The sequence below is a fragment of the Periplaneta americana genome, chromosome 3 (genome assembly GCF_040183065.1).
Source record: "Periplaneta americana isolate PAMFEO1 chromosome 3, P.americana_PAMFEO1_priV1, whole genome shotgun sequence".
Taxonomy (NCBI): Eukaryota; Metazoa; Arthropoda; class Insecta; order Blattodea; family Blattidae; genus Periplaneta; species Periplaneta americana.
Window position 1 is genome coordinate 41,222,676 of NC_091119.1, and position 104,249 is coordinate 41,326,924.

The 104,249-nt window shown below is 34.5% G+C and overlaps 1 protein-coding gene across 2 annotated transcripts; it reads left to right on the top strand.

Annotated features, from left to right (window-relative positions):
* Window positions 1–17,045: 17,045 nt before the first annotated feature.
* Window positions 17,046–70,835, top strand: LOC138695952 (BSD domain-containing protein 1-like). 2 transcript variants are annotated; one of them, XM_069820363.1, is made up of 8 exons: window positions 17,046–17,195; window positions 37,993–38,038; window positions 42,887–43,003; window positions 47,911–48,066; window positions 53,986–54,171; window positions 55,954–56,089; window positions 59,099–59,458; window positions 70,005–70,835. In XM_069820363.1, exons 1-8 carry the CDS (start codon window positions 17,182–17,184, stop codon window positions 70,100–70,102), a joined length of 1,113 nt encoding a protein of 370 aa, XP_069676464.1. In that variant the 5' UTR covers window positions 17,046–17,181; the 3' UTR covers window positions 70,103–70,835. The 2 variants fall into 2 exon arrangements, with proteins under 2 accessions (XP_069676464.1, XP_069676465.1); XM_069820364.1 differs by having other exon boundaries at window positions 59,099–59,247; window positions 70,005–70,204.
* Window positions 70,836–104,249: the final 33,414 nt, after the last annotated feature.

Here is a 104,249-nt window from a genome sequence, read left to right on the forward strand (position 1 = left end):
AGCAGCAGTAGCGGTATCATCAGCAGTAGCAGTATTATCAACAGTAATAGCAGTTGTATCAGCAGTAGCTGCAGTTGCAGCAGTAGCAGTAGTATCAGCAGTAGTAGCAGTAGCATTAGCAGTAGCTGTAGTTTCAGCAGCAGTAGTAGTAGTAGTAGTAGTAGTATCAGCAGTAGTCGCAATAGTATCATCAGTAGTACTAACAGTAGTATCAGCAGTATCAGTAGTATCAGCAGCAGATCAGTAACAGCAGTAGCAGTAGTATCAGCAGCAGTAGTATCAGCAGTATCGGCAGTAGTTGTAATAGTATCATCAGCAGTAGTAGTATCAGCAGCAGTAGTAGTAGTATCAGCAGTATTCGCAATAGCATCATCAGCAGTAGTATCAGCAGCAGACCAGTAATAGCAGTAGTAGTAGTATCAGCAGCAGTAGCAGTAGTATCAGCAGTAGTCGCAATAGTATCATCAGCAGTAGTAGCAGTAGTATCAGCAGCAGCAGTAGTAGTAGTATCAGCAGTAGCCGCAATAGTATCAGTAGTAGTAGTATCAGCAGTAGTAGCAATATTATCATCAACAGTAGTAGCAGTAGTATCAGCAACATAGTAATAGCACTAGCAGTAGTAGCAGTAGCAGCATTAGTAGTTGCAGCAGTTACTGATTAATTTCTGCTTTCTATTCATCTCAAAATCTTTTGCCACAACGAAAAACGCTACGAACTTTTCCATCAACCCAATTACACGCATTACAAGTATAAGTACAGTAGGCCTACTATAATAGTAAGTCTATATACGTATAATAAGGATCCATAAATTGAAATGAACATATGGACGAAATATGTAGAAGAGTTATATGAGACAGGGATTCGTCCAGATAAGTAAGCCCTAGATGACGGAGCAACCGTATCAGAAGATAAAAAAGGATTTTCTATTTTAAGAGAAGAAGTTGAACTAACGCTTACGGAAACGATGAATAGTAGTAATTTAGAGCTGATTAAATAACTGTGGATAATTTAAATGGCTGGCCACGGCCGATCTGAAGTTATAATGTGCCTTTTTTTGGAAGAGTCTTCATTCAGCACGGCCGAGTTGGGGATGAATTACAGAACACTACAGATCAACACGCCGTTCTGGGACTGTCCCTTGCGGTGAAAAGTGTCTTGAAAGACTACAGAACTTCTCAACGGGCTGCGAGGGGACATCCTTCTCGGTATTTTATGCACCATATAAAAGGAACTGAAATGAAGATTTTAAATGAAATCTCACATAAACATATTAAAGTCGCTTTTTGTTTTCGTTGGTCGTTCTGAAAAGAGCAATGGGATTCTCCAGCCTAAACAGGTTTTGCTTTCAGCATACAATTTCCTTCTCCTGTCCTCTCTCCTCCCTTCCCGACAAATGTTTGTCTCTCTGCTTGCCGCTCCCCGAAGAGTATAAAAAAATCCGGACCCGTAATGTACCCAGATCTTACAAATATGAGAAGCATCTGCCCGGTATTTCACCGCGACTCAGAAGAGGAGCCGCTGCAGGCTTGTGCGACATAAATCTAGTCGATGGAACCGTGTCCGAGCCTTAATGATATCATTATCTGCCGCTCTATCTCACAAATCTCCGGTTTATTCACTCCGGCTGTTTCCGTTATCTCTTAAGTTACTCGCCTACTCCACCGTTCAAGTCTCTAGCGTTCGCGGATATTGATGGCGGCTATTTGAGACTACCAAATATTAAGTGGAGTTCGGGAGAGCAATAAATTGCGTCGACAAGAATGAAGTGTACTCCCAGTTCAAGTTCCAGCGTTTCCAGCCACATATCTATTCAGATGACTCGAGTTCGATTTCCGAGAGGAAAATGCAGATACAAATTTCATAGGGACTAAGTTTATATCCTTATTTTTTGTTTATCTTCTCTTGTCATTAAGAGATAGCTTTTCATTATGCTAATCACATAGCCCTAATCAGAGAATCCGGTTAAGGCTGGTTCACAATAAACCGGGAACGATTTCATTTTTTTTATTTTAGTAGGTTATTTTACGACGCTTTATCAACAGCTTAGGTTATTTAGCGTCTGAAATGAGATGAAGGTGATAATGCCGGTGAAATGAGTCCGGGGTCCAGCACCGAAAGTTACCCAGCATTTGCTGATATTGGGTTGAGGGAAAACCCCGGAAAAAACCTCAACCAAGTAACTTGCCCCGACCGGGAATCGAACCCGGGCCACCTGGTTTCGCAGCCAGACGCGCTGACCGTTACTCCACAGGTGTGGACAATCGGGAACGAGAACCAGAATAAAAACGAGAAGCAGAGGACGTGAATATGAAAATTTTTTATTCACAATAAATCGAGAACGTAGACGACTATGCATATCGATATGCATGTCAACAACGATATGTAAAGTCGATACTACGCATTCCGATTTATTTGTGTATAATTGATCAATGGCGTTCTTTCATGAGTACAAGGCAGCCAACATAAACACAGGTTAATCAACTTCGAAATTTCAACTGAAACATTTCATTAGGTACGGTATTATAAATATGCCCATGCGTCTTTATTATCACAACCTATTTTAAGTCTACCATAACGTAAAATAATTAGAGAAGAAACATTTGTAATAGAACAAAAATGAACACAATAGTAGTTATTGAATTGAAGCATGAATATGTAGTGTGTAATACAACCAATACAGTAATAAAATATGATTCACTTACGATCGGTGTTCAAAGATGCAGCTATTTCTCATCTTTATACGAGACGCGCCGCTTATCGTAAACGTGAGGATTTTCCTCAACACTCAATATTAGAATCTCATCAAATAAAACTTGCTCCATGATGCAAAGCACAGAACAAAATAATGCATAGGTTATGTCACAGTCGTCTTGCTACAAAACATACGACAAAATAGCTTTTAGATGGCAATAGAATGAATCTAGTGGGCTGTGATCGGAAACGTGAACGGCGAAGTTGAAACTTGGCCAGCTCTCCGTTCCCGATCCCGGGCTCCGGCAAGCTTTTCGTTAATTGTGAATGCTCATATTTAAATGTACACATTTTAACAATTTTACAGTTTTCGTTCCGATTCTCGTTTCCGGTTTATTGTGAACCAGCCTTTATCCACGTCTAAATCTGAATAAAATGAACACAAGTTTCTCAGTTTATAAAAACTTCAACAACTTCTGAAATTGAAGTTGTTAAGGGACCCCCGGATGATCAATATTTGTCAAAATTGTAATATTGTCATGGTGGGTTGCAAGAACACATTTATTCCCTCGTTAGCTCCTAACGGACCAATAAGTTCGAAAGACGCGTTGCAAGAAACATTTTTAGTGTTACTGGTCCGTTAAAGGTTTCACTAACTTAGAGATCTGATTTCCCTCCTATAATAATATTTATTCCTCTGTTAGACAGCCATCTTACGTACATTTTATGTATTGGCAAGTAGTTTATATATTTTGATTCATCATAATATTGCCTGTATGAGATTCAGGCTTGCGATATTTTGTATAATAGTCCTATTTACACGATATTAAAATAATATTGCATATCGATAGCTAAAAAGTGATACCTCGTATCAGTACATTTACAGGTAAATAAAAAAACTGTTTTAGAAATTAGTTTCTCAAAATAGACAAACTTACTCATATATGTTTCTGCTTTGCAAGATCTTCTATTCGAGAACAAAATATTAGTACACTGTCCAATTTTGTGAACACAATAATAATGTAGTTAATCTAAATAGTAATAATATAGTTAAATTAAATTACCAATTTTGTAGATATGAGATATCTCTTTTTAGCCATCGATATACAGTAATTTGATTACTTATTTATTTATTTACTTATTTATTTATTAATTCTTCGAATAGCCAAGTTATTATTTATTTCTTTATTACAGACTCTAGTTCATCGTCTAACGACAAGGTTATGTGCTCTGTTGTCTGTCTTTTTATTTTCTATAAAATTATTGCACTCGTGCGCCATTTTTAATAACAATTTATCTTTCTCACTAAAACTCCTGTTTCTGATTTATTTTCGGTTCGTATTAGTATAAATTTACTGCAAATTTTAACAACAATAAAAGTAATTTCTCACATCAGCCGATGTTCACTTTTTATTCATTCACGTACTATTGCGTCACTTGTGAAATCCAAAGATGCTTGGTTAACAATCCAATAACTAATCGTCCGTTAAATTCCTCTTCTGCAAGCCGACCATCCACTAACTTTAAAGGTCCACTAACTAATGGAGGAATATATTATATGTATAGATATGTTTTCTTGCAACCCAGCATCAGTATTATTGAATGTGTGCTGAAATACATGGACGTATTGTCAAAAATGAAATTATTGATGGGATGGTTTGAAGAAAACTAAAATATTTTAATACTGCCAATAACATAATATTGATAGTCTGAGGGAAATTATTGACAATACCGGGACTCTAGGCTACTACTTTTTATTACCTGATGCTAGAGGCAAGTGTTGTTTATCATATGATCTGTGAAAACGTAGAGAAGGGTGACAACAAATCCTGATATCCGAGAAGCCTTGTTAACTTTTATTGAAAACTACAGAGCTTCGTGTGTTATGGAATGTGTCTTCAAAAGAGCACACACTCTGTTTGTCTCAGGTATTTTATTTCTAAAATAATAGCTGCACAAGCTTTCTAAAGTTGTATTGATCTTACAGTGATGAATAGCAGCTAGAAAGTGAATATATTGTCAAGAAGTATTGATCGTATGAGACCAATGTAGTTTGTGAGTACTTATTGACTGCACTAACAATATATTATATCGATCGGCTGATGTAATAATAACGATAACTATATAAAATCGGAGTACTGAGTCTACTGTATCATCTTCATCATCATCATTTTCATCATGTGGGCCTATAACTATAGGCCTAATGTTAAATGGTATGTTTTATTTAACGACGCTCGCAACTGCAGAGGTTATATCAGCGTCGCCGGATGTGCCGGAATTTTGTCCCGCAGGAGTTCTTTTACATGCCAGTAAATCTACTGACATGAGCCTGTCGCATTTAAGCACACTTAAATGCCATCGATCTGGCCCGGGATCGAACCCGCAACTTTGGGCATAGAAGGCCAGCGCTATACCAACTCGCCAACCAGGTCGACTATAGGCCTAAAGTACGCTACATAAATACACAGAGTGTTTCATAATTCCTATTACAAACTTCTGGAGGTTGTAAAGGGGACTACGTAGATAAAGTTTTGATTGGGAACCCATGTCCGGAAATATATCGTTTCGATGCAAAATAAGTTTGAAGATCGAATCGATTTCACATCTCCCACTTCACTGATTGTAAACAGAAGACACACGATATCAGGGGACTGCTGTCTCGTCCTGTAGTGTTCAATGACTGAATCACAACTGATGTGAAAGCCGACTCCGTAGAACTGATTGTAAACAAAAGACACACGATATCAGGGGACTGCAGAAGTCACCCTCAGCCCACTTTGTTTGCGTACCGTGAAGCGGGAGATTTTAAGTCGAATCGATCTTCAAACTTATTTTGCATCGAAGCGATACATTTCTGAACGTGGGTTCCTAATCAAAACTTTATCTACTTAGTCTCCTCTACAACCCCTAGAAGTTTGTACGTGATAGAGTAATGTCCTGGCATGGCGCATGCGCTAGCGGAACTTTCCGAGTGCTCTCAGTAGCTTCGTTGCATTGGTTGAAGATGGACGTTCCTATTCCAGATCCCGCCGCGTCAAGTGCGGTCAGTGATAAAGTTTTTGAATGCACAGGGCATAGCGCCGATTGAAATTGATCGACAGCATCCGGCATTGGAATTGGAATCCGGTGTGGCTTAGTGGATAGAGCGTCAGCATGTACAGCTGAAAACTCGGATTCGAATCCCGGTGCCGGAGAGAATTTTTCTCCGCTCCTCCGATCCTTCATCACTTTGAGATCTGTTATACTCTATGTCCATTTGGTCTATTCTTATTATTCAAGCTCCATTTTCATTTCTCTGTTTTGGTAACTTCTAGAGTTGCGTTGGTTTTGAGAATTAATTGTGGTAGATATTTTAATCCCTAAAAGTTTTTTTCTGAAAAATTTTTCAATTGAAGGTAGATTAGATTTTAAGTAAGATTTGTGTTTTCTCCAACGTATTTTTGCTTAATTTTCTATTTCCATCTTTACCTTCTCAGTCATTTCTCTTTCTCTTTCTGCGTTGCTTTTTTTGTCCACATCGTAAGTCTGCGCTTTTTCTTGCTCTTAACCCGTATCGCTCTGTAATCCTTGTCACTGTAGTCCATGTTGTTTTTATTTGCATCCATTTATTTCTGGTTGGATTAGCATAGTCCACTTCTCTCAAACATCCCAGATATTCCGCAGCGCTCACCTCACGCCGCTGGCATCTCTCTCAGAATTATGTCCAGCAAAACGCGTATATAAACTACTGGCCGACATCTCGGAATTCAACGAGACACAACGGGCAGCCCTGATCTTCTACGTCCCTGGCGCCAAACTACGCCACGTTCAAAATTTTACTTCCTCATTACATGAAGTAAGTGAAAACGTTCCTTCATGATTATAATCTTATTAGTGGTCTTAGCGGATGTAGACGTAAGTAACACCAACACGGGAAAGGCATTTAGTTTTTTAATTCACTACTTTAAGAACAACAACAAGAAAAAACAAAAATAATTGCTTTTAAGAGTAAACAGCTAGTGAGACGAGAGATTTTCAACGACTATTTCGTTTATATGACGTCATTCCATTTTCGGCAAATGAAGTGTAATTAAATTTTCAATTCCAACCAATCACAGTCATACATCGAGATAATTTCTGCAGCTCGATTTAAAACAAACAATTTATCACATGGACGTTCTTTTGTTTAGTCAGTGTCGTCAACTGCTTTCACGTAAATCATGAGCATGAATCCATTGTACTAAATAAAGTGCGAAATCCTACTTGTATCTAAAGAAAATAACAATTTTTCATTTAATTAATGTATTAATCGGGTTATTTGTAATTATACTATAAAATGTTTAAATTAAATTATGATTTCAGCAGATAATGAAAACGTATTTCTGTTATAAGAACATCTAATTAACATTTTTAAACCTGTATTTCGCTTTTCTCAACACAGAACTGCACGCATTGTATTCTTCACCTGACATAATTAGGAACATTAAATCCAGACGTTTGAGATGGGCAGGGCATGTAGCACGTATGGGCGAATCCAGAAATGCATATAGAGTGTTAGTTGGGAGGCCGGAGGGAAAAAGGCCTTTGGGAAGGCCGAGACGTAGATGGGGGGATAATATTAAAATGGATTTGAGGGAGGTGGGATATGATGATAGAGAATGGATTAATCTTCCTCAGGATAGGGACCAATGGCGGGCTTATGTGAGGGCGGCAATGAACCTCCGGGTTCCTTAAAAGCCAGTAAGTAAGTAAGTATTTCGCTTTTCTCAATTGGCATTACTGAATAACATTCAATTTCTTTATTACAGTAATCGTTATTCATCTATTTCGACTTCACAATGTCTGAATAGATTAAATATTCATAAATATACAATTATTAACTTTTGTGAGCTAATTTTATGAATATATTATTTACATTTTTATTTTATTCACGAAATAGTCCTAATAAATGTCACTCGAGGTCTGAGATTTCCCAAATAAATCCACTCGCTTTGTTCGCAGATTTATCGGTAAATCTCAAACCTCTTGTGACATTACTATAGATAATTTCATACTAGAGCAGGTCAACTCCTTCAAATATTTAGGTTACACCCTAACATACCTTGAAGATTGTGATATTTCTAATAAAATACAAAATTATAATAAATATTTGAGAATCACTAACCATGTCTTTCCAGTCACAAAAGTCCAAAAACATACAAGGCTTAAATTATATGAAATTTTGGCACGATCAGTTCTCAGCTATGGTAACGAAGCCTGAACTATTCGACTCCAAGTTGACCTACGATTGGCAGCTGCAGAAATGAGATTTTTACGAAGAACTGCTGACTATATTCTCCTGGTTCACAAGAGGAACACTGACTTTACAGACGAATTAGGAATAACATCTATTAGCTATACAATATCTACAACAATACAGACAAGACTGGTTTCAGCATGTGCAAAGAATGGAGCATACCAGACTATGTAGACAGATGTTTCACTGCACACCACAAGGGAAAAGACTTATTGGAAGATCTCACAAGATACGGTTGGAGACCGTAACAGGCCACTACGTCTACTACTTGAAAGGATGATGATTATGATTATTATTATTATTATTATTATTATTATTATTATTATTATTATGACATAGGTTCAAACAGATTATTCTTGTTTTCATCATCTCTCTCCTTTCTTTACTTTAACATAGACCTATAAAATTTTTGTACGAATTTCAAGACTACATTGTTTTTTATATTTACTTATTGTTAGATATTTATTATTGAGGTTTAATATTACAGTGCGTCCGTTTTACTTTCTTATCTCTAAGCGACTCTTTCACTGCCGGGAAATACGCTACCGATTTTCGTCAAACATCTCCCAACATAGTTAAGAAAAAGAATCCCTTGGACAGTGTCTCACCATCGCCATAAATAACTACATAGCTTCATTATGAAACGTTCTACGGTAAGTGTTTCATCGCATAGATTTCCTGGGTAAAACAACGTCGCTTTCTCCTATGCATATACGAATCTGTGTAGGATTTTCAAGATGATTTTTGTTTAATGGTGTCAGTACTGGTTAGCGTAATGGCGGACGTACAGACGAAGTTACATTATGGAAACTGTGTGTTTATTTCACTAGAGAGACCCCAAAATGTTAGGTAACTGCTCTTTTTAAAGGGTAACCATTAAAAGTAGTGTTGTGGAATTTAATCGATTAATCGATCAATTTCTGTTGTAATATTAATCGATCAAAAATATTTAATAGAATAATCGAGTTGATTAAAATTAATCGGTTGTAGTTGATATTAATTATTATTTGTTAATACAAACTCATACTAAAAATTCCGACAATATTCCTCTCTCGGAAATTGCTTACTTAAAAGCACAATAGTATTGTTATTTTCTAACTGTAAACTAGGTAGCGAAGGGAAAATCTTTGCACAAATACTTCAGAAAGAGATGGAGATAATGTATGAGGTCAGTGACCTAGTCTACCTCTAATGAAAGTTGAAACACAAAGCGAAAACTCTTATTAAGTTTCATGGTTTTCCAAGTAAACTTCCACCTTGTTGTCAGCTCATCTTCCTAGCATATGAAATACATACTTTTCTGGGATTCGTTCCCCTCATCCCTTATAAAATAGCCATTCTACACTGTGTGCAAGTGAGAGCGAAACTATCTTCTCTTTCTAAAATCTGGTAATTCGATTGCAATAGGGGGCCAGTCTTCTGTTCCGACCGCTTTACTTTGCAGTTTCTGTACTGAGTTTGTATATGAAGGTTGTGTGTTTAGTTTGATAAAGAAAATAAATCAGTTTTCTGTGGTTTGTGAAAAGTGTAAACTCCATTATGTCATATGAGAATTTGAGGGGTAAACTCTGTGAAATGTTTGGACTTAAATTGAACGATCGTGGAGAAGAGCTTGACAGAAAAAAAACGTTTTTTTAGTGTGTAGTGATGCAGGAAACATTGTTACTAAACGTAGAGCGGCACTTAATTCGGAGCATGTGAATGCACTCACATGTTTAAAATAATGGATGAAGCAGTATTAACTAGGTGAGACTTCATACTTTTTGTTATTTATGTTTGTCTCAGAAATTCGCTGAGAAATTGACACAATAAATTGTAAGCCTCATAGTAAATATGTTAGTAATTAAAATACTTGTTTTGTAATATAACGATACAATATATACAGATATATAACATTTAATACTTAGGCTATGCTTATCACCGAACATAAGTTAAATTTAACAATAATTGTGTATTACAGTATATTAAAACATTTTTTCAACTCGATCAAAACTCGATTAATCTATCGATTAATCGATTAAATTCAAACAGTTAATCGATTAAATATTTTTATCGATCAACAGCACTAATTAAAAGGCTTAGCCTACTTATCAGTCAATAAAAATAAATTTAATTTCTTAATTAAAGATTTTTTTCTTTCTCCGAATATTAATTTCTATTATTTATAATTTATATATTTAATCGAAGTGGCTACAAATTAAAAAAACAGCTATCTCCAACCGGGTAATTTTTATTATTCATTTGTATGGTTGTACAAATGATAATTTACTATATGTAATGAATCTCTCAAAACATTTAATGCTATTTCTATTGCTTCACTATTTTTCAGTGGTTATTCAATTAATACAAATTTTGCGATCTTCACGTTACATCGTATCGTCACAGTCTAATATATACAGTCATAAAGCTCGTACGTAAGAAATATGCATCCATAGATAGTTGCTAACCACTAGGATCGCTACTGTCGCCTCATCACAGACAATGCGAAATAGTACCGGCACATTCTAATGTTCCTAGTACCCTCAACAACTCAAGCTTCGTGACTGTATATACTAGACTGTGGTATCGTGGGTTTTATGTCCCTATGTTCCTTTACTTCACTACAAACCACAACATTTCCACTTCCATTACCATGCACCTATCATTTCATACGTACTTCACTACATTTCCGAACAATTTTCTTTTCTTGAAATATTTCCCTATATTAAGGTTACCAGATTTTTCTCACATTTCCGGGGACAGATATCAACATTATTATAAAAAAAAATACTTATAACAGTTCTCTTAGATTGCGTCCACGTAGGCCTATATATTAATTTTACGCAATTCAATGGATTAAAATACTGGTTCCCATTCTGTTTACAAGCTAAACCACTCTTTTTTTTTTCGGAAGAGTGAATTTTTTTTAGCGAGTCTTGTCTAGATCCCAATTTTTCGAAAATTTCTGGCAGATCATGTCCAAATTGGTTAAGATAGCAAACTTTGCACGAACAGTTTCTAAACTCATTTTGGATTTTTAGGATGTCCACATCATCATTCATTGAAGAAACTCTTTCCACTAAACCATGGATGGACATCGTGCCTCACTTGAGAAATAATGCCTCACTGACCTTCACAGAGCTTATCGCTCTGAGTGACATCACCTTCACAGTCCCCGTTCCTCCCTCACGCAGCTCCTAGGCGTGGGCAAGTTCTATGTCACTTTCATAAGCAATATCAGTGGTGGCATAATGGCATTATCAAAGCAGTGTGTACGCGTTAGAAAACGATTATTTCATGAGAAATGAGAGGAAGAGTTTTTTTTTTACTGTTTAGAAGGGGAGAACATACGATGTACGTTATGCTCGAAAATCTATTAGGCATTAATACATTTAATACACAACGACATTACTCCTTATGTCATAAAGAACATGCTGAATTAGAAGGTAACACAAATTAAATGTTATTTTTCGTACTATTCCGAAAAAAAAATATGATCTTAACATTTGCATAGTATACTAAATACGACATTATACCTCAAACACGCTGCATTATAAGGTAGCCTACGAGGAATTAAATGTTGTTTATACGTATTATTTCCAAAAGAAATTTAATATATATATATATATATATATATATATATATATATATATATATATATATATATATTAAATGTGCGTAGAAAACGAAATATGATTTTCTTAAATTATTTTAGGTCGAGAACGTGCAAAAGAAGAGGAAGACCAAGGATTAAATGGGAGAATACAATAGAAAGAATAGGCCAACAGAAAGGAAAAACAATGGTAGAGATGAAGAGAATGTGTAGAGACCGGGAAAAATGGATGAAATGGACGGAGAGAGGCGAACTCGACGCTTAGCAGCAGAAGGGACTGAAGAAGAAGAAGAAGAAGAAGAAGAAGACGACGAAGACGAAGACGAAGAAGAGAACGTGCAAATCTATTAAGTAATCTTGATAAACGCCAGAATATTCAAGAAAATAGACGTAGACAACGTGATGGAATATTATTGGCTAGTTACGCAATTTCTCGCCTGTGATTTAAATCAATTCAATGATGGAGAAATAGTAAAGAGGTTTATGATTAAAGCTGCCGAATTAATTTGCCAAATTGAATAAAAGTTTTCGAGTCTCTCACGATAACCAAGCGCTTTCCTAATAATTCGCCACTGACCGCCTTAGCGATTACGATAAGGTGATGCAGGTCACAGCAGTTTATATTTCCCATCCTACTCTGCAGTCTCCTGTCCTAGTAAACAAGCTATTTCAAATCGAGTGCCTCAAGTAAATGAAAATTGTGTCCATGTATGCACTAAACATTACTTCAGGAAGGCACAGAGATAGTTCAATCAAATTTTGGAGTTGTGCACAGGTAATCATTTTCTCAGAGAAATTAAAAAAAAAATCTACTTCATTTTGAGTAAATAGTAGCATTTTCTTCATTTCACTCTGCCATTTTCTGTGAAGTCATAATTCTTTATGCAAGAAATTTCATCAATTAAATTATCTCATTCAGTTCAAGTCCATTTATATTTGAGGGAAAATAATGAACTGTCCCTTCAAAATTAGTATCTTTCTAGAGGATGGCTCAACAATACAAGTAGTAGACCTATATTTCATAGATATATCTTGTGAATAAATTACTCAAGCACTTCGATATTCAACAGTAGAGCTGGGGACGGAGCGAGTAGAACTGTTGAGTTACTCGGTTCTATCGGTTTATGTGCTTGGCAGCGGAGCACCGAAGTTACTCGGTTAACCGTAGCTGTTACCGGTCAGTTCAAACGTTCAGAGTTCACGTGTTTCACTTGATTCTAGCAGACAACAACGTAGGTACTGTTGTATTTAAATATTATCTGCTGCAGGACAAATTATTTCCTCATCCCCAAGGAGGGCTGAAAGGCCTCTAGTATTGAAGAAGAGTTCATCCTATTATATGACCTGTCAAGTGGGCCTAATGAACACTGACAGTCTGAACATATTACTATTATTATTACTACTACCCTTGTTATTATTATCATCATCATATTAGAGTATTTGATTAATATTAAAATATGTTAAAAAAGGAAGTGCATTTTATTTTTCTTCTATTTGTGTTACCTCATCAGTCATCATTTTATTTGTATTTATTTCTACGAATTATGTTACCTAATTACTTCAATTTATCAATAATATTATTCTTCACCAAAGAGAACATGATTGTATTGAAGGCTAGTAATGTTATAAAATAAATAAACATTATGTTCTTCAGTTTAAGATTTCACGTTTTATTGATTATTTTATCCACTTTCCGTAATAGTAAATACTTCTGTGTGTTATTTTTAAGTGTTTTAGGCAGCGCTTCATGGAGCTCGTTTCTTTCTATCTTCTTTTTTAATTAGCTGCAGCGTTTAACGTTTACATCACATGTTAATTTATTAGCTGTTAGTATTATGAATTATTTTATCAATTTTATTTCGTCTGTCATATATAACAACACTGAAAGTTAAATAGTCCTTTCATACAAAATAACTCCGCAAATAGTTGTAATCACGCAAATTAATTTTGCAACTGCCATTTTGCAATGAAGAGAAGCACTTTTTTCTCGTCAATTGGCAAAGCGAAAGCGCTTTACTACAACGCTTTTAAAACACGCTTGGTTTCACTTTCAAAGTACGTTCTAAAATCGACTCAATCTATCTAAATTTTAAATATGCCGCCACAAATTTATACTCGGTACTGTACTCGGTTCAACCGAGTAATGACGTCACAATAACTGCTCCGAACCAAACCGCTCCGTTCCCAGCCCTATTCAACAGCACTTTTATAAAATTCATAAGAGACATTGAGAATTCTGTTGTGAAATAAAGGCCACTTCTAAAAATGACCAAAAGTTGCTTAATAGATGATGGAATAAATTTATCTTCTCTCCCGGAGTTCGTTCCTTTTATTTACTTCGATAACAACGTAAGACTCGAGTGTAGTTACGTCCTCACCTTCAGTTTTGATTATAGCATCATGAAAAGACGGCAATGTTGCATTAGCAAAATTTATCGCAGCAATCATTAAACCATATTAACCCTTCGGAGGATGCGTCTTTCCTGTTAACACGACCAGGCGCGCGGAGTACACTGTGCGCCACACAATTTTTCATTAAAAACGGCCTTTTCTATAATGTTAACTGAATATTTTTAAGAGCGTTCTTATACATTTTATTATTACTATATTTTAATACAAAGCGAACACTCGAATGGAGGAATAGGCGCACGCAGAAGAAATAGGAACTTATCCTCTCCACACACAACCGGAAAATCACGACATGGCGCACACCTTGCGTCGCCGCGCCAGCCGGAGGGTTAATAATTAACACTGAAAATCCGGGAAAATTCCGGGGATGAATTTTGTCCAGGGATAAAAAGCAAAATTCGAGGTCTTTCCCTGGGAAACAGGGACGTCTCGTAACCTTACCCTACAAAATCTTTAATTTTTTTAATCAAGTTCCACAAAAAAACACATAAATTCAACCATTTTCACTTCCAAAATCACCGGAACTACCTCAGCGCTAGTTTCACTCAATTTCCTATTTGACACATTTAGTGTATTAAAATTATCAGTTTCGCTCTCGGGTCGTATGTAAAATTTTTCTATCTCAACAACGTATAAACCACAGTCTAGTATATACAGTCACGAAGCTTGAGTTGTGAGGGTGCGAAGAATAACAGACTGTGCCGGTACTATTTCATATTATCTGTAATGAGGCGACATTAGAGATCCTAGTGGTTAGCAACTATCTATGGATGCATATTTACTACGTATTGAGCTTCGTGGCTGTATATACTAGACTGTGGTGTAACTCTATACAGTCCCTTACAACCTTCGCCCAGACGACATACAAGTATGAAAATCCAGCCCACAGATCTATGTAGGCCTGTTATTTCGGAATTATTGCATAACATTTGAATTCATTACAGTAGAACCCCGATTATCCGTCACCCGATTAACCGATTGGGGGATTATCCGACTGTCTATTTATTTTCTTCAGAAATAAATAACTTATATGAAGTACTGTTTTGTACATCATATTAGTAGGTTCTACATATGTTTTTGCTAGAGAGTGTTATTAAAAGCCTTTATCGTTACATAGCATTGTCTACTGTTCGAATTACCATTCTATAAAATAACTTGTATATCAAATGTCTTCCACGGGTATTAACAGGAAACGTGTTGTGCTAAGTATCGAAAAAAAAAAATGGAAATAATTGAATGGTTTGAGAAAGAGGAACTGTGGCTCATCTCGCATCAGAATACGAGATTGGAGTTACAACTGCGCGATTGAAATGAATAAAGTGTAAAAAAAGTATGTAAATCTACAACATGAGACGACCTTTATTCGTATCTTTCCAGAGATAGTCATTACAAAGGGCTTCCTTGTCCCTTAAAAACCCGTAGTTTACAACCAGACTTAAATTAGTGAACTTCTGATCCACTAAATAGCGAGTTAAATACAAGACCATGGAGGAAACTACAAAATCTTTCATGATACGGATTATCCGATTTTTTCGATTAACCGTTAAGTCCATCCCCTTCATTACAACGGATAATATAGATTCTGCTGTATATACCGACGCTGTATCAACTGCAAGATTGTCTAACATCGGCGGGATTGGTGTTAAGGAGATGGTATTTAACGAAATGAGCTTGAAGATTTGCATTAATATAGGTGTTCCCCAAGACACTGTTCTAGGCCCTATTTTATTTTAATATATATTAATGACTTACTAAAAATTGATTTACAACAATACAATGGTGTTCATTATTCTTATGCAGATGACACAGTATTACTTTCTGATGGACAAACCTGGTAAGAAACATATAATAATTCAAATAATGGACTTAAATTAACAAAATAAATGTTTTGACATAAATTATCAATGAAAATAAAAACCTTAATTATTCCATTCTCATTATCTGAAAAATGTAACAAACCTCCTACAACTATTTTAAGTGTTAAATTACATAACTCTAATTGTTGACTTATACAATGTAAATGTCCAATTATTAAGGAGTCCTCTGAAGTTAAATATTTAGGCATAATTTTCGACAATCATTTAAAATGAAACCAACACATTAATTACCTTTGTAATAAATTATGTAAAATAATATATTATTTTGATTTATGTAGGAATTACTTGTCAATAAGTTTATTACGCACACTATACTTAACTTTATTTCAATCGGTAATTATGTATGGAATTATAGGATGGGATAGCTTATTTAAAACCCATTTTAATCCACTTTATTTATTACAGAAGAAAATAATTAAAATATGTCTTCATAAACCTATCGATTTTCCATCTCAAAAATTGTTTTTAGACTTCAATGTTCTTAAAATAAGACAAATTTATTATATTGTATTAATAAAATTCATACAAAAAAATAATTTTGAATTGTATTCTCATAGTTGTGAAACAAAAGGTATGAATTCTATAAGATTGTTTGAACAAAATGAAACACTGCTACGTTATTTAATCATAGTAGTAATTTAAGCCCAAAAATATATAACAAATTTATATTTAAATAGCCTGATCTTGTCAATTCTAATAGTTCTAGTATTCAATTTAAAAAGTTGTGTATGGATTTTATAAATAATGAAAAATTGTAAATTTAAATTCATATATTCTTATTGCGTAGTAGACATAAGACAAATTGTATTATATACTTCTTAATTTAAATTCAGGGATCCGCCCCTGAACACGAGTCCTACTCTTTCAGGGGTGAGCTAAAGTTTTTTTTTTTGTTTTATTATATTTTATGTTACAATTATTATTAGCAAAATAAATGAAGTAAATAAATTGGATTACCTGGGGAAAAAACCCCTCGGAAAACAATAATTTTATAAACGATGGAACGAATGTTACAAATAGTATGTAAAACATCTGTCAGATGGCGGTACATTCCACGCTCTAGTAAACTTGTTCCGATGCTCGATAGATGGAACCATGCGAAATACATCAGCGCAGCCACTGGGTACAAAACTAAAGTACGTGTAAGCAAGAAACACGAATATTGTCAATATACGTAACATTAACAAAAATCATGGTGTTATAAGTGGTAAACAATAGTAAGTTAAAGGTTGCGATACAATTTTTGTGAGAAAAAAAAAAGTTAAATTATTGTGTACCTCAGTGCCAACACAGTGAAGAACTGCAATTGACAGTATTTTAAGTGTCACAACTCAGCCATGGCTGAAGAAAGGTAAACAAACAGGGTCAAAATAATAAATATAAACATTTGTAATCTAGCCTCAAAATCTTTTTAATTTGTGTATTCTTTATAGGATAAAAACATTTTGTGGGATTTTGATTATGAGGTTATGCGTATAATCGCTATAAACATGCAAAACTGTTAATATTTATGGGCATTATGTATTTTACACCTGATTAAAAATTTGTAGATGACAACATATGTGTTGAGATAAAGGTGTTAAAGCTACATAATGATTTTTTATCTGACAAAATTCTAAATCTAATTCTTTAATACGAGCTATGTGTAAATTATTTCAACGCTATCTGAACATTTGAGTTAAGCAGGTTGATAGCAAACAAGTTTAGCCTGTTCTTTGTGCTTGGTAATGATGTCAACTTCAGATCTGATAAGCATCATAAGTTATTGTAGGCACATCTAAAATATTCATAAAGAATTCATGTAAAATAGATTTTATATATTCCATATCACACGTAATTGTTTCGAAACATATTCGTGTCAACGACACATAGGCCTACTAAATTTGTGACTAGCTAGCGTGCTTGTTTTCGATATACTGTAACGTGATAAGATATTCGTATCTAGGCCTAATGTAGAAGGTAACTTACAATAACAAGATTATATTACCATGTTTTTCTTTGCAATATCTAAAAGAGTAACAATTTTGGAGACCCAATTTTGTGACAGTTACTCAAAAGAAGCAAGATTTTAACAGATAACGCAACAGGCAGATACCCCCTCCCCTCAAATCGAAATCCGTTGCTGCGACCTGCAAGATAAATATAAAATTTAACAATATTCTTCTTTACTTTAAAACAGCCTTATTTTGACACCTCTCCCAAATAAAGTTCCTGGATTCGTGCTTGACGACAGATAGCCTTTTTCACTTATCGGCGGAGCCAACCATACAAAGATGAGAGACCTTCAGACCAAGATAATTAAATTTCAACAGATAAAACATATTTTCAAGTATAACCAAGTTTAAATTGCAAAACTTAAAGTAGGTGTACAACACATCTGTAATTTTCAACCCAAATAGGCCTATATGGCTTCGAAAATAGATTATTCGGAATACTCGGAAACGAGATAGGCTAGTTCAATATTGAAATAAAATTATTAAATTCCATGGGAGACAGAAATCACATTCATTGTTGATAAAATGTGTGAATGTAAGCATAATTAATTGTAGGCCTACACATCATATTGCAAGAATGGATAAAGAACACTGATTAATTCTTGCTAGAATACAGACCTAGACTAAGAATATGATTATGTCTCGTGACCAGAATATAGTACGAAATAGAACTATAAAAATTGGAGATTTATCCTTCGAAGAGGTGGAAAAATTCAAATATCTTGGAGCAACAGTAACAAACATAAATGGCACTCGGGAGGAAATTAAACGCAGAATAAATATGGGAAATGCCTGTTATTGAGAAGCTTTTGTCATGTAGTCTTCTGTCAAAAAAATCTGAAAGTTAGAATTTATAAAACAGTTATATTACCGGTTGTTCTGTATGGTTGTGAAACTTGGACTCTCACTTTGAGAGAGGAACATAGATTAAGGTTCTTAGGAAAATATTTGGGGCTAAAAAGAGGGATGAAGTTACAGGAGAATGGAGAAAGTTACACAACACAGAGCTGCACGCATTGTGTACTTCACCTGACATAATTAGGACCATAAAATCCAGACGTTTGAGATGGGCAGGACATGTAGCACGTATGGGCGAATCCAAAAATTCATATAGTGTGTTAGTTGGGAGGCCGGAGGGCAAAAGACCTTTGGGGAGGCCGAGACGTAGATGGGAAGATAATATTAAAATGGATTTGAGGGAGGTAGGATATGATGGTAGAGACTGGATTAATCTTGCTCAGGATAGGGACCAATCGCGGGCTTATGTGAGTGCGGCAATGAATCTCCGGTTCCTTAAAAGCCAGTAAGTAAGTAAGAATACAGACCTGCGTAGGCAATTTTCTTACGTAGGCTTACTGTGCACCTTAGTCAACAGTTTTAATTATCGCAGTTGATAAAGCGTCGTAAAATAAATCAATAAAAAACTGGATACTGGTCTATAACGGGAGGCAATTAAACCACGGTAAGGTACGCTTAAAAGCAGCGTGACAGAATCTGTCTCGATTTTTCAGGAGATGATTTGAAAGAGGCTCAGGATAATGCATCTGACCTGCAACAAGACATGAAACTTGTAACTTGAATGCTCCAAGTCATGTCTGATTTGTATGGATGTAGTAAATGGCAGGTGCAAGTAAATTGCACACACTCTTTCATTAGGCTATAGAACACAATTTCGTCAGATTTTAGATCATTTCGCCTTAACTTCTTCTGTTTGTGTTTTGCTTATCCTCAGTTTTAAGATCTAACATCAAACACTCTTCTTCTTCTCAGTCATCTGCACTCAGACTTGACTTCTTAAGCCCTCCTTCTTTGGTGTGTGGACTTACAGTAAATCGATGAATAAATTATATATTAAACAAACTTCACTGTTTGCTTTCCTCGTATAAAATATATTGTCACGAAGGTGATACATACTTTCTCAATGTATGTTTCATGCATTTAACAACAATTCAGTTATTTTATCGTGTTACAAATGATAGGCCTATCACCGTTTATAAAAACATTTTCTGTGCAATTCTACGGGTAACTGAGTGACGTCAGAGTTGATAATAATTTTACTATTTTCATCAATGTGCTACATAATATCTAATGTAGTGATTCCTAAAGTGGGGGTCGTGTAAAGAGCTGAGGGAGGCCGCAAGATGATTTACAAAATAAATATAGACTTATTTCGCACTATTAATATAGCCTACATTAATTCTGTACTTAGAAACACAAAAATAAACGTTTAACATAAAAATAAAATAATGTTTCAGTAGTTATAAAGTAAAAAATAATTAATGCGATAAATGTGCCCCCCCCCCCACGCCCAGAAAACAGCTTCTGAAATCTTGACTAATTCTTCGATACACACATAAGGGCGCCCGCAAAATCCAATCTCAATGATACCAACATGGTTAGAAAATTAGAGGAAAGGGATGGACGAGAGAGAAAATTTAACATGAAAAGTAGCCAGTTCTGAAATCTAAATTACCATATGCACGCATTCATAGTTTAAGGCACTCGTTTTTGTTTAATTGTTTGCCGAGAGTTTGAGAAAACACATGTCGAATACGTAAAGAAAAATTTAAAAAACGCGTAAAAATAAAAATCTCAGTGGTAGCAATTGCTACCACTGGCTACCCCCTGCGGGCGCCCTTGTACACACAGTGATATCAATTTCAAGTTCAAGGAAATTTCTCGCATTTGTTTTGATGGCAATCATAGACAAGAAATTTATTTTGCATAAATACAAGGTTGCAAATGTTATCAAGTTTCTTTTGCAAACTCGAGGTAAGTTATTCTTTCGATGCAGAACTGGTCAATGCTGTGCGAAAAAAAAAAAGTGTGGTTTCAACATTCGATCAGTAGATATGTTTCAATTATTTTTCGCGCGCGGGAGGGAGGGAGGGAGGGAGGGAGAGAGAGGGGGTGGTGTATGTGTGTGTTTTTTTTTTCAGCCACTTGAACGCAACCGCCTAAATACGGATTCAATCTGTGACTCGTAATTGTTTGAATTTCTTCCGCAAAATACTAAAAAAAGCTGTTGCTTAAATTCGTTAGTTTGGGTGATATCCACTGATTTTGAGTAAACTTATAGTTGATTTAAATTTTACAGGGAGGTGTATTTTGCGAATGAGGTCAAGAATCAATGATAGTGGGGGGGGGGGGGCGCAAACAGAAGTCTCACCAAAAAGTGTGTCGTGCCTTCAGAAAGTTTGGGAACCACTGGTCTAAGGCATCACATTCCTGTATTATACAGGGTATGCACAAAGCTCCGTCACCCCTATATAATTTATTTTAATGATGATTTCAACTGAAGAAATTACTCTGAGTTTAAATTCAGCTTAAGCGAGAAATGGCAAATTTTGTCTGAAGCCCTCTAACAGGAAAAAGGTCCTTTTACATGTTGTAAATCTAAAACATCGGACTCCCACTTTCCCGCCTTCATTACATTTACAAGAGAAGCCATGCTAAGGAATTTTATTGTCCTTAGCTAGGATCGAACCTGCAAACCTCGGATACATGGTAACCATATTGCTTTATAATTGATCGTATAGCCTATTATTTTGTTATTATTGGTGTGAAACACATTGTAGGTGAACGAATTGTGTCAAACGGCTTTTTTTTTTATTTTTTATTTACGTATTTATTTCTTTCTTTACTTTTTTTTTTGTCTGAGGTACGAAAATCGTATATATTTCCATCACTTGAAATTAGTATTTTAGACCATCAGTGATTCGTATAATAAGAAAAAACATAACAAATGTACAGGTAACATCAGTGATTTTGTATTCACTCCGTGAAAAGCTTGTTAGGTCTCGCAGGTAGGGAGTAACGACGATAAGAATGCGAACGAAACAATTCGATAAGGAAGAGCGGACGACAGGAAAGGTCACGAGATAACTTGAATGATATTCAAGAGTACAGTCGGATGAGAAACAACATCGATAGAATCAGTCTTGAATTGTGATTGTTACATTACGGTTTTAGTTTCAGTTCCACTGCATGTGAATACGTGTCTTGTTCAAAGTGCGTTTATTTTATTATGTAGTGATGGAGCGTTCCCCTCGCAGATATCATTCTTTTATTCGTAAATATAATGTTGCGCTCGAATTTTTCTCTTGCTACGCTCTTCATTTCCACAGGCGATGTCCCCATCTATTCATCTTCTTGGAAGAGACAGTACTTCCATCGTCCTCCACCTCTCGCTCCCTCGGCGTCCCTACATACACACGTCAAAACAGACAGTAGCGCCACCACTGTTTTTCGGTAATCGTTCCTTGCGCGAGCTATACCATACTGTAAAAAATTAGTTGTTGAAGCAACTGGTTAAGAATAAATGTTGTTGTTATCTAATGCCGGGCTTTGGCAACGAAGCCATTAGCGTTCTTGCTCTCCAATATTTCTCTGTGGTGGATCCATCAGGTAGAACTTCACAGGTTATGAGATGATCTTCAGTCATTTCTTCTTCTTTGTTGCATAGAGGGCAATTTGGATTTGTGTAAATTCCTATTTTATTCAAGTGTTTGGCCAAATAATCGTGTTCTGTAAGCAGTCTGAATTTTGCTACTGCAGATTTACGTGGGATTTCTGGAATAATTTCTGTTTTTTTTTTATTAAAATGCTCCATTTTTTATCTTTGGCTTTGGTACATAGTGCTTGGTTTTGCTTGATTTTATATTTATTTTTAATTAGTCTTTTGATGGCTGTAAAAGGTAGGCTTGTATTTGTATTCTGAATTAAATTGGATCCTTTTTTGGCAAGAAAGTCAGCAGTTTCATTTCCAGCAATTCCGCAATGTGCAGGTATCCATTGCAATTGAATTCTTTTCTGTAGTTTTTGAAGTTGTTGGATCATTTTGTGACATTCTTTAATTTGGATTGACATCATTTTATATGAATTTATTGCATATAATGCTGCTTTAGAATCAGAGAGAATGACAGCATTTTGAAATTTATCTATTCTGTATAGTAGGTGTTGGAGTGAGATATGAATAGCCATTATTTCCGCATCAAAATTTGTTGTATGATGTCCTGCTGGTTGATAAAATGAGAATAACGCACACGTAATTCCTGATCCTGAGTTATTATCGATAGTAGACCCATCTGTGTAGATATGTAACCATTCTTCTGGTGGGTATCTATTGTTCACAGCTTCTAATGCCAGCGCGTTTAGTACAGGTTTGGAAGTTTCAGATTTTGTAACTGTTGGTTAAGAATAAATTATGTTCAAAGTTAGGCCTGTTTCTGAATCAGTTAATTGCATTACGCAAATGGTTGAATGTTTTCATCATAAACCGGTAAATAACCTCATTCAAATGCAGTGTTATGAAGTTAGGCCTATTTCTATTGTTTCTGTCGGGCCATAAAAGTACTTTACGGGAGTAGAAGAACAAACCCTACAGCATAGTGCGAATATGTACGTAGGAGTGTATATACACATGCATATATTCAACGTTTCTTAATAATGTAATTTCTACAGTAGCTTTTTTAAAATGGTATAAAAATCCTGAACTTCACAGTTACTAAATTTTCATGGAGTATTCATATGGATTTGAATACGCTTACCGTATTGAAATCTTAATGAAAACGGGGATTCAAAACGATCTGAGTCTCAAGGTCGAGTCGACCTGGTTGGCGAGTTGGTATAGCGCTGGCCTTCTATGCCCAAGGTTGCGGGTTCGATCCCGAGCCAGATCGATGGCATTTAAATTTAAGTGTGCTTAAATGCGACAGGCTCATGTCAGTAGATTTACTGGCATGTAAAAGAACTCCTGCGGGACAAAATTCCGGCACATCCGGCGACGCTGCTAACCTCTGCAGTTGCGAGCGTCGTTAAATAAAACATAACATTCAAGGTCGATACACCTAAAAAGTGGGATCGGATCTATTCAATACGGAGTGAGTTGCATGAAAACGCGTATGTCATTTGTTTCACCAAGAGCGAGCACATGTTACTACGTTTTCATGGAGTATTCAAATCAAGGCTGGTTCACAGTAAACCGGGAACGGAAACGACGAGAACAGAAATAATGTTAAAATAAATATTGTGAATGCTCACATTTAAATACATTTATTTTAACATTATTTCCGTTCTCGTTCTCGTTGTCGTTTCCATTCCCGGTTTATTGTGAACCAGCCTTAAATTTGAATACGTTTGCCGTACTGAATACAATTCCCCCCCCCCCTCCCATATTCCTTTTTTTCATACAATTTTCGATACTTATTGAACATGATTTGAATACAGAAGCTGATGTTTCGGAAGAAGATATCTTGGTTAACAAATGTCGTCACCACGTTAGCATGTTGGTCACCTTATAGGCCTTAGTTATAAACCAGACCCGTGCAAGCTTTGCCCGTACGAACGTACTCTTGCTCCTGACGGTTGGATGTAGCATGAGTGGCGTATAGGCTGCCTCTGCAGTAATCAGACACGTTGTGAACTGTGTTAAGCAAACGTTCCATTCTCAAATATGATTATTTTTAAACTATTTTAGTCTTAGCTATCTGCATAGAAATATGGTAACTCAGCCTGAAAGCTGACTCACTGGTAATCATTGGCGGTATCCAAGAGTTTTCAGTAAAATTATCGTTTTCTTATAGCACATATTGAATTGAAATTTTAGCGACTTACTACTAATAGATATTAAAACACGCCCTACCAAAATTATTAATATATCTGCAATATTATGGGTAAAGGGCTTATACCAATCTCCACCGTTTTCGATTTTACCGGGATTTGCATTTTTCGAACACTCTGAACCAGTTAAAACGATCCAATCTTAAAAGACATTATACGTTGTATCCCAGTAAGGACTATGCTGAAATCAGAGGTGAACAACATGCCGTACAATTAGATCAACTCAAGGCAGCAGTGACAATAATAAATTTGAACTTAATGTACAGTTTCCCTAGAAAAGGATGAGACGATTGAATATTCGTCTCAGATGTAAGACACTGCGCATGATCAGAGACCTGAGCACTGATACACAAGATAACGAATATTGAGTTGCTTAAATTCAGGCTATTTGGTTTGTTACTAGCATCGTTCCGAAATTCACTTCAAAAACTGCAAAAAATATGATAATATTACGTAACTAAAAGATAAATATATACATAAATCGTGTAGTTAAATAGACAATGGACCTTCATGACTAGATCGACACTCCGCACAGAAAGGAAAGCTTTCGTGTCGTTTCAATAGCTCAGACGCTAAGATTTCTGCGTCTCGTGTAGAAGAGTGCGAGTTCGATTCCTAGTCTACACAACGATTTTTTTTTGTCTAAATAACTTTTAAATAGCTAAATAACGTTGAAATAGAGTTTTACAAATTCCTCAGATTAAGTGTTAATGATAACAGACAATACAAAATTACAACTTATAATATTGTAAACGTTAATCTAATGAATGCATTTATACATACACACACATACAATGTAAATGCTTATATATTAAAAACTAACAAAATGAAATTAAAAAATATTCCTAAGCCACACAGACTAAACTTTTACAAAGGTTTAGAGTCCTTAGGCTATGTCATTTGTTGAGTAGTTATTACAATATTTTATTAGTAGTTTTCCCATATGCGTAAGAAATGCACTCGCACAAAGCAATTTTTGTTAAAAGTGTGGCTTTGGATTATTTCATTCTCATCCCTTCAGTTGATTTTAACTATTTTATCTAGGTGTTTGCATTAGTGTCTAATTTAATGTGCATTCAATTTTATTCATATTATGATTGAATGAAAAAGCACTGTTGCAGTTATTGACTAATTACATATATTAATACTAATTATTAAATGAATCTGTTAAGTAACCAATTGCAGTATCTTTTGCAATATCCTGAATGTTTAAGTTGTCAATAATATTTCTGTTCTATATACTATATTTTTATTTATTTATTTATTTATTTATTCTGGTGTAGTTAAGGCCATCAGGCCTTCTCTTCCACAACACCAGGACTATAAGACTATAAGACATTAAAAGAATTTGCAGTAGATTTGGGATCCTCTAGTTTATAATCACTGCTTTTAATGAAAAAATATTTTCTTTCTTAGAATATCTACAAGTTTAATTTTAATAATATTCCGAATAGCTTTAATTGCATTATCTGAATGTTGTACTTTTCTATTCAAATGTATTCTATTTCCCTCTTTCATAATTTTTGATAAATTACACCGTACTTCTTGTAGTATTTAAGAACATGGGGATCATTACATTGCTACTCAATACATATAGATTCTTCTTTTTAATACATGAGATTTTTAAGTCCCTGCATTATCTACATGTTTTTACTTTTGGATTTTTTCACAACATTGAGTGGAGAACATCCACTAAAGTGATTCTGAAATTAAAGTGAAATATACACTGCATATATCAGTAGTACCAGTATCATACACGTTTTTCCAAGATTCATTTTGTAGACATAAATGTAAATAGTCACTAGATACAGCATTTACGACCCTTTTTTAGTTTTTAAATTAATGTTTTGAAATTGTTCAGTGACATTGGAAACACTTAGGATTTTTTTATCATGTTCAGACAAGCCATTGATTATAGGTTCTATCGAATAGGAATTCAGTGTAATTCTGTGTACAAAACTTTTATCAATGGCTGTGCTACTTCAGCTTCTATGCTGGTGGAAAAATGAGTCTACGACTAAGGTTCCAGTTTAAAGGAGTGAATTTAATTTACTTTTACGGAAAAGTTCCGAGAGATAATCTATGTTTATGTCACTACAAATCACAAATTCCATATGAGATTTCTAAAGTCTTTTCTTTACAAATTCAATGTTATCTATAAATATTAATAAATAATATAAGAAATATGAATGATTGTAGTTAGAAGTCTGATTTACATTATAAAAAGCAAGAAATTACATTCCGCTGCAAGATTCGAACTTTCGATGTTTGGTTTTGTCGTCCAACGCATAAGCACGGACCTATTCAATGCTTATGTTAATAACCTAGAATTTAGCTGTAGCAAGGTGGTGTCATAATTTGGGATTTGTTTACTTAATGTAATTAGATTTAATTTGATTAGTTTCGCAACAATAATTGGACTTCTGTTATATCATGTTATTTAAATATTTAATTTAGGGTTGATTTATTAACTCTTACTGTGCAAGATGCCCCTTGTTTCAATAATTCTATATCACGCTGTGCAAGATGCCCCTTGTTTCAATAATTCTATATCACGCTAAATAGTCATTGTCTACACTAAAGTATTATCGTCATCCCTCATTTCTCATCGTAATGGCGAACCGACGTGACATGAGACAGCGAGTTATAGCTCTAGTTGAGGCTGGATATGGGGCTAGATCTGCTGGCCGTTTGGTCGGTGTTCCTGGAAGTACAGCCGCGAGGGGGTTCATCGTTACAAAATTCAGGGGAGGTCGAAAATCGCCCTATTCCTGGGCGTCCGCGGATTTCTTCATTGGAAGAGGATGCTCTCTTATTCGAGACATTTCGACTGGACCCCTTTCGGACTGCTAACGAAATAAGAGCAGCATCTAACTTTCCCGGTTCTTCATAGATTGTGATCAGCAGGTTGAGGAACCGTGGTATTAGGAGCCGGAGGGCTGCGCAAATGGAAATATTGGGGGAAGCACAAGCTGTCAACCATCTTGCCTTCGCTACCAATCGAGTGGATTTCGATTGGAGAAATGTATGATGGTATGTGGACAAGATTTTAAGTTAACGGGTCTCTTTTTGTTTTTTATGATTTTTGTTTCGGGAAGAATACTTTTAACTTCCAAGTAAGATTTATTTATTTTTTGACTAGGTTCAGCCCACTTGTAGACCAAAAAATTGGGCATAAATTATTCCGTATTTTTCGACAAATTATACATTCGAGGAACTCTGAACAAATTAATTACACCTCAATAAAAAAAAAGAGTTTTTCCTGGGATCGAACACGAAACGTCTCGGTTATACGGTGGAACCGACACGCTACTATATGAGCTACCGAGACAAGACAGTGAGAGCCGCAGTCCAGAATGTAGATCCGATAGCAGGCATTTGCCATTCGGTACAGAGAAGCAATGATATTTTGTTACCTGAGCTATGTTGTGAAATAGTGGCCTTAAATGTTTGTCTTCTTCGTGATCCTTATTCTGGTCCTTGTCCTTGTGGTCCTTGTAACAATTCTTGTTCTATTTTTCATTGTACTTATCGTTATACGTCGATATTGAGTGAACCGCGCTGTAGAACTTTAACTTCCGACAACCAAGAATCGTCTCATTCTTTTTAAGGGTAACTGTACATTTCAGTTGAATGTAATTTTATTAAAGCAGGCCTATTATCCATATTGTTGTGATCCTCTACTTAATGTGATAATTGTATTTATTTACTTATTTATTTATTTATTTATTTATTTAGTAATTCATTTACTTTTTCATTTATTCATTCATTCACTCATGAATTTATTTATTTATTTAGTAATTCATTAGTTTTTCATTTATTCATTCATTCACTCATGAATTTATTTATTTATTTATTTATTTATTTAGTAATTCATTTACTTTTTCATTTATTCATTCATTTACTCATGAATTTATTTATTTACGGTATTTATTTATTTACTTACTTATTTATTTATTCATTTATTTATTTCTTCATTTATTCATTCATTCATTCATTTATTTTGGCAGAGTTAAGTCCATGAGACTTTCTCTTTCACACTACTAGAAGTGACATATGCATAAAAGTAATTATATCAAAGTACTTCACAGTGATAAGATAGATCATTATATTCATTATCAAGATCGTCATTATATTCATTATCAAGATCGTCAACGAGAGTCTTATGAACTCTAAACATTTTGCAACACCATCCACTTCTATGAATAAGAAATCTTCCCACTCATCTTTGAATGATAAAATCGAAGACCTCCATTTAGTACCGCTTCTACTTGGCTGAGACATCATTGTAAGGTATACTGGTGTTATGTTCAAGTCCACCACTGACTGTATGAACTCGCAAACAAGCGCCATGACGTCATAATCGTCTGCCAGTGGGATGCACTCAGCTATCACTCGCAACATTTTATCCCTCACAACATTTTCCAAATGTTAAGGAATATGAATTCATGTTCACTTATGTCTAACTAAACAAGTCAAAATTTGATTTTTGTCCACCTAGATTGGGAAAATTGCACACTGTGCGTTGGTGAGAAATGAAGGCTATATCTGTGGACATCTGTTTTCAACATCTAATCTATATTCTGTCTTTTAACCCATCAATCCTAATAACAAATTTAATGTGCATTTAGATTATTCCAAATAGAAAAGTAATATTAGAAATATAATATACGCTACTTTATATGAACTTGTGCCAGATTATATCTACTAAAACCATACACTTCATGAAGTCAAATGTTTTATTTTTTGGAAATACAGTAAAGCTCAATATATCACAGACAGATATATAATGGATTCAGATATAATACAGTGGAAAATATGTCTCTCAAAAAAGATTATCATTATCAGTGAATATCAATTTGGTGGAGTTCTTTCATTTCCATATCTCCTTTTCCGCCCTTCATAGACAGGTTGAGACAGGAGGAAAGGTACATGGTGTGAGGGGTGATAATATTGGTGATTCTGAACAAAAAAGTTCATATGAACATATGCCCTGCTCTTAACAATATCTGACATACAGCTGTTTGAAAATCACGGATGGCAGTCTCATGTCCTTCATCAGCATTCATATGCGGACAAAGTCAAAACGACATTAGGTTATAGTAGGCTCAATGAAACGTATCCTGGGCGTTGGATTGGTCGCGGTGGAGTCATTTCTTGGCCACCGAGGTCACCCGACCTTACTACATTGGATTACTGTGCGTGGAGTTGACTTAAGAGCAAAGTCTACAAACGCAAAGTGGAAACTTCTCGCTCACATTTTTCTTGCTTGTGCTCAAGTAAAGGAATGTCTGAATCAGCTCAGATCAACAACACAGCAGCTGTCTACAGGAGCTGCAAAGTGCATTGAAGTTGGCGGTGGGCTTTTTGAACATGTTCCGTAGAGAAAAGTCACAATTAAACAGAACATAAGGTAACAATGTTTTACTATCACCTGCACTTTTCATATTCCTCATTCTTTCCATTAGTTTTCTCCGAAATCGTAAAGAACAGAACATATATGTTCATATAAACTTTTTTGTTCAGAATCACCAATATTATCACCCCTCAAACCATGTAGCTTTCCTTCTGATTCACCCTGTATCCTCTAGAACAGGTGTGTCAAACTCCTTTGTGCCAAGGGCCATTTCCCGTGTTGTTACTGTAGGCCTTCCTCTTGTGGGCCACATAATTTTGCCATCACTAAGCATAAAAATATTTTTTAATTGCTCAGATGTTGCTTGTTGCTGATTCATCTTTTGTTTTTTCATGGATGCGGGAGGGCCACAAAAGAAAATGTAAAAGGATCTCATGCGGTCCATGGGCCACCAGTTCAATACCTGCTCTAAAACATCCATGCTTAAGTGCATGTTTGTAATTATTCTACTTATCCTGAGAAAAATTAGTGACTAAAGACTATATTTAAATACAGTATTTATATTCATAGGTGTAAAGGTATGTACGGTAACATTTTCTTCTTCCTTTCATGTACTAGGCCTTGTAACCTGTTGCGGCCTCATCTAATCTCCACCTCTTCCTAGGTCTTCCCGGTTCTTTCCTTCCTGTTGGCCTGTATGACATTATTTTTGGGTATTTGAACTGTTTTACGTTGTTTTCCTTTCTCATTGGTATGTTTTATGACATAGAATTTCGTACAGCAATGCATCATGTTGTTGTCTTCTTTCCCTCTTGTCCCATCGTTTGTCGCTCTACAGGTCACCTTGCAATGTACTGTATACCAGATAACCTATAATGTTGGAGTGATGTATGTCTCCCGGTAGCCACATTGCTTTGGGCTTGTACCTCGTATATATAAAACTCCTTTTGTATGCAATCAAATGGCGAAAGTGTACCCACCTATTTGGATGCTCATTAATGTTTCCATTTATGGATGTATTTTGTGTAATGGTTCAAGAAAGTGAACTATAAATGAGATTATCAAACATAGGAAAGAACTTAATTGTTACATGATGCATATAATGAGAAAGTGTCATCTGAGTCATTCCACGTCAAATCGCACAGCAATAAAACACGACCTTCTCGGAAATGGTCGAATTTTTTTTAATGAATTCCAGACATCAAATAAGGAGACTCGTATTGTTTTATTTTCACAATTATTAATTATTTGTGTAGTTATGACTATTTCAAATTACGCAAATTATGCGCGCACTGTTACATAAATTCACTTGGAACTCTGTGTCTACATATAATTGAGATTTGCAGTTTAGCGCATTTGAAACACTAAACACAACACTTTTTATTACTTTAGGCCTATCACAAATAAATTAAAAATTTGGCCAATTTTTTTTAATCATTTCTTTTTAAAAGCAAAATTACTATATTAAATAGCCCAGTTAAAAATCTGAAAAAAAAATATATATAGACTTGTTCGCTGATGTATTGTCTGTAAACTACTGCATTTATAAATGTGGGATCAGCACCCATACATTTGTAACAATTTATTTTCCGGAGGCATGTGCGCACTCGCGATGCCCAGCTAATGAACTGCTTGCAGTCATAGGCTAGAAGGCTGCCCATGGAAAGTTGCATCTGATGTCACCATACTAATCATCAAATGATTAATACCTTAAGGAACAGTAAATATCTTATCTAAAGTTATTTTGTAATGAATTTTCACTTGGACCGTCTATGCTTATCTTTATACACAAGATAAGCATAGACGGTCCAAGTGAAAATTCATTACATTGTAATTAGCTTATCCGAATATTCAAAATAAAAATGAAATTGTAAAGTTATTTTATTATTGTCAGCTCAGCTAACAGGGGAAGCCCTTCACAGTGCTATATGTTTATACTGTAATATAGCCAAGTGTTTGATGATAGCAAGGCTGGGTAAGGCAGTAAACTTTATGCAGTAAACAGATGGCAGGAGACAAAATATAGAAGAGAAAAATAATCAGTTTGGGTTTGAATTTCACGGAGTGAGGTGACTTGTATACAACATGAGTGATGGTAAAGATCGCGTAGATCCATTTACCTTCCTAATCACGCTTTTAAAAAGAGAAGTACACTAAGACGCGTAAGTCGCGACTTCTTGATAAAGCTCAATTTAAAGGAGTCTTTGAATGTGCAAATATGTGATTCGTTCCGTAAAAATCAATCAATTTCCGGATAGGTCAGGTGAAATTATATGTGATGCCAGTAGTTCTTGTGATATTAATAAACATGAATCAAATGAAAGTGCGGACAAAGAAAGTGATTATCCCAGTTCTTCTTCTAGCAGTTCTATGGATACAGTGCTAGAAATCACTAATATTGAGGAATTAAACATGAGTTTGATGTCAATAGAATCCCCTATCAAGAAAAGAAAGCTACAACAAAAACGATACCCCCGTGAAAAGTTTCAAAAAGTAAAAGGCTCCCTAGCATGTAACGTTTTTCATGTAGAAGATGCATCGTCATCCCTTCAAAAGTCAGCCATATTTTATTTTTGACAGAATGCAAAGAAATGTACAACCTGAAAATTACATAGTTATTGCAGACTTTTCTGAAAATTATTCATTTGTAATACAAGATTCAATACAAGGTGTGCATTGGAACATATGCCAAGCCACAATACGGTACATCCTTTCGTAGTATATTTCAAAGGAGATACAGAAATTCGTCACAAAAGTATTGTCATCTCAGAAACCATGAAACATGACACCGATCCCTTTCACTTTTTTCAATCCGAAGCAATCAATTTCTTAAAGCAAGAATTCAACGATATGAAAAAAAAATCATCTACTTTTCCAATGGATCAAGTTCACAATACAAAAAAAAAAAAATTAAAAATAATTGCTTACACGAAGACGATTATGGAATTAGTGCTGAATGACACTTCTTTGCAACGTCGCATGGTAAAGGTCCATGTGATGGCATTGGAGAAACTGTTAAAAGACTTGCCACGAGAGCCAGCCTATACAAGACCCTATAACAACACCAAAAAAAAAAAAAAACTGTTTGATTGGTCACAAAAAATATTTCTAACGTGTCATTTATAATTTGTCCATTAAATAAGCACAAAAACCACACTGAAAAATTTGCAGGCCAGATACCACAATCTAAAACCAATAACTTGTACATTAAAATTACATTCTTTCTTTCCGTTGTCAAAAACTGAAGATTTAGTAAAACAATTTTCTTTCAAGAAAGAAGGTAGGCGAATGAAAATTTAAAGTGTGAATGAAAAGAAAAGTTTAAAAAGCATAGTGTACAAATATTTGAAGATATCATAATAAGTAAATTAGCAGCATTTCCTTGATCCGTACTGGATGTAATGTTGCAACGTTCAGTTAATCATCCAGCGCTGATAAACCTCCCAGCGCACTTTAACGCTTCCCGTCCACTGCTGCTGCACCGACCGCTACACATTGTGTCGTAAGTAATTAAATTTCCATTAAACTATTGGAGATCCCATTCTGATTTTTTCTGGAATTATTAAGAATACTTCAGTGCACCTAGTAGGAATTTTCTTAGATTTTTAATAGGGCTATTTCACATTGATATATAACTTTTAAAAATTGAATTATAAAAAAATATTTGTAATAATTATATTAAAATTAGTTAGTAAATATTTAATAAAAGACAGTACTTTAAGCTTTTAAATGCATTTTTCAAAAAATTTTTAACATCAATATCGTCAGAAATATGATGCTTTAAATGTTGCATTGTGCGACATTTTTAACGAAATTTAATATGTAATATTTTAAAAACATGTGGACTTAGGAGGAAATAAAAATACACTTGTTGGTTTATTAGACCCATAGAGTTGGTAAAAAAAATATAAACGCAATCAGAAATATGAAGGTCAAAATCTGTATAATTTTATGCGATTTGACGTGGAATGACTCACCTTCAAGAAACTTATGATCTATTCTACTACTGAACTCGACCAAAAAGTAATTGGGCACTGTTTTTGCCCATTTAGAACCTCGTTATACCACTTCTTGTAGCTATAACAGCAGCCACCTTGTCAGGCATGCTCTCCACTAGTTTGAGTAGGATATCCACTGGAATGCGTCGCCATTCCTCTTGCAACATGGTACTCAGTTGGACAATGGAAGTTGGCCCCATGTTTCCGGTGGCTACTATGCAGTGTTATGCAGACAGTAATGTTCACCGGTTGGACTGGCCTGCACATAGTCTGATCTCAATCCCATTGAGCACCTTTGGCACGAACTGGACCGGGGATTGAGGTCTCAGGTGATGCAGCCAACTTCCATTGTCCAACTGAGTGCCATGTTGCAAGAGGAATGGCGACGCATTCCAGTGGATATCCTACACAATCTAGTGGAGAGCATGCCTGACAGGGTGGCTGCTGTTACAGCAACAAGAGGTGGTACCACGAGGTTCTAAAGGGGCAAACAATGCCCAATTACTTTTTTGTAGATAGTGTATTATAGAACAGTTCACTGATAAATATCTGTTTGTAAATGAAGCTAGAGTGGCCAGGGAGAAGGAGGATAAATCTATTTGGCTGCACAGTAAATATTTTCAGTACTGTCTATTCCCTACGCAATTGTGCTGCTGTTTTAGGCTGAGATATATGCACTCTTAGGGTACATACAAGACGAAGCCTAGCTGGTAGCTGGTAACCTGACTGGCTACCTTGCTGGAAGGAATGCCTAAACGTTATGCAATGGAGATGTGCAAGATGAAGACTGTTCGGTTGATTGCTATCTAGTCTGTTAGCCTGCTGGTAACTGGTAGAATGAAATCCCTTATTCTTTCCAGCTACCAGCGACCTAAATGCCTTTACTGTGCATGCGTCCTAAGAGTCTGTATACACTTCCCCATGTGCTAAATGCCTACCGGTACTGCTATTCATTTCGACGTGTATAATGGATTGATTACTTCTAGATTAATTTCAAATATTTACAATCAGGCTCATTCTGACCACCAAAGCCTATATCTTCTATATCTTATTATGAAATTAATCATTGTTCTATTTGCATTAGAATGAATTATGTGGGATTTAATGACAGGGTTTTATCACAGTCTAGAGTCGACGGCAATTCGGAAGGCGGTAGTCTGCTAGCGTTTGCATCGAGAGAGACAGATAGAGAGAGCAAGGCAGCGTACAACATTGCCACATCGTACTTCACGAGCACGTGCGATGCAAATAGTGCAGGAGAGAATTTAAATTATCAAAAGACAATAATGACCTTAGCCGTTGATTACTGTAAGCATGACACCAAACAAACCCTGTTTCCTTCACTAACAATATTCTTTGCACGGTTCTCAATCCAACACCACATGCTTCTGCAGTTGTTTCTTGCACGTTGGTAACGTTGCAGCCAGCATCAAGATGGCCGGCAATGTTGTGCTCGTCAACGTTTTTAAAATAATTATACACCTTAAACAATATTTTCCGCACCTGCCTGTGCAATACTTGTTTTTTTACAGTCTCTTCTTCCATTTATTTATCTTACACACACACAGAGTAAATGTTAGTTTCACTTATTCAATGTACTGAAACACTCACACGTGAACAAACGATCTTGGGAAGTACTTGTTACATACTGATTCCGATTGGTTCTGCTGTACAAGCTTGTGACGTCACATGCCAGAAATGCTACGGTACTTATAGCAGCCTTCCGAACTGCCGTATAGTCTAGTATAGGTATACAGTCACGAAGCTTGAGTTGTGAGGGTACTAGGAACAATACACTGTGCCAGTACTATTTCACATTGTCTGTGATGAGACGATAGTAGCGATCCTAGTGGCTAGCAACTATCTATATATGCATATTCCCTACATATACTAGACTGTGGTTTTATTATGACAGAAAAGTGGAATTATTTACGTGGTTATTTCTGCACTGCTCTTTTAAATTGACTCAGCATGTTGAGAATTCAATCAATGGCTTTTCCAAAACATGCCATGAAATGTTTCATATGAAACAATTTTTATCTCTAAAAGGAAGCAAAAACGAGCAAAATTGTATTAAAAGTTTTCGTTTAAAATATCTCAAAGAATAACCACCTGAAATTAATGGTATTACTTATTGTTTACTCTGTATATACTGTATATTATGTTCTTGTTTAATCAACTATCAGAAGACCTCATAAAGTGACACCAATAAGGCATCACTCACAAGGCAATAAGCCAAGAGATAATGGACTTGGGTAGCCATTTGCTTTCCCCTCCATTGCATACATCACTGACTAGTTATATATTACACTAATCAGACTTCAGGTGACATACCATGAACTGGGGTAAACTTGGCCGCTGGGTTAAACTTGACCACAAACAAAAGAAAGATTTAAATAATGATATCAGCTCTAATTGTACATAACTAGAATTATTAAGCACTTAAGAAACAGAGAAAAAATAATGAACTTTAAAAATATATTCAGTACATCTGATATCATGATTTATATTTTCTTGTGGTAAAATTTACTCCAGTGGTCAAGTTTACAGTGGTCAAGTTTAACCCAGTTTACAGTAGGTATATAAATAAATATATATAAAATTATGAACAGGAAATTTAATCATTGTAGGCCCACATGATAAGAACTCATTCATTGTAAAACGTGTAAAATGCATAATAATAAACTGTGTGTCATTTCAAGGATATTGATGTCTCTTATTTTTTTACGGTTGTTTGTTGTTCCTTCTTTGGCAGTTAATCTGTAATTTCATTTCGTTTTATGACCTGTATGGGATAGGACCCACTGGATTTTCCTTTTTAAGTGAAACTTCCTAGGCTTTTGAAACAAAAAAATTTTTATGACGGACATTTTAAGAGACTTTTGTGTGTTGCTGCTACAGGATTGTGTACATTGTTGTGTTATCGTGTAAATAAAGTTATTGATGTTTGCAATTTTCAACCAGTTTACACAAATTAATCCAGTTCGGTTACAAAGTATCAAATATTTAGTGAATGTTCCTACACTGCCAACAATCAACAATCCAACTGGTGTCACTGATTTAGAATTGAATCGGACACTGGACTGCAAAAGAAATGCCGAGTCAAAGTCGCTATCGATTTGAAATAGGCTATTATCGTGTTATGAGGACTTTGCTGTATGTATGAAATAATGATAAATACATCTCAACTGGCTTGAATTTTCTAAAGAGTTTTTATTTAATACAAAGGAGAAATATGTAATTAAATGTTTCAATTAGGTTCAATTTTCACTTCTGTATCTGTATTCATAATAAAATTTTATATTTTTATTGTTATTCAAAATAAAATTGTTTCTTTTTTGTTAATACAATATGAAACATTGCCTCTGATTGAGTTTCTGGCTGATATGTAGCCTATATCTATTATTAGGCAGTACATCTCACTTGACAATATGTGTCAGAGGAAGAACAATGTATGCATCTGAAGTCTGATTAGTGGAATATGTAGCTAATCAGCGATGTATGCATTGGAGGGGGAAAGGAACTGGCTACCCTACCCCATTATCTCCTGGCCTAGTTGCATCATGAGTGATGCCTTGATGCCTTATTGGTGTTACTTATGAGGTTCAAACCTGCCTTCGGACAGTTGACGAAACAACAACAACAATATGAAACGTAATTGGATATTTATTTTGATTGTAACAATAACAGATCCATGGATAATAGGGAAGACTGTGGTATACCATATAAACTGCAGTTACACTATTTTCGTGTAGTATTCCTATTAATGTTGTAAAATAAAAGTAGGCCTATATGAATAATTTAAAATCAATTCACATTAAATAATAACGTGAACATGTAATAAAAGTCGTATTAACTTGTTTTAAAAAACTAATCTCAGGAAAATAGCTTTCCATCTCGTCATGTTTGCTAAAGTCCTCGGAAAACGATATAATTTCGTTTTGGCATTTCTTTTGCAGCCCAGTGTACTTCACCATATAAAGACTTCAAATCAAATAAAGTGCTCATCAAATATTTGAAAAGCAGTTTATAAACATTTTGTTTGTACTACAGATTGTAATATGCGGTTTGCTATTATTGCTTCAGTGACTGCTTTGAAGTGGTAATACCATATGTTTAATGCAATTAGTAGAAGTGTTCGACACGGGCGTTTATTTTTGTTTAATTTGTCTGTTACAGAGGGGGAGGTTGGTGGGATTCGTGGTACAAAGCAGCAAAGGATAAGGTATTTATTAAATATTCACATCTCACTTCAGTTCCTGGTACATTCTAGTACCACAGCAGCATAATCATTTAAGCATGGCTTTTCATATCAAGGTTTCCATGACAGTAATAGCAGTAGATTCATTGTCATTTTTTGTATTGTGTTGTATAACGTTCTCATAAATTACTAAAGGAAACACATCAATATTTTTATATGCACTGTCATTCAATAAATAAAGAGAAAAATCAGAATAGCTCAGCATGTATTTATTTTAGATAAGCTGTAATTTTTGTCACTTTTCAGTATATTTTCTCCCACATTGTATCATCACTTGCAAGCTTTCTAATTCCTATAGAGAAGACATTTTTATCCTGATGTCGTAACCAGAATTGCACTTTTGTTTTTATTTGATCTTTATCATCGAATTTGATTCCTCTGATGACGTTATTTATGCGACCAAACATTTAACAGTCTGATAGGGCTAGATCTGGACTGTAAGGAAGATGTGTCAGCATCTCCAGCCTATTTATTCTGTGCATTCCATGATAACTTGGACATAGTACAGATGAGTGTACATCTTTATTGACTTCAGTAATGCTTTTGATGCAATATGTAGAAATAGAATTATTGAGTATTTAAAATTTTATGAAGTACCTAATAAAATGATACGATTAATAGCCCTAACATTAAGAAACACTGAGGCAAAAATAAAGGTAAGCAATAAGATAAGTGAAAAGTTCAGTATACGAAACTGTGTCAAACAAGGTGATCCGCTTTCAGCTACATTATTTAGTTTGGTTATAGACTTTATATTGAAGAAACTGGAGATGAGGGGAAACATTACAACAAAATTAAGGCAATGTATAGCTTATGCTGATGACATAATAATAACTGCAAGAACAAAACCGGCTTTGATAGAAACATTTAACAATTTAAAAGAACAGGCAATGAAATTTGGATTGATAATTAATGAGAAGAAAACAAAATTCTTAAAATGCAGCACAAAAAGAGAAACTTTAGGAGATTTTAAAATAAATGATATAATGATTCAACAAGTTCCAAGTTTCAAATATCTTGGATCAACTGTTAATAACAACAACACCATGAGGAAGAAATAAGAGAAAGAATTGTAATGGGAAACAAAGCATACTATGCCAACCTGCAGTTATTTAGAAGTAAATTGATATCTAAACAGTCCAAATTTAAGCTATACTGTACTACAATAAGACCTGTAGTAACTTATGCCAGGGAAACATGGGTCTTTAAAAACTCCATCAAACACAGACTACTAACTTTTGAAAGAGCAATACTAAGAAAAATTTTTGGTCCAACTAAAATGAATGATGGTACATGGAGAATTAAATACAACAGTGAACTGAATGAGCTGATAAAGAATAATAACATAATAAATCATATAAAATCGCTAAGATTAGGATGGTTTGGTCATATAAATAGAATGGAGAATAATAGACTGGTCAAACAAATATACAAATGGAAACCAATACCAAAAAATAGTTGGGAGGATGATGTCCTGAATGATTTGAAATTGATGAAGGTGGAAAACTGGACAAAGATAGTTGGAAGCCGTAAGGAATGAAAGAAAGTTGTTGCGAAGGCCAGAACTTTCATCTGAGAGTTGTAGAGCCTGAAGAAGAAGAAGAAGAAGAAGAAGAACTTAGTGTTATCTGAAGAAAAAATCCCCTTTCTTTGCTGTATTAGCCAAAATAGAGACATGGCCACTGTTTTTTTTACTAAAAATGGGATATATATGTCACAGGTCAGTTTGTTCCTTCTCCTTCATAGAATGTTGTAATGTTATATACCTGACTTAAAACTGTACCATTAATCAGAACTTCTACCTGCTCACGTCTGCACTAATAACTTACTTCATGCAGCCTACAAGGCAGTCATACAAGAATCTTTTGACAGTCACTTACTCATCATTATCACTAATTTACTACATTAAAAATATTAATACAATACATAGCTTTATTTAATAAAATTATTCACATTCCTCAAAGATAGCAGTGAAAATGCTGACCCTGACATCTATACATTTTCCTCATGTTACAGAAAGAATATTTTGATATATTTCTGCTACTGTTTCAGAGTACTTATGTGGATTTTTTTCTATACACTTTTTCTTCAATACTTCCATAAAGATAAACTTCAGCGGCTAGATAGCATAGTTGGTCGAAGAGACAACAAATTCCTGCTTTTTAACCTGTCAAAAAAGTGTAATTGTCAAACGAGAATGTAAGCATCAGTTTGGTCAGATAGGTAACAGAATTAAAATATTATGTTGTACATGGCCAGAAAAAAAAGCATACAAAGTAATCATAATCAAACATCTAAATAAAAACCTATAAAAATTTAAAAAAAAATTAATAATGATCGAGGAAACACAAAGAGAAAGAACATACACAGAGCATTCGAGCAAAGATGTCCCCCCACTACCATGAAAACTAGTTGGCGAGCAGGAATGATGCGAGTTCCAGAGTTATGCCTCTTACTAGTATGGCAGATTCCCATTGCTCTCAAGTCAGTTTTCAGTGTCTCTCTGTTGTACACGTTTGTATTGTGATGTACAGTATAGAACCACGCATTTTTATATGCAAAACTTCCGTGAAATATACGTGGAGAACGTGTTGCTGTAAATTGAGACATCGTGTCCCTGATGGTCCTGTGTCAAATAAGAAAAAATAAAACAATATACAGACTCGTAAATAAATTTAACAAGACAGGTTCGGTTCAAAATAAGAAGCATCAAGTGAATAAATGGGTCTTAACTGAGGAAACATTAGATGAAATAGGTTTTCGATTAGAACGAATCTCTCAGAAATCTTTGAGCAGATTAATCCAAGAAGTAGGGGTGTCAAATAACCTCAGTTCAATACGCCACTAAATTTTTGAAGTTAAAACCGTACAAAACACATGTACTGCATCACATAAGTGCAAATGAACTAGAGAAAGTGTCTGGGAATGTGCTGAAGCAATGTCAAGCACGCTTTAATGCCGAAGTTCACCATTTCCAGCAATTACTACAATAAGATAAGCCTTTTATTTCAGTATTATGAGTTTTATTTAGCCGCAAATTACGGTCACCATTTGGTGGGAGACAGGTGACCCACATAGCAAGCAGAGGCCGCGCAGCCACCAGCAGTGAGTGGACACCTTGGCTCAAATATTCTGTATATATAAAGTGATAACTCTAAAAGAATTGTAAGAAGTATTAAAAACAACTGAGAACAGCTGCTGCAATGGATTGAATTAACAAAATTTGGAGGAAGCCATATCACATTTTTCTTTGGATCTTGAAAACAAGTGAAGAGATTCAGCTGGTTCCTTTTATAGCTGAATATTTAGATTTTCTTTATTCTATGGTAAAAATAATTACAATTATACAAATATAATAAATAAATACAAGTACAAAATTACCTAACATTTCGATGATTGGGTTTGGAGAGATAGATGGAATAAGAATTTTATATATATATAATTTGAGTGACCACAAGGGTCCTGAATACAATAAACATGTACAATATAATGTAATGTGATACATTAAAGAAAAAAGAAAGTTAATTGTTGAAGGCAAATATAAGTGGATTAATTGAAATAGAGATGATGTAATATTTGAAGGGAATCCTTGATAATATTTATAAGGACAGACATTACATAATCATACATACTGCTAATGGCTTCATTGCCAGATGCAAGGCACTAGACAACAACAACATTACATAATCAAAAGGAATGTGAAGTTCCTCAAGATAATTCCATGTGAATTTTGTAATAGAACCTCTACTGCCAAACAGCAAACCAATGACAGACCATTGTTTAAGAGGGACGTTGTACTTTTGAGAAAGATAAGGCAGACAAGGTTCGTATATAGATTTCTTCTCAATATCAACTTCGGTGGCCTGATTTTGGTTTCTTTCAAAACGGATAGTAGGATCAAGAACAAGAGCCCATTTTAAGCGTCCGTTAATAGCAATAATGTCTGCCCGTCTAAAAGAATCATCTGATGATACACAATGTACTTCCTCATGAATCTCTCAATTTAAAGTTTTTAACGATGTCGCCAAAGCATGTCGTACACGATGATGTCTAGCATTGATCAGCAGCTCGCCTTTAGGGCATTGTCCAAGCACGTGTCCAAGTGTTTCAAGCTCGCTACAGCTGGATGACGGCAGCGGGTTGTGCTTAGAGTTCTCCAACTTTGTCTAAAGGGGCTGTTAGACTAGTGTGATTTAAAAAAAAAAATCAAAATGTTTAACAGGATTTCGTTAAAAAATATAATATAAAAGTTTGTACAGAGCCGTTCCACGGATGGCGAATTATTATATTTCTTTGAACAGACAGACATGCTGTCATTTGTAGGTAGTTTTATGCAGTTAATTATTGCACACGTGCCTAAAATAAAATTAAAACACAATTCAAAGAAAATAACGTGGAGTACACTAAACAATGAACAAAGTAACTTATAACTAGGCCTGTGACATATATGCTCATATGTATGTATATGCTGAGTGTTCAGACATTGTTTTTGGTTTCTCTGAAACGCGTTAATTTGAATTACATTTGAAATTCTTTCCGTGTGGCAATGCAACAAAATGAAATTATTGGTTATATTGACGGGATGACTGGGATAACATCATAAAAAGAGCATCCTATTCAGAATCCTACTTAGATTTTCCGTGTCACATACAGAATATAAAAGATTCTTTTACTTGCTTGAGAGAATATGACAACCTAACCTTCGTGGGTAATTAATTGTCATAAAATCGTATTGCTTACCAGGTTAGAAGATGCTATGGTTAATGGAAAAACTTTTAATTAAGTAAAATCATTTTTTATTTGTGCCTACAGTCTGTCGAGGTGCTCCAGTTTGTCAAACGAGACCTGGACGAGTTCTCTACAGCAGTGAAAAGTGAGGCGAGCAATGTCGTCACTTCCACAACATCCGCTCTCAAGGATAAACTGAGAGTAAGCTGGTCATGTGACCCTTGATAATAATTGTTCAGATACATAGATACAGTGCATAGCACTCAGTCTTCCCAATAACTTTTTAAAGGGAAAATATGCAAAGGAGGCTTATAAAGGCAATGTGCTACTGAGTTTTCTATTTTAAATATTTTTAGTACATCTCTTTTTACTTTCTGTTTCGAGATTTTCGCGGAAGTAACACATGTTTGCCATCCTCAATGGTAGAAAAGTGGTTTTGGGCATGCTGTTTGTGGCCAGTAATTTCTCGTAAAGCATTAGACGGATTTTGTACATATTCTGTATCTAGGAGCTAATTTATCTAGGAATTATGCACATTAAGTAGTATAATTTTAGTATAAAAATTATGGGATTTTATTTGGGATGAAGTTAAAGGTGTTTGAGAATAAGGTTCTTAGGAAAATATTCGGAGCTAAGAGGGATGAAGGTTACAGGAGAATGGAAAAAGTTATTACACAACGCAGAATTGCACGCATTGTAGTCTTCACCTAACTTTATTTATTTATTTATTTATTTATTTATTCATTCATTCATTCATTCATTTATTTATTTATTTATTTATTTATTTATTTATTTATTTATTTCACAGGTTGACAATGTCTTTGACATCTTTGTATGCCCATTTCAAGAATTTATAGCCACTTGCCACTCATCTCTATTCTCCCAATCTCCCTCCTCTAAACCTCTCTCACTCATTGTTCTAACTGTTCCCTCTGTCCAGATTAAGTTCGGTCTTCCTCTCCTTTTTCCATCGGAATCCATTCATAAATCTTTTTCGGTAATCTATCTTCCATCAGCCTTTTTATATGGCCAAACCATCTTAACTGTGCTGTTTTAATGTCTTCTACAAGGAATCCTTTCAGCTTCATTTTTTCCCTTATCATGTTCCTGATTTTTTCTTTCCTCGAAATCCTTGTAGTTTGTCGCTAGAAATCTATTTCTGTGGAATATAATTTATGTATTGTTCAACCTAACATTATCAGGAACATTAAATCCAGACATTTGAGATGTGCAGGGCTTGTAGCACGTATGGACGAATCCAGAAGTGCATATAAAGTGTTAGTTGGGAGGCTGGAGGGAAAAAGACCTTTGGGAAGGCCGAGGCTTAGACGGGAGGATAATATTAAAATGGATTTGAGGGAGGTGAGATATGTTGGTAGGGACTGGATTAATCTTACTCAGGATAGGGACCGATGACAGGCTTATGCGAGGGCGGCAATGAACCTTTGGATTCTCTAAAAGCCATTTGTAAGTAAGTATCGGTATTTGGGATGAAGAACCCATAATAATGATTTAATCTAATATGAAGTGATGAATTTTATGTTTAGTATGTTTGCAAAAATGTTTATGTTAGAAGAATTAATTATTACACAGTAACTATAATCTAGAAATTATTCAGGTAAAAAAAAAATTGATGTGCTTACAATTATCTATCCAAATCACTTTGAAAAATTAATGTTAACTACTTGTTACGGAAACAGAGCAAAAAATTAATATATACTTGGTGTCCAGGATGGAACACTACTACTGATAACGAAGTTTCATAGCTAAGTAAATGCTGTTTGCTGCAGGAGACAGAGAAATTCACAAGTTTACAGGTGGCAACCTTGTGTGTTAAATTAGAAAAATCATATTAAAGAAATTACCCTCAAACTAAATTCAGCATGTTTTGCTATTAGAGCTATGCAAGAGAGAGTAAATATCAATACCGGTATCTTAAAAACAAATATACTTTGCATACTTCCACTCGGTAATGCGTTTTGGAATAATATTCTGGGGAAATTCCACAAATAGTAACAGTACCCTTATATTCCTACTACAGAAAAGAGTAATTACAATAATAATAGATGCCAAATCTAGGGAATCGTGTAGGACTATTTAAAAAAAAACTACAAATAATGCTCATGGCTTGTCAGTATATTTTTTCATTAATAATCTTCCTCGAATGTAATCGTGAAAACTTTGTAACTAATTCAAAGTTCATAGTATAAATACGTGTCAAAAAAGGACTTTCATACTCCATCGGCAAATCTATTGTGCTATCAAAAAAGGAGTGTGTTATATGACAGTAACAATTTTTAATAGCCTCCATATGGATATAAAAAATCAAACTCAAAACATAAGATTATTTAGGCCAAATTAAAGAAGTACCTAATTTCTCACGCCTTCTATTCTGTAGGTAAATTCATGACATTCAACAATGCTTCATGAAATTGATACTGAAACTTTGTGTTGTACTAGTAGACCACCTAGAATATAGGTCCATGGCCCACTTCGAATGCTGCTTGAACGTCTTCCACAGTCACTTTCGATACTTTACGGCCCCACTATGCTTCTTTAACATGCTTCCAGTAGTTAGAAATGTGTCGTGCCATTTCTTTATGCTTTTAGGAGCCAGTGCATCTGAGTTAAACACTCGCCTGAATCTTCTTTGTACACTAACAATGCATTTTAATTCAGCAAACCAGAGCACGATCTGCACGCATTCCTGTGGTGACACCATGACTGACACGGAAGCTCATGACCCAACCTCTTCTCATCTTTTGATGGCAATTGAAATCATTGATGACTTTTCCTTTCAGATGGCACCTTCTGTTTTATTATATCTTTAACCTTTAACTTTTTACAGTCAATTGAAATTAGGTACACTCGAGCAGAATATCTTGTATTATAATCTTTTTAATGGTGGGGGTCGGGAGAGTATGAAATGTAGTTCATTTGATTTGTCTCTTTCCCTTAGATGGAATCATTACAATACAATACAGAAATTTGGATTGATTCAGAACCTTGAAAAATCACAGGCTATCTTACTGGGGAATCAGAGAATCTATTAAAATTTTTTAAAAATCTGTTCTTCCCGTCATAGTTGTAAGTAACACTGAAATCCCGTTTAGTGTAAGTGTGAAAAATCTGGGTATTCATGTCGATGAATACTTAAAGTGGGCCACACAGACTAAACATGTATGTAAAAAAAGTATTTTCTATACATTGATTAAAGTTCACGTTAACACTTTGTTTGCTAAAAACATAAAATTACTTAGTCATATGTTAAAAAGTGTTGAAATTTTAAAAAAGGTATATATCTTCAACAGATGGCCCGTTTCGACGTAATGCCACGTCTTCTTCAGTGTCTCCTGAACTACTGGTGATCTTGAATTCTGCTATGTGCATTTGTCGATAGTAGGGGTAGGGGTACACTCATTTCGATGAATAAAAAATGTTCTTCCTTTTAAATTAAAACAAATCTTAGTCCAGACATTTATCATGCCGCAGTTCGACTACTGTGACGTTCTGAAGTTATCTCAGCTATAACCTGACCCAAAAGTACAGTATGTCCATAATGCCTGTGTTCGGTTTATATGTAATATCCGTCTCTATGATCATATCTCACCGCCTTTCAATGAATTGTCTTGGCTCCGACTGGCTGACAGGCGCAGTTTGCATTGCCTTTCTCTTCTCTATCAAATTTTGCATACATCAACCCTTGAATACCTTGCATCACGATTTCATAATATATCCACACATCATAATCTGTGTACCCAGTCACAACACGACACTCTATTGTCAATCCCTCTCTACAGAACTTCTGCGTATTCTTCACCTTTTACAATAGACACTATCTGTTCTTGGAATTCATTCTTAAATGCTTTCAAATCCAAAGTGAAACTTCTTGTTTTAGAACGCAGTATCCCAGTGTATATGCAGTAGAATTCCTCGTTTCTGGCAACTTTGGGACAAAGCCAGTGCCAGATAGCTGATTTTGCCGGATAATTGGAAAATATGTTTATAGGTTATGTAAAGACATACTATAATGCACAAACTTTTTTTTTCATGTTGAAATTTAGTAATTTTCATATAGATATTTAAAAATAACGTTTTGAAATATGTACAATGTTTATTTTTAGTACTGAATACAATAATGTACATTCATCAGTTCATAATTATTATAATAGGCCTACATAATAGCGTAAAAATACTAAACGCTTTCGTGACCTTATGACAATTTTAAATAGCGGCCATGTGATGTGAAGAGCAGTATAGCCAATGTCGCAACTATAAAGATAAAGCGCTCGATGATTTGAACCTCTTTAACATATCTCTAATGTTTTCTTGTTTATTTGTACTATCTATCACTCGAATTAAAGTTTTACGCCCTGTAGGAACAGAGAATTTCACACTTTCCTATTTAGACTCGTCCAACACCCCTTCGAAACGAGCGAGTTTCAAGTGGTAAACTTAAAGATTTCCCTTTGTGCATTGTTTGCAAGGCCCAAGTGACAGCCTACCAATGTTACCCGATCTACTCCAGGGATGTAACGGGGTTTTCTGTCTGTGTTTTCACGCGTGAACAATGTAAAGAGTAAACACAATATGCAGCATGTGCGATCCACGAAAACCACTCACATCTTCGTCCAACTCTTCCCTTTCGCATGACTGACTTATTATTTTTTTTTTTGCCTAGCCAAAAGTGCCGTTATTTTGGTATTTCCTGTTATTTTGGTGCTGGATACGAGGAATTTTACTGTATTATAATTTACAATTTTAACTAGGTAGTTTATTAAGTAAGCATGTAACTTAATTTGTCATCTAGTTTAAGTAAGTATTTAAGTTCGATAATCATCTGCATATGCATATTTTTCTGTTTCGATTTTGTCTTAGGTATACCCATAACTTTCTTTTGTATTAACATTATAATATTGTCATGTATTTCCTTTTATCCTCATGGCCTTAACTTTGCCAGAATAAATAAAACATTATTATATATAATATTCCACATTAAGAACTTCCTTCATTATGCCCCTATTAATTTTCAGATTGTATTTAAGACCTATGTAAAAATTATTCTGTTGCATATATAAGAAAATCGTATGTATGATTGTTTTCTGCAGCTGGACGAACCAGAATCAACAGCTAGTACCATGAAGAGGAGTATGTCATCATTCTTTGGAACAGTGAGCAATGTGTTGAACCCAACACCGGAGGATGACGATGAAGAAGCAATTGTTATCCACGATTCACAACCAGTAGTGCTTACGAAATTCCAGGTGATGTATCTTTTACCTATTTTAAACCTATTTTGTGTTCAATAATGTTTAAGTGGTTGGTTTTTCGGTTTACAAAGTTATCACGTAAAATAATGGGTTAAAAACCATTACAATAATATTTATTAAAATGTGGCCTAGACTAACGTTTTCGACCAGACATTGGTCATCTTCAGGTCAATATTAGGTGAAACACAAAAGTCACAGTAAATAGAATTGTATTATGTTATAATAGGACCTTATGTTTGTATTAAAATTGTAGGGTAAAAGTAATGATTGATGAAATGTATTAACATTGAGATAAAGTAACAGGTAACTAAAGTGCAAACTTGTAACATAGGTTAATCTGACATAAGATATTATAATATGGATTTATTTGAACAATTGTATTTGGTATTGTGAGGTTGCAGTTATGAAGTTAGGAGTACTACTTTGATTGTGCACTGCCAACTCCGAGAATTCTAGTAAATAGGCATTATTGCGGAGATGTGTCGGCAATAATGCCTATTTATTAGAATCCTCGGAATTGGCAGTGCACATTCAAAACAGTAGCTGATGATGGTGATTATTAGGACTCTGATATGTTCCTTTTACATACAGAGTCACTCCAAAAGTAATACACCACTTTATTGTAGAGTTCATCATGAAGGATTTGGATGGAACTGAGTTACTAAACCTTTTTCCAATTTGATTGAGAAATGTCGCCTATATGAACATAGTTTTGTTTTTTTTTTGTTTTTAATTTTAGTTGGTTATTTAACGACGCTGTATCAACTATAAGGTTATTTAGCGTCGATGAGATTGGTGATAGCAAGATGATATTTGGCAATATGAGGCCGAGGATTCGCCATAGATTACCTTGCATTCACATTATGGTTGGGGAAAACCTCGGAAAAAATCCAACCAGGTAATCAGCCCAAGCGGGGATCGAACCAACACCCGAACGCAACTTCAGACTGGCAGGCATGCACCTTAACCGACTGAGCCACGTTGGTGGCTATGAACATAGTGGTCTGATTGTTACATATATGTGTAAACAAGTATGAAAAAATGCTTTTAGTGAAAATGGTATTATTTCATTCAGTATGTGAAAATAATACAGCATTTTCACTTTATGGAGCTCTTCAGTAACAAACTTAGATGGCATTTCTTTAATGCTTTATTAGCCGAGAATAATCTGAAGTTTTTTTATAAGGAAAATTATTTGCTTTTGCATATTATAATCAGACATCGGATTCTAGGGCAAATGCCTATTTTGTTTCTTTAGGAGAAAAGTAAAAATAATTATTAATATTTGTGTTTCATGGAAATTGAAAGGTATTCAAAGAGTTTTATAGTGCCCTAAAATGCCCTAAAACGGTTATTAGAGCCTAATTTGTTAATATTCGCCTAAAAATGCCTAACTCACTGTAAAGTTTCGCATTTTACTCTTACTTTTTATAATTTATACATGCATTCACTGCGAAATTTAAGGCATTTAAGAAGTGGAAAGTTTGCTTCACACCGGCCATGAAACCATTGATAAAGGAAACAAAATGTTTTGAATCTCACGACACTCGCAATAGATTTCACCGAATTTAACATGTTTGGAGGCATAAATGCCGACAAAGAACCAACCTTAGTTTTGAAGCAGGCAACAATCACAACATGTGCTGCTACCGATTCAGAGATATACTATACTATAAAAATGACTGTTTTCGGTCTGAAACCAATTAGTTGTACTGCCCTTCAGAGTGTCATAAAATCACAATTTTTGGAGAAAGAGTGTTTTTGAAATATTTATGAAAAGTCGTAAAACTGCGAATTAGTAGGGTAAACCGTTACAAAATATTTAAAAGAATGGCCCTCCTAGTGTTAACACTACCAGGAAATGCAACAATAAGTGGAACTTTGTATTTTTGTCCAATTGAATCTCAATAACAACGGTTCATTTGAATGCTCGTTAACAGTTGCTCTTTCCCTCACCTTATTTGTGTTGAGAAGTTTTGAGCGGTAGGACGTTTTCCTGTGAAGTTTAACGCGATAATGCCGAAAAATATAAGTGCAAAATCTACATTGATCCGGCAATGGCTAACAGAATATTCAGAATTCACTTATGATGGAAAAATAATATTCTGCAAGATTTGTAGCAAACAGGTATGTCACAATAGTTTAAATATATAAATTCTATTAATTTTAATGAGTAGGCCTATAATATTTATACATTGACTGAGCTATCCTGAGGTATAATTCTTTTTAAGACCACTACACTTTAACCTTTTAAATTCCGATAGTTAAAGTATTTGCAGGTCATTAAAATTTTGATTGTTCGAACCCACTAACTTTGTGATAGAAATACGGCAATACAACAATTAGGATTTTATTTTAATTCAGTTTACTTTACATTTTTAGATTTCGCAAGAAAAGAAGTGCCACCTAAAGCAGCATGTGCAAGGAGCGGCTCATAAGGCTAAAGCTCAGCAGAAAAATCAACTGCAACAAACTTTACTAACACAGCCTAATTCATCCAATCTCAGCAGCAATTTCTGTGCTGATTCAACCAGAGCGTTTGTTGCTGCTAACATTCCCTGGAATGCAATTGAAAATCCGGTTTTAAGACAGTTTTTACAAAAATACTGCAAACAAAATATCCCATCTGAGTCGACCCTAAGAAAAAATTACTTAGACAGAATATACAATGAAACTTTAGCTTCCATTCGGGAGGATATAGGTGATTCTTACATATGGGTCTCTGTGGATGAAACCTCAGATCCTATGAATAGGTATATAGCAAATATGGTAGTAGGAAAACTTAGTCCTGATGGACCTTCGATTCCACACCTCGTATGTGTTAAGGAACTTTCGAAAGTGAATAGCCAAGCCATTGCTTATTTTGTAAATAAAGGCCTACAGTCTTTATACTCAGGTAATATAGACGATTCTAAAGTTCTGTTGTTTTGTACTGATGCTGCCTCATACATGGTTGCTGCAGCCCCACTTCTTAAAACATTTTATCCTAACCTCACGCATGTAACCTGTCTAGCACATGGCCTTCACAGGGTTTCTGAAACAATCCGGAATGAATTTCCTCTTGTCAATTCGTTTATTTCTAACACAAAAAAATGTTTTTGTAAAGCCCCATCCAGGATTTCAATATTCAGAGAGAACTTTCCAGATATCCCACTCCCACCTCAGCCGGTTGTTACACGATGGGGAACCTGGATTCAGTCAGTGGTGTATTATTCTAAGTATTTTAAAGAAGTGGTCACAGTTATTGATAAATTACCTGAAACTGATAGTGCAGCGTGTGTGAAAGCAGTGAAAGATTGTCTGAATGACTCACGAGTGAAAAACGATATTGCCTACATAACATCAAACTTTTCTTTCATACCTGAAAGCATTGAACAATTAGAACGTGAAAAACAATCTCTTTGTACCAAATAGCAATAGTAAAGGAAGCTCAAGTGAACATACATTCTGCTTTGGGCGAAATTGGGAAAAAAGTTAAAAATAAGTGGGACAACATATTAAATAAGAATGTAGGATTTTCATTGTTGGAAAATGTATCAAGAGTGATATCGGGGTAAAGTGTAAATGTTCCAGTAAGTATTGATGTTTCTATTGTACCTAATTTAAAATTTGCGCCTCTCACATCAGTTTCGGTTGAAAGAAGTTTTTCTGCTTTCAAAATGATTCTCAGTGACAAAAGGCAAAGGTTAACTGTGGAGAATTTAGAAAAAATTCTGGTGGTGTACTGTGCAGATAATTATAATAAAGTCTGAGCATGGAACTGAATTTCAATAACTTAAAATGAGTAATCTTGATATCAATAATCATTATTTCATTAGTTTCAATATATTAAATTTGTGCAGCTCTGTTTATAAATATAATATAGTATTCTTTTTCAATGTTTAAACATACTTTTTTGTGCGTATTTTAGTGTATAACTAAAAATTTCAGTGAAAGAAATAAGTATGATACCTTGATGTGCCTAAAATGCCTATTTTCATTAAAATAGAGCCTAATTTTACAAATTTTGAGCTTATTTTAGGCGCCTAAAACTGCAATTTTTAGTGCCTAAAAATCCGATGTCTAATTATAATGCATAGTTGTGTATTTTTTTCGCATATATTTCACGCATATTATTTTTTATTTTTACATATTTTTTTTTACAATGACAAGCCCTAAACTAGCTATTATTAGCCTTGTCTCTACAGGTATGGCTCACAGATGTCACTAGTGCCGAGAAATGTAGACCACTTAGTTCGTCTGAGATATCCAGAGCAACCCAGACCCCCTTGCTTATAAACCCAGCATGTTAACATGAGCCACTGTGGGAGTAGTTGTTGTTTAGTCAACTATCCGAAGACAGGTTTGAACCTCATAAGTAACACCAATAAGGCATCACTCATGAGGCAACTAGACCAGGAGATAATGGGGTAGGGTGGCCAGTTCCTTTCCCTCTACTATGGGAGTTATGATCCCACATATGCCAGAATATTTCACCGAATAGCAAATTTTATGTGCAGAGACGAAAATAATATGACATAACTTCACAATGAACTGACTGCTTATCATGAAACAAGTTTTGAGTATACTGTCCGAGTGTATATTATCAACAGTAATCTCACTAGAGGTTTTGATTTATCTAGAGAAAATCAAAACTCGAGTGGGATTTAATTGACTATTACACGATTAGAAGAAAGTATATAAAGATTAGAAGTAACAAAGTACTCCAATACAATAAAATATTAATTGACTTACGAAAATACAACTGTCTTCAAATGTATCATTGTACCATCTCAACATTATGCTAGATGGCAGTAGTGTTTTATGATTATGTTTTCTTGTTATCAGTTGTGCCAACTATGGAATCTTCATTGAACTCTGTGGACAGTTACTAGTCAAGAAGGCTTTGTTGATTCAGTTTCATTTTTATTAAAACATTTGCATTCCACTTCAATCATCCGGATCCCAGTAATCAACGTCACTTGAGAGATGATTTTCAATAAATCTTAGTATTAAACAATCTCTGATATCCATAATATCATATAGCAGAAGCTGTAACAAACATAACCTAAATAATACAAACAAGTGTTAGAAAAGTTTTAATTAGAGATGATGAAATACACAAGAAACGTTTTAATTAACTATGATGAAATAGAAAATAAACATGAAAAATTTTAAAAGAAACAATTATTGAAAGTACAATTTTCAAATTTGAATGTTTTAGTGGTTGGTGGTTCATTTGATGTTATATTGGACGTGTGTGTAAAAGAAATGAACTCGTTGATCTACATGGTGTATCCCTCAACTTATTGAGGATTTCCGAATGGTGCTCTTCATATATGACCAGTGATCTTTATTAATTCTTGTTCTTGAATGCCGATGCGAGTCATATTTGAAAGTGCTGTGCATCAACTGGAGTGGTTTGTAATTTTCTGTTTTTTGACGTCCAGACCAGTGCAGTTTGAAATGTTGGCAAACAAAGAAACAAATGCTAGGGTAGTGATAAAATAAACAAATGCTAGGGACGTGATAAAATTAAACAAATTTCTAGGGATGCGATAAAATTGTGCGATAAGCAGCCGTGATTGGTTGAAAGACGTCCTTTCGTACCGTTTTATTGGTCAAAAGTAGTGTGATGTAGTAAAAGTGTAATAGTCATAATAAATGCGCAGAATTGAAAATAAATGAGTATAGTAATGCATTTACAAAATTAACAAAACAGATCACACACTGCAGTGCATCTATCTGCCTCGTCAACATCTAGGCATGCCATATCACCGTTTATTTTACCTGGGCCCTCCCTGTTCAAACCCACGGGCAGTAGTGTACCACAGCAGGCCTCACTAGCCACTTCATTCGTCAGAAATCTATCATAATCTTGAATCATGATGAACCTGAGTCACAGTACACTTACAGCTTTTCTCTCACACACAGATGATGCAGCATGCCCTCATTACAAACCCCGACACATTCTTGACTGATCCAGACAAGAAGTACGAGAAGCAGTATGAAGCATGGCTGGAAATTATCGAAGACCAGCTGACAGCAGACAGACTCTCAAAGATGATGGCAACCAACCCCGACCTTCACTCACAGTACACAACACTAGTTCCTGATCAGGTAGGAAAAGCTCGAATAATTGTGTCCACAATAGTACTGTCTAAGAATGGTTATTTTTATATTCCCACTATACCAAGTATAAAGAGTGAGAATTGTAAAGGTATAAAAAAATCGATTGCTAGATTTTTCAAGGAAACACATTTACAGCATCAGTGGAATGTTAACTTTCAATATGTGGTCAATGTACAATGCCAAGGTTAAATGATTTTATTATTATTATTATTATTATTATTATTATTATTATTATTATTATTATTTTGTTTCTTGCATAAGATTAAGAGATGAATGAAATTAATTGCCCAGTATGACTCATAGATACCGAATATGAACAAAATCCTTTCACTAGTTTAAGAGGGAAATTTACTCTAAACATATGGCATGCCCAAAACCACTTTTCTGATATCAGGCTTGCTGAAAATGTGTATTTCTGCAAAAATAACGGAATATATATATGCAGCATCAAAATACTTTCCATTTCTTTTTGTACTTGATATAGTGAGAAGGTAAAATGTCTGTTTCGTTTAAATTTTGTTGTAAATTGAATTACATCTTTTCATCTTTTTAAGCTGTACAATTTATAAGTAAAATCAAATGTCTTAATTATTTTTGTTTGTGAAAATAAAGAGTGGATTGCTCAAATGTACCTAATTTCAATTGTATGTGACTGGTGAACGGTTGAAGATAGAACCTTACGGTAACGTTTATATGAAATAAAAACTCAACACGTTTCGAATCCTGTTGGTAGATGGTGTGCAGACACGGTTTCTTTTCATAGATTGTATCGATTGTCAAAATGGCGACACCACAGATGAAAGCACAAACTGTGTTGTGGTATGCGGAGTTTAAATGAATTGTTAGAGTTCAAAGGGAGTATCAGCGAGTGTTTAACCATGATGCTCCAACTGCTAAAAGCATTAAGAAGTGGCACGATACATTTTTAGCTACAGGATCGGTATTGAAGAAGCATGGTGGTGGTCGTAGAACATACGACGAAATGGTTGCAAATGTTCAAGCCGCGTATGAGCAAAGCCCGCAGAAGTTATTAAGAAGAGCTTTGCGGGAACTTCAAGTACCAAAATCAACATTGCAACGAATTGTCCACAAACGTCTCAAACTGTACGCATACAAAGTGCAGTTAATGCAACATCTGGAGCCGGATGACAAACACAAACGAGTGGAATTCGCCAATACGATTTCTTTCTCTGGGGCTACGTCAAAGATAAAGTGTACACCACCCAATCAGAGACCTTCATGATCTTCGGGAGCGCATCATAGAGGCTATTGAGAGCATTCCAGAAGATATGCTCCAACGTGCTTGACAAGAAATCGTTCATCGGCTCATTATCGTCACAGTGACAGCTGGAGCTCATGTAGAGATACGGTGATATGCATATCGAAACTTGTTGAGTTTTCCTTTCATATAAATGTTACTGTAGGTTTCTATTTTCAACCATTTACCAGTCACATACAATTGAAATTAGGTACATTCGAGCGGTCCACCCTGTACCTTTTCTTTGTAATGTAAAATTTTGTCTTATTTTGGTATATAGTAAATTACTGTGTGTATCTTTTGAACAACAAACCAAAAAAATAATAATATGTAAACGGAAATATTATTGGCAATATGATAAAATATCTGAACTGTAGCAACACGCTTAAAATGTATTATGAGGAAGTATGCGTTATCTTTATAAAATTGATTATGTTTTTTGAGTACACCATCTCAATTTTTTTTCTTACCACTAGTACAAAGAACTGATCACTATGTTTGTACTGTGACAGGTATCTCATTTAGAATTCTGGCAGCGTTATTTATTCCGCAAGGCATTGCTAGAAGATGAAGAGGCAAGGAGAGAGGCAATGGAGCGAAGAGCTGAGAAGGAGAAAATGGCAGCAGAAAACTTCCAGTGGGATCAAGGTAACGACTTCAGAGAAATTCTTTAGCAATACCTCAACAGTGGTTCAGTGGCTACCATATTTGTTCAAGTGAACCTAGTTCAATTTCGGCCACGGATATGGATTTAAGATGAAAGAAATTTTAAATGTAGCTTCCAATGAATGGGAAAATAAAGCTGTTAATCCTATATAAGAGATATACTGATCCTTTTCTACAGTAATAAAGTTGAATAGAAATCAGATTCTATGTCCAGGTCCGCCATTACTCCATTTTCAATTTTAGGGAACAGAAATCACTCGTGTAACTATTGAAGAGATTTTATAAAGAAGAGTGGAATCATATCAATTCAAAATCTCATTGATTCAAAGCTTCCTACTAGAGTGACAACACCTGCTAGAATTCTCAGAAGTGGTGTACAAATTGAAAATGTGTATCAAATAAGCCAAAACTAATAAATTGAGAATAAGCTTGTCAACTTTAATCTATTTTTCTGGATTTCTCCTATATTTATTGCACTGTTTGAAAGTATACTGCAACTAATTTCTGTGTCACCACAAACGAAGTCCAGTAAGGTAGAATGTGTTATATAGCATTAAGAATCATGTGGCTTTCGCAGCCAACTTTGGGTCAGTGGTTTCCAGGGTAACTTATGCAAAGCACAGAAAAAAAGTTATTGAACCAAACTCGAAATTTAAGAGTAATTTTCACAGTTTTTGTGGAAACGTAGTTGATATGACCCTTTTACGTAAAGATTTTTTTTGGTCCTACAGAATATATCTGGTTATTAGAGGAGAAAAATTCACTTTGGCATCGGGGATCGAACCCGGGTCCTTGGTTTTATGTACCATGTGCTCTAACCACTGAGCTACCCCGAAGTTCAATCCACAGCACTGGCCACAAAGGGAAAAACACTAGAACAGGGATTCAATCTGGTGCTATGGATTGAACTTCGGCATAGCTCAGTGGTTAGAGCACTTGGTACTTAGAACCAAGGACCCGGGTTCGATCCCAGATGCCAGAGCGAATTTTTCTCCTCTAATAACCATTATGACCATTTTAATTTAAGATGTTGATTATCTTAGCCTACATGCTAATCACATTTCATATTTTAAGTCAAACTAATTTATTCACTTAATTGGACAATTTGTAAACAGCAAATTGAGACTTATTGCTGTTGTTTTGATAACTTTTAGGCAACCCTGGCACTAGTAGTCCAGACATCGCAGTTGAATTTCAGACATGTATTATCTTGAGTTTTGGTCCTATTTATTATATGTGGCCTACTCTTTAACATAGGCCTAGTCATAGAACCTAGTATATGACATATTACATTTAATTTCACCTGGATTTCTACTTTCAACTACTTATCATTTAGTCTGTTTATTGTGTCTGTGGACTAAAACTAAAAACTCTCTCACATTAATCCTGAACATTGAAAACAGACACTGGCAAAAAAAAGAGAAACTGGTTTTAAAAGTTCAAAGACATAACAGACATTTAAAAAGAAAACTGATAATTCAAAATTACACCAATTTGAAATATGTTGTAAAACTTAGGCAAAAAGAAAAAATATACTTTACTCAAATTTCTTTCTGTCTACATCACTCATAATCAAAAAGTTTTACTAATCGGGAATTATTTTAATTCTGGGATTTTTGCCATCCTGGTCAAATAAAAAATTCCTCTGGAACATAGCATACAGTTCCTGGCCAATCCCATGGAATCCTGGACAGTTGGGAACCCTACTTGCATTTGCATTGTGCACTTTTGCTTAAGGGCTAAGTACAGCTTACAGCAGTAAAATTTTTTAAATATTCAAAATTGTTTTCCTCCATTACTGTATCTTATATAATAATGAAAATTAGTATGTGTAAAACACTGTCCTTCTGTTATATGAAAATAATATTTTTACGATTTAAATTTTTCAGTTCACTGTGCAGTGATGAAGCATTTCTCACACAACTCAAAAACTATCCAACATTCTGTGAGGAATTTTTTTGTATGTATTTATGTATATAATATCTACAATATGATGCAAGATCACTTCTCTACCTTTAATAGATTGTCTGATTAAAAAATAAATTCATTAAAAAAATGGTCAAATATCAATATTTTCTTTTGATACAAAATTTAAAGAAATTATTTATTAAGGAATGTACTGAAAGAGCATGATATTGTAAACATGAGTTTCAGCAATAAAATAAAAGAGAGAGAACATAAAAAGTTAACAAGTTTATGAGTTATGAGGGAAACACTTCATCACTGCACAGTGAACTGCCGCCGTTACGAATTTTGAAAAAAAAAAAAAAATAGGCTATATATATTTTTTTAAATTGTAAAAATATTTTTTTCATATACCGGTAGCAGAAGGACAGTGTTTTACACATACCATTTTTCATTTTTATACAGTAGTGGCAAAAAAACCGGACTGACCCTTGTAGCGGATTTCAGAGCCTTGTTCACTCCAGAGCATGATAGACTGGTAACTAGCTTTCGTGGTTCGAATCCTGCCTTGGAAGGAAACTTTTTTTTGTTCCTTATTCAAATTTATTCCCAATACTTTTCGATTGCTGGTAAAATTCATGTTCTGGGCATATTAAGTTAAGTAGTAAAATATCACTGCAATCGAAAAGTATTGGGAATAAATTTAAATAAGGAACAAAAAAAAGTTTCCTTCCCAGGCAGGATTCGAACCACGAAAGTCTTAGTTATCAGTCTATCGTGCTCTGGAGTGAACAAGGCTCTGAAATCAGCTACAAGGGTCGATCCAGTTTTTTTTTTTTTTTTTTTTTTTTTTGCCACCACTGTACAAGATACAGTAATGGAGGAAAATAATGTTGAATATTTCCAAAAACTGTACTGCTGTAAGCTGTACCTAACTCCTTAAGAGACTGTGGCTAATTTATGTAGTTGTAAATTATAGTTAGGGATACTCGTAAGTAATTAGAGAACATCTCCAGCATCTGTTCCTGTCTCATTAGTGTATATAAATGCATTGCACTGACAATAGTTTATTTTATTGTATTTCAGAGGAAGACTTTGGTGCAAATATAGAACTCTCAGAAGAGGAGCAGACGAGACTATTGCTAGAATACGAGAAGGAATGCGAGAACAAGAAATTACTTCGAAGTAACTCGGAGAGGGACAGTAGGGAGGATGCCATGATGTTGGCATATGATGTAAGAGACAACCATTACTCATCCTCTTTTATCTGTGAGAGCAGATCTGAACCAGCCATAGCATCTAAGGTAGACAACTCGACCAACAAACAAGATGGTGGAGAGTTTATCATAGATGAACCAATTGGCTTTAAAACAAAGGAGAAGAAGGACATGGTTATTGTCACTGATGGAAACAGCTGTCACACCTCGTCCTGCTCAGGGGACAAAGGTATCACAACAATCTGGCATTTGTGTTACTTAAATCATATCTCGTTTCCCTTTCCAGTAGGTAAAAACCTTGTTACCGACTTTAAAGTAGATCTAGCACAGAAGCTACGGATGTCACAGGATGCTAAATTTTAACATTGACTAGGGTGGTTGTCAATTTGTTTTAATCATCAAAACTGGTCAGGCTCCATATCTGAGATACTTTAACAGTTACGTGATATTTTATTTTGAAACAATTTGAAAAGTGCAAGTGCAAGTAAAATCATCATTTCATCACAAGTACTAACTTTTCATGTTAAAGCCAAACTGTGTCTAGAAAAAAAGTCGATGAATTTGTGGATTTTGTGCTTCATCCAAATTTTGCGTGCATTGAATTTATGTTTCCAAATTTAATCTCTGCAAAAAATAAAGAAAAGAAATTTGCTTATACTCGTAGTTCGGAAAAGCTGCAATGTCAATTGTATCCCATAAACTACCGTAAACTGGGGTTACTTTGAACACAGAGGAAACTTTGACCATTTTTTCAGAAAATCATATTTAGGTTTCTACATGCTGCATTTGTTATAGATGGAGGAGGTAAATTATCATAAAATCATCCTCATACCAACTTTACTCCATCTATAACAAGTGCAGCATGTAGAAACCTAAATATGATTTTCTGAAAAAAATGGTCAAAGTTTCCTCAGTGTTCAAAGTAACCCCAGTTTACGGTACTAAACAAAAAAAGGTTTGAAAGAAATTCACTGATAGACTGTGAAAGTGGTAATATGAACTCAGACTCGAACAGATCTTCGAGAATTCCTTTTCCTTCCTTTCGTTTTGTTTTTTAGTCTATTTGTATTTTTTAAATTGCTTATTTTACTATGCTGTACAATGAAATTGGTGATAGCAAAATTATATTTTGGCAAAAACCTTGGAAAAGATCTAACCAAGTAATTAGCCCAAATGGGATTCGAACACATGCCCAAGCATAGCCTCATATCAAAAGTTCAACTTATTATGCCAGTGGTTCCCTTGTTTTCTTATAGTTCTGCTGTACTATTTTGTTTTTACATATAGCTGTAGTTAATACCTTTGTGGTCCCCCCCCCCTCCCTCCATGAGATATGAAAGACGTATGCGATTTATCTGTTGATTGTTGGAGGTTGTATTAAATTAGGTTGGTATGTAAGGATGCAAAGAAAAGCTGTTGTTCTTGAAAAAGAAGGTTTTACTGGCCCATGTTTTCGATGGCTAGCAAAATAGGACATCATCAGGGCCGGGTATTTATGGAGATTGCGAAAATCACGACATAATAGATATACAATAGATTTTTACTAATCTTTACGAATTAAGTGATTCTGATTAATAATATACGGTAAAACAATCGCGACAAATCGCGAAATAGAGTTCTAATAGCGAAATATGGACACATTCGCGAATTATTACTATTGCATCATTTTATAGCAAATTTCATATTCTGAGTTTTTTCGGATTTTTTTTTTCACTTGAATTCGTTATACATTATATCCAAGTAGGCTATATTACATGGTATTCCAGGTGTTCTGTTTACATTCGTGAACTCAAAAGATGGAGAATTCAACATTTCACTAATAATTTGAAAGTGTTAATTTGAGGGCTGCAAGTTTTTTTTTTTTCGTTTTAAATGAATGTGTATTAAATACAGTCTCAATCCAACAAATATTGTCTATTGGCCATACCACACCTTTACCAGAATCCAACGAATCTTTAATGTTAATTATTTGGAAAGTAATATTCATACTGAATTAATACTCCAATTCCAAAATAATTGTATTTTCCAAAATTTACATTAATCTCCGCCAAGAGTACAAATCAATTTCCAACAATCTCTGCTCACACCAATATTAAAAAACACAAATGACAAAATTAATCTCCATAAATATCTGCCCCTGGACAAAATGCATCATAACTCTGAAAGTAAGAATTTGCGGGAAAAGTTGTGTAGAACATTTTAATCTTATTTTTCCTTCTATATTACATCCATACATAAAGTTTGTAAAGGTATATATGAATCACTCTGTATTTAATGCAATGAAAAATCGACTTCTGATGTTTCTAGTGAAGTATGTGGAAGGTACAGGAGCAGAGCACAGTGTTGTAGCTAACAGCATTCTCTCTTCTTTCATCCTAGAGGCAGAGGGCAGATACAGGATTTTTTTTGTTACTGATAAAGCACGGAAGTGTCTACAATACAACTGACTAAGGATTTATGTGACAATGCCGTCTTCACTTGTCTTGTGGTGCTAGAAAGACAAGTGACGAATTCAGTTTATTGGCCAACCGAAGGGGGTATCAGGTAGAAGGGAGTTCAAAAGATGTTACGGAACTGTCAGAAGTCTGTTCTTTCCTTGTAACTAATGTAGTAAGTATGACTCCCACAATATAGGGTCTCAGTCTAAAATAACACAGGACATTACATTGACAAATAACTAACATCGGATCGAACCCAGCATTAAAATTACACCTTAGCCAGTGCATATACCATCAGGTCCGAAATTTTTTACTCCATATAAATACAAAATATAATCTTGTAACATAATTACTTACAGTCTTGCTAATAAAAACTCTTGTATAGACGTTTAACTGTTTTATACTTACACAATAAATAGCTCGTTTATAAGTCTTGTGTAAATTTCTTACTATAGTCGCGACGCTGTTATTTCCGGCGTGACTCCACCTCTTTGCTTACGTCTTAGGAAGTGAAGGCTCTATAAAGTCTAGGTAGGTAGTATCGTTCGCCATTTTTATTCTTTCGTTCCTGAGCTACCATACGGGGAATCTATTTGCCACACCGTTAAACATTATCATGTCGTAGCTCCTATGATAAATCAAACGCACTGTAATTCAGCAAATAATTGAGCGGCAAATAACGTCTTCGTGTGCTTTCTGCGAACGCCAACGAAAGAGCCAAAATGGCGGGCGATTATATTAAATATTTATCGAGCCTTAAGAAATGAATAACGTCTTCATAAGCAAATCTTAAGACGCACACGTTTAAATGTAGCCGACCTGCAACGCGATTGGCTGCTGGAAATTAGAGCGACAGGACTATAATAATCACTACATATAACAGTATAACAGTACAACTGTTATACAATTACATCACAGTTTCGTCATTATTTCATTACGAAAGGTAGTAAAATATCTGAGGTTCTTTATTGCATCTGATAGTGTTCTGCGCTAAGTATCGATAGTACAACTGAGCCTGATAGATTACCATGCTATATTTTGTCAAAGGGTACAGTTACAGCAATATAATTCTAATTATTCTATGCTTTTTGGTTTATTTTTCTGTTGTTACAAGGCAACCATCATCATAAAATTCCAATCGATACAAACAGCTGTTAGGGGGGCGGCCATTTTTTTCTTTATATACAACGCTTAAACAAGGGGTTTCGTTTATACAACTACTGCAAAGCAACTCCCATGTATAGTTACAGGCTATTTATACATCCATCGCTTATGCAAGGTTTATTAGTAACGTTTTCTGTCCCAACTCTGCACAAGTCTCGTATAATAACTATACATGGTTTTATTAGTAAGACCATTAAAATGTAATTGTATGATTAATAATCATTTAAAGTCGGTAACATAAATGTTATTTTCGTGGTCTTTGTAAGTAACAGATAATTTTAAATTTTCTTTGCTTACTGTAGCTATTTCTTTAATGTGTGAATTATATAACTGCTCAAAAAATTAACTAACATTCGTTAGAAGAATGTAAATTGTTGTCCATAGTGAACTAGCATTGCTTTCTGATTTCTTTGACAAGCATGTATTTGATTTTGATTTTGTATGTTTATTTTACACTTGTGCCTAAAACTAAATAAATAAAATCAGAACTTCATTCTAAATGTATAAAATAGAGAAAGCATGACTATTTTAAAATGATTATATGGATATTAGAATAAATGTATGACTAGTCTTTAGCAGTCTAGTGTCTACCATACTTTTTATTGGAGTCCACATTTGTGAGTTCATATTCAGTCAAGAATGATAAATCATAAAGAACTATAAATAGTATTTATGACTTCCGCTGGAAGAAAAGTAAAATTGAGATTCCCTGTCTGATATTTAAGGTACCTACACAAAAGAACCCTGTACATGACTGAAGGGCTCTAAATAAAATTACTGTCATCTGTTTCATCCCAAACGGAAGTTCCATGCTTTGATGATGCCTCTTTTGGCGAATATCTTTGTAAGACAACCTCTTATGAGACTACAAAACAGTAAATGATATTAGGCAGTAAGCCAATGGGCTGCAATGTGTCCAGGCCTCAGTACTGAACATTCCCTTAAAATACAAAATGAAAAATGAGTCAATGCACGACTTAATGTTAGGATGCAAGTACATGTATTTCAGCAATAAAATATGTAGGTTGTGTTCCAGAATTCTCTGCCAAACCTATTATTTTAATGTTTTAAAAATTCATGAAACTCTAAAGAATTAATTAAATGTTTACTAAAAATAAGAATAAATTGATTAATGATTTAGAAAGATTTATTATTTTTCCACCAGATTTTTATATTGTATTGTATTGTATTTGTAAACATAAATAAACATTTTTGACTTAAACTAGATCAAATAATAATAATAACTAGAGACACCATAAAACGGTAAATAAAATACATCAAAGACATAAATAAAATTACTGCTCTTCGTGAAAAAGTCGTTATTTAAATATGTAAATCGTGAAAAAATTCGTTATTTAAATATGTCACTCATGATAAAAAAAAAGTCAGTATTCATATATGTAGATCGTGAAGAAAAAGTTTTAATTTACACATGGGAATGGAGAAAAGTGTCATGTGAGTTATCAAAAACATTAGTAGGCAAGTACAATATATTTTGCATTAAAATTTAGAGCATTATTATTCCAAAGCCTTCACAAAACTATACTGTAATGGTAACTAAGTAACAATAAGTGCATTGTAATGGGTCTATTTCAGTATAGTTTTATGTTAAGAATGGTTTCCCTAGCAACAAGTTTCTGTGTGAGAATTCTAACTTTCAAGACCTAACAACAATAGCTGTAAATACAACAAAAAAACACGATCGTGCAAAGAAATATCTTTCATTGTATTAGTGATGGGGTGTGATTTGAAAACCTGTGATTTTGTCGCTGTGATAGATTTGTCACTGATTCTGACTGACTATAGTTCCAAAACCACAGGTCTGAGAAATCGCCATCTCAGAGTGATACGTGATTCATAGAAATGGCGACTGGTGTAGATACAGCTCCAGAGTCCAGACGACTGCAAGTCAGATGATAAACTTGAAAGGACAACATATCTGGGATCTAATTGACTATCACAAAACGAAGATTTGTATTCAGCACTTGGAAACATTTTTAAACAGCAAGGGACTGTTTTATTTGCAGGAGTGTGGGCCCAACCATAAGTGGTGAGCTTGTGTTATTCTGACCACATGATCAAGGAAGCTCTGCTGTTTATGCATACTGGTTCAAAATCTTCATAGAAGTGATGAAAAAACGGTTTACAAGACCCAGTCTTCGAATTCGCTTCATTATGATGATGATCGCCTAATCAGTCATCATCATTATCATCATGCCACCATCTCCATTTCAATATTCATCATCAGCTTGAGGAGGCAGAGGCATAGTAGGTTTGAGGGGTGAACTGGTACAATAGTGGGGCTTCATTGTACCTTGAGCCTACATGACTGAATTGAAGGATGGCAGCAAATGGCTGAGTCATGATATCTACAAAGAAAGCAGTCCTTCATAGGCAACATCATTTCTAAATAAAGAAATGATAAGGCATAATAAGCCTTAGGCTATGGTGCCAGCCTTTGGGTTCCTCCTCTGAATGAAGGAAAAAATCGTACTCTAGAAGCATTTTCGATGTCACTAACATTGTTTGTTTCAGGAAGAAATTTAATGATGTGAAACATTAAATGTATGCCTTAATTGTCTCTAGACCTTGATTATTCACTCCCATTCAGTAAATGTGTTACTGCTAGCTAGTTGTCCTTTGTGATTTAGTAGTTACCAATGCTTGCTTTTTGGATCTAAGGTTTGCAGGATCAAATTCAGCTAAGGACATTTGATTTTTCATCATCATCATCATCATTATCATCAGCCTTCAAGTGTTAGACCCCAGTGGATCTGTTACAGTCTCTTACCGGAGTTTCCTAGGCCTTCCTAAATTTCTTCGCCTCTTGGGACATACGACAAAATCTGCTTGGACCATCGAAAGCGATCCATCCTCTTGACATGTGTCTGCCACCGAAGCCTGTATTGCTGCAGATAATGGACAATAGAGTCTATTTTTAATTCCTTCAGAATATCTACGTTCCGATGATGGTCGAGAAGAGAGTATCCAGCAATTTTTCGCATGACTCTCATTTCGGCAGTTGTTAGCCGTCTTTCGTCGCATTTTCTTAGTGTCCATGCTTCACTGCCATAAGCCAAAACTGGTCATGCGAGAGTTTTGTAGATTTTCAGCCTTGTATGTCTTTGTACTTGGGAAGATTTGAATACACTGTTGATGATTCCAGCAATTTTTAGAAATTTAGAGATTTTGTTGTCTATATCATCATCAGTGATGTATGATAGATTATAACCTAAATAGTTGAATGAATTCACAGTTCACACAGACAAGCATTTGATTTTTAAGACTGTTAATTCTTAGCTTGGCTTTCTTTGGAAGAAGGTAAAGCTGTAAGCATATTATAGGTTTAAAATACATTAAAAAGCCTGTCCCTGGTAGAGGGTCACTGACTATTTTCTCATCTGCTTCAAAATTTGGAGGTAGCACAACAGAACTACATCAGTGGCCTAACTTCACGTGGTCTTATCCCACCTGTAATCCACAACATACTAACCACGCTGTTATTAATAGCTGTTATGTTCTACTGCACCATCAGTATACTTCTCACAATAGACATTTGCTGATAATTTCCAGTACTTCACATAAATTACATTGATGATAAAGTACATTTTCAGTTAACTGTAAATGTTTAAGGGAGATTTTTGTTACAAAATTTGAATAATTGATTAAATGGCGATCTTACTCGTGTTAATTATGTAAGCATGTGCGACTTACAGCTGTTTCAGTGCTACTTGACACCATCCTCAAAGCCTTCTGTGTCTCGGTGCCATCTCAACTTCGCTGCCTGTTGTGTGGGTGCGTTCGTGTGATAAAGAGTTGTGTCAAATAGTGTGTGTGTTCTGTAATTGATCTGTGTGTTGAGAATTTGATTAGGGTGTGTTTTAGTGTGTCTGTATATTTCATATTGTTCTAGTGTGTTGAGTTTTTGGTTTTTGGGTTGTATGTGTAGGATTTCCATGTCTGTATTTATGTTATTGTATGTGTGGTTAGCATTGGTTATGTGTTCGGCATATGTAGATGTATTGTGTCCTCTGGTTATTACTTTAATGTGTTCTTTGTATCGAGTTTGGAATGATCTGTCAGTCTGTCCAATGTAGAAACTGTCGCAACTGTTGCATGTGAGTTTGTATACACGTGTGGTTGTATTTATTTGTTGTGTTGTTTGTATGTTGAGATGTCTTTGTAGTGTGTTTTCTGTTCTGTATGCTATGTTGTATTTCTGTTTTCTGAATGAGGATACGATCTTGTGTGTGTTTTTGTTTTCGTATGTTAGTGTGATGTATTTCTTGTGTTCTTGTGTTTGTGTTGTGTTTTGTGTGTTTTTGTGTTTGTGAGAGGCACCGAGACAAAGAAGGCTCTGAGGATGGTGTCAAGTAGCACCGAAACAGCTGTAAGCCGCACATGCTTATATAATTAACACGAGTGAGATCGCCATTTAATCAATTATCTATATTCAAGTGTTAAAAGTAGTGTACGAAAGATTCAACATGGATTAACAAAATTTGAGTACATTATTATGCCTCCATTTATTAGAATCAATTTGTCATAAAGGGACCTGAGTTTTATGTATTAAAAATTGAGAATGATACTACCTAAGTGGATGTGATATAGGTTAGAACCATTCTGAGGCCTTATTCACAACACATTAAAATCTAACAAAGGGAAGCTACGTTACAAAGACCGGAAAATACATCTAGTGTTTAAAAAAAAGCGAGCATCATCCACTAACGCCAACCAGAAGTCTTCGTCAGCAGAAGTTGTAACCAATTATAGTGTATGGTGCGAACTTCGTCAATTACACAGTGAACACAAAGTTCGCGCCATCATTCATTACAATTGGCTATTTCTTTCAAACCCAGAAGCTTTATTTATACCAGAGTAGAGCGTTGGTTTTCCCCTGAGGTGGCCGAGTGGTCAGACCTTCAGGCTGTTCAGGTTCGAGTCCCACTCAGGTCTGAAAAATCCTTAGTGACACTTGTGGCGCAGGGACGAGTAGGGTTGCCTGTTCGAAACCTAGGTATGCAGTGAACCTCAGTATAGTCAGTCAGTGTGGGTTTGGGAGTACAGCTAGCTAGCTTGAGGGTTAGCGCAATAGTTGTTGAAGGTCACAGTGCTAGGTCGTAGTGACCCCCCCTCCCTAAATTCAGTTCAATTCAGGGGCATTGCTTGCACGTTTGTAATTGTAACTAGTTGGAATTTTAACTTTTAGTGCACAAAAATCTTGTCCCTATTTGGAACCCTGATATTATATACAGGTTATATTCTATTGAACTCTTAAATTTCGTCCAATTTTTAATTGACTATTACACTTTTACTACGTCATACTACTTTTGACCAATAAAACGGTACGAAAGGATGTCTTTCAACCAATCATGGCTGCTTATCGCACAATTTTGCCGCTTCCCTAGCATTTGTTTATTTTTATCACTATCCTAGACTTTGTTTCTTTGTTTGCCAACATTTCAAACTGCAAATTCTTTACAGTACTATAAAACATGCTTTGCAATCGTAATTTGTTTCCCACATAGATAGTCGGGCGGCCGGGTAGCTCAGTTGGTAGAGCAGCTGGCTATGGACTGGAAGGTCTGGGGTTCGATCTCAGGCGGTGATAGGATTTTTTCTCGCTGCCAAACTTTCAGAACGGCCCCGAGGTTCACTCAGCCTCCTATAAGATTGAGTACCGGGTCTTTCCCGGGGGTAAAAGGTGGTCAGAGCATGGTGCCGACCACACCACCTCATTCTAGTGCCGAGGTCATGGAAAGCATGATGCTCTACCTCCATGCCCCTCAAGTGCCTTCATGGCATGTTACGGGGATACCTTTACCTTTTTTTACCTTTTACATAGATAGTCGACTGAAAATGGCGGCTCTAAGGGTATCTGTCGGATACAGGGGGGAGAGCCATTAATCCTTCCTATTGAAGGCTTTAAGGAACCAACCTGGACAAATACCCAATGTCCCATCCCTACCTTCCCGTGGTGCAGCTGTTAGTAAGCATAACTTTACAAGCTGAACTAAAGGGAGGGGCTACTCATCAATTAGCACTGGTCAGCTTGATGAGTTAATGACTGAATTTGGTATAATTTTCCTCTATTCAATACCTAATTCCCTCTTTGCCCTTTCCTATCCAGTCCTCTGACTGAACTTTTACTTTCTCGACCCCGACGGCATTAGAGCATTCGAGGCCTAGGGGTTCATTTCACTTTCCTTCCTCCTCTTTCTACTTTTCTGTTCCTAGTGCTGACCTGCTATGGCACTAAAATCGTCCTCCAGGAGGGAAAGCTGGTGATCAACAAGATCTCCCAGCTAGGTCCAATGGACCCATCGACCAACAGCAGGTGTGGTCCTCCAGACATTCTGGGGGTTGTGCGTGAATGAAGTAGCCACCAAAACGTTAAAATATGGTGTTCACTTAAATCGGCTACAACTTGCCATTTTCAAATATTGGAGTGCAAGAGGTCAAATGACTTTATTGTCAAACGCCTGGCATTAGAAAACAACAACATTTTGGTGAAGGTAACATTAGTGAAATAGAATTTTAGTAAGTCAATTAATATCTATTGTATTGCATTAGAGTACTTTATTTCCTCTAATCTTTATGTACTTTCTCCTGTTTTTATCACCATCCTACCATTTGTTTTTTTTTTATTTGCCAACATTTCAAATTGCAAATTCTTTATAGTATTATAAAACATGCTTTGCGATCGTCATTTGTTTACAGCATAGATACTCAACTGAAAATGTCAGCTCTGTTCAAATGCTTTGGTGAAGCAACATTAGTGAAATAGAATTTCAGTACTAAGTCAATTAATATTTTATTTTATTAGAGCACTTTATTTCTTCTAATCTTTATATACTTTCTTCTAATCGCGTAATAGTCAATTAAATCCCACTCAAGTTTTGATTTTCTCTAGATAAATCTGCTCGTGTTCCACTAGCAGATTTATCGATAAAATCAAGACTTCTAGTGAGATTACTGTTGATAAAACCTTAATAGCACAAATGAAGTCTTGTTACCACCACGACCATTGCCACTGCCACTGCAATTACCAATACTACTACTATATCAGAGTGAGGAAAATACAATTTTTTGTTTAGTTGTGCTATAAGAAAGGGCTTCAATTAAAATATGATTGTTTTTGTTGTCATTAACAGTAATGTGGATCTGTTTCAGAAAGCAATGATGACGACTGGGAACGAGAGTTCGACCTCGAAGACACAGAGCTCGACTCCCTAGCTGAACAACAAATAGCTGGAACTGGGAAAGCATAATGATCCAGTTGGTTTTACATTCTGCAGTAAATTCGTATTTAAAAGCTCACAAGGGTCAGAGCACCCTACAAGGTAGATGGGTCGTTTGCTCTTTCGCCTTATCTTGGATATATTGTGCCTCCTGGTGCAATCTAGAATGATACAAACTCTTGGCTGGATGTGAACATTGTGAAGCTGGTGCGATTCTCTTTTCCTAGGCCTAAGCCTCTCGTCTCTTTATCAAACAGATCAAATTAAACCTCATTACTGTTGTGCTGGTGTGTTTACTGCCGTAAAATTTTATATGTACAATATTGATTGAAATTGTTATGAATGAAAGAGATAAATTGCATATTGTTTAGGAATACAGACTTTTGATTTCTAAGTTTACTGAAATGTGCCTCTCTGAGTATGGAATAATCTAAAATCGTTGAAACTTATTCAATAATAAGAATAGTATAAAAATAAAACAATTTCTTTCATAAAAGAATGGTGTTCATTGTCATAATATTTGTTTCCAGTTGTCTAACTTTGGTTGCTTTGGCAACGTTAATTTTGAAATTTAACAAAGAAACTATTCAGGCTGTTTTCTTGCTGCACTTTTGTTTTTACATTTTATTCGTCAAAATTGTCTTCATTCTACTGACGCGAATTGATATTATTATTATTATTATTATTATTATTATTATTATTATTATTATTTCCCCTCCCACCAACCAGGTTGTTGTTATTTGACATTTCTGGTCTCTCCTGGCAATGGCTTATTTTTAACCTACCTGGGGGCACCTGGAAGGCGGAGTTGCGCTGCCCCGATGATATTACGATAGGATGATTATGAAGTGTCAGAAGAGGTCTTAAACCTAAGACTAACCTAATTTCCAGACCATGGACGAACACAGGAACATTCCCCTTTAAGGAAAAATTCCTGTGTTCTAACCAGAAATCGAATCCAGGACCTCATGAACTGTAGTCAGAAGCTCTGACCACTACCCTATGAGGCTGGTCTTATTATTATTAAATATTTGACATGATTTGAGATGTAATTACATTATTAAGGAATGGAGATTGATACCACATGGAAGTATACCGATAAGTCATTTGTCCCAAATAGATACCTTATTATTTCCTGATGATATTGTGTTTATGGCAACTTCAGAAGATAATTTACAACGTTTGGTTTACAACTTTAATCAAATGGCAGAAAGTTTCAATATGGAAATTTCAACTGACAAATCTAAAGTCGGCTTTTTTAGGAAAGGAACCAGTCCGTAGTAAAATTTGCATCAATAATATCATCAAACAAGTAAAAAATTTTAATTATCTCGGTTACCAAATTTCATATGAAGAAGAAAAGGATTTGAATAAGAAAATTATTAAATTCAACAGAGCAATGGGGATAATTAAATATTCAAACCAACCTTAGTACAAAAACACACACGCACCAGAATTTATAAAACATTGGCCAGACCTATACTCACAAAGATTAACGACGGCAGAAATGAGATTTATGCGTCGTACAGTGGGATACACGAGAATGGATCACATTAAAAATTTTGACATTATGAAAGAACTGCAGATTGAACCGATTACGGAATACCTACAGAAATATAGACAAAACTGGAGATCACACGTCATCAGAATGTCTCGTTCTAGAATTCCACGCCAAATTTTAAATTACCACCCTGTGGGCAAGAGATCCTTGGGCAGACCGTTCAAGCGTTGGCAAGAGACCATAACGGGCCACTAGGCCCAATACATGCAAGGATGATGATGATGATTATTATTATTATTATTATTATATTAATAAGCGGGTACTTCACTGTTCGTCATTCACCCATATGAATTCAGTTGTGTAGACCAATTTACCGACAGAGTCATTGCCCAGGGTGCATCATAGGAGGCTGCTACACCCACTATGAGATGAGATAATGAAGATTTGTTGGGATGCCAAAGGGAAACCGAGCTCCCAAAAAAAAAAAAAAACCCCTGTGTTATCTGGACCACAGGCTTGCCCAAAACAAGTTATAAATCGCGAGTACACCAGGGATCGAACCCGGGTCCACAGGGTTATAAGTCCAGCATAAGTCCAGCACTGTGGCGGCTAGAAAACATCCTAATGACTAAGAATGAGATTCAATTTTGTATGAATTTCTTTTTACATAAAAAAAGTAAATCAGTCCTATGACAGACCAGAGGGTGACAAGAGGTTAAGACTCTCCCTTTATAGACAAAACCGCCATTTAATGACAGTAGATATGTCAGACCTACGTGCTCACCATCTATACCCCCAAGAAAATGCCCCCAGTACTCATTTCTGTTAGAGATTGAGTAGACCCAAGGCCATAGTTAGATCAATTGAAAAATCCATGATCTCCATCAAGAATCGAACACGCGACCTTCTGGCTTGCAGCATTATCCTTAATCACGATGTTACCATGCGCTCCTGCTTTTTTCTTAAGTAAAGCCTGTTCTATTTTTTTGTGAATTTTATGTGAATCTTTTTTTTTTTTTTTTTTTTTAAGTTTCATCGATTTTAATAACCTCATAATAAAACTTAACTGTAATCCTGTAGTCTGCAAAACTTTAGTATTAGTACACAAGAAGTAGGCATGGAACAAATAAAATGACCTCATTTTTGAACACCATTGATGACGGAAGGTAAATTTTTATATTTATCTTGTTACACATAGACCAAGATTGAAATGATTCACTTTATGTCATATGGATGCTTTGTGCAACAGGATAGTTAAGCAACCAAATATGGGTAAAACTCCGACAGACATGTCAAAACCTAGAAGAAATAGAGTCAGAAAGAGAGGAGAACAGAAATTTAAAGAATATATTGACCAATATTAAGTATGCAATCAAATTTCGAATAAAAAATATTAAAATCCGTTTTTAGGCATTAAAATTTTATTTATGTTATTAATTTTTCCCCAATGCTGCTTCAATAGTTAGATCTTTATGATGTTTATAAGAAATCTATGTAACAGTTTTTGAAACAGGTACCGTAAACTGGGGTTACTTTGAACACAGAGGAAACTTTGAAATTTTTTTCAGAAAATCATATTTAGGTTTCTACATGCTGTACTTGTTATAGGTGGAGGTAAATTTGGTATGAGAATGATTTTATGATAATTTACCTCCATCTATAACAAGTGCAGCATGTAGAAACCGAAATATGATTTTCTGAAAAAATGTTCAAAGTTTCCTCTGTGTTCAAAGTAACCCCAGTTTACGGTACATCTTTAAGTCATTAAATTTGAATATTATGCAGAACAGAAACACTTGTGCAACAATACTGCACTGCATTACTTACTGGATATTATACCGTACAGAAATAGTGAACAGAAGTTCAATTATTTAAACTGAAATATCTTTAAGAAATAAACTATAAATCTTTTTAAAATAAAACCTTCAGTAGCTAAATTTGTAATACAGTATCACTCATTTTTTTTTTAATTATTGCCTGTTATACAAATGTCACACTTAATTTTTATAAGCATTATAAATAAAATTCATTTTCCCCTTTCTTTCTACTGCCAGTAAAGCAAATTGCAAAACAAAAACTGGACTTAAATAAAAAACTAAAGATTATATGCAATAAAAAAAAGTAAAATCCGCTGTATTATTTATAGATAATCTGTATTTTATATAAATTAATTATTATAATATAAATAACCCTAGAAAATAAATTGCAATGCAAAGTGCGAACATACTTCTTTTGCGAATAAAAAAAATGCGTTTTTCAGTAACCAACACTCGGGAACAAATTACATAAAATCCTACGCACGTAATTGGAGAAAATAAAGTGTGTACATTTGCTAGAATGGACATGTTATTTTGTCACGGTTGCAAATACTTATGTTCATGTTTAGCTGTTTCACAAGTATGCCAAAAATGTAAAACAGGAAGTGGTTTAATTTAGTTAATATTTAGAAAATCTACGCAGTTTTACCCATCTGTACGAGGTTTTCAGCTTGTTTACAGCTTATCAATCCAGCATGTGTAAACGTCACCTTTGAGGGTATCATTGGAGAATAACAATTACATGATGAGATGTCAATGATTCCTAAACATGGAAACTAATGTTATAAAATGTACATATTCATATATTTAATTATTCATTTGTAATTATAACTTTTAATTTGCAATACCATTTGTGAATTCAGCAATTGTTTAATAACACTTTAGAATGTTATGTCATCTCTGGTACACATCACACTGAATTTCAAGTGGTAATTTTGTTTTACATTAACAATACCATTAATTTTAATGAAGCTCTGTCATTTACATCACCATAACAATTTTAAGGATCATATAGAATAGCACAATAGGCTATTAATCTTAACTTATCTGTTTTATAATCCTAAATATAAGCAAAACTTCTCTATATTAACGCGAAACATTTATGCTCGAGTGTAAAATGTTATGAAAATGTCAACATCTGATGTCAGGTACTTAGCAATGGAAATCAGTTACATCACACTATTGTGACGTCACTTGTTTAGCAATGGGTCATTCAGATAAAACATAGTAATTACATTGTAAATACTTATGCATAAATATAGTATATGGTCAATAGGAAATAAAGGAAAAATTGATCATTAATAGTCTTGTGCAAATTAATGTGAATAAAGATATAATTTTATTTTATTTTTTTTTTATTGTTTTACAAAATTACAATATTACTTTTTACTGAATACTGTTTCTAGTATTTAATGTTCTCACCCTGTGCATTAATTACCATTTTCAGTCATTTGAGAATAGAGTTGATGAGTTTCTTACATATTTCACTTATTTCTGGGTCATAAACCACATTTTTATCACAGCACAAATATAATCTTTTCTTTGGTAGTGCACTCCATTTTCCTCATCCGTTTCTTGACAATTCCTCAAAGATTCTCTAAAGGGTTGAGATCCGATGAATTTCCAGGGCAGTCCAAACACTAAAAACTATTTTTCGCCATGAAGTCTTTCACTTTATTCGAAACATGACAAAAAGCAAGGTCTTGATGGAAAATCGCCTTTTCAATGTTCAGTTCCCCTGCCAATCTACTGGTCCACGCCAACCAATCCAATGTCCAGGGAACTGTTCGTCCAGATAGTTTCGAACAGCAAGACCACAGTGGAATGGAGCACCATCTTGTTGAAAAAAAAAATGGGAATTCACCTCCTCCATTTAGTAAATCAGGAAAGATGTTTTTCTTGCAACATATTCAAATAAGAAATGGCACTTAGGTTCTCCTCAATAAAATATGGTCACACCAAACCATTATTTTACCAGCACCTTGCAACATTTCTGTGTCTTAACCCACCAGAATGAAGAATGATATATATTTTTTCCTCTTTCGATAATGCCATCACGAAAATCAAGAAATTTGTTATAGGAAAGCTTCAAATAATGACAACAATGCATTTAAACTGTCACAGGTTAACCAGACAGTAAAGCAGGAAAAGTTAATTACCAGAATTGCATAAAAATAACTTTTCCAAAGCACCCTTAGTACTGTACCATGTTACAAAATATCTGTAGATGCAGTAACTAATGTTTGTGTCATTATGACAGTTATCTTTAAATAACTTGAAAACTATTAGAAATATATCAAAAGAGATTGCACCATTTTTTTTTTAATTTCACATAATTGACCCCCTTTCCATATAAAATTTCAAAGTTGCATCCAAAATGGCGGTTTTTGAGATAGCTGAAGGCTAGAATCGAATGTGTCACTGGTAGAGCATTTGTATTACAAATACTGGTAACACCTATAGTAATCGAAAATCAAGAATATGGAAGATACTTATATGGTTCCAGACTTTTGATTCATCCTGTATATTATTAACAGCATCCAAACTTACATTACATTCAGAAGCTATCAGTCTCGAGTCATACTACTAAATTTATGGAGGGTTGTGACCTTACTTCTCTTCTTGGGCGTGATATTCATTATGAATTATTAAATATACTTGCTAAATAAAATGTTACAACAGCTAGAAACACAAGAAAATTGTTAAACTTCAAGTACAACCAATAAAAGCAACAACTACAATTAACTATCTCAACAATGGGTATCAATAATGCGGTGTAGAATTGGAGGGAAACAGTTGTTAGCACTTTATTACTTACAAAACTGAATTTACCTGCTTGTTCACATTAATTTGCACATGGGTGTATTACAACACATAAATTGCTTTACGTTTATTTCACTCTTAATCACGTTCACAATCCTTATGAATAGGCCTAAGAACAAATTTGTTAAATATATAAATATCACAATAACAACCAACTGGGAACATAAATGTTTCACGCAATTACAGGGATGCTATGAATCCCTTGTCACTTTTTAAATATCCACTTCCATTCAGTTTCAAAAGTCTATATTCAACAGCATTGTTGCGTACTTGTATGCAATTTCATTAAACTGTCAAAATGAGAAAAATAGAAAAGCTGAGCTCCATGCTAGATTTTAACACTGATAAAGAAACTGTTCATATATTGTATATAGTTGTAAATCATGTCCTCCGTATACTTATCAAATAGGAATGTTGCACAATGTTGCCAACACAACAGAAATTACTCTTCGACAGTCTTCGTTTAGAATACAAGTGCATTAAAGTATTGTAGTTTCCGAAAGAGAGAGAGCTAAGAAGAAGAATGCAGTCTCTATTGAAAAATACAGAAGAGATTCTGAACATCTTAATGGAGTAATGAGGTTTAAGAAATCTGTATCTTTGAAAACATTTATGATACTGTCTTTACAAATTTCATAATTGTTAAACTTTCGGTATTACATGCTGTCTTTCTGGTATTGTATACACCTTGCTCTAATATTTCAGTTGCTGGTCAGTTGCGTGTTGTCAGTTTGAACAAAATCAACACAACACTACAATCTCATTTCTGGCACAAGATATCTACCGGTACATCTGTATCCCCTGACAGAGTGAGGGAACTTTCATTTCCATTTTTGTAACAGTAGTGGAATAATAGCACAGTCTAGTATATACAGTCACAAAGCTTGAGTTTATGAGGGTACTAGAAACAATAGACTGTGCAGGTAATATTTCTCATTGTCTGTAATGAGACAATAGTAGCGATCTTACTTGTTAGTGGTTAGCAACTATCTATGGATGCATATTTACTACGTATTGAGCTTCGTGACTGTATATACTAGACTGTGATAATAGTATATTATGATACAAGATTGGGAAGTGCTTTTACAAAATCGAAGAAAAGTTTGCAAATGAGCAGAGCAAGTTTTTCAGCTTCCGAGATTTTGTAATGCACTTCACAAACGTGTATTGTACAACATTTTTTGCACGATCATATTTTTAAAATTGCAAATACAATATATTTTGCATTGAAAATTTATAGCAATATTATTCCAAAGCATTTTATGTTATGAAGAATGGTTTCTCTAGCAACAAGTTTCTGTGTGGGAATTCTAACTTTCAAGGCCTAACAACAATAGCTGTAAATACAGCAAAAAACACGATCGTGCAAAAAATAATTTACCTGCCAATGTGAAAAATAATCTCTCCAAAATAGATTTTCTGTTAAATTTGTGATATTAATTTTTCTTAATCTCCTACAAAGAAATAGAACTTTCATGAACTCTTTATAGTATTACCTATAAAATTTTAAAATTGCAACATATTTTTGGATGTGAAACTCTTAATAGTACCAATTACATCTTCCAAACAAATATTTTAGGACTATGTTTTATTTACAGAATTACTTCGGCATAAGTTAAATAAAAATTATCTTATTTGTCTCAAAACATCTACAAGTCGTGCAATTTTAAACAAAATTTTATTGCACCACTCCCCTCTTGTAACTAATATGCATAGGGAATGATCATAAATTGTGTATTCATTACTCCAACATTAAATTTCTAATTATTGTCCGTGATATAGCAAGAAAAATTTAGCAATTAATTGGAATAGTTTCACTTTTTTACATTTAATATTCATTGTAACAGATATAATGGCAACCTGCAGAGTAAAATATTTTTCATATCTAGAATTAGTTAGTCTGCTTGATATGTTGTGTCAAAAATGGCTGAGGTGTGCATTAAAACAAAACGAGATTAAGATAATGTTGTATTCTAGTCTGAGTACAGACAGCAGATTTTTTCCCACCTGAGGTCATAGGTTTCAGCATTAAGAAAGAACTTATACTGGATACTTTAAAAAAAAAAAAAAGCTTCAATTATTAGGCATTACAATAGGCTCATAAAATTATCAGTGTCACAACTCAGTGAAAAAAGTGAATCTTGGGTTAACTGTACAGAGTGTCTCAGGAGGAATGTAAAATATTTCAGGATAATGTAGTTTGGGTTAATCTACATCGATTTAACCTGATATACCTATGTCCGAAATGTAACAGTTGGAAAGTTATTGAAGCTAATGTTATAAAATGTACATATTCATATATTTAATTGTTCATTCGTAATTATGACTTTTAATGTGCAATATTAATTTGTGAATTCAGCAGTTTTAGTAACCTCACTTCTAATGGAAAGAGGCACTATAGACGTATTTCTACATTTTAGAACATAATGATATGATACATTATTGAAAATTCTGCTTCTTATGTTGTTCTGATAAGTTTATTTCTTAATTAGTACAAACTTAGTAAAAAAATAAAATAATTACACAAGACATATTACTAAGGTTGCCCTTCTTATGGATTCCATGAATTCTAAATTCATATCAGGTGTCGGTACCGGTTCCCTTTCCAACCTCAGTGAAACACTTGGTAGCTTGCCAGTTTCAGATAACATTCGATAAACACAGGAAAACACAAGAGTAAATGAAATCTTTCGATTGGGAAAACATTGTGTCCCTCAACAGCAGCCAATGCATTGCCATCACAAAACTCATAAACAAAACGTAGTCTGCATATTCACTATCCAAATACAGGAATTAAATGTCAAGTGAACGTGTATTTAATTGTGTGTGTTGCGGTGCTTAGATGCTGCTTGTGCAGAAGATCTGGTGTAATACATAAAGTATAGTACATGAAACCGCAAGACATTCCTGTATTTCACCCCTTAATTTCTCCCCAACCGTTAGATTTCTGACATAGATATAACAGGTTAAATCAATGTAGGTTAACCCAAACTACATTATCCCTCCTGAGACACCCTGTATAATTATTTTAACGAGTTATTAACATTTTATTTAAAATTTACTTGTGTTAAAAATAATATAAAATAAATTTTTGACGTGAGTGACTGCAAGGTGAAGCAGAATTTCAAATTGTGTTACAAACACTCAAAATTTTAAGGGTACAGTTATATTCAATATAATTACAGTAAAGTTAAAGGGAGAAGATGGTATTTTTGATGAAAAAATGACTAAATTTAAAAAAAAAAAAAATATTCTTTAAAATACTCTGTGATATGTATTGATCGCCATTTTTAAACTTCCTGCATTATGGATTTTTAAATCACTAGCCCACTTTTATTGTTGTTTCCGGTAAATTAAATTTTCAAAAATTTTTTTTTTCTTTAAAATACTCTTTGATATGTGTGAAATGCATTGCATAACATTTTGTGGGTATTTGTGCCCTTATCGGATGTTGAGACGTCATTATTTTTTAAACTTCCTGCACTATGGATTTTTAAATCACACGCCCGCTTTTATCGGTTTCCAGTAACTTCATTTTTTTTTTTGCTACATTGCCAGACAAAATGGATATAATTTCTGAACTATTAAAGATACATGCATGAAATTTAGAACACACCTTCTTTAGACTATTAGGAAACTTTTCTCTGTAACAGAATTTTGTTAATTTATATCATTTTAAAAATACGTCCGTTTGTTTGCAAGAAAGGAAATCAGAAAGTTGTTACTAAATTTTAATTGTTTATTTTATAAACGTAGGGACTAATATCAAAATTCTGTTACAGACAGTTTGTAGAACATACTTTTGCAAATACATTTCAAAAACTGTTTGAATCTATTTTTGAAAACGGTTTAGATATATCGGTTTTAGTACAATCCTGCATTGGGTATATTTTTTTCAAATTTGGGTTCCGAAATAATTTTTCTTTTTTTTTTTTTTTTTTTTTTTTTTCAAAATATTATTTGGTTGAATTGCCACAGCTATGAGCTCTCTATAGACAAAAAATTAATAATTTACACCAAATAGGAAAAAAGTTTTAAAAAATACCATCTTCTCCCCTTAACGGATAAAATAAGAGTTTTTAGACTGGATGGATAAAGTTATTGTTATTACAACTCTAATATTTTAAAACTGCTGACAACAAAAACAACAGAGCTGCCAGAAAACACCATCTATGTTTCCACGGACACTGCACAAAGTGTACCAGCTCCCTAGTACTTGATTAACTTATGTTGCTGTATTTTTGTATGAATAAATGACATCTGTTTAAGTGTGAGGGGGCAAGGTGACAATTTGCTTTTCTTTTTTCTAGAGGCAAGATGCAGAATTGCATTTGCTTTAGTTAGCAATATGATGCTGATAAAGTCATTCTATGTTATCTCTCAACTTTGTTTAACACATCTCTTTTGACTGTTACCAGCATTTGTTCTCAATATTTATTTACATCAGATCTTCTATCTTTGTTAAAATTGATCACATGCTGAGGAGTACACCTATCCCTGTAGTGTGATAAGTGTATTACTTGACTTTGTTGTGGGCATTTACATACTGTTCCTGTACAGTATATTTTATGTCTGTAATCAATTGTATGTGATAAATGCGCAGTTTGAAAGAGAAGAATTGCACAATATTGAATCAATATATAATATTGTTCATATGTGAATAGAGATGTCCCAAAATATGTACAGCAGTAGAGTTTTATAATTTTAAGTTGGCTGAAGGATAGAATTTGCTTATATTTGCTTAAAAAGAAATTATCTTCCTTTAAATATTAAATACGGTACAGTCAAATTTTCTTATAGCACCAATGAAGGGACTAAGGAAATGATGTCACAATAAAAGAGTGTTGCTATAAGACATACAGCAAATAAAATATTCAGAGAAGAAGTATATTCACAATATTACGTATTTTGTACACCACTACAATTTAATTTGTAATTTTATACAAGCCTACATTTATTCATTCATTCATCCACAGTGTTCTGCCCAAGAGTAGGTCTTTCACTGCTAGCCCAGCATTCTATCTTACGATGAAGATGAGTGGAGCGGGGAAAAATTCTCTCCGGCACGGGGATTTGAACCCAGGTTTTCAGCTCTACATGCTGACGCTCTATCCACTAAGCCACACTGGATTCCCATCCCGATGTCAGATTGAATCCTCTCACTTTAAGTTCCATTTCTTGGGTTCCCTCTAGTGGCCTACCCTCATGCACTGCGTCATATAATTATATGTATGACAGTGGCACAATGTCCACACATGTGCAGAGGTGCACTCGTTATGAGTGACTAAGTGGCCGGGATCCGACGGAGTAAGCACTGTCTTAAATTACTAAGTGATTATTTTTCGCATATCATATATTATTACGATGTACTGAAGTACATGATATATCCGTGCAGAAATTCTGCATCATCATATGATAATAATAATAATAATAATAATAATAATAATAATAATGATTTATTTTAGCTGGCAGAGTTAAGGCCATAAGGCCTTCTCTTCCACTCGACCAGCAAAAAGTATACATACATATGTATCAACTTACAAAGAATTCAACAATTTGGTTTAGATAAGAGCTACATGTATACGAGAGTTATTTACGAATTAAACAACAAAATACTATGAACATTAATTAAACACTGAAATACAAACTATGTAGCAGAATTAAGCTAAATTACATAGAATGTTAATATATTTCAAATAACGTTAGATAATAGAAAGAGATTATTATGAGACAATTTTGAAAATACAGCACTATCAGGATGCATGTCTAAAGGAAGTAGTAACAATGTAGACAGTGATAGTTTAAGTCAGTAGGATTGGAGTGAAATGCTAAGAAGGTTATCTTTTAAGCTGTTTTTAAAAGTGTTTATTGTCTTGCAGCCCCTAATACTTTGTGACAGGGAATTCCGTTGTCACGAGATGGATACTGTAAAAGATGATGAATAACGAGATGTTCTATGAAGAGGTATACTTAACGTGCCACAGATAAGTGATCTGGTATTTACGTCGTGGTTAGAGTATAGGTAAGAGAAACGAGATGAAAGGTAATTTGGTGTTGAAGTGTGCAGAATTCGATGACGTCCACTCATCCTTCATCATATGATGACGCAGAATTTCTGCACGGAAATATCATATGTACTTCAGTACATCATAATAATTCTCCTATCTTTCCTATTTTACACCTTCCTCTTATCTCCACATACGATCCATGTACTGTATCTTAATTTTCTGTATCATCTGATATTTTCTTCTGCCCCTGATTTATCAAACAAATTTATGCAATATTCAAATTTATTTAAATGACTCGTTTTTCAAACGGTTTCCTCAATTCTGTTATAATGCACTTACCATACTTGTATCACAATATACTATTGTCACAGTAAACGGTATTGGTCACTAACGACATTACTGGCTACCTGCAAATTCCTCTCAGCAACAGTCTCTGTTTAATGTACATAGAACGAGAATTTTTTAAAGAATTTACACTGTCGCTGAATGTCACTGTAAAGGTGTTGCTTTTTAAAATGTGTCGTTATAATAATCACATTAATTGTTTAATACAGATAAAAAGCATAAGTCCTTCTTAATCACTGTTGCTGTAGCCGAGGTGTTGCTTATCTGTGGTCACTACAACCAAGTTCAACTCATTCATTCATAGTGTTCACTGCAAACCCAGCAGTCTTTCCTATTTTCTGCCTTCCTCTTTGTCTCCTCATATGATCCATATATCTTAATGTCGTCTATCAACTGATATCTTCTTCTGCCCCAAACTTTTCTCCCGTTCACCATTCCTTCCAGTGCATCCTTCAATAGGCAGTTTCTCAACCAGTAACCCAGCCAATTTATACCTTTTCCTCTTTCTGATCAGTTTCAGCATCATTCTTTCTTCACCCACTCTTTCCAACACAGCTTCGTTTCTTATCCTGTCTGTCCATTTCACACGATCCATCCTTCTCCATATCCACATTTAAAATGTTTCTATTCGCTTCTCTTCACTTCGTCATAATGTCCATGTTTCTGCGCCATACAATGCCACACTTCACACAAAGCACTTCACTAGGCTCTTCCTTAGTTTCTTTCTCCAGAGATCCGCAGAAGATGCTCCTTTTTCTATTAAAAGCTTCCTTTGCCATTGCTATCCTCCTTTTGACTTCCTGGCAGCAGTTCAATGTTACTGCTTATACTACACCCCAAGTATTTGAAACTGTCCACTTGATCAACTCCTCAACTCGAGTTCAACTATATATTGTTTTTCTTCTTCTATCATCATCATCATCATCATCATCATCATCATCATCATCATCATCGTCTTCCATTATGGCTTAAGTAGTAGTGTTTTTAATTTCAAATAACCAGATTCGATTCCTGGTAAGGAAGAATAGAGCTGTTTTCCTTCCTCAGCATGGGTTGTTTGTTCCTTGTCTTATGCGGTTATTCTGCATTGTACACAGTGCCCTCATGCTGTCTTTACCACATGATCAGGAATCACGCTACTTGGGAAATTTACAGTGTTAATTGAAAATTCCTCATCAAAGTAAGAATCAATGGAGCCTATTGTTGAGGTTTATTATTACTATCACCATTATTATTATTATTATTATTATTATTATTATTATTATTATTATTATTATTATTATTATTATTATTATTATTATTTACACTTTACATTTTCTAAAATAAGTTATCTGAACAATTTTTCGCGTTAAGATAGTTTAGTTTTAACAAAAATGAAATTAAGTGATTATAAGTAATGCATTAATATTAACACTAAGATTTTTGGGAAAGGAGGTGCAGACTGTATCGATGTTTAGAAATTGATACAACATTACACTTCATAAATGTGCGAAAAGAAATGGTAATTGTTTCTGCTTTTCCTTCCCTCTTCTCTACTTAATGAATGTGAAAATAAAACTGTGATTCCAGAAATTAGAATGTGAACAAAGCAGAATTATACTCCAAAATTACATTTACAGGCTATAAGATTGTGCTTTAAAGAGCTGTGACGTCGATATGAAGTTAACACAAACTGCTGTTGCCAGTCGAAAGAGAAGTGTATTATTTATAATGCTAGAAATGTTAGATTTTGAGAACAATAATGATTTTGTAAGGTATTCACATGATCTGTAAGTAGTTATTTGAGTTTAACAGTGTTTCAATAGGGTTAACTATCCCTACTTTATGTTAATTATTTTTAAGTTTATTTGTTGGTCAGTTATAGTGCCAATGTTAAGGCTGTATTCTTAAAAAAAAAAAACTATGTTATACTTATTCCTATCACATTCACAACATGTGGTCATCATATAACGTGACTTCACAAACAAGTACAAATGTCAATCCATAATTTCTCTTACAGAAATTAATTCACTTGGACAAATTGATATTATAGTTAAACAAAAACTAAGATAAACTTCTGTGCAAAAGAGCCAGAAAAATCAAAAGAATAAGAAATGAGATTACAAAAAGAAAATTTGTTGATATTTTATACAATAGAGGATGAATAAATTTTTGTTTGTTTAGTTTTTATTGAAATGTATAGAAAGTAATATGTTTCATCCCTAATTAGAAAGAGTTTCAGTAATAATGAAAGGGTGACAACTGGAATGAACCATCTACCATATTCGCATAATATTTCCAAGCTATTATCATTTCAATTGTATTTTTGTAATTTACAGTTCAATTAGAGATTTAACCATACGGAATCCCTGAAGTTGGCGCCAACATTTGTATCTTCAATACATCGAGTATTGTAACATTCAGATCAACCATATTCAGACAGCTTATAAAGTTAAGTCTCAATATTATAATAATTAATTTTCACGACGTAATTAAATAAGCCGAATTCCTAAATATGAATATTTTCGAAAGAGAAGTGAAACTGCCCCATGTTTTGCAACATAGAAAAAGCTCTCTCTGAACATGACACCTTCACTTAAAATTTACCAGACATACACCCAAAGACAAGTTTTTAATGAAAGTAATAATCCTTAGCATGGATTTTTTTCAGGAGGAATATAAAATTAGGGACCAAGGTCATTGATATATGGCACATAGGAAATCCCTGTACCCAAATAAAGTGGCTTCAGGCAAAAATTATAAAGCTTAAACCTTATAATTAATTGCAATGCATTTTTAAGGATGATAAAATCCATAAACATATTCTTTCAAACTGGATAAAACTAGGCATCACAGATTTATGGTGCATGAAAGATCCCACTTTCTGAACATGACAGCTCAGATAAAATTTATCAGATGATGAAGGATCGGTGGATCAGAGAAAAATTCTCTCCGGCACTGAGATTCGAACCCGGGTTTTCAGCTCTACGTGCTGATGCTCTATCCACTAAGCCACACCAGATTCCAATTCCGATGCCGGATTGAATCCTCTCAGTTTAAGCTCCAACCATAGAGAGAATCCCGTTGCCGGAGAGAATTTTTCTCTACTCCACCGATCCTTCATCATATGATAACGCAGAATTCTTACACGGAAATATCATATGTACTTCGGTACATCGCAGTAATACAATAAAATTATCAGGCTTAATTCGACCAAGGGCAGTGAATTTTTAAAAACCATAAGAATTTTAGCATGGATTCTTTCAGAAGAAAAGTAAAATCAGTAGTTTTGCAAAGTACGGTATATTTATCAGCTTACCTCTAATTGAGGTTCTGACTGATAAATACATGTATTATTATCAAGCAGTACATCTCATTTGATGATATATGTCAGAAGAAGAGCAATTGTTTGTATACATCTAAAGTCTGATTAATGAAATATGTTACTAGTCAGTGATGTATGCAATGAGGGAGAAAGCAACTGGCCACCCATACCACTATCTCCTGGCTTAGTTGCCTCATTAGTGGTGCCTTATTGGTGTCACTCATGAGGTTCAAACCTGTCTTTGGACAGTTGACTAAACATCAACACATAAAGGCCAATACAAATACTTTGCATGAATTCGGTTGGAAAGAAAGTAAAACTAGGGACCTTGTGACCTTTATGGCATTAATAAAATTCTTGTACCAAGCAAGATGGCTCAATGGTAAACATTGGACTTGCATTCTGGAGGTCTCGGGTTCAAATCCTGGGGCTGGGCAATCTCACCAGGGTTTTTAGCAATATCCTCGATCGTAAAGTAACTAGAAATCTAGTTATTTAAAAGACAAATGCCAGATTTGTTCCTATTTCCATTACTAAAAATACAGACAATGTTTTGCAAGATCTCAATCCTTACAGATTGTATTAAGTGGACATGTCTGCTGATACGAATATTGGATGGCATGGGGGTAAGCGGATTGGCTGATAGATGGCACCAGTTCAGTATATCAACAGTGTACTGCTCCAAACTGGCAGTTGACAGTCGCGAAATAAATTAAATCTAAGATAAAAAAATGTTTGTCTTGACTCTGCTCTGGTTCATTGTGTAGCATGAAGCATTAATAAGATCTTAGTTGGGAGAGTTCTAGAAAAAAGTCTTGACCACACCAAAATCCATCCTTTATCATTCTGTCATCAAGGACAATGAATTATACATGGGTCATTTCATAAGTCTTGGCAACTATATTATATGGGTGCGGCAAAACATCCTCCCTAATTTAAAGTTTAAATAAAAAACAGATGGATCAAAATAAGGAAACTATATTAATATGGATTGTATCTTAACAGTGGGAATTTTTCATTTTTTGAATAACGTGTCTCTCAAGTAGTGTCCTTCACTATCAATGCATTGTTGAATGCGACTTCGGAAATTCTGCATCACTCTAACTAGCATTTCTTGAGGAATAAGACCAATTTCTTGCATTTCTTAGGTCTGACAAAGTCCTCGGCCGATGTTTGAACACCTTAGCCTTAAGATGTCCCCATATAAAAAAATCGCAGGGTGCAAGGTCTGGTTTTCGTGCTGGCCAGGAGACGTCGCCACGTGAAGAAATTAAGCGTCCGGGAAATATCTGAGCAGCAACAACGAAATTACTACTTATCAGAAACGATACCACAGCGTAAGCACGTTCTTCACCCGTCCACGGCATAGTTGGAATTCGTTACAGATTACAAATTGCACTAATTGAATGTCAATTCCATGTATTCAATGTCCTATTCAATTCTTGTTATTTTGGGCATATCATTTGATAACGCTGTGGCAATGCATGTAAACATAAATTTCCCACTGTTTAGATACAATTCATATTAATACATTTTCCTTATTTTGATCCATCTGTTCTTTATTTAAACTTTAAATTAGGGAGGATGTTTTGTCGCACCCTTTATCTATACTAATAATAAATCTGTAGCCGAAAATTTTCTGGTAATTTTCTATTTTCCAAAAATAATTTGTCCTAACATATATAATTAACCACCCTGAAACCGAAAATCGCTTTTTTGAAATTTTTGTTTGTATGTATGTCTGTCTGTCTGTATGTTTGTTACCTTTTCACGCGATAATGGATGAACGAATTTCGATGAAAATTGGAATATAAATTAAGTTCGTTGTAACTTAGATTTTAGGCTATATGGCATTCAAAATACACTATTTAAAAGGGGATTTATAAGGGGGCCTGAATTAAATAAATCGAAATATCTCGCTTATTATTGATTTTCGTGAAAAATGTTACGTAACAAAAGTTTCTTTAAAATTAATTTTCGATAAGTTTTATTCCTTGAAAAATTTTGATAGGACTGATATTTAATGAGATAAATGAGTTTTAAAATTAAAATAACTGCCATCTAAGGCCGTGTAATGAATTAAAAAACAAATGACTTCGTCTATAAGGGGCCTTGGACAGCAACAATCGAAAGCTATGAAAGATAGCCTACAAAGAATGTTTCTGTGTTTGTATGAAGTAATATCGGAAGCTAAATTAACCGATTTGTATAATTAATTATTATTTCACCATTGGAAAGTGTAATTTCTCTAGATGGACATAATGCTATAATCTTATTACAGTAACTTCTGATATAATATAATATAATATAATATAATATAATATAATATAATATAATATAGTATAATATAATATAATATGTGATATTATATAATATAATTTAAGTTATTTGAAGGGTTCACAACAATAGTGGGCCAAGCTCCATTTACTGAATACGTAGAAAACAAGGCTTAAAATTAAGTTATTACCATAATTCAATGGTAACCTATAACAAGTAAAATAAAATATACACATTAAATCTAAATTATGTCAATGTTCATTAAACTATGGTTGCATGTAATAAAAATTAAGAAACCGGTTAAAGGAATTGTCATTGCACCAAATGAGTGTCTCTGGACCAAAATGATCGCATTTTAATTATTTGGATGCAATTTAAATTAAGTAGCATATTAAACGATTTATCCTTCTATCAAACACGAATGTTCCCTGGATCAAACGTCCTATTTTAATTATTTAGTCTAATTACTTTATATTTATTTCTAACGGGTGCAGCGGAGCGCACGGGTACGGCTAGTTAGCCAATAAAACTGCAGGAATAGAAATTCACTATATGTGATTGAAGATCACTGGAATGTGCTTCGCAGTGCTAGTACCAAATTGGGTCCGGGTACAGGAGGCAATGAGTAAGGAAAATTGAAAGATCCGTAAATAAAACTCATTGTTTTATTATGCACAAAAGGAAAGAAAGTATATTACTCACAGCTAACACCCTTCAAAATAATCCCTCAAGGCTTCCATACACATCTCTGTCATTGATGATGCTGGCGTTGAAGAATACCATCAGCTGTGTGTGATTTGTCTATGTCTACCACCTCTCATCGAAACGCTGTTCAGATGTCCTCCCTGTTTGCAAATTGCTTCCATGCAGTGGCTTCTTCAATTGTGGAATGAGATAAGGCAACGCACTATCACCCAATGCTTCTCATAGCTTAGAATGATACTGACGATCATTTCTGCCACAAAGAACTGCAATTTTCACTTATGACCGTGTTTAATTTTACTTGCATCCATCTTGGAGCACAGCCTCTAGCATACTAACTTTTGCGTTTGCTGTTAACTAGCCACCAATGCACACAGACGCAATCTGACAGTGGCTTTTTTTTTAGTTGGTTATTTAATGACGCTGTATTAACTACGAGGTTATTTAGCGTCGATGAGATTGGTGATAGCGAGATGGTATTTGACGAGATGAGGCCGAGGATTCGCCATAGATTACCTGGCATTCACCTTACGGTTGGGGAAAATCTCGGAAAAAACCCAACCAGGTAATCAGCCCAAGCGGGGATCGAACCCGCGTCCGAGCGCAAATTCAGACCGGCAGGCAAGCGCCTTAACCGACTGAGCCACTCCGGTGGCTTGACAGTGGCATTCCATATAGTTTACAACAGGTTTTTCAAACGTATATACTGAACTAACCATATTTTCGGTTATTCGGAAGATATAACATAGTTGCTATGACTTATGAAATGACCCTCATACCTCAAAGGTGTCGCAATTGAATATTGCTCTTTGAATCGGTTTGTATAAATGTTCTTCAGTCAGCATTATCTCCAGTTTTTTCTTACATTTTATTAAATGTGTAAAAAACAGTTGTCGCCCCTTCAAATATGGCCATGAAAATTATTAACTAACGTTATTATATACATTATATCACGTGAAAGAAAATATACAGTTTCCTATGCATTAATTTTTAAGAAATGTTATTTTATAAGAATACTTTTCACGAGACTTGAGACCACTTTCCTAGATCAACAGAAGGGAGTGAATGTGTTAAGAATATGTTTTTAAAATTCCAGTTTACAGCTATTATATTGTAAATATTATATATATATAAAAGATGATTCCATTTTTAAAAAGTAAACAATCTGTTAAATGTTGAATTCAAGGGCTGATATTTGTTGCCTGAAAGTGAATCTAGTCTTGTTCGATTCCAGCTATGAATATTAATGTGGACAGCGGTAATTGAATGTTGGTTTACAAGTAAGAGCACAGGAATTCAACATACGCTCTATGTGACAGAGCAAAAACTGGTACATATTATTTGTATAATGGTTGAAACATAAATAAAGTTGCTATAAATTTATTATAAAATAGAGGGAAATTCTTCAACCTTGACCTCAAATGAAAACCTAACATTCTAAATGTGCTAAGTGCCAATTTTTCAAATTTCATTTTATTCAGTCTAAGGGAGGAACATCCATATGAGAATATCATATTAAATTGTCTCAGCCAAAAAATGGTGTTGTAGGTATCTCAACATGCATTTCGCAGTGTGTTTTTCATCAATATCTCAGAAAGTTGTTTTTGGCACTTAGCACATTTAGAATGTTAAGTCCTCAAATGTCCTTACTTGTTGATATTAGAGATGGAGATTTTTTTTTTTTAGATTGAAAATTTTGCATTCTGAAGAACTTTTATTTAAGTACACTTGGTTCTTTCTTATTTTCTTCAATTTCTGATAGCCTTTGCAAACTCGTATTTATGCAAAATAAGCTTCTAGTCTATGATTGTTATCAAACCAAAAACGAGATATCTCCTTGCAATTGAAAATGATACCAGAGTGTATCAGATTTGAGAAGTTACTTTCTGAAAAACATGTATATTTATCGCATTAATTTTTTTCACTTTATCACTACAGAATTTTTTTTTTTTTTTCAATGTTGTTTATGTAGAATTTGTATTTTTCTAAATACATGGGTCATTCAATTATTAGTGGCAACAATGTTTGTATGTGGCGCTATCGTAGGTAAATGACGCAAGCTGATAACAATAAGAAAGAAGAGCATCTGATGTGTGTTATCCGAGAGTTTGAAGACAATAATCTCATTTATAAGATATTTGTAGTGAGTTTAATTTGTAGACTGTTATCTGTAGTGCTCTAAAATGTTTAGCAAATACGAACAAAGATGCTTCATTAAAATTCAGATTGCAAGAGGCAAGAATTCTCGACAATGCCATACAGCATTACTGGAAGCTTGTGGTAGAGAGACTTCACCATATCGTATTGTGGCTAGGTGAGCACATGCATTACCACTTAGAGGAGTTTGCTTTAGAACCAGACAGACAATTATAGCAGTAGTAGAGCAGTCTGTTCGAAGATTAGTACAACAAGATGCTGTGAATGGCATCCGTCATCTTCCTGAGGTGCAGAGATGGTTTCTTCATGTTGGAGGAGATTACTTCTGAGCGCTGCAACAATGTTGCTGTTCCAAAAATGTTTTCTTTGTTAATTCAAATGTTGCCACTAATTATTGAACGATCATGTATAACGTAAATGTTTGTTGATACGGCGTTTTTTTTTTTTTTTTTTTTTTAATTTTGTAAATCATCTTGCAACCCCCTCAGCTCTTTACACAACCCCCGCAGGAGTTGCGACTCACACTTTGGGAACTATTGGTCCACCAGATCCTGGTGTCATGTTTTAAACCAGATTTTTCAACTTAATTTACACCCACAGGAGAGTTTCCTGAGAGTCAAAGTTCCTACATTGACATGTGGGTACGAAGTAAACTGAAATAATTTACCAATATTTTATCTTATTGAATTCGTCCATGTAGATGGGAACTCAGTTCGGATTCTACTGATATGGCTCTGCACCATCATTTGTCTCGACCTTTTGCAAAATCGGAATTATCATTATTTATTATTTATTATTATTATTATTATTATTATTATTATTATAATATTAAGATCAAGTCCTGTTTTTTTCCCCAGTAGATGCTAATTTTCATTGGGCAGAAGGCGATAATCTTTCTTTCCACTGTTTTGGTGGTCGTCCTAAGGGTCTTGGAATATCTGGGTACTCTGTCATGGCGATTTTTGGAAGACAATTATCGGACATCCTTAAATTATGGTCTGTCCATTACTTCTTTCTCTAACGAATTTCACCACACCTTGTATTTCACATTTATTCCTGATTTTTTTTTTTTTTTTTTTTGTCATATGGACAATATCCTACGCTACTTCGGAAAGTTCTCATTTCTGTTGTTCTCAGCAATTGTTCTGTTCTTTTTGTTTCTACCCTTGTTTCTGAATTCTGTAGCGTATGTTAGGATTGGTCTCACACATGTCTTGTAGATTCTAGTTTTACTCTCTATTCTCTATAGGCCTACTTATGCATTTATGTCTCCAAACTACGTATTTTAACCCTTAAACTGACAAAGTATCCTATAGGATACAACAGGTTAATAGGCTATGTGCTACAATTTTAATAGAACAATAGAAAAAAAGTATCCTATAGGATACAACAGGTTAATAGGTTATGTGCTATAATTTTAATAGAACAATAGAAAAAAAAGTATCCTATAGGATACAACAGGTTAATAGGTTATGTGCTATAATTTTAATAGAACAATAGAAAAAAAATTGGTAGGAAAATTAAAATTTCACAATACTATAATATTGTACAACATATAAAATATGGACATTGCGATAGTTGTTTTCTTTACAGTCCGACAAGGTTTAATAAACTAGTGTGAGAAATGAAGTTTTGCCAATTTAAGGGTTAAGAATCGTAATGTGATATAGTATGATTTTGTAGTTTGTGCACGTATTTCTTCCGTTAAGTTTTTATTGTTTGTAATCTATGCCTAAAGATAATTGAAGGTCATAACTTGTTCGATACTTTTATATATAAAGAAAGACACTCTTTCAGCTTTCCCAATAACGGGACTGCCTCATTGGACAAAGCATAACACACAGAGTGAAAACAGAAAACAGACCACAAAAGAGAAATGTGGGGAACGAACAAAACGGGGAAATTGAGTACAGGAATGATAATAGCATACATATAACAGGCCTAAACGTAATAAACAAACGGATTAGACTTCAAACAAAAGTTCTTCCTTTTTAGGAAACAAAGTACAGGTGGTATTTTAAAATGGCAAGTGATCCTCTGATAGCAGTAAGGGAAACATCACGAATGAAGTCGTTGTTCAGCTGGAACTTCTTGCAGAAACTGACAAAGAGGCGAGGTATTGTGCCCTCTAGCGCCAACCATTAGCCCAACTACTTCAGTGGAGGTGAGGTGATATTTCTCCAAATAGAATGGAACTGTGGGCTCATAAATTCTTAATTCTTCTGCGTGGACTTCAGCAGGTGACTCGAACCTGACTGTCGGGTCGATAATGTAGGCGGATGTAGAGCCTGGTGGAATGGCAAGCATGTCAATTCGCCGACAGGATCCCTCTTGAGAGATGCCACGGACTTCTTCGTGTACCTTTCTTCCCCAAGGCTTCGGGAATCATGGACCTGATTCTGTGATGTCTAGAGTTCCGCAGTGTCTCGCTGAAAGGAGAGGCTCACAGCTCACAAGGGAACGTTCAACACCGGAAGGTTAGATAGGTCCTTCAAATTTTGTACACTGAAAGGTCGTATTTATAACAAATTTTCTACGATTTTTTTTTCTAAATCGACCTATAAGACAGTAGTAGTAATTTGGTAGTTTGGAAGCCCTGATGCTGTCGCTCGGAAGAAGGCGAGCTCTGTGGAGTATCTGTGTCGCGAGGCAATGACCAGCAAGTATGCAGTCTGACATCGAACATGACAGTGTATTGTAGCTGTAGAGTTATAAAAAGAAATTGAATACCATACTAGTCTAATATATTGTTCGCGTGATGGAATCTTTTACCATATTTTCACATACACAAGCAATTAGGCTAACTTGAATTAAATTATGTTAATTAAATAAAATCTCAAGTTACTGTTGTTAATACTGCTTAATTATTAGTTATTGTTTCAAAGAGAGAGGGTTACATCGTTGCATAATTCCTAAATTAAAGGCAAGTTATCAATTTGTCTAGTAAGTAATTGAATAGAAAATTCACGTTGTACACTACTTAAAATAATGTTGAGGTTTGAAGGAAGCTTCACATAGCTAAATGTAGGGGAGAGTCGGGTAGTATCGGACATTGGGTAGGCCCTAGTATCGGACAGTGCGTTTCTTTCATCTACCACCATATGGTAGTACCTGAATGACATGGTCACGTTTCTCTATGCGACATCACAGAAACGTAACCATGTCAATCAGGTACTATCGTCGTGTAGTAGATGAAAGAAACTCACTGTCCGATACTACCCGACTCTCCCCTATCGAAAATTACATTAGATTTTTTAAAATGAAGTGTTTATTTTATTTATATGATTATTAAATTTATTTTATGTGGAGCACAAGAGACATAATATAAAAAATATAACACACTGTAATTGTTTAGTCGTAACATAATTTACTACAAGTTTATCTTCGGAATATACAGGGTATAAGTGCCGTCCTTTTCACAGTCGTCGGGGAAGGTCTATAGGATCAAAAAATGTCCATACAACGTAGGGTCAAAACTTGATAGTTTTCCCAGAAAAAAAAAATCTTCTCTTATTTTATTCGCGTTATACTGCTTATATCGTTAGTAAAATAACGAAACAATTACATCAGTAGGTATATCTAGCAAAGAGTTAATATTAGTTTAAATACATATTTGTGTGTTCTATTACGTTTTCGTGAAATTAAATAAAATTGCTGCTTAAATTTATTAATATTCTGGCGTGAAAGACGTGGCAACGTGTTCAGCAGATAGTACTCTGCACAGACGTAAGTACGAGTCAGCTGAGTTCAAGCTCCCTGTCCATAGGTCTGCTGCCGAGCAGATGATAGTTCGGTACCAGGTATCTATAAGAAAAACTTGCAATGTTATTCACAGTTTAGGAATATCATGTTATTAATTTATGGAGAAAGTCGTAATTCACGTGAGGCAAGAAGATGTACCGTCAATGTCTTCCGCAATGAAGGTACCTAATCGGCGAACTTTTGCAGCGGTTTCTCAACGATTATTAATTCAGATTTTCAGATTTATTTACAATTTACATTTGAAATGAATACATGTGAATAGATACCCGAAATGAGCATATGCTCGTGCTCGGGTACAGTCCAGTAGTCTACATAAATTTTACAGGGATCAAATAATAATGCTGAAGATAGAAATAATAGTAATAATAATAATAATAATATAATCGTGACAGAAATGATACAAAGATTGTAATACAAAATAATTAATTAATTAATAATAATAATAATAATAATAATAATAATAGTGATGAAATAAAAATATTTACAATAATAAAATAAATACTAAGACGGATAAAATAAAATATAAAAACCACTAGCGAGAGTTAACACAACTTAAATAAGCATATAATAACCGGAAAAAAAATGAACTCGAAAATCAACAGAAAAGTTCGTTGTATCGCAGACGACAGCAACCGCCGTATTGGCATTGTGTTGTGCATTAATGGTAGTAGGGGGGAGCCGAAAGTCTACGTAACTGCCATTCTCTTCGAATCTTCTCGTACAGTCATGGGAAGTTAATGCTGCAAAAACAAAATGTCTACGAGTCAAACTGTTCATTATTACCAGGATAAATACAAATAATACTGAAATATATTAATCTAGTTTCAGTTATAGATCTCCCCTTTTGTGCAAGGGGTATCGTATCAAAATATTTTATGAATGGCGGGGAAAATATAAATTTCAAGAACTCTTTAGTGACAAGAGATAGAAACTGGGAGTCTCTTACCTCGTTTCGAAAATCACACAAACAGAAATTTCTTTAAAAATGTTACTGCTTTATGGAAGCAGGAGAGATTAAATGCATTTAAAAAAAAGTTCGTATGATTTTGTACAGTAAACCATTATTGTTTATTTTTTAGACATACAATAAAAATGGACCAATATTGTCAATATTGTTAAATAAAATGGAAATTTACTATAAAGTTCCATTAATGTGATTGAAAGTTTGTATTTGCAGTTCGTTTTATGCCCCTGCATTAGAACAGAGCATCTGTTTTGTACTGGTATGTCTTTATCCGCTTTAGCTGTACCATGTACTTGTAAACTCCCTCCTTCCTATCCAGCAACGTTACCAAACGCCTAATATTGTAAACTTTAATATAATTAGTTAAATTGTGAGAACATTTTTTCTTCTTTATAACATGAATAATCATAAGTTAAAATAATGGCACTTATACCCCTTGCACCCTATATACTGTATACAAGTTTATCATCTAACAATTTCTCCTGAACTTCGTACCATCCTAGCATAGACTATGTTCTTATGGACAGTAGTTTACATCACTGATTCCGAACATAAAAAGTGAATCCATTAAACATATTAAGGTACGGTCACACGTTGCTACTTTTGCAGCGCAACTTCTGTACTGCAGCTGCAAAAGTTGCGTGTCGTGTTCACACGTAAGCCAAAAGTAGCGCGCTGCACGCTACTTTTCGAGCTGCGCAACCCGAGTGCAGCAAAAGTTGCAACTGGAGGTTGCGAGTCTGTTCACACACAAGGCGCTACTTTTGCAGCCGCAGTCATGCTGCAGGTTTCCATCTCCGTGTTGACTTCTCAATATACATTTTGTGGTTATGTTCGCATTATTAATAAACTCATGCGAAAGCTTACTTATCTATTATTTGCTTTTCTGTCCTAACTAGTATTCAGAAATTGGCATTATTTTTAATATAAAGCTTTTAAAAACGCCTATATACTCGTACTTAAAATGATAAACAACAGCATATTCACGTAATCAGTGTTGGCAACCCTCCTGTTTGAAACTACGCTACAGAAAATTAAAAAAGTGAATTATATCGTCAGCAAATATGCTCAGACTCTATTGTGCATTTAATAACTGTTACAAATAATTTATTTTCATCACATCTAACATTAAAATACATCCAAACAATAAAAGTATCATTGGCACATTTGGGTGGCAACACTGGTCGCAACCGCAGCAAAAGTTTCAACAAAACCGATATCAAAAATGCTGCGGCTGCAACCCTGAGAACCCTGTTCACACGTCGCTACTTTTAAGCTGCGCGCAGCATGGAAAAGTAGCGGGCAGCAGGTTCGGCAGCCGCTACTTTTCGGGTTGCACCGTTGTTCACACGTCGCAGTACGAGAGTTGCGCAGTTTTTTGTACTGCATCGCTGCAAAAGTAGCGACGTGTGACCGTACCTTTACGGATTAAAAATATACTATGTAGAATAGAGCAACAACTGTTCTATTGCTGTGCGTAGTGCAATAAGAATTTGTTTTTCCATCGCTTCATTAAGAATTTACAATTTTGTTCTGTTTATGTTAAGTGACACTGTAGTGTCTATAGTAGACAACCAGAAGAGGTGGAATGACAGAATAAGAGAAATAAAGAAGGGTGTTTAATTTGTGAGATAATTAAACATACCTTACCGATTTAATATACTATGAGTTTAATTCCATGAAATCGGTTAGTATTTTGTTGGTAATGATAGACCCTATTTAACTCTGCTGTTTACAAACGTTGAGTTGCAGCCTTGTTTCTCTCTCATCTCTGCCAGACTTTGAGACTCCGCAACTACCAGGTTCACAGCGATATTTGGAACATCGCATCGTTTTAATACCTTGCATATTATTTTTGCAACTTTTTTGGCACATAATAATAATAATAATAATAATAATAATAATAATAATAATAATAAATAATAAATAAATTTAGCTTCCCTTATGAAAAGGTTGCCACATTTGACAAAGCGTATTACATAATTTGGAAACACACCTAAAAGGTAAAATGATTTACATTTGATACGGTTAGGGAATCAGATATGCAAAATGTCAGAAAGATTTACACCTAAGTAACGTTTGTGCCCATTTACAGTTAGAAAGGAGAAAAAAATATCATCAGATAGGTTGGAATGATTTGAATGCCATATACCGCAAGAAAAATAATAGTACGGATTTATTGGCATTGATATCTAAACCAATCAACAGCCATCGGTTAAGATAACTTGAAATTTCCATTATCACTCCCATACAAGTGATTGCTCAATATCTGAACCGATCCTTTGAGGGCACTAATGGCTACTTCCTTCACAATGCTGTGAAAAATTTGACGCAAAATTTGAAGGTCCTACGCAACCTTCCAGTGATGAACACGTTAGAGGTTGTCTGCAAATAGTTTGAGATTTAGTTCTCCCCTCTCCCCATGGAAATTATATTGAATTTTTCGACAATGATACAACAATCGCTGAAGATTATCTTCACTTTCGGTCACAAGGACCACATCATCAGCATTGCATATTATTTTTGTTTGTTTTCCAAACCTAATATCCCCTAGTAACTTTCTCTGTTTCTTTTATAATTCCTTCCAAAGTAAAATTAAAAAGAACTGGGTTGAAGCTGTCTCCTTATTCCCGTTTTGATGGATGCTTCCCCTGTTAGGCGATTACCGGTATCTGCTTTTATTTTTGTGCTGTTATTGGCATTGAAATGGAAAGTGTTCCCATTAATTCGATGGTATTCGGGTAAAGGGGGTTAAGTCATTTTCTTGTGCAAGTGGAGTTTTGTTTTCCAGGTGAAAAAAAAAAAAGTTAAATTCTATAAGTGGGCGTGCAAACAACAAAATGATACTAGCATTTGATGTGTTTTATTTGTGTATAAAATTATTTGCAATAAGGATCAGGACAAAATACCACCAATAATTCAGAGAAAATCGTTATAGACAGACGGATACCAAAAACTATTTTTTTCGGTACCAGTAATACTAAAAACTTTTATTACCGCAAAAATCTCGAAATATATTTAATTATGTTTTATTTAACGACGCTCGCAACTGCATAGGTTATATCAGCGTCGCCAGTGTGCCGGAATTTTGTCCCGCAGGAGTTCTTGTACATGCCAGTAAATCTACTGACATGAACCTGTCGCATTTAAATACATTTAACCCTTAATTTCGCAAAGTATCCTATAGGATGCAACAGGTTAATAGGCTATATATGCTATAATTTTAATAGAATAATAGAAAAAAAGATATTTATTTATTTATTTATTTATTTATTTATTTATTTATTTATTTATTTATTTATTTATTTATTTATTTATTTATTTATTTATTCTGGTGTAGTTAAAGCCATTAGGCCTTCTCTTCCACAACACCAGGAATAATAGAAATAAACAGAAAAAATACACTTACAAAGTAAAGCTGCACAAGAAATAAAGAGAGAGAGAGAAAAAAAAACACTATAAACAAAATTTTCCTACAAACACATATTAGGTTTGGAAAACAAACGAAAATAATATGCTATGCTGAAAATTAAAATTTCACAATACTATAACATTGTACAACATATAAAATATGGACATTGCGATAGTTGTTTTCTTTAGTTTAATAAACTAGTGTGAGAAATGAAGTTTTGCTAATTTAAGGGTTAAATGCCATCGACCTAGGGCGGTATCGAACCCGCAACCTCAAGCACAGAAGACCAGCGCTATACCGACTACGCTACCTAGGCCGACTCGAAATACATTTCTTGCAACATCACGAAACTTTCTCCAATGAGAAAATAAACATAAGAACTACATATATTCACTAAGTAGGCCTATACAAAAAGTTGACTATTGGCCCTAGTGAATAACATAGAAATCAGTTATACTGGAAACTTGTAGAACTGTTCGTACTGAGTTGAACGTATCTGGAATTGAGTACAATTTTCACTTAAGTTCTCAACAACAGATGATAAAAGTTCAACAAAACAATTGCCACTATTAGTATGATGATGACAAGCATTGAAAATAGCCCCCACCCGCGAGTCTATTTGCCTCATTTGTAAGGTCTCTAAAGCCAAAGATTGTGGCGCAGGTAAATTGGTACCGTAAAATACTCGTAATCCGATTGGGGAGAATCCTCGTTACTTATTCATGAGGGCTTCGGCGGGGAAACTTCGTGTCCCTACTCCAACAGGTGGAAATCTGCAACCGTTTTTTAAATGTTTTAAAAATCTACATCTAAGCCATAGCAAATATTATTTTACACAGATTATGACAACATAATTATAGGCCTATAACCACTGCAATGCACATGTACAGAAATTTCGACAGAAAAATTTCTTACAAGTACGGTACCGTAAAGTACCCCGATCAATTTTTAGTGTTTTTTAATAATAGTTGAACAAGTATTTTCTATAAACAAACAAACAAATGCAATATTCATTCAATAGAGCTTTATCCTTCTAAAAATCTGGTTTGTAATTTTTGGTCCAAATATAGAGTGTTAAAATAAATTTATTGATCGATGTTATCTCATATGGTGGGGTAATACCGATCACGTATTTGGTTTGCATTATTTAACGGTGTTACTGTGGTAATACCGATCATTCATATGATTTTTGGAATAGTAATATGCGTTACAAGAGCGGTATGTTGAAGTTTTCATGTTCGAGGAAAAGTTTGAAAAAGCGAAACGTAGTTGAGCTTTTTTAATTTCCGAGAATTGAAAGAAAACATACCGCTCGTGTATCGTACATTATTTTGTGCGAAGATGGTTTATTACATACCTGAAAGACGAATTTCTAATTAGTTGCAATGAAATCTCCATCTTCATTTCTGTTCAATGACGGCAAATTCGCAAAACAAAAATATCTATCTTCAACATTGTTGCTTTAAAATGTTTTCCAGCAGGCCGTGATTGTACGTCTGTCTTTTTTTCCCCCCAGTCTATAAATGCGAACTTAAAACAAACGGTAAGGTTATGTAATGATTTATTTTTCATTTTAACATTTTAACAATATTATTTATATAACATATTGCAGTAATAACATCGGCATCTGGAATCTTGTTGATTTTTTCATGGCTTCCTTAATGTTACTTGCATCACGAATGCAGTAACTTTAGTGGAGTTGTAGAGTTTACTTAATTTTTGCAAATATTTAAAAACAATAATTAACAGTGCAATTTAGGTGAAATTGCAGTGGTAAGTTTCCAATTTATAATTATTACTATATTGAACGTCTCTAAAAATAATATGTTAAAAGCCTAAAGCAGTAAAAATCAATATGTCACTTAAGCGGTAAGAAGAGGGAAATTGTTATGTTTGTAAGGTTGGGAATACTGAATGTGGAATTTTAGACTTTCCGCGGATTGGTTTTGTGCGGAAACCAAGCAAATACGCACGATCTCGCACAAAGTATATTTTCAATTTTCGGAAATATAAACTCAAAATGTTATTCTAAGCTTGAAAAAAAAACTCTGTAATAGGCCTACGACTATATAAACGTATTAACATAACTTATTACTTGTACATCTCGTATTTCCCTATAACATGAACTTCCTGACAAAGTTATTGAAACCCAAAACCTCCCAAATTTGAAGAGAAGTATTTCAATATAATGATCAGGGTTGTAGTTTCGTTTCCCCGGAAACCCAACAGTTTGTAGATACCTAGGCAATGATCGGTGTTAACTACGAAAGAACAATATTTCAAACTCAAGGAAATCAGCAAAATTATTTAAAAATTACGTTTTGTTTAATTACGTAATTACGAAAAAAAAAATCTAAAATGAAATTTATAACCTTACTTACACTTTGTTGTCCGCCAAACGCACAGCCTAGAAGTTGTTTGTTGCACAACCAGAAAAAAGTGGTTTTCTTCCATTTTCGTTGAAATTAATTAAACGTGAGATTCTGTTGTTTGCAGCTATTCCGCTATGACGTATTATTGCTTACTTATTTATGAGTAAAATTTTATTTAGCTTACATTGATTTTAGGTAGCAGTTTCATTGTTAATAAGTGCAAATTATTATCGGTTTTACCTCAACATATTGATATTACCCCATTTTACGGTATTTAACATTAATTATTTTCTGTCACTTTAAACGTTGTTTGAATTTATTATTTTCCTCTGCTATTTCTTATAAGTTGCCTGTGACAGTATCCTAAACATCTATACTAATAATAAATCTGTAGCTAAAATTTTTCTGGTAATTTTCGATTTTCCAAAAATAATTGGTGTTAACAAGTATAATTAACAATCCTGAAACCAAAAATCGCTTTTTTTATTTTTGTTTGTACGTCTGTCTGTCTTGTCTGTCTGGATGTTTGTTACCTTTTCACGCGATAACGGCTGAACCGATTTATATGAAAATTGAAATATAAATTAAGTTCGTTGTAACTTAGATTTTAGGCTATATGGCATTCAAAATACTTTATTTAAAAGGGATTTATAAGGGGGCTTGAATTAAATAAATCGAATTATCTCCCTTATTATTAATTTTCATGAAAAATGTTACATAACAAAAGTTTTCTTTTTTAAGGTGATTTCCGATAAGTTTTCTTCTATGCAAAATTATGATAGACTGATATTTAATGAGATAAATGAGTTTTAAAATTAAAATAACGCCATCTAAGGCGCTGCAATTAAATAAAAACAAATGACTTCGTCTATAAGGGGCCTTGGACAACAACAATCGAAAGCTATTAAACAAAGCCTACAGAGAATGTTTCTGTGTTTGTATGAAGTAATATCGGAAGCTAAATTAACCGATTTGTATAATTATTATTTCACCATTGGAAAGTGTAATGTTATTACAGTAACTTCTGAGGGAATTGAGGACAGGTAAGATTAAAATAGCTTGTTATGCACAGAAAACTTGATAGGCTATTCTGTATATTCATTTCCTGTATTTCTTAAAATATTTATGAACACATTCATTTTCATCTCAAGGAATTATCATTGCACTAAATGAGTGGACTCTAGACCAAAATGATCGCATTTTAATTATTTAAATACAATTTAAATTAAGTGACATATTAAACGATTTATCCTTCTATCAAACACGAATGTTCCCTGGACCAGATGTCCTATTTTAATTATGTAATTACTTTATATTTATTTCTAAGAAGTGCAGCGGAGCGCACGGGTACAGCTAGTTAAGAAATAAAACTACTCTTAAGATACTCGTCTACTGTGCAACTTAAATTGTCGAGTTAAGCAGCAAAATTTGGATTGCACAATGTAAACAACCGTACAACTTGACAAATTGTAATTTGCCACTAGCATATCTTGAGCAAGTTTTAAGTTGCACGCAATTTCAAAAGTGGCACCGTATACACAGTAAAAGAGCAGAATTGCGTCACCTGAAAGTGGCTTGAAAAGTGGATAATTTTTGTCGCTCAACTTCAACATCTCTATGCGTTTGCATACTATACGTGTTTGGGGGATGAGATTAGTACGGTCAAGATTAACTGTTACACTCGTATTTTCAACAATCTAGTGTGATGTTATTAGTAATTAGAGTAATTATGAATTATGAGGGAAACGCTTCATCACTGCACAATGAACTGCCAGCATTTTTAATTTTGAAAAAAAAAATGAGATCGTAAAAATATTTTTTTTTTTATATATAGCAGAAGGACAATATTTTACACATACCAATTTTCATTATTGTACAAGGTAAAGTAATGGAGGAAAAAATGTTGAATATTTCCAAAAATTTTACTGGTGTAACCTGTACCTAACCCCTTAAGCAACGTAGTTAATTGTGTTGTTAAGATTTAGACGCTGTTAGTTACGTTAATTTTTTACATGTGTCCAGACAAAATATTGTAGCCACGATGAAGATGAAACGTATGAACTAAGTCGTCAGGGAATTATTATAACAACTCAGACAGAAAACGAGAACTTCGTCAAGTCAATCAACAAATAAAGGAAAGATGTTTTAAGATTACAGTTCTACAGAGAGACAGCGAAAAGTTACCGCACTATGTAGGGGATGTCCGGAAACAGATTGCCCACAATCCATTGCTCGACTCACCGGTAAGCTGTAGCAGGACGGATAGACATTCAATTTTATGTTTCTTTATCTATTATAGCTGTCAGTACTACAATGTTACCACTCCCCCTTATTTCTCTGCTTATTCACTTGTAATTTTTACCTTTTGTTACCTATCGTCGATCAGTCAAGTACAGGGTGTTTCAAAAAGGACTTTACAACTTTAGAAACCTATAGAAATTTATTCACATATCTTACAGAAATGGTTAAGGTGTCATTTTAAAGGACAATACATCAATTTTCTACTAAGCAGTTATTTTGGTTCGATGTGACTACCGTTTGTGATATGGCAGACATCCAACCTATATTCAATTTCTTGCTACATACAAGCCAGTACATCAGGAGTCACTTCTGCAACTGCGGCAGTAATTCGATTTCTCAGTTCAGTGAGATGGACAGGTAAAGAAGGAAAAAAACACAATCTTTGACGAACCCCGCATGAAAAACTCGGAGTCAGATCTGGTAAACGAATGG

Coding starts and splice junctions, on each gene's coding strand:
- LOC138695952 (XM_069820363.1), top strand. Junction 48,067..53,985: donor TAGTGCTTACGAAATTCCAG/GTGATGTATCTT, acceptor TCTCACACACAG/ATGATGCAGCATGCCCTCAT. Junction 54,172..55,953: donor CAACACTAGTTCCTGATCAG/GTAGGAAAAGCT, acceptor GTACTGTGACAG/GTATCTCATTTAGAATTCTG.